Source organism: Leptodactylus fuscus, chromosome 6 (assembly GCF_031893055.1).
Source record: "Leptodactylus fuscus isolate aLepFus1 chromosome 6, aLepFus1.hap2, whole genome shotgun sequence".
Taxonomy (NCBI): domain Eukaryota; kingdom Metazoa; phylum Chordata; class Amphibia; order Anura; family Leptodactylidae; genus Leptodactylus; species Leptodactylus fuscus.
This window is the reverse complement of record NC_134270.1, coordinates 123903667-124047845: the sequence shown is the minus strand read 5'-3', so window position 1 is coordinate 124047845 and position 144179 is coordinate 123903667. Positions and strand designations below refer to the sequence as shown.

Below are 144179 nucleotides of genomic sequence, written 5' to 3'. Positions count from 1 at the left end.
AACACGTTCAGAATAAGCGGCGTATAAAGCAGCTCCATTCATTTCTATGGGAGCCGGCATACGAGCGCTCCCCATAGAAATGAATGGGCTGCTTCTTTCACTATGAGCAGTCCCATTGAAGTGAATGGGAAGTGCCGGCGTGTATGGCTCTGAAGAAGCAGAGCTACCCATACACGCGGGCACATCCCATTCACTTCAATGGGAGTGCTCGTAGTAAAAGAAGCAGCCCATTCATTTCTATGGGGAGCGCTCGTATGCCGGCTCCCATAGAAATGAATGGAGCTGCTTTATACGCCGCTTATTCTGAATGTGTTTTACGTTCAGAATAAGCTTCAGTATACGTAGTGTGAATGCCCCCTTAGGTAGTAAACCACTATGTAAAAGTATGGCTATCCATTTGCATCTTTTTTTTGCATCCAGTAAATGGATCTGCTAAGTGAATGTAAATCACGTGATGTGGATGTACCCTAAACTGCACCAGTAGTTAATTAAGGGGGCGTTCACACTTACACCCGGTGTTCGCCATGAGTGACTCCGCAGGGTTTCCGTCCTCAGCCCCCAAGAAACTGGACAGGGAACGGCTTCCTGGAGGTTAGCTATAAAACCCATTCATTTGAATGGGTTTGTAAAGGTGACCGCCGGTGTCTGCCTGCAGCCTCTCCGCAGGGAAATTGTTTTTTTCAACCAGATACAAAGTCAGACTTGTCAAAAAAAAAACTGGTTTCCGCGCAGAGAAGCTGCAGGTGGACACTGGCAGTCACCTTTACAAACCCATTGAAATGAATGGGTTCTAAAGCTGACCGCCGGGATGCCGTCCCCTGTCACGTTTCTCGGGGCTGAGGACGGAAACCCGGCGGAGTGACACAGGGCGCACAGCAGCGCAATTGTGAACGCCCCCTAACTAGTGAGGTGAGTGACACTAGCCATTAAGCTACCACATGAGAGAGTTCATCAGCCATATGGCAATGTACATTCACCTATTGAGGGGCAAGCTGATACTTACCAGTGAAGAAGAGGTCCACACTAAACACAAGCAGGAGACTATGAAAGTGTGATTAATTTTCCAGGTAAGCTATGAAGTGTGCAACACTATGAAAAGAATGCTACAGTTACACAAGGCTAAGTAGCGAGTTTCGCATATAAGATAAGATAAGATAATCCTTTAATAGTCCCACCTTGGGGAAATTCAGTGTGCTACAACAGCATGGATAAAAACACATACAAACTTAGAATAGCAGATAGAAAAGATACACAACTGCCCAAGATATTTGTTGCCTTAGTTGAGATCTCAGTAAGCACAACCTCAATGTTTCACTTGAAAACATTGTAACCATTAAACACATTGCCTCCTTGGATTTAATGTTCCACTTGTCACTAGTTACAACTGTATCTGCCTGTGTTTTTCTGCCATTCCTGAGTGGGGAACCACTCTAATATCAAAGAGTTGTGATATCATATACTTACAGGGATTTACCAACCCATCTTATGATCTTGTTACAGACTCAACATTTGCTTGGCCAGCACTGATGAACCCCAAATATACCTGCGGGGTCAGCAGAGCATGCCTATTTTTTTAATGGAGAGAGTGGAATAAGCAACGTATCTCTCAGTCTGTCAAACTTAAAAAAGTGCTGTATGCTGTGTATTATCTTCATGTATGTGCAGTTTTTACACACATTTCAATGAGGGACAGTGTTAGAGGAGATTTGAATAACTTCAGCCCTTTATTTTCTCCCTGCCGATATAGCAATATCTTGCTAAAATAAGTAAAATATTTGCCCAAACAGGCTATAAAGGGTTTCTCTGTCTGTAGAGACATCTAGCATTTCTTTGCTTGATGATTTTTAGATCAGTTTACAGTAAGCTATCTGACAGGCAGGTATCCTACTTCTACAGAGTAATAATGTGTCAGTGAAACATCCCTGGTGTGTTTGTGACCAATATAACCTTACTATATTTCTTTATCTTTTAATGATATATGGTGAAATACATATTGGAATTCATGGATTTTGTGTATGTATTTGTAAGCAATTTAACTGATATTGATACATTTATCAAAGGTTATTTAGGTTTATTTGTCATTGCTTTGGATGATTTATCAAGGCATTTATTGTACTGAAGAATTATATATATATGCTACTGCTGCTAAATTTGACCTTATTACTATCTTCTCATTTGCTGTTATACCCCTTATTGTTTCAGAGGGTTGACTTAAATAAGTGTGAGCTTCAGGAGAGAACTTATATCACCCCTTACTTGCCTTTGTTATCAGGGCAAACAAGAGCTATCTAGCTAGGTTCCTATGTGAGATTGCTCTTATCAGGATGGCTGTCCTCCTTTAGGCTGGTCTTACACGACCATAATGTAAGTCTGCAAATGGTCCGCAATTGAGGGTTTTCAATTGCGGACCATTTGCAGACATATTATATTCAATGTGGCCTCTTACACCACCGGATATGTTATCCGTGGTGTGGCCGGGCTACAACCGTGGTCCGCAATTTATAGGACATGTCCGTAATGACCGTGAATTGCGGCACTGCACGTACTCGCCCATAGAACTCTATGGGCGAGTGCGGCAGGACACGGACATCTGCAGAGCCTATGTTGCCGATCAGCAACTTGCGGACCATACATTCAATACGGTCGTGTATGACCAGCCTTAGGCAGCATAACATAAAGCTGGTGTATGGTTAAGTTGGTTATTAGGTGACTATCATTCTGTCAACACCTATTTCTCCTGATGCTTAGACACATATACGTTTGGCAGAAGATTCCTTTTGAGCGGAAGTTACATCCACCAAACATTTCCTGTAGCTGCAAATAAGATTTGAACTTGAAATTGAATTAAGACAGAATTTTGGACCATTGCACCTTGAAAATTTGTTTCAAGATGTTATAAATGGAACTACCAAGACGTTCTCAAACCCACACAGATATAAAGCATTTTAAAAAATCAACTTGCATTGGAGTAGCAGGACTAGAAAACACCAGGAGGTACCAGAGCCCCAGGACAGGTTAGTATGTTTTTGTTTTTTTCACCTCCCCTGGCCTATTTTCCTGGACAATGTCTTTAAGCTTGGCTTTGTAGTTCCATTTATAACATCTTGGTTTTACTCATACATACATACCGGGTAACTCTGCTTATCTTTATGCCTTATATATTTATTATACTTGGAAGGTTGCAATTCCAATAAAGATGTCCTGATATGTTTTGGTAATGTATGTGTTTTGTGTTTTTGTGGGGGTAGTATTGATTTAGAGCACAGAACATTTGATGGTGGATTGATATTTGCCCTATGTTTGTGAGTTTAATGTTTAGGTATGTGTCAAATAGGAGTGTAATGACAGTGGTCGCAGGGTAGCAGGAACCAAAATGAAATTATTACATTCTGGGGTCATCAAAGACCCCAAAGAATAGTAGGTGGAGAATCAGGGGAGGTGAGTAAAAATAACAAAGAGTTATACTTACTCTCCTGGGTGTTTGGCGATTCCCAGTGTCCTCTTCCGGCCTCTGGCTGATGCCACATGCTCTTGGGTCACTGCTGAGCAGTCACACGGGCATGTTGGTGTTATGATGCTGGGTCAAATGGCATTATGCCAATGCATCGCTTTCGGCTTCAGTGGTGAACCTGCAACATGTGACATCTGAAAAAGACACCAAGGTCTGAAAAAGAAACCAAGGATCATAAGAAGAGGAGGGAAGGTGATTATTACTCTGTTAGTATTACTCACCTCCTCTTTGTCGCCAATAATAATTGGAGTATATTTATACTCTGGGGTCTGAGGAGGCCCCCAGAGTATAATAGTGTTTTGTTTTAAAGAAACTCTTGTCTTCTTAACATGTGCAAAGCCATCTCTTTTGCAGATAGACAATGCATGCACACCCAGCTATCATATGATGCAAAAGAAAGTGTGATTCATCTGACCAACTTCTTCCAATTCTTTCTGGCTGTAATTTGCTGGGACTGTTCCAAATTTTCAGTAGCGATCCCAGCAAATTCAGCATGTCCCAGCCTTGGACAGGCTAGTAAGTATGGTAAGCATGTTTGGTCCAGTTTTGAAGCTTACATCCCTATTGTAGACACTTTTTTTGTGGATTGGAGCCTGCATGGACAACCTGAACGATCTGAAACTATGCATCCTCATATACATCAATTTTTTTTTTTGTTTATGTAGATTGTGAGCCCCACATGGAGCTCACAATGTATATTTTTCCCTATCAGTATGTCTTTTTTGGAATATGGGGTGGAAATCCATGCAAACACGGGGAGAACATACAAACTCCTTGCAGATGTTTTTTTGCCCTTGGCGGGATTTGAACACCAGGACTCCAGTGCTGCAAGGCTGCAGTGCTAACCACTGAGCCACCATGTGGCCCCCATATATATCAAATATACAAGCGGGCTTCCTTAGCTGTTTTTGAGCATAAACGTGAATGAAGCTGGTCTAGCTGGACTTTAGGCCTCCCTCCTGTTTAAATGGTAGGATTCATCCCTTAAGTATTTGGGTATCCAGTTGACTAGATCAATCTTCCAACTATTCCAAGCAAATCCCCTTCCCCATTAGATACAAATGAGCCCTCATTACCAAATGGTTGGCACTTCCTCTGTCCCTCTTCGGTCAGATATCCGCAGTGAAGATGATTATTCTGCCTAAATTGCTCTATTTATTCCCAATACCAATAACTCTTCGGGACCTTCATGCTTTACAGGGCTAAACCCTGCTGCTTCTCTGGGCTGGAGTGACACAGGCTCCCTGGGCAAATTATGATGACTGCCAAGACAAGGGGTGGTTTTTCCCTACCTAACTTGTCAGCTGCGTCTTGTGCCAACCTGGTTTACCCTCCAGGCCTACTACAAACGAAGTATACAATACCAGAAAGAGAAGTTGTGTTACTCCCCACCATCCTAACTCTCTGCTCTGGTCCGGTCCCTGTAGTCCCACAACCACTGTCTTGCTGGGTACTATGGCCCTCGTGAGCGATGTCTTGTATACTTGTGTGGTCACTTTTTCTACCGAACATTCCACTATGGCCGATTTTTTACTCCACCACAACTTTCACCTAGGACTCACTACAACGATTGTGGGCCCCTGGCTGAGAGCTGGCCTTTTTAGATTTGTTGACATAAGACAAGTTTCCTCCTCCAGTCTGATGATTTACAGTCCAAATTTGGCCTTCTCTGTTCCAGTGAAAGTGTGTTCCCCTTCTCTTCGCTGAGGTACTTGTCTTGTGTTCCATCTTCTGATCTAGTCTCTGTTTTTGCATCTTATTGCATTGTATAGTAATACAATGACTAAATAAAGCTGACTAAATTCCTCATTGCACTTTTGGTCGTATTCTTTGCCCTGTTATTTTTGCGCACTATACCCTGAGTTTTGGTTATTTTGTATCTGTATACTTTGTTAAAAATCTTAAATAAAAATTACAGTTGAAAAAAAAAGTGAATGAAGAGAGCTATGAAGGCCATCTTCCTAATCACAGTGGACATATGATGGGGTGAGGAGATCCCCTTTCTTTCTCCTTTCCCTATCTCTATGGATATTCTATAGATATACCATAAATGTCCAAGGTGAAATACACATTTAAGGCTAAGGCCCCACATTGTGGAAACACAGCATTTTTTTTTTTTTGCCAATACTCTCTGCTGTCAGAGTCTCCAGGTAATAAGTGAATGATTGTTCAGCTTTTGTAATGGTTTGCATTTACATTAATAATTGATTCTTTATGTATATTACCTTGTGATTACCAAGGGTGGGAAATAATTATGGCTGCACCCTTTGTCTATTAATTAAAGCTCTGTGCGAAAGGAGAATTAAAACATGTTTCTCTAGTCATATTGCTAATCCTTTGATCATTCATGTGATCTGCTGCAAAAATCACACATTCAGATGCCAAAAGTGGTATAAACCTGCAGCAAGGGACCTCAGGAAACCTGTGCAGACTAATCTATGCACTCCATTCAAGGGGTTTTCCAGAACTATGATAGTGATCATTTGTCCATAGAATAGCAACATAGTAACATAATGGATAAGGTTCAATAAAGACACAAAGTCCATCATGTCCCAACAACCTATAAATTGAAGTTGAGCCAGAAGAAGGCAAAAGCCCCTACAAACTTGACGTGAATATCCTTATCAGGGGGGAAAAAATTCCTTCTCAACTCCAAATATGGCAATTGGACTAAGTCCCTATATCAATATCCGATCCCAAAACATGTATAGCTCCCATAACCTAGAATGTTCTCACTTTCATGAAAGGCACCCAGGTCCCTCTTTAACATGTGTATATTATCAGCCATCACCACATCTTGTGCCCATTAGAGATGAGCGAACACTAAAATGTTCGAGGTTCGAAATTCGATTCGAACAGCCGCTCACTGTTCGAGTGTTCGAATGGGTTTCGAACCCCATTATAGTCTATGGGGAACATAAACTCGTTAAGGGGGAAACCCAAATTCGTGTCTGGAGGGTCACCAAGTCCACTATGACACCCCAGGAAATGATACCAACACCCTGGAATGACACTGGGACAGCAGGGGAAGCATGTCTGGGGGCATAAAAGTCACTTTATTTCATGGAAATCCCTGTCAGTTTGCGATTTTCGCAAGCTAACTTTTCCCCATAGAAATGCATTGGCCAGTGCTGATTGGCCAGAGTACGGAACTCGACCAATCAGCGCTGGCTCTGCTGGAGGAGGCGGAGTCTAAGATCGCTCCACACCAGTCTCCATTCAGGTCCGACCTTAGACTCCGCCTCCTCCAGCAGAGCCAGCGCTGATTGGCCGAATTCCGTACTCTGGCCAATCAGCACTGGCCAATGCATTCTATTAGCCCGATGAAGTAGAGCTGAATGTGTGTGCTAAGCACACACATTCAGCACTGCTTCATCACGCCAATACAATGCATTAGCCAGTGCTGATTGGCCAGAGTACGGAATTCGGCCAATCAGCGCTGGCCAATGCATTCTATTAGCCCGATGAAGTAGAGCTGAATGTGTGTGCTAAGCACACACATTCAGCACTGCTTCATCACGCCAATACAATGCATTAGCCAGTGCTGATTGGCCAGAGTACGGAATTCGGCCAATCAGCGCTGGCTCTGCTGGAGGAGGCGGAGTCTAAGATCGCTCCACACCAGTCTCCATTCAGGTCCGACCTTAGACTCCGCCTCCTCCAGCAGAGCCAGCGCTGATTGGCCGAATTCCGTACTCTGGCCAATCAGCACTGGCTAATGCATTGTATTGGCGTGATGAAGCAGTGCTGAATGTGTGTGCTTAGCACACACATTCAGCTCTACTTCATCGGGCTAATAGAATGCATTGGCCAGCGCTGATTGGCCGAATTCCGTACTCTGGCCAATCAGCACTGGCTAATGCATTGTATTGGCGTGATGAAGCAGTGCTGAATGTGTGTGCTTAGCACACACATTCAGCTCTACTTCATCGGGCTAATAGAATGCATTGGCCAATCAGCGCTGGCCAATGCATTCTATTAGCGTGAACTGAGTTTGCACAGGGGTTCTAGTGCACCCTCGGCTCTGCTACATCAGATTGCTACATCTGATATAGCAGTGCCGAGTGTGCATCAGATGTGTAGTTGAGCAAAACTGACTCAGCACTGCTAAGTCTCTGCATTCGCATAGGAATGCATTGGCCAGCCTTCGGCCAATCAGCGCTGGCTCTGCCGGAGGAGGCGGAGTCTAAGGTCGGACCTGAATGGAGACTGGTGTGGAGCGATCTTAGACTCCGCCTCCTCCAGCAGAGCCAGCGCTGATTGGTCGAGTTCCGTACTCTGGCCAATCAGCACTGGCTAATGCATTGTATTGGCGTGATGAAGCAGTGCTGAATGAGTGTGCTTAGCACACACATTCAGCTCTACTTCATCAGGCTAATAGAATACATTGGCCAATCAGCGTTGGCCAATGCATTCTATTAGCTTGATGAAGCAGAGTGTGCACAAGGGTTCAAGCGCACCCTCGGCTCTGATGTAGCAGAGCTGAGGGTGCACAAGGGTTCAAGTGCACCCTCGGCTCTCCTACATCAGAGCCGAGGGTGCGCTTGAACCCTTGTGCAGCCTCGGCTCTGCTACATCAGAGCCGAGGGTGCGCTTGAACCCTTGTGCACACTCTGCTTCATCAAGCTAATAGAATGCATTGGCCAGCGCTGATTGGCCAGAGTACGGAATTCGGCCAATCAGCGCTGGCCAATGCATCCCTATGGGAAAAAGTTTATCTCACAAAAATCACAATTACACACCCGATAGAGCCCCAAAAAGTTATTTTTAATAACATTCCTACCTAAATAAAGGTTATCCCTAGCTATCCCTTCCTGTACAGCTATCCCTGTCTCTTAGTCACAAAGTTCACATTCTCATATGACCCGGATTTGAAATCCACTATTCGTCTAAAATGGAGGTCACCTGATTTCGGCAGCCAATGACTTTTTCCAATTTTTTTCAATGCCCCCGGTGTCGTAGTTCCTGTCCCACCTCCCCTGCGCTGTTATTGGTGCAAAAAAGGCGCCAGGGAAGGTGGGAGGGGAATCGAATTTTGGCGCACTTTACCACGCGGTGTTCGATTCGATTCGAACATGGCGAACACCCTGATATCCGATCGAACATGTGTTCGATAGAACACTGTTCGCTCATCTCTAGTGCCCATGAGTTCCATAGTCTCATCACTCTTACTGCCCAACTATGACTATACGGAATGCCCCTCGTCGCAGTTGCAAGCCTCGGCATAAAGAGATCGTTGGAAAGATCTCTACTTTTTATTCGCTGAAATTAGGTCGCCCCTATGTTCACATAGTGAAAAGATTCTGCTTCAGGAATTTCTAGCCTAAATAAGAAGCTTTGGGAATTTTTCTGCTTGACCAGGGTAGAATTTTTCTGCCTCCCATTCACTTCAACGTGAGTTTTCAGGCAGAAATTTCTTGAAGATCCAGCATGATACTTAAGTTTTCTGCTCACTGAAAAATTCTGCTAGAGAAAAAAAGAATCAATGTCTTCCTCTCACTGAAATAAATGGGAGGCAGATTTCTTGCAGACTATGTAGGTGATTTTGAGATGAAATCTGTCAAATTCAGCAACAAAACATAGAATAAACTATTTTATTTTCCAAAATGAATAACCCCAAGTTTGATAACCCCTCTATATACTCTAATCCACCCATCCTTTTAATTACCTTGGTCGTACTTCTCTGCCCCCGATCCAATTTAGCTCTATCTTTCCTATATACAGGTGCCCACAATTGTGCACAGTGTTCTACATGTGGCCTGACCAGTGATTTCTATAGCCTATCCTCTCAAGTTTTTTTGATTTTTATATTTCCGATCCTTTTTTAATTCAGTCCATGTTTTATTTGCTTTGGCAGTAGCTGCCTGCACTGCTTTACAGTTTACTACCCTTTAATATCCCAAAGTTTTTTCATTTGTAGTTTTACCCAGTGTTTTACTATTTAAAGTGGGCATTTCACCATCTCTAACAAACACAGCATCTTTACATCAATTAATATTCTCTACGCCACTGATTCCAGCATGGTTGGATTTTTTTTCTAGCCCTAGCAATTAATTCTGTTCCTTTGGGTGCCCAATATGCTATCTAGGTTCTGTACTGTCAGGAGGGTGGTGTCAGGCAGGAGCCGGCATTGATTGCACCTCTGAATCATGGCCCCTTGCCTGACCCTGCCCTCCTAACATTACAGAGCATAAATAGCATATCAGGCACCAAAATTAACTGCACTGATTGATCAATAATGGTGGAGGCTAGAGAAAAAAAATCTATATTGTGAGAATATCAGTACACCTGGGTGAGGAGCCCACTGAGATGTGTTTGGCTGACCACCCTATGATGAACCTCTAGCTACACCCATGATTTTAGCAAAATAGGTATCTATCAGGAGTGATTCACAAAATGCCCAGCAAGCTTTCTCTTCAGCACCATCTTAAAGCCCCACCATTTATATCTATGCAGGTGATTTTCCAAATATTATTTATTTTATTGAGCAGTGGAAGCAGAGTCTGAAGTTTGTGTCTGGGTTCTGAGTAGTATAATGCCGAGTTCACACCTGCGTCCCGGGCCTCCGTTCTGCAGGTTTCCGTTTCCTGCCCGAAACTGGGCAGGAGACAGAAACCTACAGGCATTATTCAAACCCATTCATTTGAATGGGTTTGAAAAGTGTCCGGCCGTGAGAGTCTGTGAGCGATTTAGGCTCTCCACGGCAAAACCTTTTTTTTTTTTAACCGGACACAAAGTCAGTACTTTGTGTCTGGTTTAAAAAAAACGGTTTTGCCGTGGAGAGCCCAAATCGCTCACGGGCGCTCACAGCCGAATACTGTCATGCAGAAGACGGAAACCCGACAGACGGAGACCGGGTGCAGATGTGAATGAGCCGTTACTGTGTCTTTAACCCCTTAGCGCTCTGGTCAGTAATAGTACGTCCTGGCAAGTAGCACGTTCGCGCTCAGGTCAGTACTATTACTGACCAGTAATGGTGCGGGCACAGAAGCTGTGCCTGCGCCATTACACCCGGCACTCGGCTGCATTACACAGCCGAGGGCCAGGACGAGCTGCCCCAGTGAACTGCCGGTCGGAGCTCCGCTCCGATCGGCAGTATTAACCCTCCCGATGCCGTGGACACATGTCCGCGACATCGAGAGAGTTTTTTTGCTCATCACTTCCCCCTGGGCACCCCCCACGGCGAGATCGGGGGGTGCCCTGATGAATTTTATGCAGCCCGGGATCTGGATAGTGACCCCGGGCTGCTAGGACCTCTCTTACCTTGTTGATCCTGCTTGTGTTGCTGGAAGTGTGTCTATGCGTCTCCATAGACACACTTTCTCTATAGTCTGCAACACATGTGTATTGCAGGCTATAGTACTTGACCAGCAATCAAAGTATTGCTGGTTCAAGTACACTAATAGGACAAATAAAAAATGTGAAAAAAAGTGTAAAAAAAATTTAATAAAGTGTGTGAAATAAATTAATTAATTAATAAAGCCCCAAAATTCCCTTTTTCTATATCAAAAGAGTTAAATAAAAAAAAACCTAAAAAATAATAAAAACAATGCATATTTGGTATCGCCGCGTCTGTAACAACCTTTACCATAAAACTAAAACATTATTTCACCTATATGGTAAACGTAAAGAAAAAAAACGGGAAAAAAACGCCGGAAATAATGATTTTTTGCCATCTCACCTTAAAAAATATGCTATAAAAAGTGATCAAAAAGTCGTATGTACACCAAAATAGTACCAATGAAAAGCACAGGTTGTCCCGCAAAAAATAAGCCCTCAACCAACTCTGTCAATCGAAAAATAAAAATTTTACGCATCTCAGAAGATGGCAATGAAAAAAACATTGATTTATGTCCCCAAATGGGTTTTTGTTCAGCAAAATTACTAATGCATAAAAAAACCTATAAATGAGGTATCGCCGTAACCGTACCGACCCGCAGAATAAAGGTCACATGATACTTATGCTGTACACCATGAGGAAAAACATTTAAAAAGTAAAATGCAATGCCAGAATTGATTATTTTTTTTATTTTTTTTATCCAGCAAAAAAGAGTTAATAAAAAATAGTCAATAAGTTATAGGCACCCAAAAATGGTGTCATTACAAAATGCATCATATCCCGGAAAAATACAAGCACTCATATGGCCACATCAACACAAAAATAAAAAAATATAGCTTGAATAATGTGAAGACAAAAAACCCCCAAAATCGCCAAATGCGTCAGGAGGGGAATATATAAGCGGTGCGACCGTATATCAGGGTACAGACCAGTTTTGCAGCTTACAAGAGAAAATACAATAGAAGAGACCCCCAAAGCGACCCCCCCAATCATAGGAGCTATTTTGACATAGTAGGGAATTTGGTGCTCCCAATGACCTCCGCACCGCTTACATATTACCTCTTCACCATCCGCTGTGCATTCACGTCTGGGATACTAATACTCACTACACCCCCTGATAAATTCTTTGAGGGGTGCAGTTTCCAAAATGGGGTCACTTTTGGAGGTTTCCCACTATTGTGGTACTTTTAGGGCTCTGTAAATGCAACATGGTGTCTAAAAACCATCCTAATGAAATTGCTGCCCGAAATCCCTAAAGGTGCTCTTTGATTTCTGAGGACACATATTGAGTCACGTTGCACATTAGGGCCACATATGGGATATTTCTACAAACTGCAGAATTAGAGAAATAAATATTATGGTATGTTTTGCTGTTAACCCCTTCTTTGTTACAGAAAAATGTGGTTTGAAATGGAAAATGTGCATAAAAAAGTGACATTTGGAAATTCCTGTGGAACACCTAAAGGGAACACCTAAAGGGTTAATAAAGTTCCTATATACAATTTTGAATAGTTTGAAGACTACCGTTTAAAAAATGGGGTCATTTATGGGTGTTTTCTATTATATAGGCCCCTCAAAGTCACTTCACAACTAAATAGGTCCCTAGAATACAAAATCTTGAAATTTTCTTAAAAATCTGACAATTTGCTACTAAAGTTATAAGCCTTCTAACTTCCTAGAAAAGTAAAAAGACATTGAAGAAACAATGCCAATATAAAGTAGACATATGGGAAATGTTAATTAGGAAGAATTTTGTGTGATATGACTTTCTGTGTTTTCACGAGAATAACAGAAACTTTCAAAATTGATAATTTTATGTAATTTTCAGTATATTGTCCTTTTTTTTAACAAACAAATGCAAAGTATAATGACCAAACTTTACCACCAACATAAAGTACAATGTGTCACGAAAAAACAATCTTGGAATCACCTGGATAGGTAAATGCATTATGAAGCTATCCTCACATAAAGTAAAAGATGTCATATTTGAAAAACAGGGTCTGAGCCTTAAGGCCCAAAGTACCCTGCGTCCTTAAGGGGTTAAATGGATTCTATCATTAAAATACTTTTTTTTTTTTTTTACAAAGACCACATCGGAATAGCACTTATAAAGGATATTCTTCTCCTACCTTTATTATTCTGATTTTCGCTTCTGTTTCTGTGAATTTTCTTTTTTCTTCTGTATGCAAGTGAGTCTTCAGAAAGCACAGGGGACGTTTCCCTTTGCTCATAAAGCACAGAGAGCATCCCCTGTGCTGTCTGAAGACTCTCCAGTGACGCCTCTGTTTTCTTCTCCCAACCGCCTCTTCACCACGTCATTGGCCGCGTCATCCTCCAGCCGACTGTGCATGTCCGTTCGGCCACAGGAAAATGACGCTCATGTAAAAGGCCAATTGGCTGAACTGACATGCACAGTCGGCTGTGCTGCCTGATGACACGGACGATGATGTGGCAAAGAGGTGGTCATGAGAAAAAGACAGAGGCGTTGCTGGAGAGTCTTGGGATTTGGGATCCACCGTAATGTTATATCTTTCATATTGATACTGCCTGCTTGCAAATGTGTTTTGCTTAGTAGGACCCATAGGAATGGAGAATGATCCATGCAGATCATTGAAGACTAATAAATAGGCAGGGGAGAGCAGACTGACAGGCTGAGATTCACATGCTGTTGAAATGAAGTTTAAGAGAGAGGTGAACACATCATGGAGTAGATCATTGGGACCGCATCAGCTAGTACAGCAGCCATCATCAAGCCACTTTTAAAGAAACCTTCCATGGACCCAAATCCCTTTAGTAGGTACAGACCTATCACTAACCTACATGTCCTAGGGAAAGGTTGCTGCTATTTAGCTAGATACCAGATAATCTGGTGATGGCATCTATGACCCTGTTCAGCTCAGGAAAAAGCATAGCACCAGCGCCGCACCTCCCATGAGGTGACCTGAAGCGACTGCTTCAGGCGGCGCTATGTCAGGACCCCAGGGAGGGCGGCATTTTTGATTACCTAAGCCAGGCCAGGACAAGCTGTCCTAGACTGGCTTAGCACCGAGCGGTGGTTTGGGGAGGCCACTGGAGCAGCGCTGCCCATCGCTTCGCCACGCCCCCTTCACTTTGCTACGCCCCCTCCTTCCCGCCCCCTCCTCCCCGGGGGGGGGGGGCTTTCTGTAGTTCGCCTCGGGCGGCGAAAGGGGTAGGTTCACCCCTGCATAGCACTCACACAAGGCCAGGGACAGAGGCGAATGCACCATGCTAATAACTTGTAGACCTCTCAGTAGCATTTGATAAAGTTGACCAGGATATCCTAATACATAGGACAACCTTTCAGCTCGGTGTGTCAATATTCATAAAAAACCGAGCATAACTCGGGTGATGTGTCACTTTGAGAAAAAGCCATAATTTTGGGATATTTGTAGCTCTAATAACAAAAACTTATATTTTTAATATAAGTACTTTATTTATTAATAAAAAAAACCCCACAAATAATTCCTTACCTTACCACTTAGTGACTTTTTTGTTGCTGAATTTCAATTGCTAAATCTTCAATTGAAGGTTGGTATTTCGTACACTTCAAGCTCAAGGGAATGCTATTAACTTAATCTGTTGTTCGGTTTCTTTTATTGGTTTTAATATTACTGTACTTAAGTTGAATCTACTCACTACCCTTCCCGCAGAATGGCTGACCGGTAACTGTGTTGGTGTAACGATGCTAGTTATCAGATTTGGAGTCCAATTGGTGGGGCAAATGGTACAGTACTTAAATAGAAATAAATGAAGGATAAGTACCTCAGAAGTAGAAGAAACCGTAGTCAGGCGTTAGCAAGGTTCGGTACACGGGAGGAGCAGATCAATCGTAGTCAGGCGTTAGCAAGGTTCGGTACACGGTAGGAGCAGATCAATCGTAGTCAGGCGTTAGCAAGGTTCGGTACACAAGAGCAGCAAGGCAGTGGTGAGGTTCAGGGCAACAGGCAGCAGACAGCCAGAATAATCAGGCACAGGATGGAGTGAGCTGTGAGTTCATATAGGACGGGCTAAACTGTGATTGGCCACAGAACAGGTGATCTTAATAACCCAATTACTCCAACAGAAGAGACCAGACAAGGTAAAGCACAGAACAAAACAGGTTTCCAAATAGTGCAATGGTTAAGGCCGCAGAACATAGTCAGGAAGTCATGGGTTCAAGACCCAGTGAGTTCAGTTCGTGACATTACTCCCCCTTCTCCAGGAGCATCCTCTGGACGGTACTTGGCTTGGCTTTTCTGGATAGCGCTGATGAAATTCTCTTACCAGTTGTGGAGCATGGATGTTGTTTACGGGTTCCCATGAATTGTCTTCAGGACCATACCCTTGCCACTTTATCAAGTACTGTAACCGATTTCGATGAATTCGAGAATCCAAAATCTCTTCTACCAGATATTCCTCTTCTCCTTCAACAATAACTGGGTCAGGTGGAGGCAAGTTACGTCCCGGGAATGGATTTTCCACAAAAGGCTTGAGAAGAGAGGAATGAAAAACAGGGTGAATCCGCATAGATTCTGGGAGTTTTAAACGAAATGCTACAGGATTAATTTGAGCCACAATCTCAAAAGGTCCAATAAATTTCTGACCTAGCTTGGCTGAAGGTACCTTGAGCTTCAAGTTTCTTGTAGAGAGCCATACCTTATCTCCTATACCAAAGGAAGGAAAAGACTTGCGATGTCTATCAGCAGTCTTCTTATAGTGATCTTGAGCTTCATGCAGAGCGTTTGTCAATTTTTCTTGAACTTGCTTCAAGGTAGACAGTCTGTCGGAGACAGCAGGAACTGAAGAAGAAATTGGAAGGTTGGGAATGAATGTAGGATGGAAACCCATATTGGCAAAAAATGGACTCTGGGATGTAGAAGAATGCTGGGAGTTGTTATAAGCAAATTCCGCTGTAGGAAGGAAATTAACCCTGTCATCCTGGAGATAACTTGTGTAACACCGCAAATACTGTTCAAGGGTTTGGTTAGTGCGCTCAGTTTGCCCATTAGATTGTGGATGAAAGGCAGAAGATAAGTTTACTTCAATCCCTAGAGTGGCACAAAAACTCTTCCAGAACTTTGAGGTAAATTGTACCCCACGGTCAGAAACTACATTGTCGGGTATGCCATGTAGGCGGAAAACTTCTCGGATGACTAATTCTGCAGTCTCTTCAGCAGAGGGTACCCCCTTTGTTGGTATAAAATGAGCCATTTTGGTCAGACGGTCTACCACTACCAGAATTGTACGCATATCTCTTGAAGATGGTAGTTCAACAATAAAATCCATGGAAACAGAACCCCAAGGACGAGATGGAATAGAAAGGGGTTGAAGTAATCCCACTGGTGAGGATCGAGGGGTCTTATTCCTAGCACAGGTTTGACAGGAAGAAACATACTTCTTTACATCCACTTGATATTTGGGCCACCAAAATGAACGAGACAAAAGTTCTTTGGTCTTTTCGACTCCCATGTGACCTGCGGGTCTAGAGTCGTGAACAAGGCGCAGAATCTCTAATCGAGTAGTCTCAGGAACATATACACACTGATCAAGAGTCCAAACCCCATCTCTAAACACCAAATCAATATCTGTGGGGGGATGATTAAGGAAGGAATCTCCATTATAACCTTCTTTGATCTTCTGAAGTATATCCTTGGAAATTATTGCCCCTACAAAATTCTTAGCAGGTAAGATGGTGGTTTCGGATGTGTCATCTTGTGTTATGTCAGAACACATCCGGGATAAGGCGTCTGCTTTTCCATTGCGGGATCCCGGTCTGTAGGAAATAATGAAATTAAATCTTGAAAAAAATAAAGACCATCTAGCCTGTCTACCAGAAAGTCTCTTGGCTGATCGAATAAATTCTAGATTTCGGTGATCTGTAAGAACCTGAACCACATGAGATGCTCCTTCAAGAAGATGCCTCCATTCTGTGAATGCTTTCTTAATTGCAAGTAATTCTTTATTCCCAATGTCATAGTTTCTTTCTGGAGGAGACATCAGGCAAGAAAAAAAAGCACAAGGATGAAGCAACTGTTTGTCTCCAACTCTTTGGGACAACACTGCTCCTACTGCTGAATCTGAAGCATCCACTTCATCTATAAATGGGAGGTCTGGATTAGGATGAACTAAGATAGGAGCAGAAGTAAAAAGTGTCTTTAATTGGTTAAATGCTTTGTCGGCACTTGAAGACCATTTAAAAGGAATCCCTTTCTGGGTTAATTTTGTTATCGGACTAATAACTTTTGAGAAATTCCTAATAAATTTGCGGTAGAAGTTTGCAAAGCCGATAAATCTTTGGATCTCCTTGACATTCTTGGGAGAAGGCCAGTCTAAAATAGCTTGGATCTTACTAGGGTCCATGCGCAATCCTTCTGTAGAAATGATGTACCCCAAAAACTGAATTTCTGTCTTTTCAAATTCACATTTTTCCAGTTTAAAATATAGTTGGTTCTCTCTTAGACGGCTCAAAACCATGGTAACCTGCTTACGATGTTCTTCAAGGTTCTCAGAGTATATTAATATGTCATCCAAATACGCCACCACAAATTGATCCAGCAGATCTCGGAAGACATCATTAATAAAATGTTGAAAAGTTGCTGGGGCATTGCAAAGTCCAAAAGGCATAACAAGGGATTCAAAATGGCCGTAGCGTGTTCGGAATGCTGTCTTCCACTCGTCCCCAGGTCGTATACGGACAAGATTGTATGCCCCTCGTAGATCCAACTTAGTAAAGATCTTTGCTGACCGTAATCTCTCGAGTAACTCTGGAATAAGCGGAAGAGGATAACGATTTTTAACGGTTATTTGATTTAGTTCTCTGTAGTCAATACAAGGACGTAATGTGCCATCTTTCTTTGGTACAAAGAATATAGGTGCTCCTGCCGGAGAAGTGGAATGCCGTATAAATCCTTTGGCCAGATTTTCTTTGATGTACTCATCCAGGACCTTCAGCTCCATCTCTGCAAGTGGATAGATGCGTCCATAAGGTATGGATGCACCGGGTAAAAGTTCAATAGGACAATCATACGTGCGGTGAGGGGGTAGCTGGTCGGCATTCCTTTTGTCACAAACATCTTTAAATTCCTTATAAGGTTCAGGTAATTCGGCAGTGATAGTGCTGGATCTTTCAGTAGCTCCCACCTGTGAAAGAATAGGCTGCTTCAGTTGACAATTTTGTTGACAATATTCAGAAGTGAAAGTTACATTTCCTGACTTCCAGTCTACTGAAGGATTGTGGATGCTGAGCCATGGTATGCCCAAAATTACTGGAAATTTTGGTGAAGAGATTAACTGAAAACAAATCCTCTCCTGATGACCGGGATCAATCAATACTTCCAGTTCAGTAGTTTCATGAGTAACCGGACCAGAATTTAAAGGTGACCCATCAACAGTTACTAACTCAACTGGTGAAGATCTTGCACTGTGCTCAATATGATTATCAAATGCAAACTTAATGTCCATAAAATTTCCAGCTGCACCGGAATCCAACATTGCTGTAGTGGACAACTTGTAGGAACCATATGAAAGCTGAACTGGTAAGGTGAAATGAGGTCGGTTAGAGGTCATATTGTCAGGACATGGTGTGGTGGAAAACAGAGGCTGTGTCACCAGACTAAGAGAAGCACAGTGGGGACAAGATTCCAAATTTGGTCGAATCTCAGTTGCCGCAACTGCCCGTTGAGGTTTCTTAGGGCAGTCAAGAACATAATGTCCAGGTTGTCCACAATAAAGGCATAATCTTTCAGCAAGGCGGCGACGTTTTTCAGCAGTTGAAATTGGTCCCCGGATGGCATCTACTTGCATAGGTTCTGGGGCCGAACCTGTTTGAGAAGGTGTCTGCATCTTTGGGAGAAACCGTCCCTCAGGTAAATGAGAGAAGGTGCCTGCATCATAATAGCCTCGTCTTTCTCGCTATCTTTCCAGGAGTCTTTGGTCAATACGGACGCATAACCGTATATACTCCTCAAAGTCAGCTGGAAGATCTACTTTAACAAGTTCATCTTTAACAGATTCAGAAAGTCCTCCATAGAACCGCCATTTTAGTGCGGAGGTGTTCCAGGAAACATCAGAAGCCCAGCGCCGAAACTCTGCAGCATATTCCGCAACAGAGCGTCTTCCCTGGCGAAGATCCCGCAGAGCCCCCTCAGCAGTGGCGCAACGATTGGGGTCATCAAATACTAAGTCCATTGCTGCAAGAAAGTCCTTCAGATTGTCCAAAATCTCATCATCTTGTTCTAAATAAGGTGATGCCCATGCTTGTGCATCGTCTATTAGCAGGGCAATGATGAACACAACTTTGGACCTATCAGTAGGGAACTGTGAGGAATGCGTAGAAAAAATCATCCGGCAATGATTAAGGAATCCTCGGTACAAGTGTCTCTTTCCACCAAATTTTTCTGGTAGTGGAATCCGGTAAACTTGAGAAGTGGCACTGACAGCAGCAGAATTTGCACGCAATTCATTTACTTGTTGTTGTAATTCAGTGACTTGACTTTTCATTTCATTTAATTGTCCTTGAAGGCCATACACAAGGTTATGCAATTCCGAGATCTGGAAGGCATGCTGTGACAAAGCAGACTCCGCCCCTCCGGCCTCCATGTTGGGACTGATTATTATGTAACGATGCTAGTTATCAGATTTGGAGTCCAATTGGTGGGGCAAATGGTACAGTACTTAAATAGAAATAAATGAAGGATAAGTACCTCAGAAGTAGAAGAAACCGTAGTCAGGCGTTAGCAAGGTTCGGTACACGGGAGGAGCAGATCAATCGTAGTCAGGCGTTAGCAAGGTTCGGTACACGGTAGGAGCAGATCAATCGTAGTCAGGCGTTAGCAAGGTTCGGTACACAAGAGCAGCAAGGCAGTGGTGAGGTTCAGGGCAACAGGCAGCAGACAGCCAGAATAATCAGGCACAGGATGGAGTAAGCTGTGAGTTCATATAGGACGGGCTAAACTGTGATTGGCCACAGAACAGGTGATCTTAATAACCCAATTACTCCAACAGAAGAGACCAGACAAGGTAAAGCACAGAACAAAACAGGTTTCCAAATAATGCAATGGTTAAGGCCGCAGAACATAGTCAGGAAGTCATGGGTTCAAGACCCAGTGAGTTCAGTTCGTGACAGTTGGGGTACAGTGGCAGCACAGTGAGGTCTTGGCAGGGCCAACTGTCTCTGATGGGGTGTTCTCTTCCCTCAGTATTGCTGAACTGTAACTGTTTTGGGGTACACTGGCAGCAGGGTGAGATTTTGGTAGCTGCTTTAATGGTCAGGGTGTAAGGAGCACACACACCTGAGATGACTCTCCTATCTCCCTGTTGTCACTGTAATGGACCTGGGTCCAGCTGTCTGCTGCTGACCGGGAAACTGTGGGACACGGTTCTAAAGTTCTCAGCTGTCTGGGTGCAAGTCTGCAGTAAATTTAGTTCTGGCTTCACCGCCTAATAACCTAAAACCCTAAAAACTAACTTCTCTAATGGGGGAAAGATGACTGCCACTCGCAGGAGAGATGCACACACTCAGTGTATGTCAGGAAAAACGTGTAACCGTGTCATCTCTGACATGCGTGTCATTGATTAGCCAGCAGGGCCGTAGGAATTGTATGGAATTGTTCAACCAGTTCTTCAATTATTTAGTTCCTTCCTGGCTGATAAGAGCACAAAGAGTCTACCTGAGGAACATTGCAAAAATCAAATATCTTATTCCAACAGAAGATCTCTCCATGCTGGTCCATGCCTTCATAACCTCACTCCTGGACTACTATAATGCCCTATACATTGTACATTGGGATTCCACGGGACCAATAGATTAGAGTTTAAGGATGGAGGAGGGGTATTTCACAGTGAAACAGGTGGGACGAAGATGCTCAAGAGTAGTCTGACCGAAGAGAAGGATTTGAAGAGCCCCGAGTGATGACAGTTCCCCTTACTGCTGCAGGAACAGAATTGCTGAAGTGGTGTCTGACATTGCAAAGCAGCTTTCCCAAAGTTACTTATTGTTGCCATTAACCACACTGCACCCTAATGCTGATAAGTAGCTGAAATGTACAGACATTTAGTCCATTGTGTGTAGGATTTAGTAGGCCACAGGAGTCTTGTGCCTGCGCAATGTTCCTATGGGCATGGCCAGGATTAGATCTTTTGCCAACCAGCATTTCTCAACTGGCAATTCTAGCAGTCCTGGCTTGGTATTATATGCAGGGAAGAGGAAAGCTCCAGACATTGACATGCCAATCAGCCAACCATTTCTATGTCCAAATGTTCCTCAAAATATTTAGGAGGTTGTGAATAGGGCAACAAAGAGGCTTTAGAAAAAAAACATTGAAGAATGATGGGTTGAGGTAGATTAGTTTCCCTTCCTTTCTAGTAAGTGATGTGTCAATTTTATGCCCAAAATTCTCTATTAATCACTTAATAATTCTTTATAGTGATTGTAAAAGTCTTACTGCCTGGAGCGATCACTAGAGGGAACTTAGAGGTTACTTTACAAGTATAATGGAGGGAATGTGTAAAAAAATAAAGGAAAAAAATGAATTCCAGAAATTTGATTAGTAGATATCATTTTCAGATACAAATAATGCAACATATTAACCTGGTACGTGAACGATATCTGAAGCTCTGTAATGGTTATAAAATGTCTGTCTATAAAATAGCTCCAATGATAATAAACCAGCATGGAATTGTGTTACTAGTTCAATGTATAAATAGTAAGTAGCAGCTAGTAAGTTCATCTAGTGGTGCCTATAGGAAGGCAAAAATCTCACTCAAAGAGGACCTTTCGCCACCTCCACCAACTCCAGTTCTTAGCATTTATTAATAGGTGACACTCCACTGATTCTAATGCAGTTGTAATTTTTTTCTGTAGCTCCCGACACAGCAGCCAATGCAGTTAGTTTTGTTGTCTGATTTGCTAGCTAGGCTCTCTAGTGTCAAGTGGGTGGTGTCAGTCAGAAGCAGACAAGGGGGTGCGATTCAAAGCTCCAATCAGAGGCAGCCAGTGTTGGAATCACATCCCTTTTCTGTTCCTGCTACCCACATGACATGAGAGTCTAGTTGGTATATCAGGCACCAAAACTAACAGCACTTTTTGCTTGGGAATAGTAGGCACTAGAGAATTTTTTTTTTTTTTTTTTTTTTTAAAATGCACTGGAATCAGTGAAGCAGCACATACACTGAGTGGCCAAAAGTCATGGTGCTAGTGTTGCCAGGATATCTGAGCAGTCAGATGCAGACAGGTGTCTCATGAACATATCAGCACTTTGCAAGTTAAGTGACTTTGAATGTGGGATGATAATTGGTGCAAGAGGCATGGGACATAGTTTTTTGGAGATTACCCAGGAATTTGGCTTTCCTGGGCGGATCTGCAATATCGCAGAGACAATGTTGGCAGTCACGTAAACCAGTGCACTGGTCGACCACGAGTGTTCAATGAACGGACATCACGTCTCCTCCGCAGAGTCATACAGGGCTCTCGACAGTCTACTGTGGGTCAAATTGCCACCGATTTGAATGTGGGGCGCCAGGACCCCTTTTCCATCAGTACTGTACACCGAGAATTGCACCACATAGGCTTCAACAGTCAGCACCTGACCCATGTCCCTTTGCTGCAACACAGAGCTTGAAAACTGGGATGGGCCCACGACCATCATCATTGGACTATGGAACAGTGGCAGCATGTGGCATGGTCTGATGAATCACGGTTCCAGTTGTACAGAGCCGATGGACGTGTGAGAATATGGCGTATGCCCCATGAAGCCATGGATCATGCATGCCAACATGGACGTGTCCAGGCGGGAGATGACTCCGTCGTGGTCTTGGCCATGTTCACATAGTTGCATTTGGGCCTCATTGTCCAGGTGCAGGGATGAATGACCGGTGCTCAATACGTGCAACTTATGGCAGACCCCTTTCTGGTGTTGGAGTTCCCTAATGTACCCTGTGTACCAACAGGACAATGCAACATATCATCGTTCGTTGGTGGCACGGGACTGGCTTAATGAACACACCAGTGACCTCATGACCATCTATTGGCCTGCCCGCTCGCCGACCTCAAACCCATAGAGCATTTATGGGATGCTGTGGATACCAGTGTCAGCTCCATGGACCCAGTGCAAACTACACAGGACCAATCTTGGACTGCAGTGCAGACTGCATGGATCAATATCCCTCCAGAACTCTTCCAACACCTTGTGGAGTCCATGCCTCATGGTCTTGCTGCAGTTATCAGGGCTCGCAGAAGGGTGACCCGCTATTAACAGCGCATCCGGTACCTTCCCATGACTTTGGGACACTCATTGAATTAAAGGATGCAAAGAACTGGACTTACTGGAGGTGGTGAAAGTTCCATGGTAGGGATTTGGAGTTTTATGTTAGAAAAAAGAGCTCTGACTGTTGTAAAGATATCAGAAATTAAGCACTACAAAATTTTAGAATAATCTTGGTTAAGAATGGTGTTCTTTCACTGTAAGGATAGCTAACAAGGAGGAACAGACATGGTGCCCTCACTAAGGGGGGCTAGTAAGCTCTGGCCTTATAGACCCCAAGAACTTAGGTAACAAACTGTGGTACATAAACTGTGCAATGCAAAATAACACTAGTGTAATAATGAATATATAATGTACTATGTACTGTCAAGTTGTTAATAGCAACACCAGACGTTTCTTAGGAATCTATAATTACTAAGTAGCAGTTATTTGCCTCATATGACTCACCCAGGGAGATGAGCTCTCCCATAAAAAAAAAAACTAAAAAAAACACCATCATAACTATTATAGCTAGAACTCAAAAACTTTGTCCTATAAATACTTCATAAATCATGACTATATAACCAGAATCGTTACATGCCTGGCACTAAGTGGTTGCTGCCATATGTTGTAAAAGCGATTGACGTCAACAGAACTGTAGGGAAACAATTTGGAAAGTCACTAATATGGTGCTTGGTACATTGTATCATTCAGAATGGACAGCTGAAGAGCACATGCAATGCTTGGAAGTCATAGAACACTTAAATATTGCATAGGCAATTGTATATCAAGTAAACTGTATGGATATCTATGGATAGCTGTAATGTACATAAACATGGACAGTTATATAACACATATACATACCTCCCATATTTCAAAGGACAGAAAGAGGGACAGAATGTGGAGCATATGCAGTGTGCCGCAGGAAATGTAGCTCCACCCACTTCTACATTGACTCTGCCCATTCCCAACCATTTCTCTATATGCCCCGACACAGAATAATGCTCCTACAGTTACCCTAACATTATATGCCCCACTTTATAATGTTTCCCTTCAATTGCCTCCACATGATAAAATCCCTCTTTAAAGAGGAGCTTTCATGGTCCGGGGCACAGGCAGTTCTATATGCTGCTGGAAAGCCGACGGTGCGCTGAATTCCCGGTACCGTAGCTCTTTACAGTCAGAAGGGCGTTCCTGACAGTCAGTCAGGTATGTCCTTCTTCAAAGCAACGCCTATCACACTGTACTGTGTGAGCGGGGAGGAACGCCCCCTCCTTCTGCTCACAGTGCTCGTCCATAGACGAGTATTATCATCGAGGGGTGGTGGCGTTCCTCCACGCTCACACAGTACAGCGCGATAGGCGCTGCTTTGAAGAAGGACATACCTGATTGACTGTCAGGAATGTCCTTCTGACTGTAAAGCGCTACGGTACCGGGAGCGATAGCTCTTTACCCGGGGCACAGATTGGGAAAGCCTTTCCAGCAGTATATAGAACTGCCTGTGCCCCGGACCATGAAAGGTCCTCTTTAATGTCCTCTTCCAGTTGCCCTCAGTTTAATGTCCCCATCCAACTGCCTCCAATTTAATGTACCTCTTCATCTGCCCACCAGTTTAATGTCCCCCATCCATCTTCCTCCAAAGTTTAATGTTCCCTTCCATCTGCCCCCCCCCAGTTTAATGCTCTTCTTCATCTGCCCCCATAGTTTAACATCTACCTTTATCTGCCCTCCAATTTAATGTCCCTCTTCATGTGTCACCCTCAGTTTAATGTCCCTCAGTGGCATAACTACCACGGTAACAGTGGTAGCAGCTGCCACAGGGCCCGACATCTTCGGGGGCCCGGGCCCTCTCACTAGTTAATATTCCAAAAAAATAAATAAACAATAAATTTTACTTTATGAGGCCCGAGGCCACCTGAGGTGTCGGGTTCTGGGCGGTATTTATTGGAACGCATGTTATTTTTTATGCTTTGGAGCATGTGAGGATGTAGAGTAACTAAGGAAACCCACACAAATACAGAAAGAACATAAAGAATTTCAAAAAAAAAAAATACAGAAAGAACACACAAACTCCATGCAGATGTTGTCCTTGGGGGGAATTCACATTCAGAACTCCATGGCTTTAAAATGAACCTGTCATGTTGAACATGATGCCTTAGCTGCGGACAAGTATTTTATAGATCAGGAGTAGCTGAGAAGATTGATATATAGTTTTTTGGGAAAGGATTCTGGATAACTTGTCATTTATTTAGTTCATATTCAAATACTTGCTCTTTCTGTGGTTAGGAGTCCAGTGGGCGGTCCCATTCTGTGATTGACAGCTATGTACACTAGTAGGTCTGCTTTGTGGACTCATCATACGAATAAGATATATATGAATAAATATGCTCAACTCATACAGCTGTAGAGCAGATATAATGCATGGAGAACTGTAGTGCACATTTATTACATGGACCGCTATAGACAGGGCTGTTTTAACACAAAGAGACCACTCCTGCTGCCAAGGGATCCCAGGCAATTGTACCATTTGACCTATGGTTAAAGCAGCTATACAGTCCAGATGCTGCGTGTGCAACAGTTGAGTACATATGTTATACTTCAGCTATATTGCACATATATTAAACCGACAGCTTAAGGGCACACATACTGTATTAAATGGACAGGTATACTACACAAATATTATACACACAACTGTAGATCACATATATTGTATGCAGAGCTGAAGAACATATATAGTTAGGTCCAGAAATAATTGGACAGTAACACAAGTTTTAGCTGGTTACCTAAATATATTCAAGATACATAACAAGGGTACTGCCAACTCGGGCCTTCTTCCACGCCCACCACCTGTAATAACCTGAAATAAAGACTCAACACCTTCTTTTTGGATTAATTGGCCACAGCAGCCATTTTATTAAATAATATAAATAAAATAAATAACCAAGTGCAACAAATCCCAAACCCAACATTCCCAACAATAAATATAGTAAATACCTCTCGTATCTACCCCAGCCCTTACCAGTAAACTGCTAAATGATGACGGAGGTCCTTGAAACCCAAAACCAATTTTAAATATCCCCTTATAGCACCAGCTATTTTAACCAAAGCCATTCCACACCAGCTCGGGGGCACCTACTTATTAAAGCACCTAGGTGCTCCTTCCGTTTCCCTAGCCAAACAAGCCAAACCACTTAAAACCACATTTCCAAGCACACAAATTTCACCAAAACCTGCTAATGGTTTTGGGGAGTCAAGCACCTATCATGGGTCCCTCCCCACCAACAGCATTACCAAATCCACCAACCTTGAGGACCTCCACCGCCAATGCCACTGTGACAATGGCTACCTCCACTAAACCCTAACCAACTGCTTGTACCGTAAAAAAGGTGACTGGGTGGGGGCTTGCACCTGACAAATCTCGTTAAAGAGTGGAGGGAATTCCCCCCCTCTCCTGGCTTAAATACTACCCCTCCCCTTTTCCGCTTCCCCTACCTCCTTACAAAGTGCCCCTCCTCTATCCCTAACAGCCAGTTAACCCTTACTTCACTCTCCCCTACAGTTCCCTCCTGACATTCCCTGTAATGTATGCCTCCCTTTAGTGTCTTCTCCACCAGTCCGAACTTTCTTTTATATGATCAATATGGGCTTAAAGTGCAGACTCTCGGCTTTAATTTGAGGGTATTCACATCCTAATTGGAGGAAAATAGTAATAAGTAATAAGTAGCTGCTTCTTTTTTACGGAACCAATCTACACTGATAGATTATGTGAATTGAAAACTTTTCCTAAATATATTGCTTTAGAAATTCTGCTTTGTTTGTCTGGTATGTGAATTTATTTCTCCCATTATTTACACAGCGTTGCTATAACCACAGACCTATAAGACAAGTGACGTCACTCACTGCTCTTGCCGGCAGGACAATCGTTCAGCTAATTGCAGTTTGCTGATAAAGCCCGGTCTGTTATCTCTCTATATAAACACACAGATAACAGGGAGTCCATTCTGTACAAGCATCTGCACATTATCTGATCTGTATAAGTGTTCCGTGTCCCATTCAGCAAGTTGGAGGAGGGAGGGGGGATGAGAAATACAGGAGGTGAGATGAAGACACTGCAGGCAGCCTGCTGATACACTGAGATGGGAAAACCCCTTTAATCCACCATCAATTAATCGGATAAAAGGTCTGAAGTTGATTCCAGGTGTGACATTTGCATTTGGAAGCTGTTGCTGTGAACCCACAACCTGCAGTCAAAGGTGCTCTAAATAGACATGAAGCAGACCATCATTAGGCTGAAAAAAAAGAAGAAATCCATCGGAGAGATAGTGGAAATGTTAGAAGTGGCCAGATCAACAATTTATTTCATTCTGGTAAAAAAAAAAAAGAGCATCGGTGGGCTCAGCAACCCAAAAGGGCCTGGACGTCCATGGAAGACAACAAGGTGCAAACCATTAATCAGCCTCAAAAATAAAAAAGAAAGAAAGCATAGCTAAGACTTAGAACAGGTCATGATCCAAAGCATAGCACATCCTCTGTAAAATGTGGAGGTGGTGTGAAGGCACGGACATGCATGACTTCTAATGGCATTGGGACACTAATGTTTACTGATGATGTGACAGAAGACAGAAGCAGCCGGATGAATTCTGAAGTGTACAGGGAGATACTTTCTGCTCAGATTCAACAAAATGCAGGAAGGTTCATTGGACAGCGCTTCACAGTACAGCTGGACAATGGCCCAAAACATACTGCAACAAGCAATAAGGAGTTGGTTATGGCAAAGTAGTGGAATATTGTACAATGGCTGAGTCAATCACCAGATCTCAACCTAGTCGAGCATACCTTTCACTTACTTAAGACAAGACTTACGGCAGAAAGACCCATAGACAAGCAACAGCTGAAGATAGCTGCAGTAAAGGCCTGGCAAAGCATCAAAAAAGAAGGAAACTCAGTGTTTAGTGATGTCCATGGGTTCCAGATAGGGTTGAGCTGATCTTGAAATTTCAGGATTGTTTTTAAAATCCGATTTCTGATAATTTTCCATCTGAACCCAATCCGGATCCCAATTCCGATCCTAATGCAAGTCAATGGGTTTTTTTTAATTATCAAAGATCAAATTTTAAAAACGATCCTATTCACTACACAGCGTGGAGTCCAAAAATTGTTTAAATTTGAAAAAATTGAAAAAAAATCCCCGGGCTACTTAGCCCCCCGGTGTCTGCTTACCTGCACAGATCTGCTGCCGCTGCCACTCCCTTTTCTTCTCGGTCTGGTCTTCTCTCATTGACATGCCTTCAGAGCGCCATGCGTGCCCCCACCTCCCTAGGCTAGTGTTAGAGATGATGGGAGTAGGTAGGGCTTGTTGTGGCTCAGGAGAGTGTGGGTGGGGAGACATGTCAATGAGAGAGAAGAGGAACGAGAAGAACGGGGAGCGGCAGCAGATCTGTGCAGGTAAGTTGAGCGATCAGGATCGGAATTCCGTTCCCGATCTTTTTTAGGCGGGATCAGAACCCGATCGCGATCGTGAAATTTACTCGATCCGATCTTTTCCGATCCCGATCGCTCAACCCTACTCAACCCTAGTTCCAGACTGTCTGCAAAAGATTCTCTACAAAGTATTAAGAATGAGCATTTTATTTATGGTAATGCTAATCTATCTAACTACAGTATTATAAGGATAACAATAGAGCACATATACAGTATGATGCCATAAAAACACATACTGTATATTAGGTATACAGGAGTAAAGCATATATATTACATTGTCAGCTGTAGTGGTCATTTATAACATGGACACATGTGACACACATAGAGTATATTACATGGGCAGCTGTAGTGTACATACAGTCCTATGAAAAAGTTTGGGCACCCCTATTAATCTTAATCATTTTTAGTTCTAAATATTTTGGTGTTTGCAACAGCCATTTCAGTTTGATATATCTAATAAATGATGGACACAGTAATATTTCAGGATTGAAATGAGGTTTATTGTACTAACAGAAAATGCGCAATATGCATTAAACCAAAATTTGACCGGTGCAAAAATATGGGCACCTCAACAGAAAAGTGAAATTAATATTTAGTACATCCTCCTTTTGCAAAGATAACAGCCTCTAGTCGCTTCCTGTAGCTTTTAATCAGTTCCCGGATCCTGGATGAACGTATTTTGGACCATTTCTTTCTACAAAACAATTCAAGTTCAGTTAAGTTTGATGGTCGCCGAACATGGACAGCCCGCTCTCAAATGATCTGAAAACAAATATTGTTCAACATAGTTGTTCAGGGGAAGGATACAAAACGTTGTCTCAGAGATTTAACCTGTCAGTTTCCACTGTGAGGAACATAGTAAGGAAATGGAAGACCACAGGGACAGTTCTTGTTAAGCCCAGAAGTGGCAGGCCAAGAAAAATATCAGAAAGGCAGAGAAGAAGAATGGTGAGAACAGTCAAGGATAATCCACAGACCACCTCCAAAGAGCTGCAGCATCATCTTGCTGCAGATGGTGTCACTGTGCATCGGTCAACTATACAGCGCACTTTGCACAAATAGAAGCTGTACGGGAGAGTGATGAGAAAGAAGCCGTTTCTGCACGTACACCACAAATAGAGTTGCCTGAGGTATGAAAAAGCACATTTGGACAAGGCAGCTTCATTTTGGAAACAAAAATTGAGTTGTTTGGTTATAAAAAAAGGCGTTATGCATGGCGTCCAAAAAGAAACAGCATTCCAAGAAAAACACATGCTACCCACTGTAAAATTTGGTGGAGGTTCCATCATGCTTTGGGGCTGTGTGGCCAATGCCGGCATCGGGAATCTTGTTAAAGTTGAGGGTCGCATGGATTCCACTCAGTATCAGCAGATTCTTGAGAATAATGTTCAAGAATCAGTGACGAAGTTGAAGTTACGCCGGGGATGGATATTTCAGCAAGACCATGATCCAAAACACCGCTCCAAATCGACTCAGGCATTCATGCAGAGGAACAATGACAATGTTCTGGAATGGCCATCCCAGTCCACAGACCTGAATATCATTGAACATCTGTGGGATGATTTGAAGCGGGCTGTCCATGCTCGGCGACCATCCAACTTAACTGAACTTGAATTGTTTGTCCAAAATACCTTTATCCAGGATCCAGGAACTGATTAAAAGCTACAGGAAGCGACTAGAGGCTGTTATCTTTGCAAAAGGACGATCTACTAAATATTAATGTCACTTTTCTGTTGAGGTGCCCATACTTTTGCACCGGTCAAATTTTGGTTTAATGCATATTGCGCATTTTCTGTTAGTACAATAAACCTCATTTCAATCCTGAAATATTACTGTGTCCATCAGTTATTAGATATATCAAACTGAAATGGCTGTTGCAAATACCAAAATATTTAGAACTAAAAATGATTAAGATTAATAGGGGTGCCCAAACTTTTTCATAGGACTGTATGTTACATTGACAGTTGTAAAATACATCTATTACATGTACAGCTGTAGAGCACATATATTGCATGCACAGTTGTAGAGCACATATTACATGGCAGCTGTAGAGCACATATTACATGGCAGCTGTAGAGCACATATTACATGGCAGCTGTAGAGCACATATTACATGGCAGCTGTAGAGCATGTACAGATGTAGCAAAGTTGAGCATGACATTTAGCTATTTCAATAAAAAGCTTTACCTTCACTGATAGATTCAAGTTAAACTTTGCTATCTGTATATTGCATGAACATCTGCAGTGCACATACTATGTATTGCATGTAGAGCTGAATATTGCATGGATAGGTGGTGTATATAACATATTGTATTGTAAAGAATTAAAATTACTTCTTAATGATACTTCCACTTCAATTCTGTTTTTTTTTTAGAATTGGTACTGGTACCATCCAATACAAGAGGTGTAAGGTCAAATTCCAAAACAGTGACCTGGTAACAGTTCTATACACTAGGAAGGAGGGAGCTGGTGCAGTATAAATGGGGAGACTATGCTATGCCAGGTAACCCATTGCCTATACGTCTGTTTGATTCTCATCATCTGAAATTTGCTTGTATACCTTGGGGTGTCAGTTGGCGCTGGATTCACTCCAGGCTTGCGTAAGCTTCTTGTCTTGTACTTGCTTGCTTATTTCATTACTTTTATTAAATCACATACAGTATATCAGTGATGTGTGGCATGGTTGATTCCCACTATCCTTATAACCCATAGTAATACACATGTATAGTATATGGCTGGCTGCAGTGCATATTGTATAGGGCACATATATTGCTTGGAACTCTTAGGTGCCATGCACACAGCTGTATTTTTGGTCCAAGTAGTACATGCAGGTTTTAAATAGTGAATAGCATATGCACTAGGTGATTTTTAAACTCCCATGCACATGGCCATTTTTTTTTTTTTTTTTACAGATCCATGTTGGAACTGTAGGACCGAGCTACCAAATAGGGAGCAGGTCCTATTCCTATCCATTTTTGCACCTTAGTCTCATCTATTTTGACAGGGTCCATAGAAATACATGGAATTCTCGCAAACATCATGCATGTGTCATCCATTCCATTATTCATGGACCGATGCACAAATATGGTCATGTGACTGGGGCATAAATATGATATGGAAAGCTGTAGAATTAATATTATGGTCAGGCATAGGTCTCACATTGAATATCTATACATAAGTTTATATACCCCCCCTCCTGAATTTGAGTTCCCTGCAGCTGCCCTCTTCTATTAATCACATTGTTCCCAGTTGTAAAGACATGGGTATTAGAAACATATGAGGGGATTGCTGATCATTCAGTTCAATCACTGTCAGACTGAGGTTCATTGGGTCCATCAGAGACAATAGATCATGATACCCTTCAAATTTGTGTTTCATCTGCTGGACCATTATTGTGTTGGAACCTGTGCTGATCAGAGTATCCTCTGGGACTCTGGTGGGCCAGTCTGAGGCACTTGTTTACTAGTATATTATAAGGGTTTTTTTCAACATTCATTGCAAGAAACCAAAAAATTTAATATATACACAGGTCACATCAGACAGAAAGAAAGCTCAACTCTTTGACATCCATATATCTTAATTTATCAAGCTGGTAGGAACTGGAACGGGTCAACTGGGACAACTACAAGTCTCCTAAATAGGACATGTAATGACAGATAGGTAAAAGAAACCCTGAAGAATCCCAGAATGAGTCATAGCACGGTGGAATTGGGAGGAGATTATTCTCAGAATAAGGCAGGGTATAGTGGAAATGGGTAGAACCTCTGTAAGAACACCTATTATATAAGCCAGTGTCATACCTAGGGATTGTTTTACCCAGGACGTAGACTTAGCTTGTTGTCCTGATCCTACAATTGAATACCCTGATAAGAATGACCTGTGGGTGTCTCCACTGGCACCCTGCACCTGGAGGTCTACAGATTCGAGAACCCCTTATCTGTAGAGTTAGTGTATGCTGCAAATTATAGGGCATTCAGTTAGGGTCTTTGAAGTGAGTTACAATGTAGTGATGATAAGACCCAAAGGTAGTGAAAGTTGATGGTTCTACTGGGCTGGTAATGGTTCTGAAACATTAGTTTGATATTTTCAATTAACAAGTTGTGACTGGAGGTTATATAAGGTATAATACTGGTTCTATTATCTATCTATCTATCTATCTATCTATCTATCTATCTATCTATCTTCGGTCTGTCTATCTCTTACTATTTCTTTAATATTCCCACGGTGTAAATTATGCATAGTGACTCTTAGCTCGTAGCAGGTTATAAATCTTATCTTAAATATGATTTAGTTTGGTTGAAATCTAATAATTGCAATGACATAATTGATGAATATTACACAAGTTCAGCTCTTGGCAAGCAGTGAACTACCAGCTTTCAATAAGTAGAGCAGAAAATCTCCTGAAGCCCTGGGGAGAAATGTGTGGTGGGTGTGTGTGAGAATGATCGAAACATGAAAGACTTAATATCATAAGGGTAGGTGATGTGGGTTTAGAGTTGCAGCTTCATTTCTGTAAATCTAGCAGGTCTCCTAGTCCAAATATTAATAAAAATCACTAAACTACTTCAATTGTGTTTATATGTTACTTGCCAGTCCACTAGAAGCCATCTTCACCCCCAAGAAACCTTGCTGAGCATGCATAATAGACTTGGCCAAACATGTATGGTATTCTAATACAGCTGAGGGAGTAGAAATCTGCAAGACACTCCTGAAGCCAATACTTCTGTATGAAACAACAGAAAAGGACAGGTGAAAGTCTACCTTGTCCAGTCCTTGTTTCCCTGCACAAGTAAGCCAACTGTCTTCCAGGATCTGTCAGATGGGCGGTCTAAGGCTACATTCACATCTGCATCAAACCACCATTTTTCTGGTCAATTGTAAGACCAGAAGAAAGGAAAAATGGTTTGTCTCGTAATGGACAACAACAGATCCTGAGGGGCCCCATTGACTATGTTGGGGTCCTTTGGGTGTATCATAAGCCTGAAACAGATAGGAATGTAACCTAAAAGCAATGTATTTTAGTCCTATCCCAGCCACCACCACTAGGTGACAGATATTTGCCTGGTATACGTTCCAATCTAGTATATACCATTTGCCCCGTTTAGGTAATGAGATTGATGAGGAAATTAGAAACGACAAACAAATCTTGTATAACTTGCAGAAAAGTGTTTACTTTCTAAATTGTGCAAAGCAAAGAGTAATACACAGAACAAAATAGATAAAATTGTGCAGATTCAGACTTCTGTAGCATTATGGGAATGAGAGGATTACACGAGCGCACATTTAGCCGCTCAAAGGCAGTACAGAATGTAAAATGATGTTCCTTTCCAATGAGTGAGACTATATAACATAGATTGATGACCTCTCTTATGTTCCTCTTAGTCTAATATTGTCCCACAAAAGAAGAAGTAAAGCATACTAAAAACAAAAGAATTCTAAAAGAACCCGGCAGGTTTCCATTTTGCTTGAGCAGACATCATCCCATTTGGCTTGAGTGGATGGTGATTTTATTATGGTATAACTTGTTCTGAAGCTTCTTCGCTCACAACCTGACCATTTATCATGGTAATGGTCTTTACTACCCTTGTCTTCTTGGCTAAAAGGAAATGAGAGGATGAATTATCAATTATTCCTATATATTATTGTGAGTGGTAATAGTCACTATGGATAAATGACGACTTTGTAGTGACTGGCCACTTCAGTATACTGATGCCACCTTATACATTTTGTACATTACAGTGTAGGCTATGCTGCAGGGGTGCGTGGGTAACAGTTGCATTTAGGCCCTGGTGCCAGAGGAAACCTAAAGGTTTCTTGGCCACATAACAAGGCAGGAGCTACAAAGTATTGCTAGCTGGGCACAAACTATCGACTTGTGTGGTGCCCCTGAACATGACTATTAACTGTACCTGTGCCCTTATCAATACTTTTTGGAGCGCACTAATGGGACATCTTTACCATGTGCTTGGGGCCCTAATGGGGCATCCTTACTGTATTAGAAGCACTGTGAGTGGATGCTACTACTGTGTGCCATATAAAGGGGTGCCATAAAAGTGTCTACAAAGGGACACTAGTATTGTGTGGGACCAAAGGTAGGTACTACTATAGTGAGGGCCTGAGGGGGCTACTATTAACATGTGCTGCACAATGGTAGACAGTATTACTGCAGACAGCTATTACTGTGTAGGGGGTAGTATTATAATGTGCAGGGCACAAAGGCGGTACTATTACCGTTGGGGCAGTTATACCCTTTGTGGGGGACTATATTTTCTTACACTAGTAAGGCAAAGAGCTAAAGATATCTTAGCAGTGAAATCTGCACCGACAAGTTGTGACTGGGAGAAATTGTCATGGTGCTCTGGGTCAGTGTATGGCAATATTATTGGAGGGCACAGATAACATAAGGCTGAGATAACAGTGTATGAGCTCAATGCTGTCCAGTGGTTTATGAAATAGCTTTGTCTCTTACATTCAATCTTATAGAGAGATGGAAGTGGTATTTAAGTAAATATACCCCCCCTCCTGTATAGAGGCACATATAATATATCCACCCATATATTTAATTGATCTTTGTAGTATAATTTGGTCTTTATATAGTTGTATTATCTGGTGAGTGTATGGATGGATTATTCTGAGGCAACTATTATATACACATTAGTATTTGCAACATAGGATATTATTTGGGCTGCTTTCACTTATTTTTTGGGGGTGAGAGGGGGGATTTGTTCGCCAAAATCTGAATATAATACAATATAATACAATTTGTGTGTCTGCTTCTCTCTCTGCCAGGAAAGTACTTGGACATTTGTCTGTTCTGGCATTTTGAATGCAGAAACTATACCGAATAGGCCTGAGTATTACTTTTAGCTCTCAGGCCCCATTGTGACCACTTTAGGCACATCAATTAGTATATAAAGTAAATATTTTATTAATAAAGGAAAACGATTACCTGCACTGGATTTTGAATCACTTCCACGACTTGAAGATGTCTGTCTTTGTCCTGAACCACTGCCGCTGCCGCTGCCACTGCCGCTACCGCTGCCGCTACCGCTACTGCGTTTATGAAGTGACAATTATTATTAGTGTATTAGTTCCACCAAATTCAGCATATCATACAAGTTTTCTATTCATGTGCACTCTTACGCATCTCCATCCAGAAGTTTGCGGTAGGTCTCAATCTCCATTTGCAGTACGTTCTTCGCGTTCAGCAGTTCTTCGTATTCTGCAGCCTGGCACTCACTGTCTGATCTAAGCTGTTCCAGTTGCTCTTCAACTGCAGAGATTTGCATTTGTAGTTGTGAGATCTTCATGCAGTATTGGCCTTCTGTCTCTGCCAAGTTCTGTTCCAATGAACTTTTCTGCAAATGAGAAGACATCACCGTAAATCATTATAAGGAGCCCAATATTATAAATAGCACATGGCAGAGGGGTCCATGGCAGAGGGGTCCATGGCAGAGGGGTCCATGGCAGAGGGGTCCATGGCAGAGGGGTCCATGGCAGAGGGGTCCATGGCAGAGGGGTCCATGGCAGAGGGGTCCATGGCAGAGGGGTCCATGGCAGAGGGGTCCATGGTTTGTTTTGCATTGGGGCCAGGAGCTTCAAGTTATATCTTTATCGGTGTCACAATATGGTCACTTACCATAGCCATTAGTGACTGGAGCTCAATTTCCAAAGCTTGAAGTGACTTCTTCAGCTCGGATGATTCATTCTTTGTGCTCTGTACTTGTTCAGCTCCAGAAGATATTTCCTTCTTCAGACCCTCACTCTTAAGACATAATGTATAGTTTTAGTCTATAATTCTAAATGGAGTTATGAATAACACTAAATGTCATCATCTATTGTCAGTAGTGGATGTAATGAAAGGTTTTATGTGATGTTATCTATAGAGGTGTTAACGGCTATTGTAATTATGTCTGTCTTGTCTGTCAGGTAAATGAGGTTACTGCTGCAAAGAAAACTTCTTCAGAATTGCTGAATGTCAGTCTATTACTAGGCTTACTGGCCAGAATGAAAATTGCAGGACATAGTACATTTTTAAAACTAAATGTAGACATAGAAAATGTAAAACAAATTTATCAAAAATCATTTAAAAATAGGTTTGACATAAAATAAAAAATAGGTCATTTACAGTGAAACACCCAAAACATATCTGCTTGTGTGATTTCCTAATCTTTGCAGCACCTATGGTAGTGCCTAAGTGGTGATGGAAGGAGAAATAATCACTAGAATATTTTTATGTGAATAGAAGCTAAAACAAACTCTTACCATTTTGTTGAACTGATTCTCGGCATCCTGACGGTTCTTCTCAGCCATAGCTTCATATTGTTCTCGCATATTATTCAGCGCCTTGGCAAGATCGACACCTGGTGCAGCATTCATTTCTACGTTGACTTGACCCGCAGCTGTTCCTTGTGATCCCTTAATCTCCTTTGAATAAAATGTAAAATATAAGACTTTATATTAAGTTATTTGCTTACGTTAAAAAGTGTAGGTGATTTCTTCCCAACTTACATCCTCATGATTCTTCTTGAGGAAAGCAAGCTCTTCAGTGAGACTCTCACATTGACCTTCCAGATCAGACTTGGACAAGGTCAGCTCATCCAGGACTCTGCGCAGGCCATTAATATCAGCCTCAACACTCATGCGGAGAGTCAACTCGCCCTCAAATCTGAAAAAACATACCAATAGGCATTTAGAAAATACATTGGAGGTTCAAGAACTCAAACCAAAATTTGGTTGGACTGTGGTTAGTTAACATAGCATTGATGGCAAAAGTCTGCAGTTGAAAAACTATCAAGTAGAATAGTATTTGCACCAATAGAACACTTACTTCAATCTGAAGTCATCGGCAGCAAGCCTGGCATTGTCAATTTGCAAGACAAGGCTTGCGTTGTCATTGCTGGCTACAAGAATCTGCAAGGAACAAGTAATTATTAATGCTAGGTCATGTAACACACATGTATTCATTGGTATATTACATTTCTAATGTTACTTAACAGTGTAGGATCATGCAGTATATTGTATTAGCAAATGTCGCATTAAGATATGTGCACACTGGACTATTCCTACTTAAATTTCTTTTAAGTCAACTGAAACTACACTCGACTACAAATGAGTTGGTACCATCAGAAGATGATGTGCTAACATGTCCCATTCACTGTTCTTACTTGTGTATATACAAATATATCTTTATCCATTTGTAAAGCATACCTGAGATTTCAGTTGTTCTATTTGTTCATAATACTTGGAGTAGTCTGGTCCTTTCTCCCCTGAAGCACCACCAGGCCTGTGCTTCTCATACCATTCCTTAATCTTAATTTCAAGCGCAGCATTTGCCTCTTCCAAAGCACGGACTTTATCCAGATAACTTGCCAAGCGGTCATTAAGATTCTGCATTGTTTGTTTCTCATTTCCAGACAAGATGCCCTCACCTCCGGCACCACCACCAAATCCTCCCCCAAAGCCACCTGCTCCACCATGGCCTCCTCCAAAGCCACCTGCTCCACCTGCTCCACCATAGCCTCCACCAAAGCCTTGGCCTCCTCCATAGCTAGCTGCACCTCCACCAAAGCCTTGGCCTGCTCCAAAGCTAGCTGCACCTCCACCAAAGCTTTGGCCTCCTCCAAAGTTTTGGCCTCCTCCATATCCCCCAGTACCACCAAAACCACCAGCCATCATGGCACCACCTCCAAAGCCTCCTCCACTTTGAGAAAAGGATGAAGCTTGGTGAGATTGCGTCTGTCTCATAGAAAAGGCCATGTTGTTCAAGCAAAAGGACACCCTTTCCAGATGAAAAAAAGCAGCTTCTATGGAAAGTGTAATAACTGCACAGCCTTTATTCTTTATATACTAGAATCCAAGGGTGTGTCATGTCTAAATGTTAATGGTTTTTTTTTTCTAAACATTCCATGCCAAGTGATTGCCACTGTTTATAGCGTTTATCAATTATCATTATTAATGAATTTGCATCATTCTAGCCGCTGGTCTTCTCACCTGTAGGTTGTTTATCATGTTAGTGTGGTTTTAGGGTGGAGCACATAAACCATTAAAATCATCTGAACACCTTATTACAGAGTACGATTTCTATACCTGAATACATTATTAAAATAATATTAGAATTTATGACTATAGATGATCTTGTTTCTTGTATAGATCACCTCGACGAACATTTTACTAAATCGTTAAGACCATCGAAGGACTATGCAAATTCAGTGTTCATTATGGATTTGGTTCAATAATCCTTATCATACTGGTGCAGCAACTTGATCAGTCTGGCTTTTGACACCCCCCTTTGTACACTGCTTACAATATTGATCATCCTGGGACTAGTTCTGAATATGAGAGTTGCTACTACTTAACATAGGTTCATACAAGCGGTTGCTCATCCCTGTCCAGAATTCTGCTTAAATCGGCAGAGAAAAAAGTGCTGCTTGCAGGACTTTACATTCCTCTGATTTCAGTATAAAATAGTTGAAAACCAGACAGAAACCCGATGGAAGCCATTATAGTCTATGGGGTCCATGGGTGTCTGCGGGTGACTGCTTTATAAAACGGACAGGGTTTCTGTCTTTCAGATCCCATGTGGGCACGAAGGCTTGTAATCCAACACTAGTGTGAACCTAGCCTTACTGGGTGCATTGTATAGCAGTTAGTCTCCACCTAGACTCTCAGGGAGAACTGCAGACCTGAGACCTAACTAACACCCTCCACCTCATCATACTTCCCTGTCTTCTAGGCAATACCTTCTGGACACGTGAATTAATTTGTTCGAGCCAGAGTGTTGGCATGCGCAGTAGCCCAGAAGTCCCATCCCTTGCCCCGAAGATTTGGACAGGAAGACAGGCAAGTATGATTGGTTGGGGGGAATATGTTGGACTAGTATTGGTGATGTCACAAGAAATTGGAAAATTAAACTTTAAGGCTGTAGGATGGAAATGTATACATTGCAATTCTTGTTTTGGTCGGTTTACATCAAAAGTGGAACTTCAGGCTCCTGGTCCCCCCCAGAACCTGTCTTTAACAGGACCCTGTAACTATTACATGTCATTTAAAGGGCAGACTGACTATTTGTGCCTTGTCATGCTCCAGGACCCATGTTGGATGGCAATGCCCTCAACCTTCACAGTTACTCCCCTGGATTATGTAATGAATAACTTGGTAGTGCCATGTTTTGTTCTTGACCATCTTGGGAGGATTGCAGCTAGGGCATGATATTTCCATAGGAGAGAAAAATTAGTAACATAACAAGCCACTAAGTGGAAGAAAACACAGTCTGCTGGTAAGGATAAGGATCCTGAAGACACTTAAGGGCACTATCTGATTATTAGGTCACTCTGGCTATTGGAGGCACTATCTGGCTATTAGGGGAACTATCTGTCTACTTGGGGGTAATATCAGGCTATAAATGGGCACTGTGTTGACTATTAAGAGCACTATTTGGCTTTTGAGGGCACCTTTTCTATTAATAGTCCGTTATTTTCTATTAGGGTGACAAAGCTAGGCAATTTTATTGTATGGGTGTTAAGGAATAGCAGACGATAATTCCCCAGAAGCTGCTGGTGAACCCTGGAGGGAGGGGCACAAGGGACAGTGAGCCCTAAGCTTAAGCCCCCCGCTTTCCCTTCCTATTGCCAGACCCTATCCTAGCTAATAGGCGACAACCACGAAGACAGTCCCTCCCTGAATACGTGAAACATAAAACGCAGACAAGACGTACAACAACAAAGGGAGGTCAGGTAGGCAGGGTTCGGTAACAAGAGAGCGATGCAGTGCCAAATTGGAGTCCAAAAGAATTGTCAGTAGGGAAGCCAGAGGTCAAGGATTAGAATACAAGTAATATAACAGCAAGCAAAACCAGAAAGCTAGAGGCAATAACCGGCACCAGTGTGACTGTGAGCCAAGACTAAATAGGGGAGGAAGAACCCGCCCTGAACCTGATAGGAAGGAAAGCTGTCAATCACAGGCAAGACAAAATCAAACACTTAATGGACAGAGGCAACATTGGCAGAAGACGGGTGTGGTGCAAATCCAATTAAGAACTAGAGCCGTGTTCACACAGTGCAACTATAAACTTTAAGCAGATTATCAAACTGCACACGCCTCCTGCGCCGCAGCACGCGAGCAGAGGGTGGCGCAGAGGCCTGAACAGGCAGAGATGTTAGAATGGGGTATTAAAATGAGTTGCTAATATGTGAAATTGGGATTTATTTATTATTTCTATTAATTTCTGCCCCAAAATAGCAGCAATAATGCCCATAGTGCCCCCAAACAATAAAAATGCCTGCCTTTTCATTGTATAGGGGGCACAAAAGTAGGTACTGTCATGTATTCCATGTAACACTTTGTTATGCCATGCTACATAAACTGTGGACCACCAGCAATTTCTATTATGCCAGGTAGGGGTACTTATGGCACACTGCATTGCAATGTACTTGCTGTTATATCTGTTTTATACTGTAAATGTATAAGTAAGATATACAATTGCCTTGTAACAGATATAGGACTGACAAACCCTCGGTCACCCGAGTGTGTGTTGCATCAGCTATAGAAAAGGGATGGGAGATATGCCCTAGGTCAAAGAAATGCCTCATGCCGAACAAGCTATAGGCAGATCTAAGGTAGTAAACCACTATGTAAAAGAATGGCTATCCATTTGCATCTTTTTTTTGCATCCAGTAAATGGATCTGCTAAGTGAATGTAAATGACGTGATGTGGATGTACCCTAAACTGCACCAGTAGTTAATTAAGGGGGCGTTCACACTTACACCCGGTGTTCGCCATGAGTGACTCCGCAGGGTTTCCGTCCTCAGCCCCCAAGAAACTGGACAGGGAACGGCTTCCTGGAGGTTAGCTATAAAACCCATTCATTTGAATGGGTTTGTAAAGGTGACCGCCGGTGTCTGCCTGCAGCCTCTCCGCAGGGAAATTGTTTTTTTCAACCAGATACAAAGTCAGACTGGTCAAAAAAAAACTGATTTCCGCGCGGAGAAGCTGCAGGTGGACACTGGCAGTCACCTTTACAAACCCATCGGAATGAATGGGTTCTAAAGCTGACCGCCGGGAAGCCATCCCCTGTCAAGTTTCTCGGGGCTGAGGACGGAAACCCGGCGGAGTGACACAGGGCGCACAGCAGCGCAATTGTGAACGCCCCCTAACTAGTGAGGTGAGTGGCACTAGCCATTAAGCTGCCACATGAGAGAGTTCATCAGCCATATGGCAATGTACATTCACCTATTGAGGGGCAAGCTGATACTTACCAGTGAAGAAAAGGTCCACACTAAACACAAGCAGAAGACTATGAAAGTGTGATTAATTTTCCAGGTAAGCTATGAAATGTGCAACACTATGAAAAGGCTAAGCAGCGAGTTTCGCATATAAGATAAGATAAGATAAGATAATCCTTTAATAGTTCCACCATGGGGAAATTCAGTGTGTTACAACAGCATGGATAAAAACACATACAAACTTAGAATAGCAGATAGAAAAGATACACAACTGCCCAAGATATTTGTTGCCTTAGTTGAGATCTCAGTAAGCACATCCTCAATGTTTCACTTGAAAACATTGTAACCATTAAACACATTGCCTCCTTGGATTTAATGTTCCACTTGTCACTAGTTACAACTGTATCTGCCTGTGTTTTTCTGCCATTCCTGATGGGAAACCACTCTAATATAAAAGAGTCAGGGCCGGCTCCAGGTTTTTATGGGCCCTTGGGCGACAGAGCCTCAGTGGGCCCCCTTGTGGAGCAAATCATGTGGCGACAGTAAAACAGCAGGTAACACAGAGAACCAAATATTTTATTTAGAAAAAAAATACGTAAACTTAGAAAAACACTAGTGCAAAATAGAGAAAGTGCAAGATATCAGGGAAACTTTTGAAAAATTTGCTTCTCTGTAAGTTGTAAACTTCTAAACAATTTTAAACATTTTATGCTAAGTTTTGCTAGATCTTTGACAGTAGTTACTTTTCTTAGGTGATCCTTTAAACCTTTCTTCTTGTTTTCTCTGAAGCAAAACGGTGTATAACGTCATTAAAATCTACACACTCAGCTTCTTCTGCCTCAATGGAAAGAACGGCCAAAGCATTTAGCCTGTCTTGAGACATCTGGGACCTGAGGTAGTTCTTAATAAGCTTCAGTTTGCTGAAGCTCCTTTCATCTGATGCCACTGAGACAGGAACAGTTAACAGCAATTGCAATGCTAAAACAAGATTTGGGAATGTTAAATACAGTGAGTGAGACACTATATACTGTAAAGTCTCTTGTGGGCATAGATTATCAGGCAACATCCTAGCCAGTGTTTTACATTCTTCCAGCATATCCTCCCCATCAATTGCTGGATCAGAAAAGTTTAAGCAGTGTTGCTCCAGCACCGATTCATCAGAGGATGATTTCTTGAGGTCACTTAAAAATCCAAATTTGGCAGTGAATTGTTTCAAAAAATTAAATCTTGTATCTATTTCCTCAAGGACGGTGTTAAGCAGAGGCTTGAAGAAAGTTTCTTCAAATTCAGTCCTTGTATCTAAAAATGACGATCCACTTGCTTGCTGGCATGCTGGCTCTTGACAATCTTTATCACTGCATTGTCGAGTTTTTTTTCTAATTCTGTGAGTTGGGTACACAATAGGTATATCAAGCTTCTCACAAATACCTGCAGCTTTACTTTCTGTCTTTTTGAATCCTGATGACAAATATTCTTTAAAAGAAGCAGTCACAGATTCGACAAGTGGAAGGACATCCACAAGATTAATGGTCTTTGTCTGGACAGCCAGGCTAATTTGATTAACCTGCAGAAGGACATCATACCAAACACATAATGAGACAACAAAAGGGTATGAGCATATGCAGTCTAATAAAATCTTTGCCTCGCTGTATGTTTCACTTGAATATTTAGTACCATGTACAAATACTTCTAGAGCTTCTACAAGCTGGGGGAACTGTAATAAAACAGCTTTCACCGATTGAAGATGAGCACACCACCGTGTCTGAGAAAGAGCCTTAAGTGTCAACTGTGACAAATGCTCTGTGGCCACTTCCCACCTTTTTGTGGCTCCAGAGAAAAATGTATAAAGGCGATTCAAGATGTCATAAAACCGTCTGGCTTGGCTGGAACTTTCTGCAGCGTGTACAATGACAAGGTTCCAATTATGTGGAGAGCAGGGTACAAAAAAGACATAGGGATTTCTTTCTAAAATGATGGCCTGCACTCCTTTGTATTGCCCCCTCATATTAGCACCATTGTCGTAGCATTGACCTCGAATGTCAGATACACATAATCCATGTTCGCTCAGTCTTTCCAAAACAACTCCTGCAAGGCTTCTTCCAGTTGTTTCTGTGACATGAACGAACTGCAGAAAACTTTCCTTTACCTCCACTGTTTTAGTTATTTTATCAATCTCCACATATCGCAGCACAAGTGACAACTGCTCTTTTTTGGAGATGTCTGGTGTGCAGTCCACTATTATACTGAAAAATTTAGCTTGTTTTACCTTTTGAATTATTATTTCAATCACTGCTTCTGTGATCAATTGTAGGAACTTGTTTTGCATATCCTTACTTAGGGAATGGACATTGGTTCCTTCTTTAGCATGCTGCAAGTGTTCCTTTAGAACCAGATCAAAATCAGAGATTAGTTCCAGTAACTGCAGAAAAATTCCATTATGTTCTGTAAACACTGTATCTGATGATCCTCTAAATGGCAGATTATTTTTCGCCATCCATCGAATCACTTTTAACAATCTCAACAATACTTCACGCCACCGCTGTTCTTCCAAGCGGAGTTGTCGGCGCAAATCTTTATCAATAGTTCTCTCTGAACTGATGCTTGCCTCTAGCTCTTTCCACTTGACATAATTAGACATGTGGCTGCTGGATATTTCATGGAGGTGCAAAGATCCCTTACCACCAACATGCTTCCAGTCTTTAAATCCACCTGGGCTGGAGAATATTGATCTACTTTGATTGTCAAATAACCGACAACAAAAACAATATAAGGAGTCGCCAAGCATTGAGTATATTAGCCAATCACGTGGAACCTTTTCTCCAGTACCCATCACCCTGTAATAATGAAGAGAAGAAAATCTTCTCTTACTACCATCCGGAAAATCTGTGAGTGGAAAATCCTGAAGATTTACTTGTTTAGGTCCCCTTTTGATAGTTTGGCATCTCAGAAGGTTGGTGATTACATCAGGCCATTCTGCTGGATCATCACTGAGTTCTGGCACAGGTCCAGGATGACAGGGCAGGACTGGCTGGTCTGGAGAATCCACAGGCATGTCACCTATTTCCTCAATGCTGGAACAGGCTTCTGATGAGCCACTAACATTTGGCTGCACGTCAGACATGGTAGAAATCGCAGATTCTTCATTCTCTTTACATGTACTCTTCCTGAAGAAGCGATCAATAGAAGGTAGCTTCTTGATTTTGTCCTCCAATAACTGTTTCTCTTTTCTTTTCTGACTTCCAGACTTGTACTTCTTTGTAGGAGGTCCATGTTGACTTGCCAGTTCTTGACCTTGATCCCTGCTATCCATTGTAGCCTAAAAAAAGTAAAAAGGGATTTCTTTTCTCCCATTGCTCTAATAATAGCTGTCTTCTTGTGCATTGTTGATTCAACTTCTTGATTCCTTTTAATCGTTCCTCCTAGGTCTTCCATTTCCAACGACAGCTCCTCCCATATATTCCCAATATTCCCATGCCATCATACCAGTAATGACAAAATGCCAGATACTATGACCAATATTAGTTATAAAAGTATGAAAAGAGGAATATTATTACTATACAAATCACCATCAACTGGAACTGACCAAATCCAGCATACCAAGACCTATATCACCAATAATACCAGTGAACAAAGAGGGAATATCATCACCATGCATATTACCAGTCCACCCCTGTTATTGTTCAAATACCTGTATACTGAGACCAATGTTACTAATGACATCAGTATACAGTTTTAGTATGGAACAAATGCTACCGCTGCTCCATAATTACAAAGTTACAATACATAGACCTATGTTCACCTATATATTGACCCTTAAGAGATTACATAGTAGTTACATCCAGTTACTCACAGGTGATGTGATCTTGTGTTGGAATCCTTCCAAGGCTTATCTCAGCTACGACTTGTCTCTTCAGAACCTGTCAGACAAATATCTTAGACTTCTCACATTTCCACCACCATCCTCAACTTTTTACAAAAAAATACAGGTAGTTCCCCATAGGACATGATTATGCAGCTATAGCCCCCCATTAGGTAGTATCCCCCATGGTGTAGGCATCCCCCTGTAGGTAATCCCAGTAGATTCCCCCAATAGGTAGTTCCCCATGTTATAGGTATCCACATAAACCTAGTGCAACCTGGTAGTTAATGCCCCTATGCTTGGGGCCAGGAGGTGATTGATTGGGAGAGGTTGTCTAGATGGGAGGGGGGGATGTGGCATTTAGTCTACTGTCATTATTAGGGGTCTCAGCACAGACTGGGGAGGGCAAGAGCCTCTTCTAAGATCCCCTAATAGTGACAGTAGACACCTGCTTATTACTCAGTGAGAGTCTCTTTATTTATTTATTTTACAGGTGAAATAAAGAAAGACCGGACTACTTCGGATAGAAGATTATGGCTTTTTTTATATAATAAAAGGATTAACGAGGGTTCTGTGGGGAGTTTTATTTCAATAAAGATTTTTTTAAAGTTGTGTTTTTTTCTTACTTATTGTTGGCTTAGTAGTGGAAGCTGTCTAATAGACGGCGTCCATTACTAAGCTGGGGCTTAGTGTAAGGGAGCGTTCACACTACCTTCGGTGTCCAACAACTAGTGTCCGCTGCTAATGTCCGTTCAAAATCTTGTGTGAACATTAGCATCAGACACTAGCTGTGTCCGTGACATTTTGCATTGATGTTAATTGGCGATCGGGTGCATTCTTTTACTGTCCGTTCTCAAAGATGTCCGACTTTTCAAGCGGACAGCAAAACCCGACATCTAGGTTTTTGCTGTCCGCTTGAAAAGTCAGACATCTTTGGGAACGGACAGTTAAGGACAGACACAAACTGTAAAAGAACGCACCCGATGTCCATTTAAATCAATGCAAAATGTCATGGACACAGCTAGTGTCCACTGCTAATGTCCGCACAAGATTTTGAACGGATATTAGCAGCGGACACTAGCTGTCGGACACCGACGGTAGGGTGAACGCCCCCTTAACCAGTAGAATGGCTAACACTAACCCCCCCCTTATTACCCCACAAGGGGTACTGGGAAGAGCTAGATACCGTCAGGCCTGGACCGTCTGAAACTGACAGTGCAGGACTGGGCGGCAGCAGGCTGGTATCATTAGGCTGGCAACAGCCAAAATAAATGGCCCTTGCCACCCTGATACTGTCAGGCTGCTGCTTGGTTTCGTATCTGGCTGGTTATGGAAAACATTAGTTTAATAAATAATTTTTTTAAAAAAAATGTGTGGGGTCCCCCCTATTTTCCATAACCAGCTAGATACAAAACCAAGCAGCAGCAGCCTGACACTATTAGGGTGGCAAGGGCCATTTATTTTGGCCGTTGCCAGCCTAATAACACCAGCCTGCTGCCGCCGAGTCCTGCATCATCAGTTTCTGTTTCTATTAGACAGCTTCCACTACTAAGCCAACAATAAGTAAGAAAAAAACACAACTTTAAAAAAATCTTTATTGAAATAAAACTCCCCAGAGAACCCTTGTAAATCCTTTTATTATATAAAAAAAAGCCATAATCTTCTATCCGAAGTAGTCCGGTCTTCTTTATTTCAACCTGTAAAGTAAAATAAATTAAACAAATAAAGCACTTTCACTTGTTGACACTATTAAGGGGTCTCAGGCTCTTGCTCTCCCCAGCCTGTACTGAGACCCCCTAATAGAAACAGCTGAAAATTACTGTTACATACCCCACCTCTTCCCCCCTGCCTCTCTCAGCGTCCCCCTCTCTGCCCGGGTCTCCCCTCCCTCTCCCCCATGAAGAATACTCACCACCAGCAGCCCGGAGCCCGGTCCTGTACTTCTTACTTGCAGGAGGTGGGACTGGAGTTAGGACACTGCGCGCCGCTGTAGCTGGACGACGCGTGTGATGTCACACAGGAGCGCGGCGTCACCTACGCAGCGGCGTCACCTACTCCGGAGTCCGCGGGTAGAGTGAGTTGCGAGTGGGGTGAGTACGGGAGTGTGTTGAGTGGGTGGGCACGGCAGCCAGGCATGAGCACAGAATGCTGCACCTGCGTGCTGTGCTGGGGTGGGCAAGTGCCGGGGGGCCCCCAGAGGCTCCGTGGGCCCCGGCACTTGCCCGACTATGCCGTGCGCTGATGCCGGCCCTGAAAAGAGTTGTGATATCATATACTTACAGGGGTTTACCAACCCATCTTGTGATCTTGTTACAGACTCAACATTTGCTTGGCCAGCGCTGATGAACCCCAAATATACCTGCGGGGTCAGCAGAGCATGCCTGTTTTTTTTTTTAATGGAGAAAGTGGAATAAGCAACGTATCTCTAAGGGCTCGTTCACATCTGCGCTGGCACTCCGTACTTGAGGTTTCCGTTTCCTGCCTAAAACAGAGGCAGGAGACGGAAACCTGCAGGAGTCTTTCTCACCCATTCATTTGAATGGGTGAGAAAGCTGTCCGGCCGTGAGCGGCGGTGAGCGTTTTGCGCTCTCCGCTGCGAAACCGGGTTTTATAATCCGGACACAGAGTCGGACATGCAGTACTCTGTGTCCGGATAAAAAAAATCCGGTTTCGCGGCGGAGAGCCTAAAATGCTCACCGCCGTTCACGGCCGGACCCGGTCTATGGTTTCCGTCTTCTGGCATGCAGAAGACGGAAACCATAGAACGGAGACCCTGAACGCAGGTGTGAACCTAGCGTCAGTCTGTCAAACTTAAAAAAGTGCTGTATGCTGTGTATTATCTTCATGTATGTGCAGTTTTTACACACATTTCAATGAGGGACAGTGTTAGAGGAGATTTGAATAACTTCAGCCCTTTACTTTCTCCCTGCCGATATAGCAATATCTTGCTAAAATAAGTAAAATATTTACCCAAACAGGCTATAAAGGGTTTCTCTGTCTGTAGAGACATCTAGCATTTCTTTGCTCTCCTCTTGATGATTTTTAGATCAGTTTACAGTAAGCTATCTGACAGGCAGGTATCCTACTTCTACAGAGTAATATTGTGTCAGTGAAACATCCCTGGTGTGTTTGTGACCGATATCACCTTAGTATATTTCTTTATCTTTTGATGATATATGGTGAAATACATATTGGAATTCATGAATTTTGTGTATGTATTTGTACGCAATTTAACTGATATTGATAAATTTATCAAAGGAATTTAGGTTTATTTGTCATTGCGTTGGATGATTTATCAAGGCATTTATTGTACTGAAGAATTATATATATATATATATATATATATATATATATATATATATATATCTTCTCATTTGCTGTTATACCCCTTATTGTTTCAGAGGGTTGACTTAAATAAGTGTGAGCTTCAGGAGAGAACTTATATCACCCCTTACTTGCCTTTGTTATAAGGGCAAACAAGAGCTATCTAGCTAGGTTCCTATGTGAGATTGCTCTTATCAGGATGGTTGTCCTCCTTTAGGCTGGTCTTACACGACCGTAATGTAAGTCTGCAAATGGTCCGCAATTGAGGGTTTTCAATTGTGGACCATTTGCGGACATATTATATTCAATGTGGCCTTTTACACCACCGGATATGTTATCCGTGGTGTGGCTGGGCCGCAACCGTGGTCCGCAATTTATAGGACATGTCCGTAATGGCCGTGAATTGCGGCACTGCACGTACTCGCCCATAGAACTCTATGGGCGAGTGCGGCAGGACACGGACATCTGCGGAGCCTATGTTGCCGATCAGCAACTTGCGGACCGTACATTCAATACGGTCGTGTATGACCAGCCTTAGGCAGCATAACATAAAGCTGGTGTATGGTTAAGTTGGTTATTAGGTGACTATCATTCTGTCAACACCTATTTCTCCTGATGCTTAGACACATATACGTTTGGCAGAAGATTCCTCTTGAGCAGAAGTTACATCCACCAAACATTTCCTGTAGCTGCAAATAAGATTTGAACTTGAAATTGAATTATGACAGAATTTTGGACCATTGCACCCTGAAAATTTGTTTCAAGATGTTATAAATGGAACTACCAAGATGTTCTCAAACCCACACAGATATAAAGCATTTTAAAAAATCAACTTGCATTGGAGTAGCAGGACTAGAAAACACTAGGAGCAGTGGCGGATCCAGGGTTTGCGGGGCCCTGGGCAATTGACTTTGGCGGGGCCCTACGCGCGTGCCGCAGCAAATTAGGCCCCGCCCACTTTTATGTTGACTCCGCCCATTCTCATTCATTTTTCATGTGATTCCACACAGTATAATCCTCCTACAGTCACCCGTAAATTATATGTCCCCCCTCCATCTCTCCCCATTTTCATATACACCCTTCATCTACCCCTAGTTTCATGTCCCCCCCTCCATCTCTATCCCCAGTTTCATCACGTTCTCCCCCTTCATCTGCCCACAGTTTAATGTCCCCCGTCTCTGCCCCAGTGTCATGCTGTTCCCCCATCCCCTTCATTTGCCCCCCAGTTTCTTTGGGCCCCCTCCATCTCTGTCCCCAGTTTCATGCCGTTCTCTCCCCACCCCCTTCATCTTCCCCAGTGTCATGCCGTTCCCCCCTCCCCTTCATCTTCCCCAGTGTCATGCCGTTCCCCCCTCCCCTTCATCTGCCCCAGTGTCATGCTGTTCCCCCCTCGCCTTCATTTGCCCCCCAGTTTCTTTGGGCCTCCTCCATCTCTGTCCCCAGTTTCATGCCGTTCTCTCCCCACCCCCTTCATCTTCCCCAGTGTCATGCCGTTCCCCCCCTCCCCTTCATTTGCTCCCCAGTTTCATGGGCCCCCTTCATTATGTTCCACCTTAATATTTAATACAAAACAAACACACTCACCTTCCATCACTCACCTTCCATCGTTCCCCCGACGCTCTTCTCTCTCACTCCAGTCACATACACGATGCAGGAGCTGTGACAGCTCAGCTCCTGCTTAGCTGCGGCCCGGCTTGCGTGTGTAAGCGTGATGTGATGACGTCACCGCGCCTACACATGCAAGCCGGGCCGGAGCTTTAAAGCAGGAGCTGAGCTGACAGCTCCTGCTTTAATCGCGTATGTATTCAGCTCATCGGCGGATGGACGCCGATGAGCTGAAATCGTGACAGGCAAGTGCCGGGGGCCCCCAGAGGCTCTGTGGGCCCCGACACTTGCCTGACTATGCCGAGCTGACCAGGACCATTTTGTTAGGGCCGGACCGCGGGGCCCCGGGCGGTTGCCCGGCTCGCCCAGCCCTGGATCCGCCCCTGACTAGGAGGTACCAGAGCCCCAGGACAGCTTAGTATGTTTTTGTTTTTTTCACCTCCCCTGGCCTATTTTCCTGGACAATGTCTTTAAGCTTGGCTTTGTAGTTCCATTTATAACATCTTGGTTTTACTCATACATACATACCGGGTAACTCTGCTTATCTTTATGCCTTATATATTTATTATACTTGGAAGGTTGCAATTCCAATAAAGATGTCCTGATATGTTTTGGTAATGTATGTGTTTTGTGTTTTTGTGGGGGTAGTATTGATTTAGAGCACAGAACATTTGATGGTGGATTGATATTTGCCCCATGTTTGTGAGTTTAATGTTTAGGTATGTGTCAAATAGGAGTGTAATGACAGTGGTCGCAGGGTAGCAGGAACCAAAATGAAATTATTACATTCTGGGGGTCATCGAAGACCCCAAAGAATAGTAGGTGGAGAATCAGGGGAGGTGAGTAAAAATAACAAAGAGTTATACTTACTCTCCTGGGTGTTTGGCGATTCCCAGTGTCCTCTTCCGGCCTCTGGCTGATGCCACATGCTCTTGGATCACTGCTGAGCAGTCACACGGGCATGTTGGTGTTATGATGCTGGGTCAAATGGCATTATGCCAATGCATCGCTTTCGGCTTCAGTGGTGAACCTGCAACATGTGACATCTGAAAAAGACACCAAGGTCTGAAAAAGAAACCAAGGATCACAAGAAGAGGAGGGAAGGTGATTATTACTCTGTTAGTATTACTCACCTCCCCTTTGTCTCCAATAATAATTGGAGTATAATTATACTCTGGGGTCTGAGGAGGCCCCCAGAGTATAATAGTGTTTTGTTTTAAAGAAACTCTTGCCTTCTTAACATGTGCAAAGCCATCTCTTTTGCAGATAGACAATGCATGCACACCCAGCTATCATATGATGCAAAAGAAAGTGTGATTCATCTGACCAAGTTCTTCCAATTCTTTGTGGCCGTAATTTGCTAGAACTGTTTCAAATTTTCAGTAGTGATCCCAGTAAATTCAGCATGTCCCAGCCTTAGACAGGCTAGTAGGTATGGTGAGCATGTGTGGTCCAGTTTTGAAGCTTACATCCCCATTGTAGACACTTTTTTTTGTGGATTGGAGCCTGCATGGACACCCTGAACGATGCATCCTCATATACATCAATTTTTTTTTTTGTTTATGCAGATTGTGAGCCCCACATGGAGCTCACAATGTATATTTTTCCCCTATCAGTATGTCTTTTTTGGAATATGGGATGGAAATCCATGCAAACACAGGGAGAACATACAAACTCCTTGCAGATGGTTTTTTTGCCCTTGGCGGGATTTGAACACCAGGATTCCAGCGCTGCAAGGCCGCAGTGCTAACCACTGAGCCACCATGTGGCCCCCATATACATCAAATTGATTAGTATATAATTACAGCATGTGAGCCTAAAATCATACACATGGTGTATGCTAATTCAGAAATGTTCACCATCTGTATGCTTGTGGTGTAACATTGATATAGCATAGAATGACCATGACCTGCCCTGACCATCCATGCTCTGCTCACTTCGTAAAAAGTGGTGCAAGCTGTGGAAGCTCTGTAAAATGGTGCAATGTTTGGCCTAAATATATGGCTTCCATTCAGAAGAGGAAATCACGTGTCCAATATGTAAATTACAATCGGGCTTCCTTAGCTGTTTTTGAGCATAAACGTGAATGAAGCTGGTCTAGCTGGACTTTAGGCCTCCTTCCTGTTTATTTTTATTATTATTATTATTATTTATTTATATAGCACCATTAATTGCATGGTGCTTTACATTTGGGGGTTACATACAATACACAAAATATACAGGTAGATATGATACTAACAATGACCGACTGGCACAGTAGGGTAGAGGGCCCTGCCCTCGAGGGCTTACAATCTATGGGGGAAGGGGGTAGAGACAGAAGGAGAGGGGGAGACTGTACAGATGGCGGTGTGGTGATAGTGTTCTTGGAGATTGTAGGCCTTCCTGAATAGGTGAGTCTTCAGGGCCTTCTTGAAGCCTGTGATTGTGGGGGTCAGTCTTATGTGTCGTGGTAAGGAGTTCCAGAGTATGGGGGATGCACGAGAGAAATCTTGGAGATGGTTGTGTGAGGAGTGGATGAGGGCAGAGCGGAGTAGGAGGTCATTGGAGGATCTGAGGTTACGTGTGGGCAGGTAGCGGGAGATTCGTTCAGAGATATATGGAGGGGACAGGTTGTGGATGGCTTTGTATGTTAGCGTTAGTAGCTTGAACTCAATTCGCTGGGCTATAGGTAGCCAGTGGAGGGACTGGCAGAGGGGAGCAGCTGATGAAGATTAAGGTAGATTAAGCGAGCAGCGCAGTTTAAGGTGGACTGGAGGGGGGCGAGGGTGTTAGCTGGGAGTCCATGGAGAAGGGTGTTGCAGTAGTCTAGGCGGGAGATTATGAGGGCCTGGACGAGCATCTTGGTAGTTTCCTGGGTGAGGAAGGGGCGAATTCGGTGGATGTTCTTGAGCTGGAGGCGGCAGGAGGTGTTGAGGGCTTGAATATGTGGCTTGAAGGATAGCTCGGAGTCCAGGCTTACCCCAAGGAATCGGGCCTGTGGGACAGGGGTGATTGTGGTTCCATTAACTTTGATAGATGGGTCAGGTGGAGGGGCCATACAGGATGGGCTGAAGATGCTAAACTCTGCTTTCTCCATGTTGAGTTTGAGAAAGCGGGAGGAGAGGAAGGAGGCTACGGCCGCTAAACAATCTGGAATTCTGGCTAGCAGGGAGGTAATGTCTGGTCCAGAGATGTAGATTTGGGTGTCATCGGCATAGCAGTGGTACTGAAAGCCATGAGATTCTATGAGTTGGCCCAGGCCAAGGGTGTACATGGAGAACAGGAGAGGTCCTAGGACGGAGCCCTGGGGGACACCTACAGAGAGAGGGCGAGGTGAGGAGGTGGTGTGCGAGTGGGAGACGCTGAATGTGCGGTTGGTGAGGTATGAGGAGATCCAGGAATGGGCCAGGTCTGAGATACCAAGGGATGAGAGAATTTCTAACAGAAGAGAGTGGTCAACTGTGTCAAAGGCAGAGGAGAGGTCGAGGAGGAGGAGGACAGAGTAATGGCGCTTGGCTTTGGCAGTTAGCAGGTCGTTAGTAACTTTTGTTAGGGCAGTTTCAGTGGAGTGCCGGGGTCTGAAGCCTGACTGAAGTCTGTCAAAGAGCAGGTTGGATGAGAAATAGGAGGAGAGTTCGGAGTGGACATGCTGCTCAAGAAGTTTTGAGGCGTACGGGAGCAGTGAGATGGGACGATAGTTGGCAGGAGAGGACGGGTCGAGGGACAGTTTCTTAAGTATAGGAGTGACAGTGGCGTGTTTGAAGGCTGAGGGGAAGGATCCATTGGTTAGGGATAGATTGAAGAGATGGGTTAGGGCTGGAGTAATGACTTCAGCGAGTTTGGGGATGAAATGTGACTGGATCGGGTCGAGCACGCAGGAGGTGAGGTGGGATTTGGAGATTAGGGAGGAGAGTTTTTCGTCAGTTATGGAGGAGAAACAGGTCAGGGATGAGGAACAGTAAGTAGTTGGGTAGAGGGGTTGTCGGGGGAGTAGGGTGAGACTGTCTCTGATGGTGTCAATTTTAGTTTTAAAGTAAGAGGCAAAGTCGTCAGCTGAGATAAGTGATGTCGGGGGGGGGGGGGGGGGCGGGGGGACGGAGGAGGGAGTTGAAGGTGGAGAAGAGCTGTTTGGGGTTGCGAGAGAGTGCAGATATGAGTGTGGTGAAGTAGTCCTACTTTGCAGAGGTGAGTGCGTTCTTAAATGAGAGAACTGCTTCTTTGTACCTGAGGAAATCTTCCTGGGAGTGGCTTTTCTTCCAGAGGCGTTCTGCAACCCGCGAGGCACGTCTCAGTTTTTTAGTCAGGTCAGTGTGCCAGGGTTGTCTATTGATCAGTCAGGCTCTGGTGTATGTGTAGGGGGCTACAGAATCAAGGGCTGAGGTAATGGTGGTATTATAGAAGGCAGCAGCGGCATCTGTGTCCTGGAGTGAGGAGATGTCAGCGAGTGGTAGGAGAGAGTCTGAGAGGGTGCAGGTGTCAAGGCGGTTGAGGTTCCTGTGGGGGCGTGTTGGTTTAGAGGTTGGGGTGTCTATTGGAGAGGAGAGGGCAGAGAATGTCAGCAGGTTGTGGTCCGAGAGCGTGGATGGAGAGTTAGAGTGGTTGTATATGGAGCAGAGGCGGGTGAATATTAGGTCTAGTGTGCCCCCCTTTATGTGGGTGGCAGAGGAGGACCATTGGGAGAGACCAAAGGAGGCGGTGAGGGACAGGAGACTGGAGGCGGAAGGGTGGTCTGTGTTAATGGGGATGTTGAAGTCACCCATGATGATGGTGGGGGTGTCTGTGGATAGGAAGTGTGTGAGCCAGGTGGTGGAGTGGTCGATAAAGGCAGCGGTAGGTCCCGGCGGTCGATATATGATGGCCAGTTGGAGGTTGGAGGGTGAGTAGATACGAACAGCGTGCACTTCAAAGGAGGGGAGGTGAGGGCAGGTAGCGCCTGGATAGGGGCAAATGAGCACTTGTCTGACAGGAGGATGCCTACACCTCCACCAGGTTTGTTGTTGGGGCGGGGGGTATGTTTAAATGGTAGGATTCATCCCTTAAGTATTTGGGTATCCAGTTGACTAAATCATTCTTCCAACTATTCCAAGCAAATCCCCCCCCCCTTTTTAGATACAAATGAGCCCTCATTACCAAATGGTTGGCACTTCCTCTGTCCCTCTTCGGTCAGATATCCGCAGTAAAGATGAGTATTCTGCCTAAATTGCTCTATTTATTTGAGGCCCTCCCAATACCAATAACTCTTCGGGACCTTCATGCTTTACAGGGCTAAACCCTGCTGCTTCTCTGGGCTGGAGTAAGACAGAGGCTCCCTAGGCAAGTTATGATGACTGCCAAGACAAGGGGTGGTTTTTCCCTACCTAACTTGTCAGCTGCGGTTTACCCTCCAGGCCTACTACAAACGAAGTATACAATACCAGAAAGAGAAGTTGTGTTACTCCCCACTATCCTAACTCTCTGCTCTGGTCCGGTCCTTATAGTCCCACAACCACTGTCTTGCTGGGTACTGTGGCCCTCGTGAGCGATGTCTTGTATACTTGTGTGGTCACTTTTTCTACCAAACATTCCACTATGGCCGATTTTTTACTCTACCACAACTTTCACCTAGGACTCACTACAACGATTGTGGGCCCCTGGCTGAGAGCTGGCCTTTTTAGATTTGTTGACATAAGACAAGTTTCCTCCTCCAGTCTGTTGATTTACAGTCCAATTTGGCCTTCTCTGTTCCAGTGAAAACGTGTTCCCCTTCTCTTCGCTGAGGAACTTGTCTTGTGTTCCATCTTCTGATCTAGTCTCTGTTTTTGCATCTTATTGCATTGTATAGTAACACAATGACTAAATAAAGCTGACTAAATTCCTCATTGCACTTTTGGTCGTATTCTTTACCCTGTTATTTTTGCGCACTATACCCTGAGTTTTGGTTATTTTGTATCTGTATACCTTGTTAAAAATCTTAAATAAAAATTACAGTTGAAAAAAAGTGAATGAAGAGAGCTATGAAGGCCATCTTCCTAATCACAGTGGACATATGATGGGGTGAGGAGATCCCCTTTCTTTCTCCTTTCCCTATCTCTATGGACATTCTATAAATATACCATAAATGTCCATGATGAAATACACATTTAAGGCTAAGGCCGCACATTGTGGAAACACAGCATTTTTTGCTGCAGTTTTTGAAGCGGTTTTTGAGCCAAACTCAGGAGTGGATTTAGCAGAAAAAAACATCTAAGAGCTTCATTTATATTTTCCATTCCTTTCCAAGCCACTCCTGACTTTGGCTCAAAAAAAAATGCTGCGTTTCCGCATCATGGGGCTGCAGCCTATCGGACACCTTGCCTGTACCATCTCTTGCTACATATACAGCTTGTTAATAGAATCAATCAGCAAAAGTCACATATAAATCCATACAAGGTCTCAGGACCCAGAGACATTTTTGCACTCTGTAGCTAGATCATTTATTTTGGTTACTTGGACAGTTCCAACATATTCCAGAGCCATCTTCAATCACTGTCCCATATAGGACTCACAATCTACATTTCCCTATCAGTATGACTTTGGAGTGTGGCAGGGAACCCACACAAACTCAGGAAGAACATAAAAACTCTTCCAGGTGTTGTCCTTGGTTGGAGTCAAACCGAAGACTTTAGTACTAGAGATGAGCGAACAGTGTTCTATCGAACTCATGTTCGATCGGATATTAGGCTGTTCGGCATGTTCGAATCGAATCGAACACCGCGTGGTAAAGTGCGCCATTACTCGATTCCCCTCCCACCTTCCCTGGCGCCTTTTTTGCTCCAATAACAGCGCAGGGTAGGTGGGACAGGAACTACGACACCGGTGACGTTGAAAAAAGTAGGCAAAACCCATTGGCTGCCGAAAACATGTGACCTCTAATTTAAAAGAACAGCGCCGCCCAGCTTCGCGTCATTCTGAGCTTGCAATTCACCGAGGACGGAGGTTTCCGTCCAGCTAGCTAGGGCTTAGATTCTGGGTAGGCAGGGACAGGCTAGGATAGGAAGGAGAAGACAACCAACAGCTCTTATAAGAGCTAAATTCCAGGGAGAAGCTTGTCAGTGTAACGTGGCACTGACGGGCTCAATCGCCGCAACCCAGCTTTCCCAGGATCCTGAATGGAATACACTGTCAGTGTATTCCCGTATACCCGATATATACCCCCGATACCCGTTCCAACGGTGTGCCCCCCCACCTTCACCCCAGAAATACCCTGCAAGTCCCCTAGCAATAGAATTGGGGCTATATACACCCACTATTTTTGCTACTGCCATATAGTGCCATTGTCTCACTGGGAATTCAAAGAATATATTGGGCTTACATATAACTTCAATTCCAGGGAGAAGCTTGTCAGTGTAACGTGGCACTGACGGGCTCAATCGCCGCAACCCAGCTTTCCCAGGATCCTGAATGGAACACACTGACAGTGTATTCCCGTATACCCCATATATACACCCCAAATCCCCGTTCCAACGGTGTGCCCCCCCACCTTCACCTCAGAAATACCCTGCAAGTCCCCTAGCAATAGAATTGGGGCTATATACACCCACAATTTTTGCTACTGGTATACAGTGCCATTGTCTCACTGGGAATTCAAAGAATATATGGGGGTTATGTGCACCCACAATTTTTAATACTGCTATACAGTGCCATTGTCTGACTGGGAATTCAAAGAATATATGGGGGTTATGTGCACCCACAATTTTTAATACTGGTATATAGTGCCATTGTCTGACTGGGAATTCAAAGAATATATGGGGGTTACGTGCACCCACAATTTTTAATACTGGTATACAGTGCCATTGTCTGACTGGGAATTCAAAGAATATATGGGGGTTACGTGCACCCACAATTTTTAATACTGCTATACAGTTCCTTTGTCTCACTGGGAATTCAAAGAATATATGGGGGTTATGTGCACCCACAATTTTTAATACTGGTATACAGTGCCATTGTCTGACTGGGAATTCAAAGAATATATGGGGGTTACGTGCACCCACAATTTTTAATACTGCTATACAGTTCCTTTGTCTCACTGGGAATTCAAAGAATATATGGGGGTTATGTGCACCCACAATTTGTAATACTGGTATACAGTGCCATTGTCTGACTGGGAATTCAAAGAATATATGGGGGTTATGTGCACCCACAATTTTTAATACTGGTATACAGTGCCATTGTCTGACTGGGAATTCAAAGAATATATGGGGGTTATGTGCACCCACAATTTTTACTACTGGTATACAGTGCCATTGTCTGACTGGGAATTCAAAGAATATATGGGGGTTACGTGCACCCACAATTTTTAATACTGGTATACAGTGCCATTGTCTGACTGGGAATTCAAAGAATATATGGGGGTTATGTGCACCCACAATTTTTAATACTGGTATATAGTGCCATTGTCTGACTGGGAATTCAAAGAATATATGGGGGTTACGTGCACCCACAATTTTTAATACTGCTATACAGTGCCATTGTCTGACTGGGAATTCAAAGAATATATGGGGGTTATGTGCACCCACAATTTTTAATACTGGTATACAGTGCCATTGTCTGACTGGGAATTCAAAGAATATATGGGGGTTATGTGCACCCACAATTTTTACTACTGGTATACAGTGCCATTGTCTGACTGGGAATTCAAAGAATATATGGGGGTTACGTGCACCCACAATTTTTAATACTGGTATACAGTGCCATTGTCTGACTGGGAATTCAAAGAATATATGGGGGTTATGTGCACCCACAATTTTTAATACTGGTATACAGTGCCATTGTCTGACTGGGAATTCAAAGAATATATGGGGGTTATGTGCACCCACAATTTTTACTACTGGTATACAGTGCCATTGTCTGACTGGGAATTCAAAGAATATATGGGGGTTACGTGCACCCACAATTTTTAATACTGGTATACAGTGCCATTGTCTGACTGGGAATTCAAAGAATATATGGGGGTTATGTGCACCCACAATTTTTAATACTGGTATATAGTGCCATTGTCTGACTGGGAATTCAAAGAATATATGGGGGTTACGTGCACCCACAATTTTTAATACTGCTATACAGTGCCATTGTCTGACTGGGAATTCAAAGAATATATGGGGGTTATGTGCACCCACAATTTTTAATACTGGTATACAGTGCCATTGTCTGACTGGGAATTCAAAGAATATATGGGGGTTACGTGCACCCACAATTTTTAATACTGCTATACAGTTCCTTTGTCTCACTGGGAATTCAAAGAATATATGGGGGTTATGTGCACCCACAATTTTTAATACTGGTATACAGTGCCATTGTCTGACTGGGAATTCAAAGAATATATGGGGGTTACGTGCACCCACAATTTTTAATACTGCTATACAGTTCCTTTGTCTCACTGGGAATTCAAAGAATATATGGGGGTTATGTGCACCCACAATTTTTAATACTGCTATACAGTTCCTTTGTCTCACTGGGAATTCAAAGAATATATGGGGGTTATGTGCACCCACAATTTTTAATACTGGTATACAGTGCCATTGTCTGACTGGGAATTCAAAGAATATATGGGGGTTATGTGCACCCACAATTTTTAATACTGGTATACAGTGCCATTGTCTGACTGGGAATTCAAAGAATATATGGGGGTTACGTGCACCCACAATTTTTAATACTGCTATACAGTTCCTTTGTCTCACTGGGAATTCAAAGAATATATGGGGGTTATGTGCACCCACAATTTTTACTACTGGTATACAGTGCCATTGTCTGACTGGGAATTCAAAGAATATATGGGGGTTACGTGCACCCACAATTTTTAATACTGGTATACAGTGCCATTGTCTGACTGGGAATTCAAAGAATATATGGGGGTTATGTGCACCCACAATTTTTACTACTGGTATACAGTGCCATTGTCTGACTGGGAATTCAAAGAATATATGGGGGTTACGTGCACCCACAATTTTTAATACTGGTATACAGTGCCATTGTCTGACTGGGAATTCAAAGAATATATGGGGGTTATGTGCACCCACAATTTTTAATACTGGTATATAGTGCCATTGTCTGACTGGGAATTCAAAGAATATATGGGGGTTACGTGCACCCACAATTTTTAATACTGCTATACAGTGCCATTGTCTGACTGGGAATTCAAAGAATATATGGGGGTTATGTGCACCCACAATTTTTAATACTGGTATACAGTGCCATTGTCTGACTGGGAATTCAAAGAATATATGGGGGTTACGTGCACCCACAATTTTTAATACTGCTATACAGTTCCTTTGTCTCACTGGGAATTCAAAGAATATATGGGGGTTATGTGCACCCACAATTTTTAATACTGGTATACAGTGCCATTGTCTGACTGGGAATTCAAAGAATATATGGGGGTTATGTGCACCCACAATTTTTAATACTGGTATACAGTGCCATTGTCTGACTGGGAATTCAAAGAATATATGGGGGTTATGTGCACCCACAATTTTTAATACTGGTATACAGTGCCATTGTCTGACTGGGAATTCAAAGAATATATGGGGGTTATGTGCACCCACAATTTTTAATACTGGTATACAGTGCCATTGTCTGACTGGGAATTCAAAGAATATATGGGGGTTATGTGCACCCACAATTTTTAATACTGGTATACAGTGCCATTGTCTGACTGGGAATTCAAAGAATATATGGGGGTTATGTGCACCCACAATTTTTAATACTGGTATACAGTGCCATTGTCTGACTGGGAATTCAAAGAATATATGGGGGTTATGTGCACCCACAATTTTTACTACTGGTATACAGTGCCATTGTCTGACTGGGAATTCAAAGAATATATGGGGGTTACGTGCACCCACAATTTTTAATACTGGTATACAGTGCCATTGTCTGACTGGGAATTCAAAGAATATATGGGGGTTATGTGCACCCACAATTTTTAATACTGGTATATAGTGCCATTGTCTGACTGGGAATTCAAAGAATATATGGGGGTTACGTGCACCCACAATTTTTAATACTGCTATACAGTGCCATTGTCTGACTGGGAATTCAAAGAATATATGGGGGTTATGTGCACCCACAATTTTTAATACTGGTATACAGTGCCATTGTCTGACTGGGAATTCAAAGAATATATGGGGGTTACGTGCACCCACAATTTTTACTACTGGTATACAGTGCCATTGTCTGACTGGGAATTCAAAGAATATATGGGGGTTACGTGCACCCACAATTTTTAATACTGGTATACAGTGCCATTGTCTGACTGGGAATTCAAAGAATATATGGGGGTTACGTGCACCCACAATTTTTAATACTGCTATACAGTTCCTTTGTCTCACTGGGAATTCAAAGAATATATGGGGGTTATGTGCACCCACAATTTTTAATACTGGTATACAGTGCCATTGTCTGACTGGGAATTCAAAGAATATATGGGGGTTATGTGCACCCACAATTTTTAATACTGGTATACAGTGCCATTGTCTGACTGGGAATTCAAAGAATATATGGGGGTTATGTGCACCCACAATTTTTAATACTGGTATACAGTGCCATTGTCTGACTGGGAATTCAAAGAATATATGGGGGTTATGTGCACCCACAATTTTTAATACTGGTATACAGTGCCATTGTTTGACTGGGAATTCAAAGAATATATGGGGGTTATGTGCACCCACAATTTTTAATACTGGTATACAGTGCCATTGTCTGACTGGGAATTCAAAGAATATATGGGGGTTATGTGCACCCACAATTTTTAATACTGGTATACAGTGCCATTGTCTGACTGGGAATTCAAAGAATATATGGGGGTTATGTGCACCCACAATTTTTACTACTGGTATACAGTGCCATTGTCTGACTGGGAATTCAAAGAATATATGGGGGTTACGTGCACCCACAATTTTTAATACTGGTATACAGTGCCATTGTCTGACTGGGAATTCAAAGAATATATGGGGGTTATGTGCACCCACAATTTTTAATACTGGTATATAGTGCCATTGTCTGACTGGGAATTCAAAGAATATATGGGGGTTACGTGCACCCACAATTTTTAATACTGCTATACAGTGCCATTGTCTGACTGGGAATTCAAAGAATATATGGGGGTTATGTGCACCCACAATTTTTAATACTGGTATACAGTGCCATTGTCTGACTGGGAATTCAAAGAATATATGGGGGTTACGTGCACCCACAATTTTTACTACTGGTATACAGTGCCATTGTCTGACTGGGAATTCAAAGAATATATGGGGGTTACGTGCACCCACAATTTTTAATACTGGTATACAGTGCCATTGTCTGACTGGGAATTCAAAGAATATATGGGGGTTATGTGCACCCACAATTTTTAATACTGGTATACAGTGCCATTGTCTGACTGGGAATTCAAAGAATATATGGGGGTTACGTGCACCCACAATTTTTAATACTGGTATACAGTGCCATTGTCTGACTGGGAATTCAAAGAATATATGGGGGTTATGTGCACCCACAATTTTTAATACTGGTATACAGTGCCATTGTCTGACTGGGAATTCAAAGAATATATGGGGGTTATGTGCACCCACAATTTTTACTACTGGTATACAGTGCCATTGTCTGACTGGGAATTCAAAGAATATATGGGGGTTACGTGCACCCACAATTTTTAATACTGGTATACAGTGCCATTGTCTGACTGGGAATTCAAAGAATATATGGGGGTTATGTGCACCCACAATTTTTAATACTGGTATATAGTGCCATTGTCTGACTGGGAATTCAAAGAATATATGGGGGTTACGTGCACCCACAATTTTTAATACTGGTATGCAGTGCCATTGTCTGACTGGGAATTCAAAGAATATATGGGGGTTATGTGCACCCACAATTTTTAATACTGGTATACAGTGCCATTGTCTGACTGGGAATTCAAAGAATATATGGGGGTTATGTGCACCCACAATTTTTACTACTGGTATACAGTGCCATTGTCTGACTGGGAATTCAAAGAATATATGGGGGTTACGTGCACCCACAATTTTTAATACTGGTATACAGTGCCATTGTCTGACTGGGAATTCAAAGAATATATGGGGGTTATGTGCACCCACAATTTTTACTACTGGTATACAGTGCCATTGTCTGACTGGGAATTCAAAGAATATATGGGGGTTACGTGCACCCACAATTTTTAATACTGGTATACAGTGCCATTGTCTGACTGGGAATTCAAAGAATATATGGGGGTTACGTGCACCCACAATTTTTAATACTGCTATACAGTGCCATTGTCTGACTGGGAATTCAAAGAATATATGGGGGTTATGTGCACCCACAATTTTTAATACTGGTATACAGTGCCATTGTCTCACTGGGAATTCCACAAATAATTTGGGGATTCATTCACCCTACATCTCAGGCTCTTGCCATATTCACCCAGGTTGTCAGTGCTGCACCAGCTCGTTCCCAGACAGCTCGGCCCGAAAAACGCGTTACCTATATAGAGGATTTGGACAATGAAGACAACATGTTCTAAATCTAATGTCTGCACCTTCTCCAGAATTAAAATAAAGGCAGCGTTTAACTTTCAAATAGCACTGCACAAAGGAAGAGCTTATCAGCTTGTCTCATGACATGCTACTGAAAAGTTTCATTTGTGTATCTTAATGTAAATATAGTTGTATAAGCTTTTTGGGTTTTAGGCACTGCCAAGTTATTTATTACCACCCACTCCCTTATAATGATGATGACGCCAAAGTCACTGTGGGTGTTCAGAGCTCACAGCTTTGGGTGACATTTGTCTTGCTCTCTGTCGGTACCAGCTGTCTTTTTGGATACCGTAAAGTTATGTTGACTTTATTAACAGCTATAGAAGCTTTAGCCAGGTTGTGACGGTGTGTAACCCTAACAACACTAAGTGGGATACACATTAATAGTCAGTCTATGTACGCTAAACGTATCACTGAAGTAATTTTTTTTCCCTCTCCCCTAATATAAGAAAGGAACAGACATTAGACCTAGACCGGGGTTCGAGGCTTGAAAAAATCCAGTATTATTTGTTCTTCATGATGTGAAATATGTGTTGAAAAGCAACCCAAGATGAAGTCAGCCATGTGTGCCAGTGTGTTACTTGGCATGCCTTTGCTGGCCCCAACTGTAAGGGTCACTCTCCATTTCCTCCATTTTCCACTCCCCTTCACACCATTTGTGGTGAAGCAATGGGATGCACTGAAGTGCACCCTCTAGCCTCGTGTGGGATAGGGACATCAGATGCCACTCCAACCCCCTCGTCTTCCTCCGCCAGCCAACGGTGCGAAGATGAGAGGAGTGTGCTCTGAATGTTTTCTGCCTAGCAGAGGCTAGTTCTCACTTACGAAAATGGCCCCACTTTGACCTGTATATCAGGCACAATGGTGTAGGTTTCAAAGAAACATGGCACCAACAAGTTGGAAAACGTGGGCCATGCGTGGACCGTGTTTGAGTCTGGCAAGCTCCAGATCTGCTACCAGGTTCCAGCCATTATCACAGGCGCAAAAATGCCAGGCCCCAGGTGTAGCAGGGAAAAAAAAATGCCATCTCAGCCAGGATGGCATCCCTGACCTCGGAGGCACTGTGCTGTCTGTCCCCCAAGCTGATCAGTTTCAGCACGGCCTACTGACATCTCCCCATGCCAGTGTTACAGTGTTTTCCGCTAGTAGCTGGGGTGGAGGTTGCAGCTTCGTAGGGTTTCAGTCTACTCCTGCCATGGCCTGGGAGAGGAGATAGGCCACCCCAGTTTGCACCCGGGGAACAGACTCCACCACATTCACCCTGCCTGTCATTAAAGATAAGCACTGCAGCATCCCTGACCACAGGCGCTTGTCCATGTGTCGGTGGTCAAGTGGACCTTGCAGCAAAGCGCAGAGCTCTGGGCCCGACTGATGTTATGGGACACATGCAGGCGCAAGGCAGAGACAGCACACCAAGAGAAGTAGTAACGGCTAGGCCCAGCATAGGGAGGTGCCCCAGCTGCCATCTGCTGACGGAAGGCCTGGGTCTCCAGAAGCATAAACAAACACCAACATCTCCAGGGCCAGCAGTTTATCGATGAGGCTGTTACAGGCTTGGGCATGGGGGTGGGTTGTATTGTACTTCTGCCTGCAATGAAAAGCTTGGGAAATGTGGAGTGGCTGGGAAGAGGCGCATGATGGTGCAGGCCAAAAGGGCGCATGAGGGTGAACTCCCCAATGTGTCAGAGATAGGTGTGTAGGTGTCCTTGCATCATATACTTGCACCATATTTGGCTTTGGAAGTTAATTTTGTGCCAAAAAGTGGTTAAGACAGCGATCCCTCAGCTACTCCCGTTACACTGTCTATTGAAGTTACCATCTGTGGAAGTGGACCACCATTTCTAAGATCCCAAAGGAAGCAGGCAAGAGATGTGCAGTTCAGAAAAAAAGATGAGAAAATAAGTTTAGGCTGTAGAGCACAGAGGGATCGGAGAGGACAGAGCTGGTGTCGGCCAGGTATTCCCACAACATGCGCCTATACTTGTCCCTCCTGGTGACACTAGGCCCCTGAGTGGCAGTAATTTGTCCAGGGGGGCCATTAACGTGTTCCAGACCTAGGAATAAGTCTTCCAACAGGGTAGAGTTTTGCATGCCTTTGCTTCTACCCACTGTTTTTGCTGCTTAGCTTCCCTCCACATCTACTCTGCTTTCACCCCTAAACATCACCCCAGTTTATGCCTTTGCTTCTACCCAGGTTTTTTGTTGATTTAGCTTCCCTCTACATCTACACTGCTTTAGCCCCTAGACATCACCCCTGTCCATGTGGGGTCGGTGGCCTCGTCATCCACCAACTCCTCTTCCAATTGCGCACTGCCCCCTTACTGCAAACCGCACATGACCACAGCTTGCCTTGATGGCAACTGTGTCTCATGATCCCCACTTAGGTCCAGACAAGTCGGTGGCGGGTCCAAAACCCCAAAATTGGAAGGAAATGGCAGATGCTGCAGTATTTCTAACACCTGTTCCTGGTGCTCGGGCCTGGTCTGTGTTGTACCCTGCACCCTGCTTAACGCATCTGCCATATCCGAAGTTGTGCTGAGCGCATGCTAATGTTTCGTGTCCAGTGCAATGGATGGGATGGGATTTCACATAAGTCTGCCACCCATGGCCACTCATGGTTGAGCAACTGAGGGAGTTGACTTTGACGAACCCGAGGGTTTTGGAGTTGGAACTACATCAAAGGTCTGTGCTGCTCACACACTCTGCTCAACACATGATATGTTTAGTGCCAGCAGTGTGGAGACGTCGCACAACAGCCGTTGTTCCAGCAGGTACAGGCGTTGTAGGAGTGCATAGAGGCTAGCAGCGGCAACTATACACTTTAAAAACTATCCGCACAAGCGCCACACTTTCACCAGTAGCTCAGGAACATTGGGGTACCTTTTTCAAAAGATTAGCAGCAATGAGTTAAAAACGTGGCCCAGGCATGGAATATGTTGCAGGCTGCCAAGCTACAGAGCCAATCCCAGGTTACGGCCATTATCACACATGACAACATGCCTGGGCCCAGGTGCAGTGGCAAAAACCACATTGCCGTCTCATCGAGGATGGCATGACTCACTTTGTAGGCAGTGTGCTGTCTGGCCCCCAAGCTGATGAGCTTCAGCACGGCCCGCTGACGTCTCCCCACACCAGTGTTGCAGCGTTTCCAGCTCGTAGCTGGGGTCAATTTAACAGCGGAGGAGGGTGGTGTTTCAGCCCTCCTCCCAGGAATGTTGTGTGGGGAGACAAGTCAGGCCACCACATTTTGCGACCCGGTCCACGCCTCAACTACATTCAACCACTGTGCCCAAATTGAAAGGTAGCGTCCCTGTCCGCATGCACTTGTCCATTCGTAACTGGTCACATGGAACTTTAGGGCTAAGCGCTGAATTTAGGGACCGCCTCATGTTTGGGGGAAAGTGCTGGTGTGGACGGCACAGTGCGGTGGCGCAGTAGACACTCTGCCCAAAAAGGGCAGAGTGTCCCCCAGCCGGGATTCCAACATCTCCTGGGCCAGATTTCTTGAGATGAGGCCGTTGAAGCCTTGGGCATGTGGGTGGGTTGCGCTGTACTTTAGCATGAAATGAAAGGCTTGGGAGATGGGGAGTTGCTGGGAAGAGGCGCATGATGGCGCGGGCAAAAGGAGAAATGGCAGGAAAAGGTGAGGATAAGGGTGAACTCCCCAAAGTGTCAGAGGCAGATGTGGAGGTGTCCTGGCTCCTGGTCTGGACTGCAGCGCCAGCCCTGTCAACAGTGGAAGAGGCAGTGGCCGCCAGGCCAAACGACGATTATCCTGCGCTTGCTCTCACCCCAGCCCAGGGCTTGCCTTCCAAATGATGGCACCCGCAAGAGGTGGTGAGATTCCTCTCCGCAGATCTCCAAACCATCTTGGACTTGCAAATTGCACTAAATTTGTCATGTAACTGACATGTATATGATGAGTCTATCCATTGTCTGTTCATTTTGGTGAAAGTCAGCCTGTCAGCTGACAGACAGCTGTGCTTGTCAGTGATGATGTCACCGGCTGCTTGTACCCCCAGTTTTTGCTGCTTAGCTTGCCTCCACATCCACACTGCTTTTGCCCCTACACATCACCCCTATCCATGCCTGTGCCTCTAGCCATAAGTCTGCCACCCATGGAAACTCATGGTGCAGAAAGTGAGGGAGCTGACTCTGAGGAACCCTTGGGTTTTGTAGCTGGTACTCCATCAAAGGTCTCTGCTGCTCACACACCCTGCTGAACATACGGTATCTAGGGTTAGAGCGTGTGGTGACCTCGCACAACAGTAGGTGCTTCAGGCAGATGTAGGCCTTGCTAGAGTGTATTGCGGCTAGCTCCAGGTACTGTAGACTTGGGAAAGTGGGTGTCCAAGTGCCGCACTTTCACCCTTAGCTCAGCTAATTTGGGGTATGTTTTTAAAAATCATTGCACCACTACATTGAACATGTGGGCCAGGCATGGAACGTGTTGGAGGCTGGCAAGCTCCAGAGCCCTCCAACAAGCTAAAAAACCTGGCCCCAGGGGCAGCGGGGATAAACAAATTGCCATCTCATCCAGGATGGCATCCCTGACCTCAGAGGCAGTGTGCTGTCCGTCTCCCAAGCTGATGAGCTTCAGCCCAGCCTGCTGACGTCTCCCCACACCAGTGTTGCAGCGTTTTCAGCTCGTAGCTGGGGTAAATCTAACAGCGGAGGAGGAGGAGGGTGGTGTTTCAGCCCTCCTCCCAGGAATGTTTTGTGGGGAAACAAGTCAGGAAAATTCTTGAAACGGGAGAGTTTTGCATCTTTGCCCTTGCTGCCTATGGACATCCCTTTGCCTCTAGCCACCATTTTCCCTGCTTTGCTTGCCTCCACATCCACACTGCTTTTGCCCCTAGACATCACCCCAGTCCATGCCTTAGCTTGTACCCCCAGTTTTTCCTGCTTAGCTTGCCTCCACATCCACACTGCTTTTGCCCCTAGACATCACCCCAGTCCATGCCTTAGCTTGTACCCCCAGTTTTTCCTGCTTAGCTTGCCTCCACATCCACACTGCTTTTGCCCCTAGACATCACCCCAGTCCATGCCTTAGCTTGTACCCCCAGTTTTTCCTGCTTAGCTTGCCTCCACATCCACACTGCTTTTGCCCCTAGACATCACCCCAGTCCATGCCTTAGCTTGTATCCCCAGTTTTTCCTGCTTAGCTTGCCTCCACATCCACACTGCTTTTGCCCCTAGACATCACCCCAGTCCATGCCTTAGCTTGTACCCCCAGTTTTTCCTGCTTAGCTTGCCTCCACATCCACACTGCTTTTGCCCCTAGACATCATCCCTATCCATGCCTCTTCCCCTAGCCATAACTCTGCCACCCCTGGAAACTCATGGTGCAGAAACTTTGGTTGCTGACTTTGAGGAACCCTTGGGTTTTGTAGATGGAACTCCATCAAAGGTCTGTGCAGCTCACACACCCTGCTCAAGATATGGTATTGTAGGGTTTCAGCGTGTGTGAATGACGGACAACAGCCTGTGTTTGGACAGATGTAGGCCTTGCTAGAGTGTTTTTAGGCTAGCAGCGACTCCTGTGCACTTGCAAAAGTGGGCGCACAAGCGCCGCATTTTCAACAGTAGCTTCGGTACATTTGGGTATGTTTTTAAAAAACTTTGCACCACTAGGTTAGACGTGGGCCAAACATGGAACGTGTTGGAGGCTGGCAAGCTCCAGAGCCGCTACCAGGTTCCAGCCATTATCACAGGCGTAAAAATGCCAGGCCCCAGGTGTAGCAGGGAAAAAAAAATGCCATCTCAGCCAGGATGGCATCCCTGACCTCGGAGGCACTGTGCTGTCTGTCCCCCAAGCTGATGAGCTTCAGCACCGCCTGCTGACGTCTCCCCACACCAGTGTTTTAGCGTTTGCCGCTAGTAGCTGTGGTGGAGGTTGCAGCGTCGTAGGGTTTCAGTCTACTCCTGCCATGAATTTTGGCCTGGGAGAGGAGATAGGCCACCCCAGTTTGCACCCGAGGAACAGACTCCACCACATTCACCCTGCCTGTCATTAAAGATAAGCACTGCAGCATCCCTGACCACAGGCGCTTGTCCAAGTGTCGGTGGTCAAGTGGACCTTGCAGCAAAGCGCGGAACTAAGGGCCCACCTGATGTTGAGTGACACGTGCTGGTGCAAGGCGGGGACGCCACACCGGGAGAAGTTGAGACGGCTAGGGACGGCATAGTGAGGTGCCACAGTTGCCATCAGGTCCGGGAAGGCGGGAGTTTCAACAAGCGGGAACGCCAACCTCTCCTGGGCCAGCAGTTTAGCGATGTTGGCGTTCTAGGCTTGCGTGGGTGGGTGGTTAGCGGTGTATTTCTGCCGGCGCTCCAATGTCTGAGAGATGGTGGGTTGTTGTAAAGAAGCGCCTGATGGTGCCTTTGATGGTGCAGGAGAAGGAGATAAGACAGAAACAGGGGAGGATGAGGGAGAAGTCAACAAAGTGGCGGAGGCAGATGAAGTGATGTCCTGGCTCGTCCTCTGGAGTGCATCGCCAGCACTGTGAGCAGAGGCAGTGGCATGAACGGCGGGCGACGTTTGTCCTGCCGTTGCTGCCTGCCACTGATTCCATTGCTTGGATTCCAAATGACGGTGCATTGAAGTGGTGGACAGGTTGCTCTTCTCAGGGCCCCTACTCGATTTCGAGAGGCAAATTGTGTAGACGACACTATATCTGTCCTCGGCGCATTCCTTGAAAAAACTCTACACCTTCAAGAAACGTGCCCTCGATGGGGGAGTTTTTCTGGGCTGGGTACAAAAGGGAACATCTTCGGACATTCCGGGTCTGGCCTGGCTTCGGCAAAGCAGCTGACCTCTGCCTCTGGACATGTCTCTGCCTCTAGCTACCCTTTTTGGTGCTGCACCTGCCTCAACATCCACACTACTTTCCCAGCTTGACATCTGCCTTGTCCAGGTGGGGTCGGTGTCCTCGTCGTCCACCACCTCCTCTTCCAACTCCTGTCTCGCCTCCTCCTCCTGCACAATGCGCATGTCAACTGGCTGCCCTGACAGCAACTGCGTCTCATCGTCGTCGATGAGGGTGGGTTGCTGGTCATCCGCCACCAAATCGACCGGAGATGGAATGGAGGAGACTCTAGTGTTTGAGCATCTGGACACAGATACTCGTCTGTTAGGTCCGTGGAATCGCGAAATGGAGGGGCAGGTTGCGGTACAGTCAAAGGAAGGGAGAACAGCTCTGGGGAGCAGGGACAGTTGGGGTTATTGTTCTGAGAAGATTGGGAATTTTGGGTGGAAGGAGGACAAGACTGTTGGGTAAGAGGAGGTAGAGGCTGACTGGCTGGTGGACAATGTGCTTTAAGCGTTATCCGACAGCCATTGCAAGACCTGTTCCTGGTTCTCGGGCCTACTAATCTTTGTACCATTCAGCCTAGTTAATGTGGAACTTTTGTGCAAAGCGCAGAACTTAGGGACCGCCTGATGTTAAGGGACACACGCTGGTACAAGGCTCAACTCACCCTAAGTGCCAAAAACACTGCTGGTGCAAGGCTCTACTCATGCCAAGGGCCTCAATCTCTGCTGGTAGCTCAGCTTAAGGTCATGTAACTTTGTTTGGAAGGGCTCATGTTAAGGGCTAGAAAAGTGAATTTTGGAAGGTCTTACCACATCACACACACACACACACACACACACACACACACACACACACACACACACACTCAAAATGACAGTTAAGGGTGAGGGCTTTTGGAATTCCCATTGCCTATTCCATTTGTGGTTGTCATGGGGAACGTGATTTAAAGGGGTGGTTGTTACTGTTTGTTGAGCTTAAATTGGGGTTTGTGTCCATCCATTTGGGGAGTAAAGAAGGTTTCCAGGTATTTTCCCACTTTGATAGAGGTTTTTTTGAATGTGGAAAGTGTGTAGTTGTTAGGCAGTGATGTTGGGGTAATAGAGGGTCTTTGGTGTGTTAGATGCCCCCAGGCATGCTTCCCCTGCTGTCCCAGTGTCATTCCAGAGGTGTTGGCATCATTTCCTGGGGTGTCATAGTGGACTTGGTGACCCTCCAGACACGGATTTGGGTTTCCCCCTTAACGAGTATCTGTTCCCCATAGACTATAATGGGGTTCGAAACCCGTTCGAACACACGAACATTGAGCGGCTGTTCGAATCGAATTTCGAACCTCGAACATTTTAGTGTTCGCTCATCTCTATTTAGTACTACAAGCCTGCAATGCTAACCACTGAGCGACCATGCTGCCCACTTCAATCACCTTTATATTTTGCCAATACTCTCTGCTGTCAGTCTCCAGGTAATAAGTGAATGATTGTTCAGCTTTTGTAATGGTTTGCATATACATTAATAATTGATTCTTTATGTATATTACCTTGTGATTACCAAGGGTGGGAAATAATTATGGCTGCACCCTTTGTCTATTAATTAGAGCTCTGTGCGAAAGGAGAATTAAAACACGTTTCTCTAGTCATATTGCTAATCCTTTGATCATTCATGTGATCTGCTGCAAAAATCACACATGCAGATGCCAAAAGTGGTATAAACCTGCAGCAAGGGACCTCAGGAAACCTGTGCAGACTAATCTATGCACTCCATTCAAGGGGTTTTCCAGAACTATGATAGTGATTAGAGATGAGCGAGTACTGTTTGGATCAGCTGATCCGAACAGCACACTCCATAGAAATGAATGGATGCACCTGGTACTTCCGCTTTGACGCCGGCCGGCCGCTTAACCCCCCGCTTGCCGGCTACGTCCATTCATTTCTATGCAAGCGTGCTGTTCGGATCGGCTGATCCTAACAGTACTCGCTCATCTCTAATAGTGATCATTTGTCCATAGAATAGCAACATAGTAACATAATGGATAAGGTTTAGAGATGAGCGAACACTAAAATGTTCGAGGTTCGAAATTCGATTCGAAGAGCCGCTCACTGTTCGAGTGTTCGAACGGGTTTCGAACCCCATTATAGTCTAAGGGGAACATATACTCGTTAAGGGGGAAACCCAAATCCGTGTCTGGAGGGTCACCAAGTCCACTATGACACCCCAGGAAATGATGCCAACACCTTTGGAATACAACTGGGACAGCAGGGGAAGCATGTCTGGGGGCATCTAACACACCAAAGACCCTCTATTACCCCACTATCACAGCCTAACAACTACACACTTTCCAAATTCCAAAAAAACCTCTATCAAAGTGGGAAAATACCTGGAAACCTTCTTTACTCCCCAAATGGATGGACACAAACCCCAATTTAAGCTCAAAAAACAGTAACAACCACCCCTTTAAACCATGACAACCACAGATGGAATAGGCAATGGGAAATTCTTTAGTCCTCACCCACAACTGTCATTGTGTGTGTGTGTGTGTGTGTGTGTGTTACAGGACCTTAAGCTGAGCTACCAGCAGAGATTGAGGCCCTTGGCATGAGTAGAGCCTTGCACCAGCAGTGTTTTTTGCCCTTAGAGTGAGTTGAGCCTTGTACCAGCGTGTGTCCCTTAACATCAGGCGGGCCCTAAGTTCTGCGCTTTGCACAAAAGTTCCACATTAACTAGGCTGAATGGTACAAACCTTAGTAGGCCTGAGAATCAGGAACAGGCCTTGCAATGGCTGTCGGATAACGCTTACAGCACATTGTCCACCAGCCAGTCAGCCTCTACCTCCTCACCTCCTCTCCTCCTCTTACCCAACAGTCTTGTCCTCCTTCCACCCAAAATTTCCAATCTTCCCAGAACAATAACCCCAACTGTCCCTGCTCCCCAGAGCTGTTCTCCCTTCCTTTGACTGTACCGCAACCTGCCCCTCCATTTTGTGATTCCACGGACCTAACAGACGAGTATCTGTGTCCAGATGCTCAAACACTAGAGTCTCCTCCATCTCCGGTCGATTTGGTGGCGGATGACCAGCAACCCACCCTCATCGACGACGATGAGACGCAGTTGCTGTCAGGGCAGCCAGTTGACATGCGCATTGTGCAGGAGGAGGAGGCGAGACAGGAGTTGGAAGAGGAGGTGGTGGACGACGAGGACACCGACCCCACCTGGACAAGGCGGATGTCAAGCTGGGAAAGTAGTGTGGATGTTGAGGCAGGTGCAGCACCAAAAAGGGTAGCTAGAGGCAGAGACATGTCCAGAGGCAGAGGTCAACTGATTTATCGAAGCCAGGCCAGACCCGGAATGTCCGAAGATGTTCCCTTTTGTACCCAGCCCAGAAAAACTCCCCCATCGAGGGCACGTTTCTCGAAGGTGTAGAGTTTTTTCAAGGAATGCGCCGAGGACAGATATAGTGTCGTCTACACAATTTGCCTCTCGAAATCGAGTAGGGGCCCTGAGAAGAGCAACCTGTCCACCACTTCAATGCACCGTCATTTGGAATCCAAGCACTGGAATCAGTGGCAGGCAGCAACGGCAGGACAAACGTCGCCCGCCGTTCATGCCACTGCCTCTGCTCACAGTGCTGGCAATGCACTCCAGAGGACGAGCCAGGACATCACTTCATCTGCCTCCGCCACTTTGTTGACTTCTCCCTCATCCTCCCCTGTTTCTGTCTTATCTCCTTCTCCTGCACCATCAAAGGCACAATCAGACGCTTCTTTACAACAACCCACCATCTCTCAGACATTGGAGCGCCGGCAGAAATACACCGCTAACCACCCACCCACGCAAGCCTTGAACGCCAACATCGCTAAACTGCTGGCCCAGGAGATGTTGGCGTTCCGGCTTGTTGAAACTCTGGCCTTCCCGGACCTGATGGCAACTGTGGCACCTCGCTATGCCATCCCTAGCCGTCACAACTTCTCCCGGTGTGGCGTCCCCGCCTTGCACCAGCACGTGTCACTCAACATCAGGTGGGCCCTTAGTTCCGCGCTTTGCTGCAAGGTCCACTTGACCACCGACACTTGGACAAGCGCCTGTGGTCAGGGATACTGCTTATCTTTAAGGACAGGCAGGGTGAATGTGGTGGAGTCTGGTCCCGGGGTGCAAACTGAGGTACCTTATCTCCTCTTCCAGGCCAAAATTCATGGCAGGAGTAGACTGAAACCCTACGACGCTGCAACCTCCACCTCAGCTACTAGCGGCAAACGCTAAAACACTGGCGTGGGGAGACATCAGCAGGCCGTGCTGAAGCTGATCAGCTTGGGGGACAGACAGCACAGTGCCTCCGAGGTCAGGGATGCCATCCTGGCTGAGATGGCATTTTTTTTCCCTGCTACACCTGGGGCCTGGCATTTTTGCGCCTGTGATAATGGCTGGAACCTGGTAGCGACTCTGGAGCTTACCAGCCTCCAACACGTTCCATGTTTGGCCCACGTCTAACTTAGTGGTGCAATGTTTTTTGAAAATATACCCAAATGTACCGAAGCTACTGGTGAAAATGCGGCGCTTGTGCGCCCACTTTTGCAAGTGTACAGGAGTCGCTGCTAGCCTCAAAACACTCCAGCAAGGCCTATATCTGCCTGATGTCCACACACGCTGAAATGCTACATACCATATCTTGACCAGAGTGTGTGAGCTGCACAGACCTTTGATGGAGTTCCATCTACAAAACCCAAGGGTTCCTCAAAGTCAGCTCCCAAAGTTTCTGCACCATGAGTTTCCAGGGGTGGCTAGTTATGGCTAGTTATGGCTAGGGGCAGAAGCATGGATAGGGATGATGTTTAGGGGCAAAAGCAGTGTGGATGTGGAGGCAAGCTAAGCAGAAAAAACTGGGGGTACAAGCAGAGGCATGGACTGGGGTGATATCTAGGGGCAAAAGCAGTGTGGATGTGGAGGCAAGCTAAGCAGCAAAAACTGGGGGTACAAGCTAAGGCATGGACTGGGTTGATGTCTAGGGGCAAAAGCAGTGTGGATGTGGAGGCAAGCTAAGCAGCAAAAACTGGGGGTACAAGCTAAGGCATGGACTGGGGTGATGTCCAGGGGCAAAAGCAGTGTGGATGTGGAGGCAAGCTAAGCAAGGAAAAAGGTGGCTAGAGGCAAAGGGATGTCCAGAGGCAGAAGACAGCTGCATGACAGAAGCTAGACCTGAGCCAGCAAGGCCCAAGATGCCCTCTTTTCTATCTTCCTTAGAAAAATTCCCCCATCGAGGCCACGTTCCTCGCTGGGGGAGATAATTTCTAAATGTATAGGTCGAGGACAAAGTGAGTGTGGTTTACACTTTTTGCAATGCGACTCCCCATCTCCCAGGCCTTTCATTCCAGGCTAAAGTACAGCACAACCCACCCACATGCCCAAGGCTTCAACGGCCTCATCTCAAGAAATCTGGCCCAGGAGATGTTGGGGTCCCGGCTTGTGGACACTCTGCCCTTTTTGGGCCTGCTGGCTACTGCGCCACCTCACTGTGCCGTCCACACCAGCACTTTTCCCCAAACATGAGGCGGTCCCTAAGTTCAGCGCTTTGCCCAAAAGTTCCACGTGACCAGCTACGAATGGACAAGTGCATGCGGACTGGGACGCTACCTTTCAATCTTGCCACAGTGGTTGAATGTACTTGAGGCATGGACCGGGTCGCAAAATGTGGTGGACTGACTTGTCTCCCCACACAACATTCCTGGGAGGAGGGCTGAAACACCACCGTCCTCCTCCGCTGTTAGATTGACCCCAGCTACGAGCTGGAAACGCTGCAACACTGGTGTGGGGAGACATCAGCAGGCCGGGCTGAAGCTCATCAGCTTGGGGGACGGACAGCACACTGCCTCTGAGTTCAGGGATGCCATCCTGGATGAGATGGCAATTTGTTTATCCCCGCTGCCCCTGGGGCCAGGCTTTTTTGTCTTGTTGGAGGGCTCTGGAGCTTGCCAGCCTCCAACACATTCCATGCCTGGCCCACGTGTTCAATGTAGTGGTGCAACGATTTTTAAAAACATACCCCAAATTAGCAGAGATAAGGGTGAAAGTAGGGCACTTGGACACCCACTTTCCCAAGTCTACAGTACCTGGAGCTAGCCGCAATACACTCCAGCAAGGCCTACATCTGCCTGAAGCACCTACTGTTGTGCGAGGTCACCACACGCTTAAACCCTAGATACCGTCTGTTGAGCAGGGTGTGTGAGCAGCAGAGACCTTTGATGGAGTACCATCTACAAAACCCAAGGGTTCCTCAGAGTCAGCTCCCTCACTTTCTGCACCATGAGTTTCCATGGGTGGCAGACTTATGGCTAGAGGCACAGGCATGGATAGGGGTGATGTGTAGGGGCAAAAGCAGTGTGGATGTGGAGGCAAGCTAAGCATAAAAAACTGGGGGTACAAGCAGCCGGTGGCATCATCACTGACAAGCACAGCAGTCTGTCAGCTGACAGGCTGACTTTCACCAAAATGAACAGACAATGGATAGACTCATCATATACATGTCAGTTACATGACAAATTTAGTGCACTTTGCTAGTCCAAGATGGGTTGGAGATCTGCAGAGAGGAATCTCACCACCTCTTGCGGGTGCCATCATTTGGAAGGCAAGCCCTGGGCTCAGTGGGTGAGAGCAAGCGCAGGATAATCGTCGTTTGGCCTTGCGGCCACTGCCTCTCCCACTGTTGACAGGGCTGACGCTGCAGTCCAGACCAGCAGCCAGGACACCTCCAAATCTGCCTCTGACACTTTGGGGAGTTCACCCTCATCCTCCCCTTTTCCTGCCACTTCTCCTTTTGCCTGCGCCATCATGCGCCTCTTCCCAGCAACTACCCATCTCCCAGGCCTTTCATTTCATGCTAAAGTACAGCGCAACCCACCCACATGCCCAAGGCTTCAACGGCCTCATCTCAAGAAATCTGGCCCAGGAGATGTTGGAGTCCCGGCTGGGGGACACTTTGCCCTTTTTGGGCAGAGTGTCTACTGCGCCACCTCACTGTGCCGTCCACACCAGTACTTTCCCCAAAAAATGAGGCGGTCCCTAAGTTCAGCGCTTTGCCCAAAAGTTCCACGTGACCAGCTACGAATGGACAAGTGCATGCGGACAGGGACGCTACCTATCAATTTTGGCACAGTGGTTGAATGTAGTTGAGGCGTGGACCGGGTCGCAAAATGTGGTGGCCTGACTTGTCTCCCCACACAACATTCCTGGGAGGAGGGCTGAAACACCACCCTCCTCCTCCGCTGTTAGATTGACCCCAGCTATGAGCTGAAAACGCTGCAACACTGGTGTGGGGAGACGTCAGCAGGCTGTGCTGAAGCTCATCAGCTTGGGGGACGGACAGCACGCTGCCTCTGAGGTCAGGGATGCCATCCTGGATGAGATGGCAATTTTTTTTTATCCCCGCTGCCCCTGGGGCCAAGCTTTTTTTGTCTTTTTGGAGGGCTCTGGAGCTTGCCAGCCTCCAACACGTTCCATGCCTGGCCCACGTGTTCAATGTCATGGTGCAACGATTTTTCAAATCATACCCCAAATTAGCTGAGCTAAGGGTGAAAGTGCGGCTCTTGGACACCCACTTTCACAAGTCTACACTAGCCGCTGCTAGCCTAAAAACACTCCAGCAAGGCCTAAATCTGTCCAAACACAGGCTGTTGTCCGTCATTCACACACGCTGAAACCATACAATACCATATCTTGAGCAGGGTGTGTGAGCTGCACAGACCTTTCATGGAATACCGTCTACAAAACCCAAAGGTTGCTCAAAGTCAGCTCCCTCACTTTCTGCACCATGAGTTTCCATGGGTGGCAGAGTTATGGCTAGAGGCACAGGCATGGATAGGGGTAATGTGTAGGGGCAAAAGCAGTGTGGATGTGGAGGCAAGCTAAGCATAAAAAACTGGGGGTAAAAGCAGAGGCATGGACTGGGGTGATGTCTAGGGGCAAAAGCAGTGTGCATGTGGAGGGAAGCTAAATCAACAAAAAAAGCTGGGGAAAAGCACAGGCAGAAACTGGGGTGATGTTTAGGGGTGCAAGCATTGTTGATGTGGAGGGAAGCTAAGCATAAAAAACTGGGGGTAAAAGCAGAGGCATGGACTGGGGTGATGTCTAGGGGCAAAAGCAGTGTGGATGTGGAGGCAAGCAAAGCAGGGAAAATGGTGGCTAGAGGCAAAGGGATGTCCATAGGCAGCAAGGGCAAAGATGCAAAACTCTCCCCTGTTTCAAGAATTTTCCTGACTTGTCTCCCCACACAACATTCCTGGGAGGAGGGCTGAAACACCACCCTCCTCCTCCTCCGCTGTTAGATTGACCCCAGCTACGAGCTGGAAACGCTGCAACACTGGTTTGGGGAGATGTCAGCGGGCCGTGCTGAAGCTCATCAGCTTGGGGGCCAGACAGCACACTGCCTACAAAGTGAGTCGTGCCATCCTCGATGACACGGCAATGTGGTTTTTGCCACTGCACCTGGGCCCAGGCATGTTGTCATGTGTGATAATGGCCGTAACCTGGGATCTGTAGCTTGGCAGCCTGCAACATATTCCATGCCTGGGCCACGTTTTTAACTCATTGCTGCTAATCTTTTTAAAAAGGTACCCCAATGTTCCTGTACTGGTGAAAGTGTGGCGCTTGTGCGGATAGTTTTTAAAGTCTATAGTTGCCGCTGCTATCCTCTATGCACTCCTACAACACCTGTACCTGCTCGAACAACGGCTGTTGTGCGACGTCTCCACACTGCTGGCACTAAACATATCATGTGTTGAGCAGAGTGTGTGAGCAGCACAGACCTTTGATGTAGTTCCAACTCCAAAACCCTCGGGTTCGTCAAAGTCAACTCCCTCAGTTGCTCAACCATGAGTGGCCATGGGTGGCAGACTTATGTGAAATCCCATCCCATCCATTGCACTGGACACAAAACATTAGCATGCGCTCATCACAACTCCAGATATGGCAGCTGCGTTAAGCAGGGTGCAGGGTACAACACAGACCAGGCCCGAGCACCAGGAACAGGTGTTAGAAATAATGCAGCATCCGCCATTTCCTTCCAATTTTGGGGTTTTGGACCTGCCGCCGTCTTTTCTGGACCTCAGTGGGGATCATGAGACACAGTTGCCATCAGGGCAAGCTGTGGTCATGTGCGGTTTGCAGTAAGGGGCAGTGCGCAATTGGAAGAGGAGTTGGTGGATGACGAGGCCACCGACCCCACATGGACAGGGGTGATGTCTAGGGGCTAAAGCAGTGTAGATGTAGAGGGAAGCTAAATCAACAAAAAACCTGGGTAGAAGCAAAGGCATAAACTGGGGTGATGTTTAGGGGCTAAAGCAGTGTAGATGTGGAGGGAAGCTAATTCAACAAAAAAACAGGGTAGAAGCAAAGGCATAAACTGGGGTGATGTTTAGGGGCTAAAGCAGTGTAGATGTGGAGGGAAGCTAATTCAACAAAAAAACAGGGTAGAAGCAAAGGCATAAACTGGGGTGATGTTTAGGGGATGAAAGCAGTGTAGATGTGGAGGGAAGCTAATTCAACAAAAAAACAGGGTAGAAGCAGATGCATAAACTGGGGTGATGTTTAGGAGCGAAAGCAGTGTAGATGTGGAGGGAAGCTAAGCAGCAAAAACAGTGGGTAGAAGCAAAGGCATGCAAAACTCTACCCTGTTGGAAGACTTATTCCTAGGTCTGGAACACGTTAATGGCCCCCCTGGACAAATTACTGCCACTCAGGGGCCTAGTGTCACCAGGAGGGACAAGTATAGGCGCATGTTGTGGGAATACCTGGCCGACACCAGCTCTGTCCTCTCCGATCCCTCTGAGCTCTACAGCCTACACTTATTTTCTCATCTTTTTTTCTGCACTGCACATCTCTTGCCTACTTCCTTTGGGATCTCAGAAGTGGTGGTCCACTTCAAGAGATGGTAACTTCAGTGCTGGAGTTGTCAATAGACAGTGTAACGGGAGTAGCTGAGGGATCGCTGTCTTAACCACTTTTTGGCACAAAATGAAATTCCAAAGCCAAGTATGGTGCAAGTATATGATGCAAGGGACCTACACACCTATCTCTGACACATTGGGGAGTTCACCCTCATGCGCCCTTTTGGCCTGCACCATCATGCGCCTCTTCCCAGCCACTCCACATCTCCCAAGCTTTTCATTGCAGGCAGAAGTACAACACAACCCACCCCCATGCCCAAGCCTTTAACAGCCTCATCGATAAACTGCTGGCCCTGGAGATGTTGGTGTTTGTTTATGCTTCTGGATACCCAGGCCTTCCGTCAGCAGATGGCAGCTGGGGCACCTCCCTATGCTGGGCCTAGCCGTTACTACTTCTCTTGGTGTGCTGTCCCTGCCTTGCACCTGCATGTGTCCCATAACATCAGTCAGGCCCAGAGCTCTGCGCTTTGCTGCAAGGTCCACTTGACCACAGACACATGGACAAGCGCCTGTGGTCAGGGATGCTGCAGTGCTTATCTTTAATGACAGGCAGGGTGAATGTGGTGGAGTCTGGTCCCCGGGTGCAAACTGGGGTGGCCTATCTCCTCTCCCAGGCCAAAATTCATGGCAGGAGTAGACTGAAACCATACGATGCTGCAACCTCCACCCCAGCTACTAGCGGCAAACGCTGTAACACTGGCATGGGGAGATGTCAGCAGGCCGTGCTGAAGCTGATCAGCTTGGGGGACAGACAGCACAGTGCCTCCGAGGTCAGGGATGCCATCCTGGCTGAGATGGCATTTTTTTTCCCTGCTACACCTGGGGCCTGCTATTTTTGCGCCTGTGATAATGGCTTTTTACAAGCCTCGAACCACGGTCTAGGTCTAATGTCTGTTCCTTTCTTATATTAGGGGAGAGGGAAAAAAATTACTTCAGTGATGCGTTTAGCGTACATAGACTGACTATTAATGTGTATCCCACTTAGTGTTGTTAAGGTTACACACCGTCACAACCTGGCTAAATCTTCTATAGCTGTTAATAAAGTCAACATAACTTTACAGTATCCAAAAAGACAGCTGGTACCGACAGAGAGCAAGACAAATGTCAACCAAAGCTGTGAGCTCTGAACACCCACAGTGACTTTGGCGTCATCATCATTATAAGGGAGCGGGTGGTAATAAATAACTTGGCAGTGCCTAAAACCCAACAAGCTTATACAACTATATTTACATTAAGATACACAAATGACACTTTTTAGTAGCATGTCATGAGACAAGCTGATAAGATCTTCCTTTGTGCAGTGCTATTTGAAAGTTAATAGCTGCTTTCATTTTAATTCAGGAGAAGGTGCAGACAGATTAGATTTAGAACATGTTGTCTTCATTGTCAAAATCCTCTATATAGGTAATGTGTTTTTCGGGCCGAGCTGTCTGGGAACGAGCTGGTGCAGCACTGACAACCTGGGTGAATATGGCAAGAGCCTGAGATGTAGGGTGAATGAATCCCCAAATTATTTTGGGAATTTCCACTCAGAAACTGGCACTATATGGCAGTAGCAAAATTTGTGGGTGCACGTAACCCCAATATATTCTTTGAATTCCCAGTCAGAAACTGGCACTATATGGCAGTAGCAAGACTCGAGTGTATTTTTTTTTTAAATGTAGATTGTGAGCCCCACATAGAGCTCACAATGTACATTTTTCCCTATCAGTATGTCTTTTTATGGAATATGGGATGGAAATGCATGCAAACATGGGGAGAACATACAAACTCCTTGCAGATGGTTTTATGCCATTGGTGGTATTTGAACACCAGGACTCCAGCGCTGCATGGCTGCAGTGCTAACCACTGAGCCACCGTGTGGCCCCAACTTGAGTGTATTTGTAACACCAATATATTCTTTGAATTCCCAGTCAGAAACTGGCACTATATGGCAGTAGCAAGACTTGAGTGTATTTGTAACCCAAATATATTCTTTGAATTCTCAGTCAGACAATGGCACTATATGGCAGTGGCAGGACTTGAAGGTATTTGTAACCCCAATATATTCTTTGAATTCCCAGTCAGAAACTGGCACTATATGGCAGTAGCAAGACTTGAGTGTATTTGTAACCCCAATATATTCTTTGAATTCCCAGTCAGAAACTGGCACTATATGTCAGTGGCAGGACTTGAAGGTATTTGTAACCCCAATATATTCTTTGAATTCCCAGTCAGACAATGGCACTATATGGCAGTGGCAGGACTTGAATGTATTTGTAACCCCAATATATTCTTTGAATTCCCAGTCAGAAACTGGCACTATATGGCAGTGGCAGGACTTGAAGGTATTTGTAACCCCAATATATTCTTTGAATTCCCAGTCAGAAACTGGCACTATATGGCAGTGGCAGGACTTGAAGGTATTTGTAACCCCAATATATTCTTTGAATTCCCAGTCAGACAATGGCACTATATGGCAGTGGCAGGACTTGAATGTATTTGTAACCCCAATATATTCTTTGAATTCCCAGTCAGAAACTGGCACTATATGGCAGTGGTAGGACTTGAAGGCATTTGTAACCCCAATATATTCTTTGAATTCCCAGTCAGAAACTGGCACTATATGGCAGTGGCAGGACTTGAAGGTATTTGTAACCCCAATATATTCTTTGAATTCCCAGTCAGACAATGGCACTATATGGCAGTGGCAGGACTTGAAGGTATTTGTAACCCCAATATATTCTTTGAATTCTCAGTCAGACAATGACACTATATGGCAGTGGCAGGACTTGAAGGTATTTGTAACACCAATATATTCTTTGAATTCCCAGTCAGAAACTGGCACTATATGGCAGTGGCAGGACTTGAGTGTTTTTGTAACCCCAACATATTCTTTGAATTCCCAGTCAGAAACTGGCACTATATGGCAGTGGCAGGACTTGAAGGTATTTGTAACCCCAATATATTCTTTGAATTCCCAGTCAGACAATGGCACTATATGGCAGTGGCAGGACTTGAAGGTATTTGTAACCCCAATATATTCTTTGAATTCCCAGTCAGAAGCTGGCACTATATGGCAGTGGCAGGACTTGAAGGTATTTGTAACACCAATATATTCTTTGAATTTCCAGTCAGAAACTGGCACTATATGGCAGTGGCAGGACTTGAAGATATTTGTAACCCCAATATATTCTTTGAATTCCCAGTCAGACAATGGCACTATATACCAGTAGCAAACATAGTGGGTGTATATAGCCCCAATTCTATTGCTAGGGGACTGCCAGTGTATTTCTGGGGTGAAGGTGGGGGGGCACACCATTGGAACGTGGATCGGGGGTGTATATATAGGGTATACGGGAATACACTGTCAGTGTATTCCATTCAGGATCCGGGGAAAGCTGGGTTGCGGCGATTGAGCCCGTCAGTGCCACGTTACACTGACAAGCTTCTCCCTGGAATTGAAGTTATATGTAACCCCAATATATTCTTTGAATTCCCAGTCAGACAATGGCACTATATACCAGTAGCAAACATAGTGGGTGTATATAGCTCCAATTCTATTGCTAGGGGACTTCCAGTGTATTTCTGGGGTGAAGGTGGGGGGGGGGGGGGCACACCGTTGGAACGTGGATCGGGGGTATATATAGGGTATACGGGAATACACTGTCAGTGTATTCCATTCAGGATCCGGGGAAAGCTGGGTTGCGGCGATTGAGCCCGTCAGTGCCACGTTACACTGACAAGCTTCTCCCTGGAATTTAGCTCTTACAAGAGCTGTTGGTTGTCTTCTCCTTCCTATCCTAGCCTGTCCCTGCCTACCCAGAATCTAAGCCCTAGCTAGCTGGACGGAAACCTCCGTCCCCGGTGAATTGCAAGCTCAAAATGACGCGAACCTGGGCGGCGCTGTTCTTTTAAATCAGAGGTCACATGTTTTCGTCAGCCAATGGGTTTTTCCTATTTTTTTTAACGTCACCGGTGTCGTAGTTCTTGTCCTTCCTACCCTGCGCTGTTATTGGAGCAAAAAAGGCGCCAGGGAAGGTGGGAGGGGAATCGAATAATGGCGCACTTTACCACGCGGTGTTCGATTCGATTCGAACATGGCGAACAGCCTAATATCCGATCGAACATGAGTTCGATAGAACACTGTTCACTCATCTCTAATAAGGTTCAATAAAGACACAAAGTCCATCATGTCCCAACAACCTATAAACTCATCAAGTTGAGCCAGAAGAAGGTAAAAGCCCCTACAAACTTGACGTGAATATCCTTATCAGGGGGGAAAAAATTCCTTCTCAACTCCAAATATGGCAATTGGACTAAGTCCCTATATCAATATCCGATCCCAAAACATGTATAGCTCCCATAACCTAGAATGTTCTCACTTTCATGAAAGGCACCCAGGTCCCTCTTTAACATGTGTATGTTATCAGCCATCACCACATCTTGTGCCCATGAGTTCCATAGTCTCATCGCTCTTACTGCCCGACTATGACTATACGGAATGCCCCTCGTCGCAGTTGCAAGCCTCGGCGTAAAGAGATCGTTGGAAAGATCTCTACTTTCCATTTATATTTTTATTCAACTAAATTTGGTCGCCCCTGTGTTCACATAGTGAAAAGATTCTGCTTCAGGAATTTCTAGCCTAAATAAGAAGCTTAGGGAGCGTTCACACTACCGTCTGTGTCCAACAGGTAGTGTCCGCTCCTAGTGTCCGCTCAAAATCTGGCACGGACACTAGGAGCGGACACTAGCTGTGTCCGTGACACCTGTCATTTATTTAAATGGGCATCGGGTGCGTTCTTTTGCACTCTGTGCCCTTCCTTCCTTTTCCGCATGTAAAGATGTCCGACTTCTCAAGCGGACAGAAAAACCCGACATGTAGGGTTCTTCTGTCCGCTTGAGAAGTCGGACATCTTTACATGCGGACAGGGAAGGAAGGGCACGGAGTGCAAAAGAACGCACCCGATGCCCATTTAAATAAATGACAGGTGTCACGGACACAGCTAGTGTCCGCTCCTAATGTCCGTGCCAGATTTTCAGCGGACACTAGGAGCGGACACTACCTGTCGGACACAGACGGTAGTGTGAACGCCCCTTAGGGAATTTGAAGCTGAATTTTCTTGCTTGACCAGGGTAGAATTTTTCTGCCTCCCATTTACTTCAACGTGAGTTTTCAGGCAGAAATTTCTTGAAGATCCAGCATGATACTTAAGTTTTCTGCTCACTGAAAAATTCTGCTAGAGAAAAAAAGAATCAACGTCTTCCTCTCACTGAAATAAATGTGAGGCAGATTTCTTGCAGACTTTGTAGGTGATTTTGAGATGAAATCTGCCTCAAATTCAGCAACAAATGCAGCAGCGTAAACATAGAATAAAATATTTTATTTTCCAAAATGAATAACCCCAAGTTTGATAACCCCTCTATATACTCTAATCCACCCATCCTTTTAATTACCTTGGTTGTACTTCTCTGCCCCCGATCCAATTTAGCTCTATCTTTCCTATATACAGGTGCCCACAATTGTGCACAGTGTTCTACATGTGGCCTGACCAGTGATTTCTATAGCCTATCCTCTCAAGTTTTTTTGTTTTTTATATTTCCGATCCTTTTTTAATTCAGTCCATGTTTTATTTGCTTTGGCAGTAGCTGCCTGCACTGCTTTACAGTTTACTACCCTTTAATATCCCAAAGTTTTTTCATTTGTAGTTTTACCCAGTGTTTTACTATTTAAAGTGGGCATTTCACCATCTCTAACAAACACAGCATCTTTACATCAATTAATATTCTCTACGCCACTGATTCCAGCATGGTTGGAATTTTTTCTCTAGCCCTAACCATTCCTGAGCAATTAATTCTGTTCCTTTCGGTGACCAATATGCTTTTTAGGCTCTGTACTGTCAGGAGGGTGGTGTCAGGCAGGAGCCAGCATTGATTGCACCTCTGAATCATGGCCCCTTGCCTGACACTGCCCTCCTAACATTACAGAGCATAAATAGCATATCAGGCACCAAAATTAACTGCACTGATTGATCAATAATGGTGGAGGCTAGAGTTTAAAAATCTATATTGTGAGAATATCAGTACACCTGGGTGAGGAGCCCACTGAGATGTGTTTGGCCGACCACCCTATGATGAACCTCTAGCTACACCCATGATTTTAGCAACATAGGTATCTATCAGGAGTGATTCACAAAATGCCCAGCAAGCTTTCTCTTCAGCACCATCTTAAAGCCCCACCATTTATATCTATGCAAGTGATTTTCCAAATATTATTTATTTTATTGAGCAGTGGAAACAGAGTCTCAAGCTTGTGTGGGTTCTGAGTAGTATAATGCCGAGTTCACACCTGCGTCCCGGCCTCCATTCTGCAGGTTTCCGTTTCCTGCCCGAAACTGGGCAGGAGACAGAAACCTACAGGCATTATTCAAACCCATTCATTTGAATGAGTTTGAAAAGTGTCCGGCCGTGAGAGTCTGTGAGCGTTTTGAGCTGTCCGCAGCGAAACCGTTTTTTTTTAACCGGACACAAAGTCGGATATGCAGTACTTTGTATCCAGTTTAAAAAAAAACGGTTTCGCCACGGAAAGCCCAAATCGCTCACGGGCGCTCACGGCCGGATACTGTCATGCAGAAGACGGAAACCCAACAGACGGAGACTGGGTGCAGATGTGAATGAGCCGTTACTGTGTCTTTAAAGGGATTCTATCATTAGAATACATTTTTTTTTTTTACAAAGACCACATCGGAATAGCACTTATAAAGGATATTCTTCTCCTACCTTTATTATTCTGATTTTCCCTTCTGTTTCTGTGAATTTTCTTTTTGCTTCTGTATGCAAATGAGTCTTCAGAAAGCACAGGGGACGTTTCCCTTTGCTCATAAAGCACAGAGAGCATCCCCTGTGCTGTCTGAAGACTCTCCAGTGATGCCTCTGTTTTCTTCTCCCAACCGCCTCTTCACCATGTCATTGGCCGCGTCATCCTCCAGCCAACTGTGCATGTCCGTTCGGCCATAGGAAAATGACACTCATATAAAATGGCCAATTGGCTGAACTGACATGCACAGTCAGCTGTGCTGCCTGATGACACGGACGATGATGCGGCAAAGAGGTGGTCATGAAAAAAAGACAGAGGCGTTGCTGGAGAGTCTTGGGATTTGGGATCCACCGTAATGTGTTTTGCTTGGTAGGACCCATAGGAATGGAGAATGATCCATGCAGATCATTGAAGACTAATAAATAGGCAGAGGAGAGCAGACTGACAGGCTGAGATTCACATGCTGTTGAAATGGAGTTTAAGAGAGAGGTGAAGATAAAATAAGATAAGATAATCCTTTAATAGTCCCACAGTGGGGAAATTTCAGTATGTTTCAGCTGCATAGTAATACAGATACATGATAATACACAGTAAATATTACAGAAGTAGTAGACACACATATGCTGAGAAAGATATACTAGGAGTCCTAAGGAACAGAGCAGCTAAGGAACAGAGAAGAAAGAAGGAGGACATTCATAATCATTAGTTCTCTGTGCGGAGTGATCTTCGCTTGTTCTGATGTAGATTACACAGCCTGGTCGCGGTTGGAAGGAAGGACTTGCGACAGCGCTCCTTCTCACACTTGGGGTGAAGCAGACGGTCACTTACAGTGCTGCCAAGTCCCATCAGGGTCCCATACATGGGGTGGGATTTGTTCTCCCGCATGGAGGTCACCACAGACAGTATCCTTCTGTCACCCACCACCTGTACTGGGTCCAAGGGGCTCCCCAGGACAGAGCTGGCCCTCCTGATCAGCCTGTCAAGTCTATTTCTGTCCCTGGTTGATATACTGCTCCCCCAACAGGCCACACCGAAAAATATGGCTGAGGCAACCACAGAGTTGCAGAAGGCCCTAAGAAGTGTTCCCTGGACTCCGAAGGCCCTCAGCCTCCTGAGCAGGTAGAGTCTGCTGTGGCCCTTTCTGTGCAGCGCCTCCAGGTGATCAGCCCAGTCTAGTTTATTATTGAGGAGCACACCCAGATACTTATAGGTCCTGACTATCTCAATACATGTTCCTTGGATCTCCACCGGGGTCGGAGCACTCCTCCGTTTCCCAAAGTCCACCACCATCTCCTTGGTCTTCCCAGCATTAATCCTGAGATGGTTCTGCTGGCACCATTCAACAAAATCCCGGTTTAAGTCTCTGTATTCCCTATCGTCGCCATCAGTGATAAGGCCTACTATAGCAGAGTCATCAGAGTACTTCTGTAAGTAACAGCTGGATGAGTTGTGCCTAAAGTCAGCAGTGTACAGTGTGAAGAGAAATGGGGCAAGAATTGTACCTTGTGGTGCCCCCGTACTACAGATCACAGTGTCAGACACACAGTCCTGGGCTCTCACATACTGAGGGCGGTTTGTCAGGTAGTCTAGGATCCAGTTGGACAGGTGATGGTCCACTCCACCAAGGTTCAGCTTCTCCCTCAGTAGCTCTGGCTGAATGGTGTTGAACGCACTGGAAAAATCAAAGAACATTATTCTCACCGTGTTCCCGGGTTTCTCCAGGTGAGAGAGAGCTCTATGAAGAAGGTGGATGATGGCGTCATCTACCCCAATGCCCGGCCAGTAGGCAAACTGGAGGGGGTCCAGAGCGGAGCTCACTAGGGGGCGTAGGTGTGTCAGGACCAGTCTCTCTAGGACCTTCATCAGGTGGGATGTCAGTGCTACAGGTTGGTAGTCATTGTAGCCCATCGGGTTGGGTTTCTTTGGGACTGGTACCACACAAGATGTTTTCCACAGTTGAGGTACCACTCCCAGCTTTAGACTCATATTGTACAGGTGCGTAATAATACCACACAGCTGGTCACTGCACATTTTAAGAACTCTTGCGCTTATCCCATCGGGCTCTCCGGCCTTGTCTGCCTTAATCCTCTTGATTTCCCGACACACCAGAGACTCTTTGAGGATCAGGCATTCGGATTGCAATTTACTGCCAGTCGGTGGGGGTTGGGTCTTGGTGTGTGAGGGGGGGGGGGGGGTTGCTTGTGAGGGGGAAGTTGGTTTGGAGTCGAATCTATTGAAGAATAGATTAAGCTCATTAAGCCACTTCCTGTCAGCTTCAATCTGATGAGCTGCCTTTTGTTTATGTCCGGATATCACCTTCAGACTGTCCCAGACCTTTGAGACTCTACCCTCCCCCATCTGTAGTTCCATCTTCCGCCTGTAGTTGGCTTTCCCTTCTCTGATCAGTTGTCTTAGTTGTTTCTGCACCGCCCCCAGGCCATTTTTGTCCCCAGACCTAAAAATTCGCTTTTTCTCCTTAAGAACACATCATGGAGTAGATCATTGGGACCGCATCAGCTAGTACAGCAGCCATCATCAAGCCCCTTCTAAAGAAACCTTCCATGGACCCAAATCCCTTTAGTAGGTACAGACCTATCACTAACCTACCCGTCCTAGGGAAAGGTTGCTGCTATTTAGCTAGATACCAGATAATCTGGTGATGGCATAGCACTCACACAAGGCCAGGGACAGAGGCGAATGCACCATGCTAATAACTTGTAGACCTCTCAGTAGCATTTGATAAAGTTGACCAGGACATCCTAATACATAGAACAACCTTTCAGCTCGGTGTATCAATATTCATAAAATAACGAGCATGATGTGATGTGTCACTTTGAGAAAAAGCCATAATTTTGTGATAATTGTAGCTCTAATAACAAAAAGTTATATTTTTAATATAAGTACTTTATTTATTAATAAAACCCCCCACAAATAATTCCTTACCTTACTGCTTAGTGACTTTTTTGTTGCTGAATTTCATTTGCTAAATCTTCAATTGAAGGTTGGTATTTCGTACACTTCAAGCTCAAGCGAATGCTATTATTAACTTTATCTGTCATTCGGTTTCTTTTATTGGTTTTAATATTACTGTATTTAAGTTGAATCTACCGTATTTTACGGACTATAAGGCGCATTGCCCATGAGCGCCTTATAGTCCGTCTCGGTTCATATATAAGGCGCACCGGACTATAAGGCGCAGTCCGGTGCGCCTTATATGTTATTGAAAGCGGCGGCACGCAGACTTTGCCAGCGTCCGCTTAACCCCCCGTGTGCCAGCCGCTTCTATTGGAAGCGCTCGGCAGGCGAGGAGGGGCTCTATCAGCAAAATCATGCTGATAGAGCCCAACCGTAAAAGTTATATTAAACTACCCCCCCCCCCCCCCCCCGTTTTAACATAAAACCCTGAAACAGAATGTGAAACTTACCGAGCGGTGCAGGGTGGGCGGGCATTCAGGCCTCCTCTTCCTCCGATGTTCCGTCCTCCTCCTCCGGCGCTCGCGAACTGATAATGGCCTGGGCGCATGCGCAGTATCTGTAGTAGAAGCATTATGATATTGCGCATGCGCCCAGGCCATTATCAGTTAGCGAGCGCCGGAGGAAGTGGTCAGGACATCGGAGGAAGAGGAGGCCTGAATGCCCGCCCACCCTGCACCGCTCGGTAAGTTTCACGTTCTGTTTCACGGTTCTGTTTCACGCCGGCGTGACAGCAGGGCTGCCGGACACTTCCCATTCATTTCTATGGGAGCCGGCATGCGAGCGCTCCCCATAGAAATGAATGGACTGCTTTTTTCCATTCATTTCTATGGGGAGCGCTCGCATGCCGGCTCCCATAGAAATGAATGGGAAGTGTCCGGCAGCCCTGCTGTCACACCAGCGTGTACGGCTGTGATACACGCTGGCGTTCCGTAGTGTGAATGCACCCTTACGGTGCCTTTTATGTATGTATGGAAGCGGCACGCAGACTTTGCCGCCGCTTCCATCCATATATAAGGCGCACCGGACTATAAGGCGCACTTACGATTTCTGAGGAAATCGTAGGTTTTTATGTGCGCCTTATAGTCCGGAAAATACGGTACTCACTACCCTTCCCGCAGAATGGCTGACCGGTAACTGTGTTGGGGTACAGTGGCAGCACAGTGAGGTCTTGGCAGGGCCAACTGTCTCTGATGGGGTGTTCTCTTCCCTCAGTATTGCTGAACTGTAACTGTTTTGGGGTACACTGGCAGCAGGGTGAGATTTTGGTAGCTGCTTTAATGGTCAGGGTGTAAGGAGCACACACACCTGAGATGACTCTCCTATCTCCCTGTTGTCACTGTAATGGACCTGGGTCCAGCTGTCTGCTGCTGACTGGGAAACTGTGGGACACGGTTCTAAAGTTCTCAGCTGTCTGGGTGCAAGTCTGCAGTAAATTTAGTTCTGGCTTCACCGCCTAATAACCTAAAACCCTAAAAACTAACTTCTCTAATGGGGGAAAGATGACTGCCACTCGCAGGAGAGATGCACACACTCAGTGGGAAGCAGGAGAGTTGCCTCACCTCTGGATGCTGTCAGCTTGCTGCATGTCAGCAAAAATGTCTAACCGTGTCATCTCTGACATGCATGTCATTGCCATCAGGGCCGTAGGAATTGTATAGAATTGTTCAACCAGTTCTTCAATTATTTAGTTCCTTCCTGGCTGATAGAGCACAAAGAGTCTACCTGAGGAACATTGCAAAAATCAAATATCTTATTCCAACAGATCTCTCCATGCTGGTCCATGCCTTCATGACCTCACTCCTGGACTACTATAATGCCCTATAAATAGGTCTTCCAGATAAAGAAATACATTGCCTTCACCTTTCCAAAATGCTGCAGAGAAGTTAACGAAACAACTTTGACATGCATTCGCAACCTCTGCACAATGCACCGGCTGCCTGTAACATAGAAAATAACTTTCAAAATTTGCTGACCTTCAAATTCATAAGCAACTTAGGCCATAACTACTTAATAGATCTTCTGAACCCCAATAATCCTTGCCAACCTATTTTAACAGCAGGCACAAATAAGCCTTCTGCATGCTCTCTGGAACGCATTACCTGGACCGATCAGAGACATCTCATCCTTGGACAATTGTAAATACATCTATTCAGTCTGAGGGCAAATAATAACATCACTACTAACACTACTACACTACTAAGACTACTTGAATATTGGTAAAGTACATTGGGATTCCACGGGACCAATAGATTAGAGTTTAAGGATGGAGGAGGGGTATTTCACAGTGAAACAGGTGGGACAAAGATGCTCAAGAGTAGTCTGACTGAAGAGAAGGATTTGAAGAGCCCCGAGCGATGACAGTTCCCCTTACTGCTGCAGAAACAGAATTGCAGAATTTATGATAATAAACTAACATGGAATTGTGTTACTAGTTCAATGTAAAGGGGATATTGTCACTCCTTAGGGAGAGACCACCATATAGGTGTGTGGAGACTTATTAAGCCTTTAGCACTCCACTTTGCAAGGAACTATGGGAAGAATATGCAAATCTGTCTTCCATGATGTAATTAGGAAGTCAGTTGCTGCCTCAGTGTTGCAAACCAATAGAGGGCGCTCACTGGAATGTGCAAGCCTGTCTTCACTGATGTAGTTAGGAATGTATAAATAGTAAGTAGCAGCTAGTAAGTTCATCTAGTGGTGCCTATAGGCAGGCACAAATCTCACTCAAAGAGGACCTTTTGCCACCTCCACCAACTCCAGTTCTTAGCATTTATTAATAGGTGCCGCTCCACTGATTCTAATGCAGTTGTAATTTTTTCTGTAGCATATTGCACAGCAGCCAATGCAGTTAGTTTTGTTGACTGATATGCTAGCTAGGCTCTCTAGTGTCAAGTGGATGGTGTCAGTCAGAAGCAGACAAGGGGGTGCAATTCAAAGCTCCAATCAGAGGCAGCCAGTGTTGGAATCATATCCCTTTTCTGTTCCTGCTACCGACATGACATGAGAGTCTAGTTGGTATATCAGGCACCAAAACTAACAGCACTTCTTGCTTAGGAATAGTAGGCACTAGAGAAATTAAAAAAAAAAAAAAAGCACTGGTATCAGTGAAGCAGCACATACACTGAGTGGCCAAAAGTCACAGTGCTCAGTCAGATGCAGACAGGTGTCTCATGAACACGTCAGCACTTTGCAAGTTAATTGACTTTGAATGTGGGATGATAATCGGTGCAAGAGGCATGGGACATAGTATTTTGGAGATTACCCAGGAATTTGGGTTTCCGCAGTCAACTGTGTCTCGGGCGGATCTGCAATATCGCAGAGACAACATTGGCAGTCACGTAAACCAGTGCACTGGTCGACCACGAGTGTTCAATGAACGGACGTCACGTCTCCTCCGCAGAGTCATACAGGGCTCTCGACGGTCTACTGTGGGTCAAATTGCCACCGATTTGAATGTGGGGCGCCAGGACCCCTTTTCCACCAGTACTGTACACCGAGAATTGCACCACATAGGCTTCAACAGTCAGCGCCTGACCCATGTCCCTTTGCTGCAACACAGAGCTTGAAAACTGGCATGGGCCCACGACCATCATCATTGGACTATGGAACAGTGGCAGCATGTGGCATGGTCTGATGAATCACGGTTCCAGTTGTACAGAGCCGATGGACGTGTGAGAATATGGCGTATGCCCCATGAAGCCATGGATCATGCATGCCAACATGGACGTGTCCAGGCGGGAGATGACTCCGTCGTGGTCTTGGCCATGTTCACATGGTTGCATTTGGGCCTCATTGTCCAGGTGCAGGGATGAATGACCGGTGCTCAATACGTGCAACTTATGGCAGACCCCTTTCTGGTGTTGGAGTTCCCTAATGTACCCTGTGTACCAACAGGACAATGCAACATATCATCGTTCGTTGGTGGCACGGGACTGGCTTAATGAACACACCAGTGACCTCACGACCATCTATTGGCCTGCCCGCTCGCCGACCTCAAACCCATAGAGCATTTAAGGGATGCTGTGGATACCAGTGTCAGCTCCATGGACCCAGTGCAAACTACACAGGACCAATCGTGGACTGCAGTGCAGACTGCATGGATCAATATCCCTCCAGAACTCTTCCAACACCTTGTGGAGTCCATGCCTCATGGTCTTGCTGCAGTTATCAGGGCTCGCAGAGGGGTGACCTGCTATTAACAGCGCATCCGGTACCTTCCCATGACTTTGGGACACTCAGTGAATTAAAGGATGCAAAGAACTGGACTTACTGGAGGTGGTGAAAGTTCCATGGTAGGGATTTGGAGTTTTATGTTAGAAAAAAGAGCTCTGACTGTTGTAAAGATATCAGAAATGAACCACTACAAAATTTTAGAATAATCTTGGTTAAGAATGGTGTTCTTTCACTGTAAGGATAGCTAACAAGGAGGAACAGACATGGTGCCCTCACTAAGGGGGGCTAGTAAGCTCTGGCCTTATAGACCCCAAGAACTTAGGTAACAAACTGTGGTACATAAACTGTGCAATGCAAAATAACACTAGTGTAATAATGAATATATAATGTACTATGTACTGTCAAGTTGTTAATAGCAACACCAGACGTTTCTTAGGAATCTATAATTACTAAGTAGCAGTTATTTGCCTCATATGACTCACCCAGGGAGATGAGCTCTCCTATAAAAAAAAAAACTTAAAAAAAACACACCATCATAACTATTATAGCTAGAACTCAAAAACTTTGTCCCATAAATACTTCATAAATCATGACTATATAGCCAGAATCTTTACATGCCTGGCACTAAGTGGTTGCTGCCATATGTTGTAAAAGCGATTGACATCAATAGAACTGTAGGGAAACAATTTGGAAAGTCACTAATATGTTGCTTGGTACATTGTATCATTCAGAATGGACAACTGAAGAGCACATGCAATGCTTGGAAGTCATAGAACACTTAAATATTGCATAGGCAATTGTATATCAAGTAAACTGTATGGATATCTATGGATAGCTGTAATGTACATAAACATGGACAGTTGTATAACACATATACATACCTCCCATATTTCAAAGGACAGAAAGAGGGACAGAATGTGGAGCATATTCAGTGTGCCGCAGCAAATGTAGCTCCACCCACTTCTACATTGACTCTGCCCATTCCCAACCATTTCTCTATATGCCCCGACACAGAATAATGCTCCTACAGTTACCCTGACATTATATGCCCCACTTTATAATGTTTCCCTTCAATTGCCTCCACATGATAAAATCCCTCTTTAAAGAGGAGCTTTCATGGTCCGGGGCACAGGCAGTTCTATATACTGCTGGAAAGCCGACAGTGCGCTGAATTCAGCGCACTGTTGGCTTTCCCGATCTGTGCCCCGGGTAAAGAGCTATCGGTCCCGGTACCATAGCTCTTTACAGTCAGAAGGACATTCCTGACAGTCAATCAGGAACGTCCTTCTTCAAAGCAGCGCCTATCGCGCTGTACAATGTGAGCGGGGAGGAACGCCCCCTCCCTCTGCTTACAGTGCTCATCCATAGATGAGTATTATCAGGACGGAAGGTGGCTTTCCTCCCCGCTCACACAGTACAGCGCGATAGGCGCTGCTTTGAAGAAGGACATACCTGATTGACTGTCAGGAATGTCCTTCTGACTGTAAAGAGCTACGGTACCGGGACCAGATCGAGGAAACCTTTCCAGTATATAGAACTGCCTGTGCCCCAGACCATGAAAGGTCCTCTTTAATATTGCACATTTTCTGTTAGTACAATAAACCTCATTTCAATCCAGAAATATTACTGTGTCCATCAGTTATTAGATATATTAAACTGAAATGGCTGCTGCAAAAACCAAAATATTTAGAACTAAAAATTATTAAGATTAATAGGGGTGCCCAAACTTTTTCATAGGACTGTACTGTATTAAATGGACAGGTATACTACACAAATATTATACACACAACTGTAGATCACATATATTGTATGCAGAGCTGAAGAACATATATAGTTAGGTCTAGAAATAATTGGACAGTAACACAAGTTTTAGCTGGTTACCTAAATATATTCAAGATACATAACAAGGGTACTGCCAACTCGGTCCTTCTTCCACGCTTGCCACCTGTAATAACCTGAAATAAAGACTCGACACCTTCTTTTTGGATTAATTGGCCACAGCAGCCATTTTATTAAATAATATAAATAAAATAAATAACCAAGTGCAACAAATCCCAAACCCAACATTCCCAACAATAAATACAGTAAACACCCCTCGTGTCTACCCCAACCCTTACCAGTAAACCACTAAGTGATGATGGAGGTCCTTGAATCCGAAAACCAATTTTAAACGTCCCCTTATAGCACCAGCTATTTTAACCAAAGCCATTCCACACCAGCTCGGGGGCACCTACTTATTAAAGCACCTAGGTGCTCCTTCAGTTTCCCTGGCCAAACAAGCCAAACCACTTAAAACCACATTTCCAAACACACAAATTTCACCAAAACCTGCTAATGGTTTTGGGGAGTCCAGCCCCTACCATGGGTCCCTCCCCACCAACAACATTACCAAATCCACCAACCTTGAGGATCCCCACCGCCAATGCCACTGTGACAATGGCTACCTCCACTAAACCCAAACCAACTGCTTGTACCGTAAAACAAAAAGGTGACTGGGTGGGAGCTTGCACCTGACAAATCTCTTTAAGAGTGGAGGGAATTCCCCCCTCTCCTGGCTTAAATACCACCCCTCCCCTTTTCCCCTTCCCCTACCTCCTTAAAAGTGCCCCTCCTCTATCCCTAACAGCCAGTTAACCCTTACTTCACTCTCCCCTACAGTTCCCTCCTGACATTCGCTGTAATGTAGGTCTCCCTTTAGTGTCTTCTCCACCAGTCCGATCTTTCTTTTATATGATCATAAAGTGCAGATTCTCAGCTTTAATTTGAGGGTATTCACATCCTAATTGGAGGAAAAGTGTAGGAATTACAGCTCTGTAATAAGTAGATGCCTCTTTTTTACGGAACCAAAGGTAATTGGACAATTATCTGAAATGCTATTTAATGGGCTGCATGGGCTATTCCTTCATTAAAGGGGTTGTCCCATCTCAAGGATCCTATCTACACTGATAGCTTATGTAAATTGAAAACTTTTCCTAAATATATTGCTTTAGAAATTCTGCTTTGTTTGCCTGGTATGTAAATTTATTCCTCCCATTATTTAAACAGCATTGCTATAAGCACGGACCTATAGGACAAGTGATGTCACTCACTGCTCTTGCCGGCAGGACAATCGTTCAGCTAATTGCAGTTTGCTGATAAAGCCCGGCCTGTTATCTCTCTATATAAACACACAGATAACAGGGAGTCCATTCTGTACAAGCATCTGCACATTATCTGATCTGTATAAGTGTTCCGTGTCCCATTCAGCAAGTTGGAGGAGGGAAGGGGGATGAGAAATACAGGAGGTGAGATGAAGACACTGCAGGCAGCCTGCTGATACACTGAGATGGGAAAACCCCTTTAATCCACCATCAATTAATCGGATAAAAGGTCTGAAGTTGATTCCAGGTGTGACATTTGCATTTGGAAGCTGTTGCTGTGAACCCACAACCTGCAGTCAAAGGTGCTCTAAATAAACATGAAGCAGACCATTATTAGGCTGAAAAAAAGAAGAAATCCATCGGAGAGATAGTGGAAATGTTAGAAGTGGCCAGATCAACAATTTATTTCATTCTGGTAAAGAAAAAAAAAAGGGCATCGGTGGGCTCAGCAACTCAAAAGGGCCTGGGCATCCATGGAAGACAACAAGGTGCAAACTATTAATCAGCCTCAAAAATAAAAGAAGAAGAAAGCATAGCTAAGACTTAGAACAGGTCATGATCCAAAGCATAGCACATCCTCTGTAAACCGTGGAGGTGGTGTGAAGGCACGGACATGCATGACTTCTAATGGCATTGGGACACTAGTGTTTACTGATGATGTGACAGAAGACAGAAGCAGCCGGATGAATTCTGAGGTGTACAGGGAGATACTTTCTGCTCAGATTCAACAAAATGCAGGAAGGTTCATTGGGCAGCACTTCACAGTATAGTTGGACAATGGCCCAAAACATACTGCAACAAGCAATAAGGAGTTGGTTATGGCAGAGTAGTGGAATATTGTACAATGGCCAAGTCAATCACCAGATCTCAACCTAGTCGAGCATAACTTTCACTTACTTAAGACAAAACTTACGGCAGAAAGACCCATAGACAAGCAACAGTTGAAGATAGCTGGAGTAAAGGCCTGGCAAAGCATCAAAAAAGAAGGAAACTCAGTGTTTAGTGATGTCCATGGGTTCCAGATAGGGTTGAGCCGATCTTGAAATTTCAGGATTGTTTTTAAAATCCGATTTCTGATCATTTTCCATCTGAACCCAATCCCGATCCCAATTCCGATGCTAATGCAAGTCAATGGGATTTTTTTTAATTATCAAAGATCAGATTTTAAAAACGATCCTATTCACTACACAGTGTGGAGTCCAAAAATTGTTTAAATTTGAAAAAATTTAAAAAAATCCCCCGGCTACTTAGCCCCCCGGTATCTGCTTACCTGCACAGATCCGCTGCCGCTGCCACTCCCTTTTCTTCTCGGTCTGGTCCTCTCTCATTGACATGCCTTCAGAGCGCCATGCGCGCCCCCACCTCCCTAGGCTAGTGTTAGAGATGATGGGAGTAGGTAGGGTTTGTTGTGGCTCAGGAGAGTGTGGGTGGGGAGACATGTCAATGAGAGAGAAGAGGAACAAGAAGAACGGGGAGCGGCAACAGATCTGTGCAGGTAAGTTGAGCGATCAGGATCGGAATTCCGTTCCCGATCTTTTTTTAGGCGGGATCGGAACCCGATCGCGATCGTGAAATTTACTCGATCACCGATCGGGATCCGATCTCAACCCTACTCAACCCTAGTTCCAGACTGTCTGCAAAAGATTCTCTACAAAGTATTAAGAATGAGCATTTTATTTATGGTAATGCTAATCTATCTAACTACAGTATTATAAGGATAACAATAGAGCACATATACAGTATGATGCCATAAAAACACATACTGTATATTAGGTATACAGGAGTAAAGCATATATATTACATTGTCAGCTGTAGTGGTCATTTATAACATGGACACATGTGACGCACATACAGTATATTACATGGGCAGCTGTAGTATACATATGTTACAGTTGTAAAATACATCTATTACATGTAGAGCTGTAGGGGACATTCGTACACATCAGGCAGAGTGTTTGCCTACATATGCAGTATGGAGACTTACAAGTCATTCCTGCTCCGCTAGGGATTCTGGGTAAAAAATATGCAAATCTATTCTCCAGGATGTAATTAGGAGAACAGTGCACTCTGTACGCCACCCTATAGAGGGCAGCATCCTTAACATCATGAACGACGTCTTTTTAATCATAATGTGGATTTAATTGCCAAATCAGTATTTCTGTAGAGCTGTAGAGCACATATATTGCATGCACAGTTGTAGAGCACATATTACATGGCAGCTGTATATTACTCCAGGCTTGCGTAAGCTTCTTAATAATAATAATAATACATTTTATTTATATAGCGCCAACATATTCCGCAGCGCTGTACAATTTGTAGGGTTAAAATACAGACAGATACATTACAAAGAGAATCATTTCACACAATGGGACTGAGGGCCCTGCTCGCAAGAGCTTACAATCTATGAGGTAGAGGGGGTGACACAAGAGGTAGCAGGGGCGGCATTACTTATACAGGGGTCAGACACTTCTGTAATAGAGGTGACTGTCATTACACAAACATAAAACTTTATGAGCCGTCACTAGTCGTGTCCTGTAACATGTGGATGGAGCTTGGACCTATAAAGTTATCCTGAGATGACATCATATCATGTGGGGTAATGTGGGAGCGGGGACAGAGGACGGTTAAGGGTTTACGTTAGACATTGTGATAGGCTTGTCTGAAAAGATGCGTCTTTAGTTTGCGTTTGAAACTGTAGAAAATGGGAGTTAATCTGATTGTCCGGGGTACAGCATTCCAGAGAAGTGGTGCAGCTCGGGAGAAGTCTTGTATACGAGCATGGGAGGTTCTGATAATAGAGGATGTAAGTGTTAGGTCATTGAGTGAGCGGAGAGCACGGGTTGGGCGGTAGACAGAGATGAGAGAGGAAATGTAGGGAGGTGTAGCATTATGGAGAGCCTTGTGGATGAGTGTGATAACTTTATATTTTATTCTATATTGAATAGGCAGCCAATGTAGCGACTGACACAGACCAGAGGCATCACTGTAGCGTCTAGCCTGATAGATGAGCCTGGCCGCTGCATTCAGAATAGATTGTAGAGGGGAGAGTTTAGTAAGGGGAAGACCGATTAGTAAGGAGTTACAGTAGTCAAGGCGAGAATGAATCAGAGAGACAATAAGTGTCTTTAGTGTATCTCTGGTAAGGAAAGGGCGTATTCTGGAGATGTTTTTGAGGTGGAGGTGACATGAACGTGCAAGTGATTCAACATGAGGGGTGAAGGAAAGGTCTGCGTCAAACATAACCCCAAGGCAGCGGGCCTGCTGCCTAGGAGTTATAGTAAGGCCTGAGACTGCAATGGATATATCAGGGACAGATCTATTAGATGGTGGAAACAGTAGTAGTTCAGTCTTGGAGAGATTTAGTTTCAGATAGAGAGAGGACATGATATTTGAGACAGCAGAGAGACAGTCACTGGTGTTCTGTATGAGTGCAGGGGTGATGTCACGGGAAGATGTGTATAATTGGGTGTCATCAGCATAAAGATGGTACCTGAAGCCAAATCTGGCAATGGTTTGTCCAATGGGGGCTGTGTAGAGAGAGAAGAGCAGGGGGCCTAGGACCGAGCCCTGAGGAACCCCAACAGCAAGGGAAAGAAGGGAGGAAACAGAGCCCGCAAATGATACACTGAAAGTGCGGTCTGAGAGATAAGAGGAGAACCAGGAGAGCGCCGTGTCATTGAGACCAACTGAGCGGAGCCTATTGAGGAGGAGATGATGGTCAACAGTGTCAAAAGCTGCAGAGAGGTCGAGAAGGATAAGAAGAGAGAAGTCGCCATTTGATTTAGCCATTAGGAGATCATTGGAGACTTTTGTGAGAGCCGTTTCAGTAGAGTGCAGAGCGCGGAAGCCAGATTGTAAGGGGTCAAGCAGAGAGTTAGCAGAGAGATAGCGGATTAAACGAGAATAGACCAGGCGTTCCAAGAGTTTAGAGATTGCTTGCTTATTTCATTACTTTTATTAAATCACATACAGTATATCAGTGATGTGTGGCATGGTTGATTCCCACCATAGTAATACACATGTATAGTATATTACATGGCTGTCTGCAGTGCACATTGTATAGGGCACATATATTGCTTGGAACTCTTAGGTGCCATGGACACAGCAGTATTTTTGGTCCAAGTAGTACATGCAGGTTTTAAATAGTGAATAGCATATGTACTAGGTCATTTTCTCCATGCACATGGCCATTTTATTTTTTACAGATCCATGTTGGAACTGTAGGACTGAGCCACCAAATAGGGAGCAGGTCCTATTCCTATCCATTTTTGCACCTTAGTCTCATCTATTTTGACAGGGTCCATAGAAAAACATGGAATTCTCGCAAACATCATGCATGTGTCATCCATTCCATTTTTCAAGGATCCATGCACAAATATGGTCATGTGACTGGGGCATAAATATTATATGGAAAGCTGTAGAATTAATATTATGGTCAGGCATAGGTCTCACATTGAATATCTATACATAAGTTTATATACCCCCCCTCCTCCCCCCAAAAAATCTGTCTATCTATCTATCTATCTATCTATCTATCTATCTATCTATCTATCTATCATTCCATGCTAGAATTTTGGACCATTGCTCAAATATCTGCGGTGACTGTGCCCACTTTTGTGCCACAGCCTCTCCCACAGAATCCCTCCTTGACTGCTGACCATCTTCTACTTTTGGCATTATAAGGTTAATTTTCACCTTTTTGACAGTGAATATGTATGCATCAAAAATCTCCTACAGTTACTATGCATAGACTACCAGCCATCAAAGGAAACCAGAAAGGAGGTCAAAGACATTAAGTCAGCCTTAGTGTGTTGTGGTGACCTGTGGGCCAGGCTCAGGGGCTCCGTCACAGCTGTGACCACTGTAACTCCTATATGATTCTAATGCTTATTGCCCCCCCTGAGGCTTGTGGACATGGGTGCGACCGCATCCTCTGCACCCTCTTAAGCTACACTCCTGATCAAAACAATGGGCAGGAGTGGCACGCTGGTAGTATTTGTAATTTACATTGCCAGGGCTTGATTCATTGCCAGTGAACCACACCTGTAATCTGCGACCCACTTTACAGCAGACAAGATGTACGTTCATCTACTTGTACATACAAAACTAGAATCCACAATAGACGGCATTGAAGCTCCATCCTGCACAAATAAATAGCGCCCTGTTCTTGCATAAACCTGTGCATAGGACTGGAGACTTCAGGCATGCAGTTATTCTTATGGACGCTGTATACTACATTTCCACTACAGAAGCTATAATGTCATTTGGTAGTAACGATTTATGTCTGTGGACTTTAAAGGCTGGACCCATTTTGAAAGGACCAGCGAGGAGCTGTATTTGTCATTTATCTTTCATTGTATACAAGGTTATAAATTGAAGACCATACTCAGCTCTGCTACACTAAAAAAACTAAACTCTGCTACTCCTGTACTGCTCTGATAGGTTTGAACAGGGGCATAGCTATAGGGGTACTGATGTAGCATTCGCTACTGGGCACTGGACCCTGAGGGGGCCCCAAAGGACTCTCTGCCTCATAAAATGAACCACTACTCTAAATAACACAAGGTAGGTAGATTTGTAGATTTTGCATTGGGTCCCACACGTCTGGACTAGAAATAAAAGTTAATTCTATTTACTAAATTGTTGATAGGGTTGAATGCAGTATATTGTTATTTCCATAGGGGGCAATATTTACCTATTGATATCTCTACTGTGTTATTACAAATTGTGATGGTTTTGCATTGTAAATCCGCCACCTGCTGGCACATAGGAAGCATTACATACAAAAATAATTTTAATTGGAATTTGTCTGAATTATGTTTGTTAAAGAGGACCTTTCACCACTTTTGGGCACATGCAGTGTTATATACTGCTGGAAAGCTGACAGTGCGCTGAATTCAGCGCACTGTCGGCTTTCCCAATCTGTGCCCGGTGTAAAGAGCTTACGGTGCCGGTACCGTAGTGCTCTATGGTCAGAAGGGCGTTTCTGACCATTAGCCAGAGACGTCCTTCTGCCTCGCGGAGCCAATCGCGCTGTGCTGTGGAGCGGGGAGGAACGCCCCCTCCCTCTGCTCACAGCGCTCGTCCATAGACGAGTATTATCAGGAGTGGGAGGGGGGCGTTCCTCCCGGCTCCACAGCACAGCGCGATTGGCTCCGCGAGGCAGAAGGACGTCTCTGGCTAATGGTCAGAAACGCCCTTCTGACCATAGAGCACTACGGTACCGGCACCGTAAGCTCTTTACACCTCTTTACACTGAATTCAGCGCACTGTCAGCTTTCCAGCAGTATATAACACTGCATGTGCCCAAAAGTGGTGAAAGGTCCTCTTTAACTGTTAAAGAGGACCTTTCATCAGATTGGGCACAGGCAGTTCTATATACTGCTGGAAAGCCGACAGTGCGCTGAATTAGCTAGGGACGCCCTTCTGCCCAGCAGCGCCTATTGCGCTGTACTGTGGAGCGGGGAGGAACGCCCCCTCCCCTCCTGATAATACTCGTCTATAGATGAGCACTGTGAACAGAGGGAGGAGGCGTTCCTCCCCGCTCCACAGTACAGCGCGATAGGCGCTGCTGGACAGAAGGGCGTCCCTGGCTAAGTGTCAGAAACGCCCTTCTGACTGTAAAGCGCTACGCAGGGGCGTAAATACCATAAAGGCAACAGAGGCGGCTGCCACTGGGCCCGGGCCATTAGGGGACCCGGTGACAGCTGCTACCGCTACATTTTTTGTTTTTTTGTTTTTTTAAATAGGCCGTTACAGGCCCTATTCACTTGCCTCATCCTTCACTTGCCACATCCTGGCTGGGCCGGGATCGGCAAGTTACACTGCGGGCCCAAAAAATACTATCATTATACTCGGGGGTCTTTCCATAGGGGAAATATTTACCTATTGATATCTCTACTGTGTTATTACAAATTGTGATGGTTTTGCATTGTAAATACACAAATACGCCTTTGCAGACTACCCGTTTATAATGATCGGCGGATCAGGAGAGGTAAGGGAACATAACAAACAGTGTTACTTACCTCTCCACGATCCTGCCAGGCCTCCTTTCTGACGTCTCTGACGTCACATGAACCTGGTCTGCGTCCCGGGTCATGTGACGTCTGACATAATTTCATAAGGACGCCAGCGGAGAAGACAGCGTAGGAGCCGGGGACAGGTAAGAAACGGTAAATTTTTATGTTTTTATTCCCCCGGGTCTCCGATTATTATACTCTGGGGTCTGAAAAGACCCTAGAGTATAATAATTGTTTATGAGTGTCCACTATGGGGGATAATACTGTGTACAGGGGCCAGTAAGGGACATAATACTGTGTGCAGGGGCCAGTAAGGGACATAATACTGTGTGCAGGGGCCACTATGGGGGATAATACTGTGTGCAGGGGCCACTATGGGGCATAATACTGTGTGCAGGAGTCACTATGGGGGATAATACTGTGTGCAGGGGCCACTATGGGGGATAATACTGTGTGCAGGGGCCACTATGGGGGATAATACTGTGTGCAGGGGCCACTATGGGGGATAATACTGTGTGCAGGGGCCACTATGGGGGATAATACTGTGTGCAGGGGCCACTATGGGGCATAATACTGTGTGCAGGGACCACTATGGGGGATAATACTGTGTGCAGGGGCCACTAAGGGACATAATACTGTGTGCAGGGCTTACTAAGGGACATAATAGTGTGTGCAGGGGCCACTATGGGACATAATACTGTGTGCAGGGCTTACTAAGGGACGTAATAGAGTGCGGAGGAGGGGGTCGGTCGAGGTCTTCGACGTCGGTGTCGGTTAGGGGGGGGGGGGGGCCATGTCAAAAGTTCGCCACGGGGCCCCGCCGCTGGCGCTACGGTACCGGGGCCGATAGCACTTTACCCGGGGCACAGATTGGGAAGGCCGACAGTGCACTGAATTCAGCGCACTGTCGGCTTTCCAGCAATATATAGAACTGCCTGTGCCAAACCTGATGAAAGGTCCTCTTTAAATAGTCTTTTATCTACCGGGAAACAAGATCAAAGAATATAAATATAAATATAATCTAACAGCATACACACATGCATATTATACAGAGAGACACATGTGTCCTATAGGTCCAGGGACAACAGATGTCAAATCCAAGAAGCCATGTGCCTGTGCAATACTGTCCTAATCATGTCTTTGGTCAGAAGGGGTACTGTGCCTACATGGGATCTGGTACCGCTTCTGTCCCACGTCTATGGCCTCTGGCAATGCCCCTGGTATTAAAGCATAACTAAACTTTTGGCCAACTTTTGATTTTCTGACAGTATTGGTGTCATTAATAAATTTTGTAATATACTTTATTAACAAATTTTGGATCATTTCTGTGAAATCCTGATTTTTTTCACTCTTTCCCTTGTTTCTGTATTGTAGAGATGTTTCTGTCTCTGTTTGGGAATAGGGGTAGAGAAAATGAGGGGGGAGGGTCACTACAAACAGTTATATCTCGGACATGATAAAACTTAGTTGAAGTTGAGATGGTCAGGTGTAGGAGCTAAATGTAACAATATATATTACACGTTTGGCCGCCATCTCAGCCAATGACTGTTTCCATGTTGGATATTTTCATGTGCAGGTCGTCCAAATATAAGTGTTTGGCGTGATCGACTGAATATGGCTGATAATCTGCCAATCTGAGCCGACTCTGAACAGTTTTCTTTTTACCTAGCTACCACGCTGCCCTTCCCCAATGGAGTAGTTTAGTTGTTATAGCTGATGATGGATTCATTCATGTAACAAACCCACCATAGTTTGGTTATCATATGTAAGAGTAGTCTAAATCTGCCCAATATCAGAGAGCTGAGCTTATGACAGAAAGGAGGGTTAAACACATCACATCTATAGTTTCCCATAAGAGTGCACGATTTTCATGAACGACACACCCCATCACAAATCCAGCTCTGCTGCATCAGCATAAACACAAGTAGCAATAATAACCGAACACTGGATGTCACTATTCTACCACGGACCTGTCTATACATAAAGTGCATTACAATATGATTTTCCCATGTGTGGTGCTTGGCAATCTTCTCAACTCTCTTTGCCAAAATTTCATAATAATTCATTAAATGGAGATTAATAGAGAGGTGCTGGAGAAAGGGTTTTCCTGCGAGTAAAAGAAAAAAAAAAGTAATTTTCTTTGTTGCTATAGGGGATTCTCTGAGTGGAATCTCTGCCAATGAAACCGGTTTGGGCATGTAGCAAAGACTTTGAGTATGATGGGAGTAGCATGTCAGCGCTTGCGTGAAGGTGCAGGCAATAGGGTGTGTGCAGGAATGTGCATAATGAGCAAATTCACATCAACAACTTTTACCATTTACCTTAAGTCATGGAAGATGTGAAAATCCAGACCTAAAGATTACTACCATGGTGGACTATTTTATTATACACCATTCACCACTGTAAAAGAGCAATACGAGCATCAATACCATATTACGTATATGTAGTCATGTTTTCGGTGGAGAACTTATAGTTCAAGAATAATAGTCCACATTCTAGAAAAGCTACACAGTATAATGTCCCATACTGGCCCCTGTACACAATATAAATGTTCCATAGTGGCCTCCACACAGTATAATGTCCCATACTGGCCCCTGTACACAGTATAAATATCCCATGGAAAAACTAGAAAATACCAGCAACTCTTCAAAGTGGATAAAATTTTACTTTTACTAATTACTAATAAAATTACATAAGTATCAAAAAGTGACAAGAAAAATCATAAGAAAATAAAAATCCCCCCCATAAAAAATGCTACTGACGTGTTTCGAGATAAAACATCTGTTTTGTGCAGGAAACGGAAACCTGCAGAACGGAGACCGGGCGCAGATGTGAACGAGCCCTTATAAATGGGCACAATTGTGACATTATCAGAATGGAGCACACACTATAAATATATAAACTATTGAAATGTAATTTAATCTATTCTAATATGCAAATATATATGCAGTAAATGCTCATTCATGACCCACTGCCCAGAGAAGGTAGGCCATGTATTTGGAATATCAATGTTTGGCATGACTGGTTGCTTTGGACCAGTTGCTTTGGACCAGTTATCAACCAGTTTGCTCAGACTCACCGCGCCTTGTTTTTTTGTTTATAACCTAGCCTGCTCCCCTGTTCAGGCAGTTTAGTTGTCAATGTGGATGGTGGGGTCATTTGCACAAATCATCCCATCATTGGTCGGACGGCCTCATGACAGCAGTCCGAGATTTAATGTGTATGCCTTTAGACGTAAGAATTTTTCTTCTGCTATGACCAGTGTACAAATGTCTATGCTTCAGACCCGTTGGTTTGGTTTAGCCTCATTACACAAGGAATGTCTGGAATTAAATCTTCTCCTTTCATGATTTTTCTTACACAAATACATCATAAAGCTGTCATTCAAGCAACAAAAAGTCACAGAGGTTATGTGACACTCACAGAATATAATGTAAGCCTGAAATGGATCATGAGAATGGCAAATATTTTCTGTGTAATTGACGGTCAGAGCTGACCTTACAGGTGAACCACTTGGCTTCAAGCCTCCTTATGCCCTGGTGATCCTCCAAACATTACTCATATGGACTTTACTTATCTTCCAGTTCTCTGGATTATAGCAACAACTCACTTCTCATAGGAGCCTTTCATTTTTTTTCTCCATGTGTGCCATATGATAAAAGACCACCAACCCTAAACATTGAGAGCACTGTGTATAGATACCACTGATTCTAATCTTAACTCAAAATGATGCAATGAACCATGGGCATGAGCACAAAGGTAGTGGACCCTACAGCTTAGGGGGGCTATTCCCCCATTTAGAGGAGCCTTAATAATTAAAGGATGGGGAGATTTGTGGCATAATGTGCTGGGAGACCACCAAATCCACTTGTTGATGGACCTTTCAAGGTTGTTTTATGGAGTCCAGTGTTTTTTTTGTTACACCTCTGTAGGCAACTATTTATGGGGATAACCTCAGGTGTGCTAGGATGTGACCGGTAATTTTGTACCAGGAACAAGAGTGAGGTGACCATGTGATATTTGGTCCTGGTCAGGACAAGCACCATCGATTTTGTCAGGAGAAGGAGCAGTTATAGGAAATTAGCATTGACTGCAGAGGATATGTAATGTTACATGGCGGCCATTTAGATGAAAGCCAAGGTCAGTGTAAGTCTGTAGCTCATAGTATCAGCCCTATATAATAAAATGGTGTACGTCAATGACAGTGTACATTTAATAGTTCTTTATAGGAGGTATAGCTCAATGTGAGTTGAATCAGGCCATGTGCCTTGGCCAATAAAGTTCTCATTAATTATGTAGGACACATAAGTAGTTCTTATATTACTCCCACGCCCTATTGCTAAATTTACATGGGAAAGAACAATTAGGTCTCATAAATCCTGTACAGACATGAACGCCTAGATTACTGCGTGCTGACAGCTTAATGATGAGGTTTTAGTACAAGGTAGTGTCCGCTGCTCATTATAGAGATTGTCTCCTTTATTAAACCAGTGTAGCCCACTGGGAATTCTGCATTAAGAGAGTCCTCTGTTCAGGATCTAGCAGCAGAACCATAAACAGTAACAAAGAGCGTAGGTCACTCTAGAGGATCTATCATGTCAAGGACGAGTTATGCCATTGATTTGAATAGGCACTTTGTAATGCTTTACTTGCTGCTAGATTTTCTTAAAGATTACAGCTGATCAGTGACGGTCCCACTAGATGTAGACTTGTGATTAAAGTAAAGGTTGTCCAGCAGCAGAGATACCCTTTATTCTGGTCTATACACAGTGAAAACTTAGAAAAGGGTTCAGTACTAACCCAGCGCTGCAGTTTCTTTATTCCTGGTAGTATTAAGGGCCCCTTCACACGGCGTATACGCTCACTGCTTTGGAGCGTGTAAACGTTCCGTAGCAGCGGCGTCTAAAGCAGTTCCCATTGTTTTCTATGGGAGCCGGCAGACGCGCGCTCCCCATAGAAATGAATGGAAAAAGCAGCCCATTCATTTCTATGGCGAGCGCGCGTCTGCCGGCTCCCATAGAAAACAATGCGATCTGCTTTTAGACGCCGCTGCTACGGAACGTTTACACGCTCCAAAGCAGTGAGCGTATACGCCGTGTGAAGGGGCCCTTACTGTTGTAGGCAATGTTACACCCCAGGTTACTATCATCAAAGAAAAGGGTTAAAAAGAAAAGCTTTGAGAATTTCATCGGATGGCGACAATCTTGCAACACCACCCTTAACAAAAATTTCAACCTCTAATAGAAAAATGAAAAGATTCTAATATTTGTGCAGAGATTTGTAATATGCGGAAACCTCTTGTCAAGGGCTAGATTTCATCAGAAAGTTAGATCTTAAGTATTTTTTTACAGAGACCGCACCGGTCTAGGCAAGGTTTTTTTTAGGGTGGTAATTCATCTGAGCTGTCACAAAAAGAATCTCACTAAACATGTCAATGCGTTACATGGACAGCACATTCACTTCAATGGCTGCTTTGTAAAAGGTCATTTCTGTTGGTGGAGCTGCAGGGAAAGTGAGCACAGGCTTTTGGAGTCCTCCACACATTGCAGCTGATCTCATACTGCTTACTAAAAGTCACTGTCCACGGGTTAAACACCTCTTGGAGTTTTAATAATCAGAGTATACAAGGAGTGTGAATATCAAAGAAAACCGAAGTAGTTGGGTGTCTGCATCTCTTGGGTGGAGTTCACTTAAGATTAGACTCCCTGATACGCCTATGTCTACTCAGATCTGGAAATGATTAGGATCAGTATGTGACTTGTTGTACCCAACCCTTTCCTCTGTCAACACCATAAGGGTCTAACTGACAGAGACGGGCCTCTAGTTCTGAGTACAGACAGGCCTCTTATGTGGACAGAGATGGGCCTGCTATTCTGAACGGAGACAGCCCTCTTATTCTAGACAGAGATGAACCCCTTATTCTTGACAAATATGGGCCTCTTATTCTAAGCAGAGATAAATCCCTTATTCTGAACAGAGAAGGGACCCTTATTTTAGGTACAGATAGGCCTCTTATCCTCAAGAGAGATGGTCTCCTTATTCTGAGCAGAGATGGCCTTCTTATTATGAGCAGAGATGTAATCGTATTTGGATCAGATATGGTCCCCTTATTCTACGCAGAGATGAACCTTTTATACTGAACAAAGATGGTCCCTTTACCCTGTATAGAGATGACCCCCATATTTTGTGTAGAGATGGCCTCTTATTCAGAACAGAGATGGGCCTCTTAAACTGCTGAACAGAAATGGCCCCTTTATTCTTTTCAGAGATTACCTCCATATTCTTAGCAGACATGGCCTTCTTATTTTGAACTGAGATGGCCCTCTTATTCTGAACAGAGCCATGCTCTTATTTGGCGCATAGACAGGCCCAGTGGCGCAACTAGGAATAGCGGGGCCCCGTGGCGAACCTTTGACATGGGCCCCCCGACCCCCCCCCCCCCCGCATTCCTGCGCACACTATTATGCCCCATAGTTGCCCCTGTACGCAGCATTATTCCCCATAGTGTCCCCTTCACCCAGTATTATGCCCAATAGTTGCCCCTGCACATAGCATTATACCCCATAGTGGCCCCATCACCCAGTATTATCCATTGTGGACAGCCATTAACAATTATTATACTCTGGGGTCATGTGACATCTGAGACATCACACAAGTAGGCCCCGAAGCCTTCGCGGAGCGTGGAGAGGTGAGTAACACTGTTTGTTATGTTCGCTTACCTCTCCCAGGCCTCCGATCATTATACTTGGGGGTCTGAAAAGTAGCGCCCATTACCGGCTGAAGTAACTCCAGCTGGTAATGGCCTATTAAAAAAAAAAAAGCAGCGGTAGCAGCTGTCGCCAGGCCCCCTAATGTCCCGGGCCCTGTGGTAGCTGCCTCCTCTGCTTCCCCGGTAGTTACGCCACTGGATGGGCCCCTTATTCGAAGCAGAGATAAACCCTTTATTCTAATCAGAGATGACCCCCTAATAGAGATGTCTTCTTATTTCGGAACAGAGGTGGGCCTCTTAAACTGCTGAACCGAGATGGCCCCTTATTCTGAGCCTAAATGGCCCTCTTAATACTGAAAAGAGATGGGTCTCTTATTCTAAGCTGGGATTGGTCTCTTATTCTAAGTGAATATACGCCTCCTGCTTTTGTGATTTTTACTTTGGAAATGGTTCTTGCAAGTTTATGGCAGTTTGTTGACAGTGAGACAAAACAATCTTTAAGCTACTATAGGGTGCCATTATATACCATCACAACAGTATGTACACCGCCACTACATTCAGCTTATGGGGCTGTCAGGGATTTGGCTGTTACTTTTGGCTCCATAGACGTTGGATGGAAAAGCAGAGTACATGCTTGTCACCTCTCTTTTCAAAATCCTCGACGATATGCTCATACAGGGCGGGGAAAGCCGTGTTCAGTACTCCTGTTATTAAACCTAGTCATACTATATGGCTAGCTGCTATTTGCTGGAGAGGCTGATCACTGAACCATCTCTAAACTTTTTAGACAAGCCCTATATTTATCTGTGACCTTGTCTAAATACATTAGGTCCTTAGGTCTTTGTTATGTTACTTAAGAGTCTGAACTAAACTGACATCTGCAAGACCATCCATTATATTACTAGCTATCCATTACCGGCTCCTCTAAGCCCTTGAGTACAGTAACCCGTCTTACTGGCTTTAAGTCTGAAATAACTTTCTGAATACTATAGTAAATCTTTTAGAGAATGCAAAGTACGTGTGGGGTAGAATGCAGAAACTGTTCCCTTACATAATAAACCTACTTCCAGAGGCAAACATGTCTCATAAAAAGATTTACAAGGCTCTCTCTTGACAGCTCCTTCACCTAAGTTATCATACGATTTTACATACATACTTCCTTAATGTCCAGTTCACTTATATCTATTTATTGTGGTTCAAAAAGTATACTGCACTTCATAACCAAGAAAAAATAAGAAAATAATATCAATTTATTACATGAACACACATGTCCGAGTTTTATCTAGACACTATAAATGTTCCATGTGATTTCCGTTTGTGACATGGCAGATGTCTGGGTGGTAGTTCTGACCAGACAGGTGACAGCATATAGACTCCATGGTTTCAGGCTATTCTGTGGTTGGGGAGTCCTTGATATAGCCCCACAAAATGAAGTTGCAGGGTTTCCGGTTTGGCAATCATGGAGGCCAGCAAACTATTGGTGAATCCATCGATCCAATATTTCGGTAGTTTAATTCTGGTACTGGTGAACATCCAAACGATCAATCCTACTGATCCATCCTACCGATGGACTACCTTTTTGCAGATCTTCCCCTACCTGTTGCATAAGTCATTCCTTTAACATGTCCATCTTGGAGCGGTGGCAATATCCTTGGGAATAAAAGAATGGACTGTAGACTTTGCACCTTCTTATTGCATAGAACACATTTTTAGTCTGGTTTAGGGCATTCAGAGCTGTTCCGGGGGAATCCTTCATTTGGAGCTTCCAACAATAAAGCTACAATAAGTGTCTCTTTCTCTGGAGGACCCAGCGTATCTGTACGTATACAGCCCATTGATGTCCTATGCTGTCATTCCTCATGTGTCCTGTAGTGGTGCTGCAGGAAGATGTGCTGCCCGCTCCCTTTGCAGAATATAGTTCATTATGAAGGGTTCCCCTGTACAAGAATGTAAATTCTCATTGGAAGGAATGGACACATTTCTGCCACATACTTTAAAAAGACCCCTACTGATAAGCGAATTACAAAGTGTCCCCCAGCAAGCAGTTATAAATATGGAGTATTTCCTATCTCTGCAGCCCTACCCCTGGAGAAAGTAAACATTATACAGTTCCCATTGAAAACCATTGATGTACCTGGTCCACCAGGCTAAGAGTTACTCTTAGTGGCTGCTCTGCTTTGATAAATAGATGAGAATACAGTAAGTAGGACCCTGTATATTAAATAAGAATTCTATGAAAGTGGGTTTTCTAGATTAAAGGCATGAAATAAGAAGCTGAGAGCTATTAGATCCCATTCTAATATTATTCTATTTATTATACTAAAGATCGGCCACCAGATGGCAGTCATTGACAATTTATTTGGTAATACGGGCGCTTCTGCGGGGAGCTTGGCACTTTTTTAAAAAGTGGGTGGTGAGGATGGGAACAGGGACAAGGCGGACTGGGATGTTATCGTTTATATGAGAAAACTATTGTAAATGATACTAGCTGCCATAGATTTTAGTTCTGGGACATGGAAAGACAGAGATAGACCCTTTCATGTTCTCTATCACTGGACTTGTTACATATCACCACAAAGTTGTCGGTGCGTAGATTTCAGCGCACTTTCAGTGTTACTTATAGCTTCCCCTGTTGCAGAGATATCAGTGCCTGTAATTTCAGTTACCGATACTACTATACTATCAGGAGGGCCGGCCTTACACCTAAGCATCATGGTAAACTTATATTGTCACATATTGTGAAGGGAGCGTTCCACACCGTCCATTGATAGCACTGAGGTGTAAGGCCGCACTCCCGACAGCGCAGTGATATCGGTGGCCATAACTAACAGCACGGATATCTTTGCAATGGGGTAAGATACCAACAAAACTGAAAACTTTGTAATGCAGACATGTCAACTCACCTGGGATTCCTGGGAGTGTCTCCATTTCCAGATCCCCTCACCCGGTCACCCAAGCAATAGTCTCTTTCACCCTGCCGACTCATCCGTATTCACTGCACAGTGACGTTACCTCGGGATCTGAGTCTAAGAAGTAGAATATCTGGCCTGGTTTGGGGACCCCCTGAACGGAATACCAAACGCATTGACAAGCGGTGAGCTTATAAAAGCACATGGACCCCATAGACTATAATGGGGTCTATGTGTTTTCTGCTCAGTGTCCGCACGAAGTATGCGGAGAGAAAAGTACTTCACGAGCTACTTTCCTCTCTGCATGACTCATGCGGAGACCACATGGAAAACACATGGACCCCATATATATATTCATTCAGTATTCCCGAAAAATGTATTAACTTGATCACTAAATGGCGTAAATAAATTTTGTGAAATTGTTTATTTTCATTAATCACATGCCTGGTCACTGTCCCAGTCAGGTGGGACTGAGGGCTTATGACCCCTGTTGTAGTGATCGCTGGAGTCTCAACAATGGGGTCCCATAGTAATCAGACAATTATGTAGAAAAAGTGAACTGAACTGAGCCCTACAAGCCCATCCATTATATGTCCTCTAAGCCATTGTGTACAGTGACCTGTTTGACCAGCCTGTTTTACAAGTATGGAGTAATTTTCTGAAGAGTAAATCTTCTAGAGAATGTAATGTAATGGTGCAGAAGGCAAAACCTGCTCCCTTACACAATAACCCTACTTCAAGAGGTGATAAAGTCAGAACCTTCTTCTAAGTCATTACACATACAAACTTCTTAGTGAGCTTCCAGAGAGTCACCAAAACCCAATGTCAACCCAACCCCGCAAATAGGTTAGGGTCACCCAAATCAAACTATGTTTTACCCTTGTGAATCGCTGCCTCCTTTGCCAATGTATCACTGCTATTGTCCATATACAAACGAGCTCTTTGGAGCATGGAGGACATTGCTGTAGCCTGGTCTACAAACTTTCAAATATGGTGTACACCATAGTGACAAAAGAAACCACCGTTATTTCACTGTTTTGCCTCCGACAAAATATTGAACAAAAAGTCGTCAAAGTAATTGACATTCTCTAATGTTATGCATCCCAATAAACATATATATATATATATATATATATATATATATATATATATATATATATATATTTAAAGCTGTTAAACTGTAAAAAAAAAAACTTTAGAAATGTGGACATCATTTTGACAGCACAGGGAATTCCATAAATAGAAACCCTGTAAGACAGTCGTGCAAATGCCGTTTTTCTCCAATTCTACCCCATTCTGAATTTTTCTCTAGTTCCTCTTTCATTTCGGGCCGTGTGCTTTCTTATGGTGGAAAGCCGAAGCAGGGAGTCAGCTTTCTGCCACTGTTTTACTCACTGACTAGCCCCAGACACAAGGGGTTAATCTGTTGTAGTTTCATGACGCAGTCTGTGCGGTTCAAGCAGCCACAGGATTCATGGCAAAATCAATCATGACGCTTTCTTTTTCAGCATTTCCTGTCTAAAGCAACAATGATCTTTACATAAAGCCCAGCTATTCTTCCTTCTTTGCTTCCCAAAGTTTGTGATGTTCTATCTTGTCACGTTCACTGTGCCAGCTGCACACTAGAGGGAGCTCTAACATTTTGGATAAACTAGATTAATGCTGAAACATAAATATGAAGGGGTACCTTTATCAGATCCGATGTTAAAGAGGGACTCCACAATTCTTTCAATTTCAGACCATCAGTATATATTTTTGAAAAAATTCAAAGTCTGGGATAACTCAAAATCCCTATACTAATCTAAACACCCTCCCCCCTCCTACTTTCTAAATAACATAATTAATAAAAAAAAATGTATAGATATCAATTTTCTGATTATCTGGTGACAATCCATTCCTCACCCCATTATACTTGACCTCCATGCTCCTTCTAGTGAGACGGCTCCTCCATCTGTACTGGTACTGCAGGGTGCGTGTTTCTGCCGATAATCCACCTATACTGCACATTTGTGACGCCTAAAATTCTCCAGCGACGCCTTCTGTTCGCCGCCGCCAAGACCAAGAAGAAGGTGGCGCTGGGTAGTTTTGTCGCAGCACTGTTGCCCAGTGCTGTTTGAGTGCTGTGGACCGCCACCAGTGCTGCGAGAAAACTAATTAGCATATGGACGAAAACCAGGATATCTAAGGAACAGTGGCGCGGAGAAGACATCTAAAGGTAGGGGAAGAATAGCCTTTCTTAAGGCTATTCCGTCGTTGGTTTAGCTTAAAACGGGATTCTAATGATAGAATCCCTTCAAGAAGGACATTCCATATTATTATGCAGGCCACAAGTTTCAAGCAATATGGGAAAGAAAAAGGTTCTCTCTGCTACTGAGAAACGTAAAATAGTGCAATGCCTTGGACTAAGTATGAAAACATTAGATATTTCACAAACACTTAGGCGTGATCATCACACCATGGAGACATTTGTGGTTGATTCCGAGTAGAGATGAGCGAGTAGTATTCGATCGAGTAGGTATTCGGACGAATACTACGGTATTCAAAATACTCGTACTCGATCGAATACTATCGCTATTCGCAGTAAAAATTCGATTCAGAACCAGCGTTGATTTGCCGAATGCTATATACTGTATAGCATTCGGCAAATTAACGCTGGTTCTGCAGCAGGCTCATCCTTGCTAGTCAGGAGAGCTGGCAGCTTGCTGTTATGAGGGAGCTTACTTTTTCTCATTGGAATGCATTGACCAGCGTTGATTGGCCAGTGTACAGCATTCGGCCAATCAACGCTGGTTCTGCCAGAGGCTCATCTGTGAGGAAGCGGAGTCTAAGATCGGACCACAGCAGTCTCCATTATGGTCCAATCTTAGACTCCGCCTCCTCACAACCAGCGTTGATTGGCCGAATGCTGTACACTGTATAGCATTCGGCCAATCAACACTGGTCAATGCATTCCTATGAGAAAAAGTAAGCTCCTGCATAAACGCAAGCTGCCAGCTCTCCTGACTAGCAAGGACGAGCCTTCTGCATTCAGTCAATCAATGCTGGTTCTGCAGAATGAGTAAGGGCTGGTTCACATTAGCGCTTGCCTCCCGTCCGGAAGGAGTCCGCAGGAAGACCCCCACCCCAAAGGAATATCAGCGCAACTGCAAGCGCTGTGCAGTTAAAGCGTTATAGACTATGTAGTTATAGACTATAATGGGGTCCGTGCGCTTTAACTGCACAGCGCTCCTCCTAAACACTCTCCTCCTGCTACTCATGGACTTGATGACTCTACTTTAGTCGAATAGTGGTTTCCCCTGAAATGAACATTTTTTCCCATAGACTATAATGGGATTTGATATTCGATCGAGTTGTTGAATATTGAGGCTCTACTCGAAACGAATATCGAATCTCGAATATTTCACTGTTCGCTCATCTCTAATTCAGAGCTCAGACGGGTTCGTGCAGATAAAGACATAATGTGGATGGTATTCGAAGCTGCTGCTGCCTCTGGTGTCCCTCAGGGTATAGGATCCTCCAGATGCTGCAGTTGTGCATACACCTATTATTTGGCCACCGCTAAACAGTATTCACAAGCAGTAATAGTTGCAGGGGGTCCAGACATACATGAAGACTAATTTCTCTGCAACCCTGGTTGGCCACCATGTCCCAACAAGGCTACGATATCAGCAAGGAGGAGGAGTCATGTTGTGGGCCAAAATCATGAGGGAAGAACTATTAGGCCTATTAGGGTGGTTCTTGAAGGTATGGAAATGATCTCTGCAAAGTATATATTGTTTCTGACTGACCACAACTTCAATGGATTCAAGAATCATGAAGGTGATATCATAAAAGGGGTCCTATCAGTGGTTTAGTTAGCAGGGAGGGGGGACAGGGAGATGGAAGCCCTGGTAACACTGACTCTGTGGGGTCCACCCTGGGGCTGCCATAAACACATGCAATTATTTCAATTATATCGATGTCTGAAGGATAGTTGAAATGCACGGTAGAGTATTCGACTTCTTGCTCTGCCATTCTGTAAGCTACATGGTACTTCAGGGCTGCCGGCTAACAAGGCACTGGGACTACAGACAACATGTCTGCACCCTGTCACCGACAGGCTCAATACTATGACGCCATGGCATTGTGACTACTGTGCTAAGATACAGATTTCCTGTTTCTGCTTACTCTGCTTCTCAAGCAGACAGGAAAGACAGCAGTGACTATCTGTAACAAGGGACTGCGGGCAGGTGAGTATAACTTTTATTTTTTTTAAGGGCATTATGACTATAGGTAGATCATTTTTATTACGTGCATATAAAATATAAAGGGCCATTGGGGGGATTATGACTATTGTGGGGAGATTATTTACATAAGGTGGAATAAATAAAATAAGGGGAGTAATTTATATAAGAGGTCATTGGGGGTATCAGGACTATAGGGGGATCAATTATTTACAAAAAAAAATATAAGAGGTCATTGGGAGCGTTATAACTATAAGGGGGAAAATCAATTATATGAGGGGCATTATTTATAAAAGGTGATTGTTGGGGAATTTTGAATATAAAGGGTCAGGAATCTTATTTAATATAAGGGGACATTGGGGGGACAGTATACATATATCATAGGAGACTATAGGATAGATTGTCAATGAGAAGGGGCCACACGGTGGCTCAGTGGTTAGCATTGCAGCCTTGCAGTGCTGGAGTCCTGGTGTTCAAATCCCGCCAAGGGCAAAAAACCATCTGCAAGGAGTTTGTATGTTCTCCCCGTGTTTGCATGGATTTCCATCCCATATTCCAAAAAAAGACATACTGATAGGGAAAAAATGTATATTGTGATCTCTATATGGGGCTCACAATCTACATAGAAAAAAAAAAAAAGGATAGATTGTCAATGAGAGTTCAGTGGGGTTATGACACTTGGAACCCCCACTAATCAGCTGTTTGATGGGGCTATGGCACATGTGCTGCACGGTGACCCCATCTGTTTTTTAGTGACTGTGTGATGTAATTACAGCCTGTCCCATGGAAGTGTATAGGACGAGGCTTTAGTTACATTAAATGGCCACTATCAAATGAACGATACAATGTTAACAGAGAAGGGGTCATGACAATTGTGGTTCACTTTAAACAGCTGGAAAAAGAGCTAAAGACGTTTGTTTCAAACTTTACAAGACAAGTCACATTGGAGGAAGTGTTCATGGTGGTCCAGTCCAGATAGAGAAAATGTGAACGATTACGGTTAGTGATGTAATGTGAATATTCACCTTCCAGTAAGACAATAACCCTAAACATACAGCCAGAAGTATAATAATCGGATACCCAGGGGAGTAAAAACATAAAAAACACCGTTACTTACCTCTCCCTCGCTCCGCTGCACTCTCCGCCGCTGTCGGCAATCTTCAAAGAAATCCGGGACGTCATGTGACCGGGGAGCTTGTGTTGCTACACATATGGACGCAGGCCCCAGTCATGTGAAATCTGGGAATATCACGCAAGTAGGCCCGAAGCCTGCCTGGAGAGGTAAGTAACACTGTTTTTTATGTTTCCTTACCTCTCCTGGGCCTCTGATCATTATACTCTGGGGTCCGAAAAGACCTCCCGAGTAGAATAGTGCTTGTGATGTCCACGGCCCAGTAGTTACGCCTTGTCTGCGAGCTAGATGCAGCCATCTAAAGAACCACATCTGGCTCATAAGCCATAGGTTCACGACCCCTGGTTTAGATCAAAGAATATTCATGTGTTAGAACGGCCCAGTCACAGTTCAGACCTAAATCCCATTGAGTGTTTGTAGCAAGACATGAAAATTGCTGTTCACAGACGTCTCTATCCAATGTGGCTGAGCTTCAGCTATTTGGCAAAGAAGAATGGGCAAAAATCAAAGTCTCTAAAGGCGTAAAGCTGGTAGAGACCTACTCCAAAAGACTTGCAGCTATAATTGCAGTGAAAGATGGCTCTACAAAGTATTGATATGGGGGATGAAGACTTTTGCATGTCACACTTTTCAGATTTTTATTTGATTAAATATTTTCCTTCCACTTCCACAATGATATGCTACTTTGTGTTGGTCTATCACATAAAATCTCAATAAAATTCATTTAAATTTGTGGTTGTAAGGAGATAAAATGTGAAAAAGTTCAAGGGCTATGAATACTTTTGCAAGGCCCTGTATTACCTCAGTTACTGTATAACGATACCATGCAAACAAAAAAGGTATATTGGTGGTTGTTAAAGGGCTATTCTCACTTTTTATTGCATTTATGGCATATGGGTAGAGTATGTTACAAACACCTGATATGTACAGGTTTGATATCACTGACATGTAAAAATCTGTTGCTCAATTTTGTTGGACATCCTATGGCGATGGTGAAGAGAGAGATGTCGGGCCCTTGTTAGCGGTGGAATGGGAAGAAATAATGGTGTTACTAGTGATGTGAGGTTCAGCTCTTTTTAGTGAACTGAATCATTTGGATTGCCAAAGTGAGACATCTCTTTTATCTCCTGAACGTCTCCTTATACATTACTGTCTGTGATCTGTAGACACTCAGACTCCCCCATCCACTCTTCCTTTTACCCTAATGCTATGACCTCCTGCCATTGGGGATGAGGTTAAGTGACCTGTTGGCTCCTGTCATTTACTTCAAATAGGTGGCACATGGAGCCAGATCGTTCGTGAATGATATATCACATGGCATTACCAAGTGGGTTGACCAATAAGGATGGAACAGAAAGTGTATATGAAGAGAGGCTCTACAGAAATTTGAGAGGTAATGGAGGAAATGGATAGATTATCCAGGACTGGTTTCTAGAGACACTACATTGGAGTAGGTTGTTTAGTTGTTGGGACAAGGAAACTATATGTTGAGAAGGATAGCATGGGGTGGAGAGAGAAATATTTTCTACACCTACTGGTTAAACTGACTGTCATGTCAAGGTACCACAAGGGTACTTGTCAGGGACGAAAAAGGGGTGAGCTGTGCACAAGGGGAGTTATTGGGAGGCGTTTGTAATTGTATTGATGGTTATCTGAGCTTTTCTTATACCTTCAAAGGTGAGAATCCCATAGATAAGACCTGCACTTATCAGAAGAACAGAGGCCCACTGACCCCCACTTGCTGATTCCTGGCTGGTGCATGATCCATACAGTGTATTCCATCAAATTGTGGTTACACCTGGGTGAGACTACATTTCCATTGAAGTACAGTATATGGAGAATAAAGCGGCAGCCAGGAACTGGTGATTGGGGCCAAGTGGACACCTTTTTTCTGAGAGGTGAAAAACCCCCTAGGCCACCTTTATGGCATACAATGTGAATAGGAATGTCACTTTTGTACTGTATAGTGTATAGTGAACAGTACAACACCCTAGGGACATCCAAAAAGGGCCTACGCGCATTAATGCCAAGCAATGCTTGGCTATCTATGAAGTATAACAACTACAAAAAGGTGCACACACACATACATACATGCACATACACACACACACACATATACACACACACACACATGCACATGCACACTCTCTATCTCTAAAGGTTTTCATAATGCTTGATGTTATAATAAAGTGTTGCACATGCAGTAAGAAACTACTTACGCCTTTTTGTAGGTGTATTTTTATATAACCAAACCGAATTTATATAGGACAGGCCACCCCCAAAACAGAATTTGAATTAGACTCCAGCACAAGACCATATCTAACACGCTGTTAGGATTGGGTCCCGCAGGTTACTATCATAGCGCACAGTGCCACCTGCGGGTTAGTCTAACTATCCAGCTTTCACCCTACTGAGCATGCTCAGACGTATTGGAGCTGCTCACAAGCTGCCATTTCTCCCCTACTGAGCATGAGCGGTGAGGTCATCACCACCGCCCCTATTGGGCGGGGACTTCCCTTTAAATAGTGTGAGCCGCCGCCCGCCGGGTGCTCACACTTTGTCTAAACTTTCCTCAAAGTCCACGGAGTGGATGACAGTAGTCAGGGATAGGCTCCAGTATTCAGGCAGGTTGTCAGACTAGGCCTCTGTGTGGGGTTTCTCTGCTTCAATCTGGGTGCTGTTAGGTAGGACCTGTAAGCCATGAACTGTCAGCTCTACACCAGGGCTAGGAGCGGTAGACGCCGTTCCAGCTTGTGGAGCTGCAGCAGGCATGGTCTCTGAGATAGCCTATATGTACTGTCTGACTTCATGTATGGCTCCTAGCTGTGTGCGGGAGCATGGGTGTTTGATGGCTCCAAGCTGTGTGCCGGAGCATGCAAACCCCCTGGGGGCTCCAAGCTGTGTGGGGGAGCATGGGTGTGTGATGTCTCCAAGCTGTGTGCCGGAGCATGCAACCCCCTGGGGACTCCAAGCTGTGTGCAGGAGAATGTTCTAAAACTTCTGTGGTGGCCCCTAGCTGTCGCAGGGGTAAGTGTGTGTGTTTGCTGGCCTGGGGTGAGTTTTAACCCTTGCCAGCCATTTGTGTTTCACTTGCACTGGTGCACCTGGCCAGTGAGCTAAACTGGCAGGGTTTTAGTTGCACCTATGTTCACATGGAGTGTTGCACAGTACACACTGTTCACATTGAGTTCAGGCTGCAGTGTTCTGCAGTAGTTCATATTGAGTCCACGCTGCAGTGTCTTTGCAATAGTTCACATTGAGTTCAGACATACAGCCGCCCGCCATTGGGCCTGTGGACCTCGCTGTAGTGTTCTACAGCTAAGAGGTTCTGTTGTTTAAAAAAAAAAATATTTATATATATACACAGAACCGTAACACACGCTGACCCATTATTTTCTTATGGCACCATACACGCAACTGTGTACTATAACAGGTCCATGTGTGATGCCGTGAGCCCGAGGCAAGACTCAGATAAGGTCCTATCCTGTTCCATTTTGTGGCCGGGGTTCAATACATAAAATTAATGGGTCTGTGACGGGCACATGGACATCATCCACACACCGTCTTTTCCCTTTTCTCAGGGAAATGTGGATAAAGCCTTGCAAATAGTATATGTCACCCCATTCAGGAACTGTACAGGAAACACCTTATACCTCCTAAATAAATACAAAACATACACAATGACATCTATCATCTATCACTGTTTATAATAGTTAGGGAGAACCCTGCATAAATTAAAGAACAACGCTGTGTACAGTGGTGTAACTACTGCCGTAGCAGCAGAGGCAGCTGCCATCGGGACATTAGGGGCCCGGTGACAGCCACTACCGCTGCTATCATTATACTCGGGGGTCTTTTCAGACCCCAAGTATAATGATCGGCAGCCCAGGAGAGGTAAGAAACATAAAAAACACTGTTACTTACCTCTCCACGACCCGGGCAGGCTTTGACCTAGTCGTCTGACGTCTCATGACCCAGGCCTGCATCCCGGGTCATGTGACGTCTGACGTCATTGAAGATGGACTACTTCGGAGGCCGACGTTGTAGGAGCCGGGAGATAGGTGAGTAACAGTGTTTTTTTTTTTTTTTTTAATGTTCTTCTCCCCCTGGGTCTCCGATTATTATACTCTGGGGTCTGAAAAGACCCCAGAGTATAATAATTGTTTATGGGTGTCCACAGTGGGACATAATACTGTGCGCAGGGGCCACTATGGGGGATAATACTGTGTGCAGGAGCCACTATGGGGGATAATACTGTGTGGAGGGGCCACTGAGGGACTTAATAGTGTGTGCAGAGGCCACTAAAGGGACATAAAACTGTGTGCAGGGGCCACTATGGGGTATAATACTGTGTGCAGGGACCACTATGGGGGATAATAGAGCATGCAGGAATGCGTAGGAGGGGTCGGTCAAGGTCGTCGGTGTTGGGGGGGGGGGGAGGCCATGTCAAAAGTTCATCACGGGGCCCCGCCATTCCTAGTTATGCCACTGGCTGTGTATAGTAAGGGGAGATGTATAAAATAATATTGGAAGAAGCTGTATGTAATATAGGAGGACATTGTATATATTAATAAGGAAGGATGCCGTATATAATAAGGGAGGAAGTTGTATTTTATGTGACACTAAGAGGATGCTGTATATAATAATAAGGGAAGACACTAGATAAGATAACGGAGGATGTTGTGTATAATAATGGAGGACACTATATATATAATAAGGGAGAATGCAGAATAAAATAACTAAAAAGACTGTATTACTGTACTGTATTAAAGGATGATGCTATATACTATAAGGCTAGTCCATGTGCTTCTTACTGTGTTTAGAAGTGGGTGTAGGCAGTCGCTGATGGGCTGTGTATGGTGTACATTCCCAGGCACATATCTCCCATACATTATAGTAAGTAGTATAACATATCTCCCAATTTAGCTCCACCCACTATCTCTCATTCATTTTTCATGTGCCCCCACACAGTATAATCCTCCTAGAGTCACCCGTAAATTATGTCCCCCCTCTATCTCTCCCACAGTTTCATATACACCCTTCATCTGCCCCCAGTTTCGTGTCCCCCCTCCATCTCTGCCCACAGTTTCATGTCCCCACATATCTGCCCCAGTTTCATGTCCCTCCATCTCTGCCCCCTGATTCATGGACCCCCATATCTGCCCCCAGATTAATGCCCCCCCATCTCTGCCCCCAGATTCATGCCACCCATCTCTGCCCCAAATTCATGTCCCCCCAATCTCTGCCCTCAGTGTCATGCCGTCCCCTCCTTCATCTGCCCCCAGTTTCATGTTCCACCTCAATGTCTACACACAAAAACCACTTAAACTCACCTTTTCCTCGCTCCCTCGCCGCTCTCTCCGCAGTCTCGCTAAGGGAGCGTTCACATTACCGTCGGTGTCCGACAGGTAGTGTCCGCTCCTAGCGTCCGCTCAAAATCTGTCACGGACATTAGGAGCGGACACTAGCTGTGTCCGTGACACCTGTCATTCATTTCAATGGGCATCGGGTGCGTTCTTTTGCACTCCGTGCCCGTCCTTCCCTGTCCTGCATGCAGGGTTCTTCTGTCCGCTTGAGAAGTCAGACATCTTCACTTGCGGACAGGGAAGGACGGGCACGGAGTGCAAAAGAACGCACCCGATGTGCATTGAAATGAATGACAGGTGTCACGGACACAGCTAGTGTCCGCTCCTAATGTCCGTGACAGATTTTGAGTGGACACTACCTGTCGGACACCGACGGTAGTGTGAACGCCCCCTAACACAGTTGTAGGTGCAATGTGACGTCATCACATCGCATCTACACAGCCACTAGCCGCAGTGCAGCGGCAAAGCAAGGAGCTGAGCTGTGACAGCTCCTTGTTTTAGTCGTGTATGTATTCAACTCAGATCTGCATTCTTCAGACGCAGATCTGAGTTGAAATTGGGACATACCTCCCTCCAACCGGGACCGCGGGACACGTCACCGAAATCGTGAATGTCCCGTGGAAATCAGGACGGTTGGGAGGTATGGTATAAGGAGGAGAGAACCAAAAGTCCCAGTGTCCAAAATTTATGATGAAATATCAATAGCTAAGTCCCTGCTGTCCAGGTGTTGTTTTGGGATGTTAGTGAACATTATAGGCAAGGGTACAAAAAGAGAATTACAAGACCTAATATTTCCTGGTTCCCAACTCTGAATCTCATACAGAATCCATAACTTCCTTTTCCACTTTCTTCTCCTCCATACCTGCAGTACAACACAGTGCACAGTGCTAAGGGAGCAGGGAAGGTGTTCAGGGAGGAACTAGAGCTACAGTGGCTGATGGGGGATAGGAGAGCCGGTGACCAATGGTGGACAACAGCCCATGTGGCATTGGCCAGACTGACCCTGCCTACAAGGCAACCTACATTGCATTGACAAAATTAATTTACACATTTATGGATAGACTTGCTTGCAAAAGTTTATTGGAAAGAACATGCAAAGGAAACGAAAAGCTTTCTAGAAGGAGGAACACCAGGCCACCAGAGAGTCCTTCATGGAGACATTTGCTTCTGCTAAGGCCTAAGTTAAATTTTTTCTTCAAATTCCTTAACATGTGCAGAAACAACTTTTCCATCCACCATTTCTTCAACCACGGTCTTCACGACTCTCCTTCTAGTTGGGTCTTTGAAAAACAAAAAGTTTATCACTCAATTCAGGAAATAACTTTTGGGATATGAAGTTCAGTGTTGGGTACATTCTAGAATGTAAATGAGCAATAGGGAGGGAGGGGGACATGGTTGACATATATGACTAATCTTGTGAATACGATAGAAGTCTATAGTGAGAATACTCCTTTACCTGCCTTATTATATAGTATTGCATTTCTGCCATTACTGATGTTTATGAATAATGAATTTCTATCACAAGAACTAGGAGTCTATTAAATTTTAAAGGGGTTTCTGGCCCCGATTGTATTTTTCATACTGATGTTAGGGTCTGACAGTCAGACTCCGCACAGATCAGCTATTCTGGCAACCTTCAGGTGCAGCGAGTTACAGCTGTGGTCAGGAAGTACATGCTAACTACTCCTATTCATGTAATAGGTACCACGCAGCAAATTCCTGGGAACCACCACTATGCCATGGGCAGGGTTGAATAAGAGCACCTTCACAAGCTCCCAATCCATTTCCCAGAGGCTGCTGGGACAGCTAATCTATGTGGGGAATAGCTGATCTATATGGGTTTCTGGTGTTGGACCCCCACATATCACATACTGATGACCTACCCTTTGGTTATCCGTTCAGGACTGGACAACCCCTTAAGATAGGTGGCACTAGTTATGTGCCATAAACATTGGAGTAGGCATGTTATGGCCCACCTGGAGCTAACAGTTATATCACATCTCTGGCATGGGTTACATTTTATTTGCCTACTGTATATTCAGCTGCGGTAGTCAAATGAACATCTGTAATACAAGAGTAGGCCAGGTCTGACAAAGAGAACCTCTTCTTGTAAGCAATCCTCCTTAAAGTGGCTTCTGGTCCTGCCTTTCTGATGTCCATGTCTTTATGACACAGCACATTCAGATATAACATATTTTTGAAATACTCTTTATCTCTCAAGGTGGACATTAGGTTGTTCAATGTACAGTACAAAATGACCATGTAGTCCTCACCATGCATGGTTGCCTATTGGAGATACTTTAGGTTGGCTTACCTTTAGAAGAACCCATTGAAGATGCTGGGGACTTTTGACTTGTAGAAGAAGTTGATGAAACCCCCAGCGACCTTGAGTAAAGAAGAAATGTATTGAATGAAGGCTGTATATGAGAACATACCATAATCCTTAATTGTCTCGCTTCCTTACCCTCCTTCTCCATCGAGTAGTTGGCGATATTTCTCAATTTCTTGCTCCAGTCGGGTTTTAATGTCGAGCAGTTGATTATATTCTTCACTTTGACGTTCCATGTCACATCTGATTTGTGCCAATTGTTCTTCCACACCACTGATAAGGCTTTGTATTTGTGCAATCTGAGCACAGAACCGACCTTCTGTTTCCGCCAATGTACTTTCCAGAGATTTTTTCTATAGATATGAACAAAAGTTGATTTAAAAGGATTCTACATTTTCTAGATCTAAATGTATATACAGATAATAAAATATAGTTGATGCTTGGGGAACACGTAAAGAGGTTGTCCAAAACTGCATACTGATGGCCTGACGTTGTGATAGGTCATCAATATGAGATGATTCTGAGTCCTAGGGCAGTGAAGTCAGAGTTGAGACCAATTTTGGAAAAGTTAGAATTGGAAAAAAGCTACTGACTCCGGCTTCAAAATAAAATGCTTATTATTAATTATATTATACCATTATTGATATTGTGTATTAATTCGATGTATAGGTTGTTGCATATTTACTTTCATAGGAATTCAATCACTAGATTTTTTTAATGAATTTAATGTTCTCTTAATGACAGCTTTCTATCAAGATGGTAGTGAGTATAGATGTGTCAGTATCAAAGGATCATGGCTCAGAAAGGAGAGTAAGGAACTCAAGAAACTGAAGCTCCGGTGTGGTTTAAGAGTGTATTAATGGTAGGTAGGAAGTGGAATGACTGATTTTATTGTAGCTGCATAGATCAGTGGTCTTCTACTTGTGACTCTACGGCTGTTGAAAAACTACAAGTCCCATGTGAGTTGAAATTTGCAACCTCTAGAATATCACTAGTGATAGATCACTGGCCTTTATATGTTGGGATATGGCAAATGATTGAGCAGAGGTAGATCTCTATGGCGTACAATTTCTTTCTGTTCAATGTAGGCTGATATATTTTTGTTTAATGCTCTTTATATTCTTACCATTGCTAACTGGGACTGCAGCTCTATCTCCAGGGCTTGTAGAGTTCTTTTCAGGTCCGTGATCTCGGTACTGCTGGATTGCACTTGGGCCACCCCAGCTGAAATCTCTTTCTTCAGATCCTTACTCTGAAACAAGAAAGTTGCAGATTACATATCCATTTTACAGTCACACGGAAGAACATGTACATTGTAGTCTGGTGGAATGGCTCCCTGTTGGACGGGTCCCTTGAAGATAAGATGATTGGAGAGTATCCTACTGATCCAACAAATCCCATCTCCACTTTGTGGGAAAATATGCAATGTGAACATGTGGCGATGTACAAAATTGTTGTGATTTTGGAAATCATGCTCATCGAGAGGAGATATTCAATGTACTTCCCCAGTCCTGAATCCAAATACCCTGGCCAAGGCTGAAACCAACTCTCAGGGCAGATGTGCCACCAGCCCTAATCCCATTCTTTCCTTTTTCTACATGTAAACATGATATCTTCCTTTAGTACCTGCTCAAGGAACCGAGCCTCTGCTTCCTTTCTGTTCTTGTCCGCTATGGCTTCATACTGTTCCCTCATGTCATTCAGAAGTTTGAGCAGATCAGTGCCTGGTGCCGCATTCATCTCGACTGTAACTTGTCCGGCTTGCGTACCGTGAAGAGTGTTCATCTCCTGGATACACCAAATGGAAAATAAATTAAGCTCAAAAATACTTTGGTTAATACATGGTATGGGATGCTTATATATAACTTACAAGTTCAATTCCATCTCTGCATATTAGCTCAGCTAAGATATAGCACAATATCATTGAAACTAGTTATTCTGCCCTATCTGTTTCAGTAAGCTGTTGAACAAGAAATAAAGAACATCTTTTCTTCGAATTTTGCATGGTGGGGTTTCTCTGTGATTCCTCCTGGAAATCTATTGATACATTTTGAGTTGGGAGTTACTATTTTCCTTGTAAAGATGCTCCTGCATTATTTCAAGGGGTAATACATGTTTTCTAAAACAGAAATGTTAGCAGAGCTGACCAGTCCTCTTTAAAAATACCGCCATATCTTGGTGGACATCTTCATCTTCATAGGTAATTTATGTTGGCTTTATCTGCAGGTTCACACCCAAGTGCATCTTTCCATTGTTGTGCTCCATTGGTGGACCAGAAGAATGGAAAAATGGACAACATATGATCGGTTCTATGACAGACACGAACGGACCCTGAGGGACCCTCCATTGACTATAATAGAGTCCATCAAGTGTACACTAGCTCCCAATTGATAACTTATTGTCCATCATATATGGTAGACCATCGAAATGGAACCATTGTTGTCTCCAAGTCTATAAGTTTTCCTGCTCCTGTAAGATAACACATTTGAGGAGTTTAACTTACTTATATTGGGAAGATCTTGGCATATAAGCATCTGTAGATACCATCATTTGCATAGACTGAGTGGTGAGTCTAGTAAAGTATGTCCATACCATATGTTAGGTCTAAGATTGATATAGAAAGACTATGGCATGATGTAGGATGATGAGTGAGAAATTCAATTGTTTCTTGCCCTCACTTATTTGAGTTAAACAAACAGTTCTTAAGATGGACATACTGAACTAAGCAGCTAATTTTTCGTGGAAGCGCCACCTCTCTCTGTGGACATGTCTGGAATTGCAGTTTAGCCTCATTGATGTGACTGAGCTGAGTAGTGATACCAAAAACAGCTTGAGTAAAAACTGGTACTGTTTCTGGACAACAATCTGTCCTGTTTCTTCTCATAAAGACAACAAGGTGTTTCATGAGAAGGGTCTTGAATAAATCTAATCCTCAGAAGGAAATGTTTTGCTTTGGGCTTCCTGTAAAACTGGTGCTTGGCTGAGCTCATCAAGGAGAGAATGTAAATTACAAAGCAACCGTAATGAAAGCTTGGAAGAATTCCTGCAGAAGTAAGTCATGAACAGGCAAGTTCTGGACATAAGTGCTCGGGTGCCGGAGGGGAAATCAATTTCAGCGACTTGAACACATTTCAGCTATTTATTTAAAGGCTAATTGTAGATTATGGCAAGCTTTATCAATCATCTTCCATCCGTCATGTCATGCAGAATTCATCACCCAGCTATAAGGTCATCAACACTTACTCCTTAAAGGGGTTGTCCCAGATCAAAACTTTGAATGCAACCAGCAAGGAAGCTGAAGAAAATAAAAAAGCACTGATACTACATCCTCCCCTCCTTTCTGCACTGGACATCCCCACCACACTATCTGTATACAGGTCGGTTGTGGTTGATGGGACACAGATGCTGGGAGTGGGCTTTGGCCGCAGTGGTCCTGTTGTTGTGGTGTTCCAGCTATATACAAACAGAATGGCAGAGGTGACAGGTGGCCCAGAACAGGAGGATGGATGCGGGGAAGTATCAGCGCTCTTTTATTTTCTACACCTCCATTGGTTGGTTGCATTTCAATTTCTGTTCTGGGACAACCCCTTTATGTAACTTCCAAGATGTCTATTGATGTCTGGAATGTACACAGTATCATGATAAAGGGTTCATACACAACCAACTAAACACTGAATGTAAATCTCTGATTGCTGGGGGTCTGACCACTGGGAACCCCATAGACCATGAGAACAGGAGTCTCTGAATCCACTGTGTGAGTGAAGGACTGATGAAGATAGAGCCAAGCAGTAGCTTCATCAATCCCATAGAAATGAATAGAGCAGAGGTTGCACATGCATACTCCATTGATTTCATTGATATGATTAGGTTTCTAGCAGTCAAACTCAGCACTCAGATAATATCCTGTGGCTAGGTTATACACTGATTCAATGGGATGACTCTTTAATTTCTTAGACAAAGCCATTCATGTTTATCTCTTAAACCAGAGGCGTATGATGTTCATAGTAGACCTCAGTGTAGGTTTACGCAGCACTATTTATGATGGTCAATTAGCCTTGTATCTGGTAAGACTAGTACTGGTGTAGTGTTGAGCTTGTGAAGGATGCAATTTGACAACATACAGTTCTGTTACTTTTATAAACTGCGAATGAACAACCACCCAAAATTGCATTGGAAATGTTCTATTGGTGATATGGGCTCCTGAAAGGAGAGGGCCAAGATTAGTTGAAAAATATGGTTAAGATTACGGGTGATCTGCTCTATGAGGTCATCTCTTGGAGAGGTTTTAACAACCAAGATATTTTACAGGACCATGTTTAAATTTATTTAATTTGGAGCTTCTTATTCAATTTCAGAGCTTACCTCTTGGTGGTTCTTCTTGAGATAAGCCAGTTCTTCAGTCAGACTTTCAATCTGTATTTCCAGGTCAGATTTTGCTAATGTCAGTTCATCCATGACTCTGCGCAGACCATTGATATCTGCCTCCACACTCTGTCGGAGAGCCAGCTCATTCTCATATCTGTAAAGACATCATCTCCATTAACATATTTGTAACCTTTATGGGTTCCAAGGCAATACCTATACATGTTATACATATATGCCATATTAGATTTGTATTACTTACTTCAGTCTGAAGTCATCGGCTGCCAGTCGGGCATTGTCAATCTGCAAAATTTGCTTGGCATTTTCAATAGTGGCAGCCAGGATCTAAAATATAAAGTGTAAATGATGATTTCATACTATCTTAACACCTAAAAACATAAAGGGTGGATGTTTCTTCTTTGTCCCCTGTGGACAAGAACTATAGTATGAGCCTGAGAACCATTTTCGCCCATCTTGAAGTTTAAAGAATAGCAACCCCTTGCTCAGGCTCATGCAATCTTCATGGAAAGGGAAGGGTTACAACATGAGATTATACCTACCTCTATGTGGATCTCTAAGTTACCCCAGAGACAGGCTCTTAGATATAGTACATATATTATATATGGCTATATAATTTCTACCCAGAGGCCACTGTTAATGTTAGCTCTCTGATTCTTGTATAAATTATTACCAAAAACGGAGGCCCCCTTTATCAAGTCACTAAAGTCATTTTGTTTACACTCCTACAATTTCAAAATGAGTCTGTGTACAGTGTAGTATTACTGAATATCTTACATACGGAAGCTCCTGGGCTCCTGGACCCCTCTCTGTTGCACACTGTGTTTCCTGTATGAACAGGAGGTCAAACTTACAATGCAGGTCTATTAGAGCCTCTATCTAAGTTCCATATACATGCAATGTGAGTCTGATCTCCTCTATATACAGGAAACACTGTGTGCTTCAGATGTGCCAGAGAGGAGGTCAGGTCTTCAGCAAGGAGGATATAACCTGACAATAAAGCAGTCAGTAGATTATTCAGGTTTGATTTAAAAGGCAAAAACGAGTTTCTTTCCGTCAACCATTTTTTCTACGCAGTTATATCTTTTATTGACCAAGAATTAAACAAAAAAAACAACATCAAAACAATGCAAATCACAAACATGACATCAATGAAATGAAAATTCAGAATCACTCAATAACATTATCATATTATATGCAAGTCTATATGTTACCTTACTTCTGAGATCCTCAATGATCGGTTCATACTTGCTGTAGTCTGCTCCTCCTGCACCAGTTGAGGAGTCTGGACGTTGTTTCTCATACCACTCTCGGATTTTGACCTCAAGATCAGTATTTGCGTCTTCTAAAGCCTTGACTTTTTCCAAGTAGGAAGCCAAGCGGTCATTTAGGTTTATCATGGTTTGCTTTTCATTGCTTCCAAGAATTCCTCCTCCACCACCAAATCCTCCTCCAGCACCAAAGCCTGCTCCTTGTCCTCCACCAAATCCACCACCAAATCTTGCACCAGCACCTCCACCAAATCCCATTCCAGCTCCACCACCAGCTCCTCCACCATATCCACCTCCATAACCACCACCAGCTCCTCCACCAAATCCTCCTCCATAGCCACCACCAGCTCCTCCACCAAGTCCTCCTGTATAACCTCCGCCTCCTAGAACAACACCATCACCAAAATCGCTACCACCATATTCATCATATCCAAGCTCTCCACCAAAACCAAAACCTGCTCCATTCATAATCATTCCTCCTTGTCCCCCACCAAATCCTCCACCTCCACTACTTCCCCCAACTTTCTGGAAGCTTTGAGTGGACCTCCTAAATGAAACAGAGCCTGAACTTTGGCCACCGCCCATGGACCTTGCATATTGGGCCATAATGGTAGAGCAGAAGAGGACTTTTCAGTGGAATCTGTGGATGTTCTGGTGACAGTTCTGTTAGGTTTCCTGTCTTTTATAGTAAATAAATGTGGGTGTTTCCTTTCCTATTCTTGTGCTGGAAGAAATACCTGTTGTGCAAGATTATGGATTTGGTGCCCAGATAAATAATTTATTCCATTCTGATATGTTCTTATCTGTACAAATATTTTAGCCCCTGGCTATATTTTTAAATCAAAAAGGTAATATGGGTGGAGTGCCATAAGACCATCATTATTTAGTCTTAAGCTGCCGAAACCTTTCTCAACCTGTCTAAACAAATTATTTATGCTTTATATTCCAGGATTTCTGCTGAAATCTGCAGGAAATGTGCCACATGATCGGGTACCTAATTTCTGCAGCTATTGATCTTAAGTGGAGATGTGCCTGGGGTTACACAAGGATTAGAGCCACAGAAAGGCGTTTGGTTGGTTCACACATAGTAGTACAAAGCTTATTGTATAGCTAGAGCACTGAAAGATTATTAATACTAACTTTCTCCTTGAAAAATCATGTTAGATAACCAACCATGATACAGCACATTATATACCATAGACACACTGTGATGGTTGTCCATTCCTTATTTTTACTTGGTAGGGAACCACAACAGATTTTTTCAGACTCACTATGATCTCCACTAGAAAAAAAAATCAATCAATGACTGCTATTCAGAGTGGTCCTCTGTTATAAGTGGTGTACCTCAGGGATCAGTGCTGGGACCTCTGTTATAAGTGGTGTACCCCAGGGATCAGTGCTGGGACCTCTGTTATAAGTGGTGTACCCCAGGGATCAGTGCTGGGACCTCTGTTATAAGTGGTGTACCCCAGGGTTCAGTGCTGGGTCCTCTGTTATAAGTGGTGTACCCCAGGGTTCAGTGCTGGGTCCTCTGTTATAAGTGGTGTACCCCAGGGTTCAGTGCGGCATCCTCTGTTATAAGTGGTGTACCCCATGGTTCAGAGCTGCATCCTCTGTTATAAGTGGTGTACCCCAGGGTTCAGTGTTGGGTAGGGTTGAGCGATCGGGATCGGAAAAGATCAGATCCCGATCGGTGATCGAGTATATTTCATGATCGTGATCGTAATTCCGATCCCGATCTTTTCAGGCAGGATCGAGGTTGGAGGTTATTTCCCACAATGCTTGGCTACTGGCTAATATTAGCATTGAGCGATCGAGATCGGAAAAGATCGGATCCCGATCGGCAATTGAGCAAATTTCACGATTGGGATCGGTTGGAAAATGATCGAAAATCAGATTTTAAAAACTATCCTAAAATCTCAAGATTGGCTCAACCCAAGTGCTGGGTCCTCTGTTATAAGTGGCATACCCCAGGGTTCAGTGCTTGGTCCTCTGTTATAAGTGGTGTACCCCAGGGTTCAGTGCTGGGTCCTATGTTATAAGTGGTGTACCCTAGGGTTCAGAGCTGCATCCTTTGTTATAAGTGGTGTACCCCAGGGTTCAGTGCTGGGTCCTATGTTATAAGTGGTGTACCCCAGGGTTCAGTCCTGGGTCCACTGTTATAATTGGTGTACCCTAGGGATCAGTGCTGGGTCCACTGTCTGTATTTCTGTAGTAAAGCTGACTAAAAAAGGCTGAGCGTTTGGTCAGCCATTTATGAGGTAAATGAGGTTCAATGTGGATAAATGTCCGGTTATGTATTTGGATACTGATAATTTGCATATGATATATGTCCTAGGGGGAATAAAGCTGGGAGAGTCACTGGTGGACAAGGACCTGGGAGTGTTTGTGGACCATAAACATAGAATAACATGAAATGTCAACCAGTTGCTTCCAGGGCTAGCAGGATATTGTCTTGTATTAAAAGGGGTATGGACTCATGGGAAGGGGGTGTAATATTACATATATTATAAATAATTGGCACTGCCCCATCTGGAAAATGCAGTCCAGTTGTGGGCACCATTGTCACACCTCACCTGTAATCATTCACATATCTAATGGGTTGTAATGGGATGTCCAACAAGATTGTGTAGGTGTAATGGACAGCATATTTTTGGTCGCATAGTGTAGGTATGTGATGAAAACAGGATTTTTTTTATACGAGTGAAATATTTAATATCACAATGGTTATGATGTTGTATAAAAAATCATATTGGTGTTTAGGTCTGAAGCTGAACTCTATATCTGGTGTGTTGTATACAGAGGAGATTAGCTGTTTCATTCCTCTTTCCTTGAGTATGTTTATAGCCCTGTGGTTACTCTATAGCCGGCCCAAGCTTGTATTTATAGACTTTTCATCATATATGAAACATAAGCATTAATTGCTCGAAAATCCCGAGTTTCAGGGCTGTATGTTTCCTTCATGAATGTAAATGAATTATTTGCATCCCGAGGTATGGGTGTTACTTAATTGACTTTGAACAAGACAAGACAGCACAAGCAGCTCTGCCAAATATCTTAGAAATTATAACTTGCATTTCCATTGGTTGGCCAGTGATGATAGTTGATGGATCAGGGTTGAAGTCATGAGGGACTTTCTGATATATTAATACATTTCTTTTAACTTTCTTCAAAGTAGGTTATGAAGAATGGTTTAGAAAGATTGAAGTAAATTTTAGAAGGAGAGTAAAACATTTTTCGGGAATCTGTGACTGCAAACTGCATTCCTTTAAGGGATTAAGTCATTCCTGTAATAGCTAGTGGGCTGTTGTGGCTGCCTCCATATTGGCCATCAGAACGACTACAGCTGCAATGAGTGTGATTCTCTGACAAAACTCTTGCAATAATGGAGTTTATTAGAGATGAGCGAACACTAAAATGTTGGAGGTTCGAAATTCGAATCGAACAGCCGCTCACTGTTCCTGTGTTCGAACGGGTTTCGAACCCCATTATAGTCTATGGGGAACATATACTCGTTAAGGGGGAAACCCAAATCCGTGTCTGGAGGGTCACCAAGTCCACTATGACACCACAGGAAATGATGCCAACACCTCTGGAATGACACTGGGACAGCAGGGGAAGCATGTCTGGGGGCATCTAACACACCAAAGACCCTCTATTACCCCAACATCACAGCCTAACAACTACACACTTTACACACTCAATACCACCTCTCTGACAGTAGGAAAACACCTTGAAACATGTGTATTTGGCACTTGCAGTGAGGAGAGCTTGTCACCAGCAGTGAATTTGGCCCTTGTAGTAAGTTGAGGTTGGCACCAACATTTGTTTTGAAAATCAGGGTGGATTGAGCCTCTAACCAGCAGAGTTTGGGCAAATTCATGGTGGAGGGAGCCTCTAAAAACCCCAGTTTGGACCAATTCATGGTGGAGGGAGCCTCTAAAAACCCCAGTTTGGACCAATTCATGGTGGAGGGAGCCTCTAAAAAACCCAGTTTGGACCAATTCATGGTGGAGGGAGCCTCTAAACAGCCCAGTTTGGACCAATTCATGGTGGAGGGAGCCTCTAAACAGCCCAGTTTGGGCAAATTCATGGTGGAGGAAGCCTCTAACCAGCCCAGTTTGGGCAAATTCATGGTGGAGGGAGCCTCTAAAAACCCCCGTTTGGACCAATTCATGGTGGAGGGAGCCTCTAAACAGCCCAGTTTGGGCAAATTCATGGTGGAGGGAGCCTCTAACCAGCCCAGTTTGGACCAATTCATGGTGGAGGGAGCCTCTAAAAACCCCAATTTGGACCAATTCATGGTGGAGGGAGCCTCTAAACAGCCCAGTTTGGGCAAATTCATGGTGGAGGGAGCCTCTAAAAACCCCAGTTTGGACCAATTCATGGTGGAGGGAGCCTCTAAAAACCCCAGTTTTGACCAATTCATGGTGGAGGGAGCCTCTAAAAAACCCAGTTTGGACCAATTCATGGTGGAGGGAGCCTCTAAACAGCCCAGTTTGGGCAAATTCATGGTGGAGGGAGCCTCTAAAAACCCCAGTTTGGACCAATTCATGGTGGAGGGAGCCTCTAAAAACCCCAGTTTGGACCAATTCATGGTGGAGGGAGCCTCTAAAAAACCCAGTTTGGACCAATTCATGGTGGAGGGAGCCTCTAAACAGCCCAGTTTGGACCAATTCATGGTGGAGGGAGCCTCTAAAAACCCCAGTTTGGACCAATTCATGGTGGAGGGAGCCTCTAAAAACCCCAGTTTGGACCAATTCATGGTGGAGGGAGCCTCTAAAAAACCCAGTTTGGACCAATTCATGGTGGAGGGAGCCTCTAACCAGCCCAGTTTGGACCAATTCATGGTGGAGGGAGCCTCTAAAAACCCCAGTTTGGACCAATTCATGGTGGAGGGAGCCTCTAAACAGCCCAGTTTGGACCAATTCATGGTGGAGGGAGCCTCTAAAAACCCCAATTTGGACCAATTCATGGTGGAGGGAGCCTCTAACCAGCCCAGTTTGGACCAATTCATGGTGGAGGGAGCCTCTAACCAGCCCAGTTTGGGCAAATTCATGGTGGAGGGAGCCTCTAAAAACCCCAATTTGGACCAATTCATGGTGGAGGGAGCCTCTAAACAGCCCAGTTTGGGCAAATTCATGGTGGAGGGAGCCTCTAAAAACCCCAGTTTGGACCAATTCATGGTGGAGGGAGCCTCTAAAAAACCCAGTTTGGACCAATTCATGGTGGAGGGAGCCTCTAACCAGCCCAGTTTGGACCAATTCATGGTGGAGGGAGCCTCTAAAAACCCCAGTTTGGACCAATTCATGGTGGAGGGAGCCTCTAAACAGCCCAGTTTGGACCAATTCATGGTGGAGGGAGCCTCTAAAAACCCCAATTTGGACCAATTCATGGTGGAGGGAGCCTCTAACCAGCCCAGTTTGGACCAATTCATGGTGGAGGGAGCCTCTAACCAGCCCAGTTTGGGCAAATTCATGGTGGAGGGAGCCTCTAAAAACCCCAATTTGGACCAATTCATGGTGGAGGGAGCCTCTAAACAGCCCAGTTTGGGCAAATTCATGGTGGAGGGAGCCTCTAAAAACCCCAGTTTGGACCAATTCATGGTGGAGGGAGCCTCTAAAAAACCCAGTTTGGACCAATTCATGGTGGAGGGAGCCTCTAACCAGCCCAGTTTGGACCAATTCATGGTGGAGGGAGCCTCTAAAAACCCCAGTTTGGACCAATTCATGGTGGAGGGAGCCTCTAAACAGCCCAGTTTGGACCAATTCATGGTGGAGGGAGCCTCTAAAAACCCCAATTTGGACCAATTCATGGTGGAGGGAGCCTCTAACCAGCCCAGTTTGGACCAATTCATGGTAGAGGGAGCCTCTAACCAGCCCAGTTTGGGCAAATTCATGGTGGAGGGAGCCTCTAAAAACCCCAATTTGGACCAATTCATGGTGGAGGGAGCCTCTAAACAGCCCAGTTTGGGCAAATTCATGGTGGAGGGAGCCTCTAAAAACCCCAGTTTGGACCAATTCATGGTGGAGGGAGCCTCTAAAAACCCCAGTTTGGACCAATTCATGGTGGAGGGAGCCTCTAAAAAACCCAGTTTGGACCAATTCATGGTGGAGGGAGCCTCTAAACAGCCCAGTTTGGGCAAATTCATGGTGGAGGGAGCCTCTAAAAACCCCAGTTTGGACCAATTCATGGTGGAGGGAGCCTCTAAAAACCCCAGTTTGGACCAATTCATGGTGGAGGGAGCCTCTAAAAACCCCAGTTTGGACCAATTCATGGTGGAGGGAGCCTCTAAAAACCCCAGTTTGGACCAATTCATGGTGGAGGGAGCCTCTAACCAGCCCAGTTTGGACCAATTCATGGTGGAGGGAGCCTCTAAACAGCCCAGTTTGGGCAAATTCATGGTGGAGGGAGCCTGTAACCAGCCCAGTTTGGACCAATTCATGGTGGAGGGAGCCTCTAAAAACCCCAGTTTGGACCAATTCATGGTGGAGGGAGCCTCTAAAAACCCCAGTTTGGACCAATTCATGGTGGAGGGAGCCTCTAAAAACCCCAGTTTGGACCAATTCATGCTGGAGGGAGCCTCTAAACAGCCCAGTTTGGGCAAATTCATGGTGGAGGGAGCCTCTAAAAACCCCAGTTTGGACCAATTCATGGTGGAGGGAGCCTCTAAAAACCCCAGTTTGGACCAATTCATGGTGGAGGGAGCCTCTAAAAACCCCAGTTTGGACCAATTCATGCTGGAGGGAGCCTCTAAACAGCCCAGTTTGGGCAAATTCATGGTGGAGGGAGCCTCTAAAAACCCCAGTTTGGACCAATTCATGGTGGAGGGAGCCTCTAAACAGCCCAGTTTGGGCAAATTCATGGTGGAGGGAGCCTCTAATAACCCCAGTTTGGACCAATTCATGGTGGAGGGAGCCTCTAAAAACCCCAGTTTGGACCAATTCATGGTGGAGGGAGCCTCTAAAAACCCCAGTTTGGTCCAATTCATGCTGGAGGGAGCCTCTAAACAGCCCAGTTTGGGCAAATTCATGGTGGAGGGAGCCTCTAAAAACCCCAGTTTGGACCAATTCATGGTGGAGGGAGCCTCTAAAAACCCCAATTTGGACCAATTCATGGTGGAGGGAGCCTCTAAACAGCCCAGTTTGGGCAAATTCATGGTGGAGGGAGCCTCTAAAAACCCCAGTTTGGACCAATTCATGGTGGAGGGAGCCTCTAAAAACCCCAGTTTGGACCAATTCATGGTGGAGGGAGCCTCTAAACAGCCCAGTTTGGGCAAATTCATGGTGGAGGGAGCCTCTAAAAACCCCAGTTTGGACCAATTCATGGTGGAGGGAGCCTCTAAAAACCCCAGTTTGGACCAATTCATGGTGGAGGGAGCCTCTAAAAAACCCAGTTTGGACCAATTCATGGTGGAGGGAGCCTCTAAACAGCCCAGTTTGGGCAAATTCATGGTGGAGGGAGCCTCTAAAAACCCCAGTTTGGACCAATTCATGGTGGAGGGGGCCTCTAAAAACCCCAGTTTGGACCAATTCATGGTGGAGGGAGCCTCTAAAAACCCCAGTTTGGACCAATTCATGGTGGAGGGAGCCTCTAAAAAACCCAGTTTGGACCAATTCATGGTGGAGGGAGCCTCTAAACAGCCCAGTTTGGGCAAATTCATGGTGGAGGGAGCCTCTAAAAACCCCAGTTTGGACCAATTCATGGTGGAGGGAGCCTCTAAACAGCCCAGTTTGGGCAAATTCATGGTGGAGGGAGCCTCTAAAAACCCCAGTTTGGACCAATTCATGGTGGAGGGAGCCTCTAAACAGCCCAGTTTGGACCAATTCATGGTGGAGGGAGCCTCTAAAAACCCCAATTTGGACCAATTCATGGTGGAGGGAGCCTCTAACCAGCCCAGTTTGGACCAATTCATGGTGGAGGGAGCCTCTAACCAGCCCAGTTTGGGCAAATTCATGGTGGAGGGAGCCTCTAAAAACCCCAATTTGGACCAATTCATGGTGGAGGGAGCCTCTAAACAGCCCAGTTTTGGCAAATTCATGGTGGAGGGAGCCTCTAAAAACCCCAGTTTGGACCAATTCATGGTGGAGGGAGCCTCTAACCAGCCCAGTTTGGGCAAATTCATGGTGGAGGGAGCCTCTAACCAGCAGAGTTGTGGGAAAGCAGGGTGGAGGGAGCCTCTAACCAGCAGAGTTGGTGGAAATCAGGGTGGAGGGAGCCTCTAACCAGCAGAGTTGGGGGAAATCATGTTGGAGGGAGCCTAGTATTAGCAGAATTGTGCAACGCTTATGGTGGATGAGTATGAGGATGCGGAGGAATTGGAGAGGTTGAGTACAGACATGGAGTTTCATGTTGGGGTGCTTTACACAGGTGGGCACAAAAATGAAGGCTCTATCCAGTGGTGGTTCATTTTTATCAAAGTGAGCCGGTCGGCACTCTCAGCTGACAGACGGGTGCGCTTGTCAGTGATGATGCCACCGGCTGCACTGAACACCCTCTCAGATAGGACGCTGGCGGCAGGACAGGACAGCACCTCCAAGGCATATAGGGCAAGTTCAAGCCACAGGTCCAACTTCGACACCCAATACGTGTAGGGCGCAGAGGGGTCGGAGAGGACAGGGCTGTGGTCGGAAAGGTATTCCCGCAACATGCGCCTATACTTCTCACGCCTGGTGACACTAGGACCCTCTGTGGCGGCACTTTGGCGAGGGGGTGCCATCAAGGTGTCCCAGACCTTAGACAGTGTGCCCCTCGTTTGTGTGGACCGGTGAGAACTTGGTCGCCTACTGGAGGAACTGTCCTCCCTGCCGCCAACGTCACATGCTGGAAACATCTCCATCATATTCTGCACCAATTGCCTGTGGCAAGCATTGATGCGATTGGCCCTCCCCTCTACCGGAATAAAAGACGAGATGTTGTTTTTATACCGGGGGTCAAGGATAGCAAAGATCCAGTACTGGTTGTCCTCCATGATTTTGACAATACGCTTGTCGGTTGTAAAGCACCCCAACATGAACTCAGCCATGTCTGCCACAGTGTTAGTTGGCATGACTCCTCTGGCCCCACCGGAAAGTTCAATCTCCATTTCCTCCTCATCCTCCATGTCTACCCATCCGCGCTGCAACAATGGGACGATTCGAAGTTGCCCGGAAGCCTCCTGTATCACCATCACATCATCGGACAACTCTTCTTCCTCCTCCTCCTCCTCCTCCATTAAACGCGATGAAGCGGACAGATGTGTGGACCTACTCTCCAGCTGTGACGGATCGGATGCTATCCCTGACTCCTCTGTGTGATCTGAGTTATCCCTGATGTCAATCAGGGATTCTCTCAGAACACACAAGAGCGGGATTGTAAGGCTCACCATCGCATCCTCAGAGCTCACCCTCCTTGTGGACTCCTCAAACACCCGTAGGATGTCACAAAGGTCTCTCATCCATGGCCACTCATGGATGTGAAACTGAGGCAGCTGACTTTGTGGCACCCTAGGGTTTTGTAGCTGGTATTCCATCAAAGGTCTCTGCTGCTCAACCACTCTATTCAACATCTGAAACGTTGAGTTCCAGCGTGTGGGGACGTCGCACAAAAGCCGGTGTTGTGGCACATGCAGGCGTTGCTGGAGAGATTTTAAGCTAGCAGCGGCTACTGTCGACTTGCGAAAGTGGGCGCACATGCGCCGCACTTTCACCAGTAGCTCTGGAACATTGGGGTAGCTCTTTAGGAAACGTTGCACCACTAGGTTGAAGACGTGGGCCAGGCATGGAACATGTTGGAGTCCGGCAAGCTCCAGAGCTGCTACCAGGTTCCGGCCGTTATCACAAACGACCATGCCTGGGCCCAGGTGCAGCGGCTCAAACCATATTGCCGTCTCATCGAGGAGGGCATCCCTCACCTCGGAGGCAGTGTGCTGTCTGTCCCCCAAGCTGATCAGCTTCAGCACAGCCTGCTGACGTCTACCAACGCCAGTGCTGCAACGTTTCCAACTCGTAGCTGGGGTCAATCTAACAGCGGAGGAGGAGGCGGTGGCGGAGGAGGAGGCGGTGGCGGAGGAGGAGGCGGTAGAGGAGGAGGAGGAGGGGGGTGTTCTTCTCGTGTCCCTGCCAGGAATGTTAGGCGGGGAGACGAGGTACACCGGGCCAGTTTGGGAAGCAGTCCCAGCCTCAACTACATTCACCCAGTGTACCGTCAGTGAAATGTAGCGTCCCTGTCCGCATGCACTTGTCCACGCGTCGGTGGTCAAGTGGACCTTTGTGCAAAGCGCGGAACTAAGGGCCCGCCTGATGTTGAGTGACACGTGCTGGTGCAAGGCGGGGACGGCACACCGGGAGAAGTAGTGACGGCTAGGGACGGCATAGCGAGGTGCCGCAGTTGCCATCAGGTCCAGGAAGGCGGGAGTTTCAACAAGCCGGAACGCCAACATCTCCTGGGCCAGCAGTTTAGCGATGTTGGCGTTCAAGGCTTGCGCGTGTGGGTGCTTAGCAGTGTATTTCTGCCGCCGCTCCAATGTCTGAGAGATGGTGGGTTGTTGTAAAGAAGCGCCTGATGGTGCCTTTGATGGTGCAGGAGAAGGAGATAAGACAGGAACAGGGGAGGATGAGGGAGAAGTCAACAAAGTGGCGGAGGCAGATGAAGTGGTGTCCTGGCTCGTCCTCTGGAGTGCATCGCCAGCACAGTCAGCAGTGGCAGTGGCAGAGGCAGAGGCAGAGGCAGTGGCAGTGGCGTGAACGGCAGGCGGCCTTTGTCCTGCCGTTGCTGCCTGCCACTGATTCCAGTGCTTGGATTCCAAATGACGGCGCATTGAAGTGGTGGACAGGTTGCTCTTCTCAGAGCCCCTAATCAATTTCGAGAGGCAAATTGTGCAGACAACACTATATCTGTCCTCGGCGCATTCCTTGAAAAAACTCCAC

The 144179-nt window shown here is 44.7% G+C and overlaps 1 protein-coding gene across 2 annotated transcripts; it reads right to left on the bottom strand.

The window, feature by feature from the left end:
* Positions 1-33730: 33730 nt before the first annotated feature.
* On the bottom strand, positions 33731-133920 carry LOC142209335 (keratin, type I cytoskeletal 12-like). Of its 2 annotated transcripts, none has more exons than XM_075278298.1 (8): positions 37781-38362; positions 37401-37483; positions 37082-37238; positions 36836-36997; positions 36210-36335; positions 35714-35928; positions 35520-35623; positions 33731-34166 (listed from the first exon to the last, which is right to left on the bottom strand). In XM_075278298.1, exons 1-8 carry the CDS (start codon positions 38327-38329, stop codon positions 34081-34083), a joined length of 1482 nt encoding a protein of 493 aa, XP_075134399.1. In that variant the 5' UTR covers positions 38330-38362; the 3' UTR covers positions 33731-34080. The 2 variants fall into 2 exon arrangements, with proteins under 2 accessions (XP_075134399.1, XP_075134400.1); XM_075278299.1 differs by lacking the exons at positions 33731-34166; positions 35520-35623; positions 35714-35928; ... (3 more) ...; positions 37401-37483; positions 37781-38362 and adding exons at positions 126351-126572; positions 127607-127677; positions 127757-127974; ... (3 more) ...; positions 132246-132328; positions 133216-133920.
* Positions 133921-144179: the final 10259 nt, after the last annotated feature.

Excerpts from the sequence above, each read along its gene's own strand:
- LOC142209335 (XM_075278299.1), bottom strand. The coding sequence starts at position 133,878 with ATGGCCCAATATGCAAGGTCCATGGGCGGTGGCCAAAGTTCAGGCTCT. Across the intron at positions 132,141-132,245 it reads GCCGATGACTTCAGACTGAA|ATATGAGAATGAGCTGGCTC; the intron begins GTAAGTAATACA and ends ATGTCTTTACAG. Across the intron at positions 129,410-131,983 it reads TCAAGAAGAACCACCAAGAG|GAGATGAACACTCTTCACGG; the intron begins GTAAGCTCTGAA and ends TGGTGTATCCAG.